We start from the raw sequence: 121,896 nt of genomic DNA, 5'->3' as shown, positions 1-121,896 counted from the left end.
TTAAATCATAGTAGGGGTTTCTGTTTCCCATGAGGGAGATGACACTGAACTCATTCTACAACTCATCCTTGAATCCTCATCTCATATCTTATCTCCAGTATTTCCTATAAGAATACTTCAGGCTACAACTAAAATAGATATTGACCTTTGTGGAATTTAATATGTCCACACCCTCTCATTTTTGCAAACTGTTTCTTTTGTTTTCATTACTTTTTTCCCTAATTGTATAATTAGTTGCTTATTATTGTATAACCAGTTGCTCCCAAACTTAATGGTGTTAAAATGCATGTATTAGCTTGTGTTGTTGTGTGTGTGGAATCCAAACTTGGCTGACTGGTTGCTTCAGGGCTTCACAGAGTTGCTGTCAAAGTTGGCCAGAGCTTTCATCTCAGGCTTCTACTCAACTTTCCAAGCTCACCCACGGGGTGGTTGGCAGGATTTAGTTCCTTGTTTGCTGTTAGCTGAAGGCTGTCCTGGATACTTTCCCAAATGGAAAGTTCCAAATGAAACTCTCCCCCTGGAGCATTCACAAAATGACAACTTTCTGTCTGGGGATACCACTCAGTAGGAGTAGGCATGCCTGGCATGTTTGAGACCCTGGTTCAACCCTTGGTGCTTCAGGGGAAAAATGTAAATAATGACAATTTGCTTCATCAGAGCAAGCAATGTTGAAGAATCAAAGAGTAAGTGTGTTACCTAATCAGAGAGAGAGAACAAAAGGGAATTCCCTGCCATAGTGGCAGGGTGGGGTGGGGGGAGATGGGACTGGGGAGGGGGGGAGGGACGTTGGGTTTACGGGTGGTGGAGAATGGGCACTGGTGAAGGGATGGGTTATTGAACTTTGTATGGGGGAAGCATGAGCACAAAGATGTATGGATCTGTAACTGTACCCTCACGATGACTCTCTAATTAAAAATAAACTAATAAAAAAAATTAAAAAAAAAGAGTAAGTGTGTTAGTAAGATGGAAGGCAGACTACCTATTCATGGAAGAAAAGTCCCTTTACTTTTGCCATTATTTACTCAGTGTAAGCAAGCCAATAAGTCCATCTCACCCTTAAGGCAACAGGATTATATGAAGCATGACTACCAGCTATCCAAAAGACTACTTCTCATCACATTAATGACTTCTACTCCTTTCTTATTTTTGAAATTTGTTTCTAAATCTGTGTTAATGTTATTATTACATGTGTTAGAAACTCATTCTTCTTTCTGTGTGTTCTTCCCTTACTCTCACACAACCTTTAACACAACACTTCTAATGTCAGATTTTGGGAGGTGGGAGTCATCCAGTATGCAATTTTCTGGGACATCAGATGAGTGTTCCAGTTTAACTCAATTCTGATGCCTGCTTGGAAATAGCATCAGATCCTTCAGGATAAGGTTTTTGTACAATAAATTTGCTCCATTCCTCACATTAGACAGCATTGTAATAATTCTAGGTTGTTTCTTATGCTTCTGACTCACCTGCTATGCATTGGAGGTTCCCAGAACTTTCACAGGTTCAATTCTAGGTCACTCAGAGATCTCAGGAAAATCTAACATCCTACCTCTAAGATTATTACAAACAAATGTGACAAGGGATACAAACATCCAGATAAAATTTGCTTTCATAAGTCAAGGTATGTAAGAAGAGAAGAAAGTTCTACATTCCCTCCAAATACACTGCTCTCCTAACATTTTCTCATGGTCACAAATCTGGAAGCTCTATAATCCCTATATATTGGGAATTTTATGGAGGCTTTATTATATAGACATGGCAACCACCCTCATTATTTTCAGGCCTTCTCTCTCTCTGAAGATTGGAGTAGGGGTGAGGGCTGAAGTTTCAAGTTTCTAATCATGACTTGGTCTTTCTGTTGAGCAACACCCCTTAGAGTTACCTCACAGGAACAAAAGATACTGATATAATTCAGGAATTTAGAAACTTTGTGTTAGGAACTTTGGTTCAAGACCAAATGTGAAGGGGAAAGATACTCCCAGTGCTCTCCTCTCTCTTTTCACATAGGAAGTTACAAGGATTTTAGGAGTTCTCTGCTAGGACTCAATGGCAGTGACATATTGAATAATATCTACATACTATTATCTCATCTTTGTACACAAATTATTATTTTCTGTATTTTCTGCATTTTGTTTGGTTTGATTTTGTTTAGGGTGCATACCTGGAGATACTCAGGGATTACTCCTCATCTGTGCTTGGGGCTTACTCCTGGAGGTGCTTGGGGTCATATGCAGTTAGGGATTAAGTCAGGATCAACTATGTAAATGACAAACACTTTAACCTCTGTACTATCTCTCTCTGGCCCTTTTTCTTTTAATCTTTAGCTCTTGCGTAGTCTGTGAAAAGTTAGCACATGCAGAGTGAAATTTCCACCAAATATTAAATAAGTTAATAAGTTAATGTATATATTCTTTGAGATTTCAGAAACTCTATGTCATATATTTACCTAGTTCTCTGTTTCAAGTGTTAATATCATTCAATAAAATACCAATTTTTCTTGCCCATCCAAATACTGCTCTGCATGATAACCTCTTTTTGATAAAGCATTCAGATATGAGAAAATAAAAATGCATAGACCATTGTACTTGAACTTTACTCTCTGAGTTGGCTATTGACATAGCTCTGTAAGCAAAGTCATATCAGTATTTCTTTTAACAAGGAAACTGCAGTATGTTTGGATTGCAGTCAAGTTAAAGATACTTGCACTTCCTAAGCAACCACAAAACCAAAAAAAAAAAGTGCCAAATATTTTAGTGTAAGTATGTCCCATGTATTTGTATGGATTAATGTTTGAGTGTGAAATAGTCATACTAAAAAGTTGTTTACCTAAAACTTAAAAAAAAGTTTATTCAGTTTAATAAACTGAATAAATTTATTATTATTTATTATTAATAATAAATGATAATAATAATTATAAGTTTATTATTACAGAGGCTAATAAAAGTTTAGACATTTCTGTTGGGGGAGGGCTGGAGTTTGAGCCATACCTGGTGGTAGTCAGGGCTTGCTCCTGGATTTGTGCTCAGGAATCACTCCTGGTAGTGCTGAGGAAACCATATTTGGTGCAAGGGATCAAAGCAAGCTCCCTACCTGCTGTATTTCTCTGGCTGAGATGCTCGTGTTTCAGGGATACACATTGTATAACACTCACCACCAAAGTGCCAATATCCGTCTACCACCTTCTATTGGACTCCCTTTACCCTCTCAGCCCACCCCCACTGCCATCCCTGTTGGTAACCTCAGTCAGAGTTTATGGGTTTGTTTTCATTGAACATTGTTTCTTCCCTTGCTTTGTGCCCGTATAACTTATAGATGAGTGAGGTCATCTGTCTATGTCTTACTCCTTCTGACTTTTTTGCTGAGATGACCCTTTCCAGTTCCATAAATGTGTCAGAAAAAGGCAAGACTTTTATCTTTTCTAATACGTGAGTGATATTCCTCTGTGTATATATACCACATCTTTATCCATTCATCTGTCATTAGTCACTTACATTGTGTGTGTAGTGTGAGGTGTGATAAGGAGAGCTGTCTCAGGGCTGTGTACGTGGCTGCATGGTTCAGGATGTAAGCAGCAGTGATCAAGGGAAGGAAATCCATTTCTGGTTCCCCAAATATTCTTTTGATTTAAAATGGAAGCTTAACCTTACCTGGGAACAATCAAAGAGTAAAACCTCACTTTTTTATCTGTAGTTTTTAGGTTAGCTGGCTTAATAAGTCATAATTGAAAAGGAAAAAATTAAAGTACAGGATGATTGGCAATGTTTGGTTTGAAAGGACCTAATACTAGGGAAGAGAATATTGGTCTCCAAAAGCCAAGAAAATTATCAGATAAATATGTTCTTCTAGTTTCAGTTAGATACAGTGTTAAAAGATAAAACCATAGGAGTTGCTGGCAGCAGAATGGAGGTTCTTGAGGTCACACTGAGAAGACTGAGGCCAACTGGAAGCTAGCCTGAGACAGGTGAAAGATGAGATATACTAAAGGGAAGTTGCACTTAGAGATTCTCTAAGATCAGTTGCCACAGAACACAGCAATAAAAGATTGTGAGGGAGGAGGCTGAGCAACGGTTAGTAATGACATAATAATAATGGGGTAGGGAGTACAAGGAATTGACTCTCCCTAAGATCCAGATAGGTGTTCTGGGGAAAATGAGAAAGTAAAATTATCCATGTACAATGGGTTCCTGAATACTGGAGTCCATTCTGTTGCCCTGTTAAGACCACTAAGGGCTAGATTAATGTCTTAAGTTGCATGATGTGACAAGATGAATGGGGGAGGGAAACAATTCAGAATATATTGATAAGACTTATTTATTAACCTGTCTGTGAAAGAACAGTGAACTTAGATGGAAATAACAGTATGGAATTCCTAAGATTGGGAAAATCAGTATAAATATAATGTAGGAACTGAACTGTGAGATCCAGAAATTAAATAATGATTTTGAATGACTGCTCTGCTGTTTATGAATTATGTGAACTTGAGCATGTTTTTTTCACCTCTAGCAGATTTTCTCTTGTGAAGCTAAGATTATATCTTTCAGTACTATAGTGAGGTTTAAATGCGGTGATACATATAGGACACTAATGATTCATGGTGTATACTACGAATCAAAATAAAAGATAAAAAAGGACATTTTAAAGAACCATAGGATACCATAACAGACTACATTAGGGGACAGAAAGATTCTAGTATGATTTAGCATAGACTAAAGGGCATACTGAGTCAATTTGGCATGGGGATGGTTGAATTCAATTGTCATTACTGCAGTACACTCATTACTGAAGGAGATCACTGTATCACTTTCATCCTATTATTTATCAATTTGCTCAAGCGGGCGCCAGTAACGTCTTGATTTGTCCCTGTCACGTGCTAGTGTAGCCCAATGGTGTCTGCTCACTCCAGGAACACAAAGAGCATGTTGTTACTGTTTCTGGCATATCAAATATGTTATGGGTAGCTTGCCAGGCTCTGCCATACAGGAAAAAATGATAAAAATAAAAAATAATAAAAATAAAAATAAAGAGGTAGCACAGCCACAAATGTGCTGTGCTATTTCGCATGCTCCTGGAAAAATTGTGTTGCTCTCTTCTGGATCTTGGCTGTTGGTGAGATTACATAGCGCTGGGAGGAGTTTGGGGGTGTGACTGCCAACCTACTAGAAAACTGGGGATCTGGGTGAAGGAGGCCCAGTGGAAGAGGGGTTTATATCAAATATATATATGTATATATACATATATTTGGTAAAACTTTACCAAAAAAATCCAACCCATCAAAAATGGGGAGAGGAAATAATCAGAAACATCCTCAAAAGAGAAATTAAAAATGGGCAAAAGGCAACGAAAATATTTTCTGTCTCAATAATCATCATGGAGATGCAAATCAAAACAATGAGTTATCATCTCACACCACAAAGAGTAGCACATGCCCAAAAGAATAAGAACAACCAGTGCTGGTGTGGATGTGGGGAGAAAAGGACTCTCATTTATTGTTGGTGGGAATGCTGACTGGTCTGGCCTTTTGGGGAAAAAATATGAGCATTTCTCAAAACACTAGAAATTAAGTTTCCATATAACCCACAATACCACTCCTGATAATATACCCAAGGGGGCTAAAAACAGAATTAACAATTCTTTGAAGGAGATATTCTATGTAAAAGTGGAATTACAGGTTTGGAACATCAATGAGTGATAACTACTGACAGTGCTGATATGAAAATTATCTGAGTAATTATGAATAAAACAGAGATTTGGGGATAAAACTGGAAAAGACACAGCCAGAAAGAAGGATCTTTAGGAATCAAAAAACATAAAGTGCTGCATCCTGGAAGATGACAAAGCTTTCATCTTAATAGTTGGTGTTCCTCCATATTCTGTCTCCAAAGCAGTGATATGATGTGAACAAAAGCACTAAATAGTGACCAGGAAATCTGGATTCTCACCCACTTTAGTAATTTGTTCTGTAGTCCTTAGGTGAATCATATCCCATCTTTGAATTGGTTTCCTTGTCTATAGAAGAAGAGTGTTGGCTCAGATAATTTGTTGAGCCATTATTTCAACTTTATGATATTATGAATTACATACAGGAAGTTAAAACTGTTTACAATCCATAGCCTCTGAAATTCTTCCTCCCATATTCCCACAGTCCTGTGACAGATGTTTAGTGACCTTATAGAAAACAGGAGGCATTGGATCTACTTTCTTAGAAAAACACCATTTCAAAGCTCTCAGTTTTTCCTGAAAATCACCATAGAACTTAATTTGCTACAATTTTATTGAAGTATGTTTTAACTGAAATTTGTATAAACATTATAAATATACACTACTAATTGCAGGCTTCATTACTAGAATATGTTATTATTTTTTAAAATTAACTTGCAGATTTCTCTTTTCATAACACTTGCTACTTGCATGTATAATTTTCTACAATCTTTTACACTACTTCATATGATAGAATATAATAGAAATCACATTTCTTTAGTTTATTGCAAAATAACTATGTAACACCTATTCCAGATAATCTCTAATCTCTTCTATTGTAATTTTAAAGATAAGCCTTATTAATTATTGCCTTTTTTTACTCTTTAATTATGGTCTCGCAAAAAATGCTTAATGGCAACTAGTGATAAGAAACTTGTTATTTCTTGTTATTACTAATAATATTAAATTAATACTAATTTTTTAAAGTTTAGTCTTGTCTATTCCATAGTTTAATCCTTACTATACTCTCTACAAGATCTAAAAAGGGATACTGATCCCCTATGATACAATTGAAAGCAACTTGCAGAGTGATTCTAGTATTCCACATACTTCCAAGTACTTTGAACAGCTTTAAAAAGACAGTCATTCTAACTGAAACTTTCTCAAAGAAGAGATCTGAATGGCCAAATGGCACATAAAAAAATGCTCTTCATTACTAAAAAATACTCTTCATTACTATACAACATTTTCAGGGAGATGCAGATCAAACCAACAATGAGATATTACCTCACACCACAGAGACTGGCACACATCCAAAAGAACAAAAGCAACCAGTGTTGGCACAGATGTGGGGAGAAAGGGACTCTCCTTCACTGCTGGTGGGAATGCTGACTGGTTCAGCCCTTTTGGAAAACAGTATGAATGCTTCTCAAAAAATTAGAAATTGAGCCCCCATTTGATACAGCAATACCACTCCTGGGAATATATCCCGGAGAAACAAAAAAGTATAGTCGAAATGACATCTGCACTTCTATGTTCATTGCAGCACTGTTTACAAAAGCCAGAATCTGGAAAAAACCCAAGAACCCAAAAACAGACACTGGTTGAAGAAACTTGGGGGTACATCTACACAATGGAATACTATGCAGCTGTTAGAAAAGATGAAGTCATGAACTTTGCATATAAATAGATCAACATGGAAAGCATCATGTTAAGTGAAATGAGTCAGAAAGAGAGGGACAGACAAAGAAAGATTGCGCTCATTTGTGGAATATAAAGTAACAGAAAGGGAGACTGACATCCAAGAATAGTAGAGATAAGCACCAGGAGAATTGCTCCACGGGTTGGAAGCCAGCCTCACACTGGGGAAAAGGCAGTTCAGATAGATAAGGGACCACCAAGTAAAGGGTGCTTGGAGGGCCCGCTCAGGATGGGAGATGTGTTCTGAAAATAGATTATAGACTAAACATGATGACCACTCAGTACCTCTATTGCAAACCACAACACCCCAAATGAGAGAGAGAGCAAAAGGGTATGCCCTGCCACAGAAGTGGGGCGGGATGGGGAGATGAGGTGGGGGTGGGGGGAGGCTCACTGACATCATAGGTGGTGGAGAATGGGCACTGTTAGAGGGATGGGTGCTGAGTATTGTGTGACTGAAACATAACCACGAATGATTGTAAGTCTGTAACTGCACCTCACAGAGATCCATTACAAAAAAATAAAATATAAAAAATTTGAAAAATTTGAAAAAAATGATAGTCATTCTGCATTGCCAACACTTTGCACAGCTTTTAAAATTGCAATCATTCTACCACCTCACACCACAGAGAATGGCACACATCCAAAAAGAGCAAAAGCAACCACTATTGGAGAGGATGTGGAGAGAAAGGGACCCTTCTTCTACACTGCTGGTGGGAATGCCGACTGGTCCAGCCCCTTTGGAAAACAATATGGACGATTCTCAAAAAATTAGAAATTGAGCTTCCATTTGATCCAGCAATACCACTTCTGGGAATATATCCTGGAGAAACAAAAAGTATAGTTGAAATGACATCTGCACTTCTATGTTCATTGCAGCACTGTTTACAATAGCCAGAATCTGGAAAAAACCCGAGTGCCCGAGAACAGATGACTGGTTAAAGAAACTTTGGTACATCTATACAATGGAATACTATGCAGCTGTTAGAAAAGATGAAGTCATGAACTTTGCATATAAGTGGATCAACATGGAAAGTATCATGCTAAGTGAAATGAGCCAGAAAGAGAGGGACAGGCATAGAAAAATTGCACTCATCTGTGGAATATAGAATAACAGAGTAGGAGACTTACATCCAAGAATAGTAGTATATAATGCCAGGAGGTTGGCTCCATAGCTTGGAAGCAGGCCTCACATGTTGGTGGAAAGTCATCCCAGATAGAGAAGGGGACGCCAAGTAAAATGTGATTGGAGATCCTGCGCGGGGAGGGAGATGCGTGCTGAAAGTAGTCTAGAGACTGAACAAGATGGTCACTCAATGCCCCTGTTGCAAACCACAACACCCAAAAGGAGAGAGAGAGAACAAATTGGAATGTCCTGCCACAGAGGCGGGGTGGGATGGAGGGGATGGGATGGGGTGCGGGAGGGATACTGGGTTCATTGGTGGTGGAGAATGGACACTGGTGGAGGGATGGGCTCTTGAACATTGCATGAGGGGAAAAACAAGCACGAAAAGGTGTGAATCTGTAACTGTACCCTCACTGTGACTCACTAAAAAAAAACTTTAAAAAAAAGAAAAAAAAGAAAAGTAAATTAATAAAAAAGAATAAAATAAAATTGCAATCATTCTAGTTACTAAGATATGAAGCATTATCTGATTTTTAATTTAAATTTTTCTAATAATGCTGTTAAACATCTTTTCATGTGCTTGTTTTGGCATCCATATATCTTCTTTGGTAAAGTATCTGTTAAATCTTTTGCCCAATTTTTGGGCCAAAGAGATCTCTTAGAGAGAAGGTTCACTGTCTTGCATATGTGGGGATCCAAGTTCCATGTCACACTGAATGTATCCCAACATCACCAGGTGAAACTCTCATTACCCCCAGTAATGCTGAGCCCAAACAGCACTGCATTACAAGATCCTAGCACTGAATTTTTTAGTGGGACTGGCCAAATATCACTAAAAACGGCCCATTGAGTTCCCTGATCATTGTTTAGGAAACTCGTCCACATTAAAAATCTCATGCCAATTAAAAAACCAAAAATTTAGTTCTTTTTAAGGGGTGAGCCCATGCATAGCATACACAAAACCCTGAGTTCCAGCCCTAGCACTACATGCCCTCCTCCATCCCTCACACCTTCCTTTTTAATCCCCTGTTCCAAGACTTTTGGGCGTTAGTTCTGGGAATCATGGCACCCTGCCCAATGTGGTTTTGGTAACCCCCAGAATTGCTAAGATGATCCCACTATCAAAATTTTGCTCTTCTTCTGAGTTGTAAGACTTCTTGACCTAATAACAAATGTTTTTTGTTAAAAGTGTTTGGCAAGTTCTCTTTTTTGGTCTATGGCATTTTGCTTCTTTTGAAAAGCAGAATTTCAATGAAATATAATTTAGCAGCTATGGCTGGAGCTATAGCACAGAGGTTGGGCGTTCGCCTTTCATGTGGCTGACCCGTGTTCGATTCCTCAGCCCCTCTCCGAGAGCCCCCCAAGCTACCGAGAGTATGGAGCCCACACGGCAGAGCCTGGCAAGCTACCCGTGCGTACTGGATATGCCAAAAACAGTAACAATGAGTCTCTCAATGAGAGACGTTACTGGTGCCTGCTCGAACAAATCGATGAGCAACGGGATGACAGTGACAGTTTTTTATTACAATTTATATAATTTTTTAATATGGGCCAAAGAGATATCTTGATCCCTATTTCATATTTAATTATGAGTTGTACTTTGTGTCATATTTGATAAATGCCAATTCAACATCACAACTTTTCTGTTATTCTCTATACATTTTATAATTGTAGTTTTTAAAATTTATGTTCCATTTTAGTTAATTTCTGTATATAACATTAGGTTCTTTAGCTTTTCTAGTGTTCCTATCATTTATCAAAGGTTCATTATTGCCCACCGGGCACTGTCCTGGTTGCTACAGACATAAGAGTGCAGGAACAGAAACCTGGCCTCATGAAACCTTATCATCTGAGAGGAAACCGAGAACAGAAGATAGAAGCAAGGGTTCAGTGTTCATTGTTTGACCCTGAAAGCTAAGGTTCATCCCCAGCCGGCAGCTCAGACCCGGGTTTTAGACTTCCCTCCACCTGTCTCTTCGTTTGCAAATTGAGTGTATTAATAACGGAGTTGCTGTGAGGATTAAGTGAATGCCTTCAAAATGTTAGTGTGGGGCCTGGCACGTAGGAAATTCCAGTATTACTCAATACAAATCATAATCTATTAGAATTCATGATTATTTCATCACAAGGCAATTTTGTAAAAGACTGGTGAAGGACAGATGTCAAATATTAAGCACAAGTTTAATTTACCAGATAAGAATTCAGTGTCACTGCTGGTGGGAATGCCGACTAGTTCAGCCCTTTTGGAAAACAATATAGACCATTCTCAAAAAACTAGAGGTTGAGCTTCCATTTGACCCAGCAATACCACTTCTGGGAATATATCCCAGAGGAGCAAAAAAGTATAGTCGAAATGACATCTGCACTTATATGTTCATTGCAGCACTGTTTACAATAGCCAGAATCTGGAAAATACCCGAGTGCCCTAGAACAGATGACTGGTTGAAGAAACTTTGGTACATCTATACAATGGAATACTATGCAGCTGTTAGAAAAAAAAAATGAGGTCATGAAGTTTGCATATAAGTGGATCAACATGGAAAGTATCATGCTAAGTGAAATGAGTCAGAAAGAGAGAGACAGACATAGAAAGATTGCACTCATCTGTGGAATATAGAATAATAGACTAGGAGTCTAACACCCAAGAATAGTAGAAATAAGTACTAGGAGGTTGACTTCATGGCTTGGAGGCTGGTCTCTCATTCTGGGCAACTCAGAGAAGGGAACACCAAGTAAAATGTGATCGGAGGTCATGCGGAGGAGGGGTGACGCGTGCTGAATATAGACTAGAGACTAAACACAATGGCCGCTCAACACCTTTATTGCAAACCACAACACCTAATCAGAGAGAGAGAACGAAAGGGAATACCCTGCCATAGTGGCAGTTTGGGGTGGGGGGAGACGGGACTGGGGAGGGTGGGAGGGATGCTGGGTTTACTGGTGGTGGAGAATGGGCACTGGTGAAGGGAAGGGTTCTCGAACTTTGTATGGGGGAAACATGAGCACAAAAATGTGTAAATCTGTAACTGTACCCTCACGGTGATTCACTAATTAAAAATTAAAAAATTTTAAAAAAAGAATTCAGTGTCATTCGTACTTGAACGTTTGTCTTCTGCTGTTTAATTCTGAGCAAACTACTTAAACAAGAGCAATGCTTGTAAAGCGCCTAGCGTAGTTAATTGGCACACGACATATTAATTGCTTAATGGGCAGCAATGATTAACTACAGACATCCTGAAAAGCAGTAATCTCTCCATGTGCTGAAATTGGCTGTCACAGACAGGGTAGCATTCCTCAACCTTTTTTACACTTGCAAGGGGGCACCAATCCTGGCATATCGGTCCACTAACAGGCAGTTATAACCGAGACGGTTAGGTAGATCGGTGATTTTTTTCAACTTGTCTCCACCTGCGGACAGTGGCCCGATGGTTGCAAATAGTGCATCAGTGGTTGGAGAGCCTGGACTAGGGTTAATCATTTCAGATCCTGCGATAGTTATTTCCCATCTATTCTCTTTTATACTCTGCCTCTAGCTGAGTGTGTGTGTTGGGGGGGGGGAGGGAATTGGCCCCATATAATGTTAAAGAAACCAGAAATAGAAGGCTTCAGTGTAGTTGTGACAGCTGGGGGGCAGAGGGGTGGGGGTGGGGGGTTTGGAATCCGACGCTGTAGTCTTGGCATCCAAGATCAGACGGGTGTGCAGTGCTAGCCTTAGTCAACAGTGGGGTCCTAGACAGTACGTTCACCAGGACAAATGAGAGTGGCAAGACCGTTGTCCATCGCTACCCCCTGCACCGACAAGCCTTCCACAAAGCTTATTCCTAGCTTTCGCCAGCACCCAGCCGGGTCAGCTGGGAGCTCTGCGGGCTGCAAAGGTGCTAAGAGAAGCCACGCAGGAAAGTAGACCTACTGGCTGGGAAGGAAGTGACGGCTCTGTCTCCAGGCAACGCGCCGGGGGCGGGGCTGGGTGGGCTGTTCCCAGGCAACGTCACGGGGGTGGGGCTGGGCGGGCTCAGTATCTAGGCAACGCTCGAGGGCGGGGCTTAGCGTCACTGAGGCGCGACCGCTCCGGCCCCGCGGGCCGGTCGGAGCCGCGGGCTGGGGCGGAGCCTTCGCCTCCGGAAGCGTGATGCCTTGAACCTGGGTGAGCTTTGCGGCGCTGTCCTTTCGCCGGTGACGAGGACCCTCCCGCTGGGAGTAGAAAGCTGGGCTTCTTAGGGCTTGAGGACACCGGTCCCACCCGCCCTGCGGTCCTTTTCAGGCCTTTCTGCTTAGGGCGCGCGGCAGCTAGTTTAGGAGCTCCCTGCCTTGGGTGCAGCCGACCTGGCGGATTCCAGTAGCCGGAGGTGGGGGTGGGGGCGGGTGGAGGTGGCAGGTCCGGTTTGGAGGCTGATTCCAGGGAACCTGGAGACTTTTTTTTCATCCCCCTTGAACCGCGAGCTGGTTTTAAATAATGCAGCCCGGGGGCGGACGTAGCTGTTGCTTATAGATGGGCAGGTGCCCCCGATGGGACGCGGGAGGCCGAACGGGGGGCAGCGGGTGAGCCCGGTTGCTGTGAGAGATCCGGGGCGCGTCCGCCCCGCCCCCCAACACCAAATACCCAGAATTGGATTCCGTGTACCTAGGGCGATCGCTCTGCAATAACCTAGCTGATCCTAGGCCTTGCCTTCGCCAGCTGAAAGCCGGCTGACACCAAACGACTTTTTCTTGCTAGTAATTGGGACTCTTTCTGGAGCGGAAGGCTTGAAATGATTCAGTTGGTTATGCGTGCATTTACTAGTTTTCTTAAAAATGTCCCCGCCCCTTTTTAATTGCACCATCAGTCTGTTCGGAGCGGGTCCTTTCCCCTACGGACATTTAGTGCATTTATGAAACTGCCGCCGCATTTAGGTGGTGTGTCATTCCTAGCTCTTTAGCCGGAAGCTTTTCTTCTCCTCCCAACCCTTCCCCGCTCTGTCTTTTGTGCTGTAAAACGAGCTCCTTCCACTTAGAATTTCGTCTAGGGACCCGGGGTGAGCCTTGGCTCAAAGTGTTTACTTTACTCACCCCTGTGCTGACGTCGCTCAGGGAGAAGGGGGAGTTTTCTGAATACAGAACTCAAAGATAGTACGATCTGTGTCCTCTGATACTGCCTGGCTGCACTTTCAAAGTGTTTTCCTCTGGAACAAGATTGTATGTGGCCAAGAAGCATTTGGTCCCAGTGGACTTTATATTTGATGTGTGTGTGACAGATTTTTTTCTTAATGCACTTCTAAACTTGCATATCCCTTTACCAATACGATAGGAGAGGTCCACCTGGAGAGAATTCTTCCAAGCCTAATTCGTGTGTTTATTCATAGAAATAAAATGTATTTAGTAAAGACATAGGTGCTATCACAATCAACATATCCACCCCTACCCACATTTAAGTCTTGTTTTGATTTGGATTGGTTCGGTGTTGGGGGCCATACCCACCCGTGCTCAGGGTTTACTCCTGGCTCTGCACTCGGGGATCTGTCCTGGCAGACAGCGGGGAGGACCATATGGGATGCCGGGAATCGAACCTAGGTAGGCCGTGTGCAAGCCAAGTGCCTACCTGCTGTACTCCAGACCCTAAGTATGGTTTTTGTTTGTGGCTGCTGGGGGGAGGGGGAAACACACCTAAAATCTGCTCTTTTATTGGGGGAGGGGCTGTTTTGTAATGAAAATAATTGACTATTTCAATTACTTTTTTTGTAAATAAGTTGATAAAAATTTGATGGAGAATAGGTTTCAGAGAGGTTTTAAATACCACAACACTTGTGAACTAGTTATCTACTTGCATCTTCAGACTCTTTATTTCATTTATGAATTAAATTATGGAGTTTGGAAGTTTGTTTTCTGTGGGAAGTTTTTGTTCTTTTTTTTTAATGAGTTGCTCATGTTTTTTACAAAAATATTTGAGCTACAGTAATCCTGATAGAAAAAAATGATTATGAGTGTGTTACCACCCACTAGGGAATGTGGCATTTTTGGAATCCTTGATATTCTTATGAGTTTGAAAACAACAGTTGTTCTTTATTTAGAAAATCTTTCAGATTTTTTTTTGAAAGCATGTTATTATCCAGCCAGAAAGGACTAAATTATAGTATGAGAAATGCTGGTTTCTTCAGAAACGTTGACCAGAAGTCCAATTTATATATGTACTTAATGACAGATTCTAACATATTTATATTTTCATATTTATATTTTCCTGTATTTGGGTTTACTTGGAGGAGGCATACCTGGCAATGTATAAGTATGTCTCCCAGTTTGGTACATGGGGATCCTTGAGGGGTCATGTGGTGCCAAGGGATCAAACCTGGGGCTCCTGCATGCAAAGTATGGACCCTGGCTTTTGCTATATCCTTTAGGGTTCTGGTAGCTTTTGTATTCTTCCCGTTTGTATCCAGGAATCTTCTAATTTCTTCTTTGATTTCCTCTTTTACCCTGTGTGTTGCATTTGAGTTTTTTCTGACTTTGTTTGTGGTTTATTTCCATCTTTATAGCATTGTGGTCTGAGAGGAGACTTGATATGATTTCTATTTTCTTGATTTTGTGTAGACTTGTTTGTGAACCAAAATGTGATGTATCTTAAAGAATGACCCGTTTTCACTGGAGAATAATGTATACTGGGCTTTTTGAAATGGAGAGCCCCATATGTATCTATGAAGCCCTTAATGTTTCCATTTAGTTCTTCTGATCATTATATAATGTTCCTCTTTGAAGTCTGTTTTGTCTGATGTAAGTGTAATTATCTTAACCTTCTAAAGTATTATGTTTACCTATACGATTGTTGTTCAGCTTTTAACTTTTGAGCCTATTTATCATGGCAGTTTAAGCAACAGAAGGGTGAATTCAATTTTCCAATCCATTTAGCTGCTAGACTGCCATTTTATTGTAGAGTGTAGGTCATTAACACTAAACAAAATTGGGGCTGGAGCGATATAGCATAACGGGTAGGGTGTTTGCCTTGCACGCAGCTGACCCGGGTTTGATTCACAGGATCCCATATGGTTCCCCTCCTCACCCCCAGCATCGCCAGGAGTAATTCCTGAATGCATGAGCCAGGATTAACCCCTCTGTATTGCTGGGTTTGACCCCCCAAAAAAGCAAAAATAAAAAACCACTGAACAAAATTGAAAAGGAAGAATTTGATATCATACTTTTGTATGCATTCTAGGTATTTGTTTAGTCTTTGTTTCTATGGTCTCTTATTTGCCTTTTAGATGCATTCAGTTTGTGCATATTGCAGTGTTGGTTTAGTGCCCAAGAACTTCTTTAGAATTTCTTTGTCAGTAAAGTTTTATCCACTTCTTTGTATCTGATTGATAACCTCACCAAATAAAGTAATCTTGATTCTCTAGTCATTCAGTTCATTGACCATTTTATTCAGTGCTTTGACTCTATCCTACCATTCAGCGCATTGAGTGCCTCTGTGCAATCATTCAGTACATGGGCTATATCCTACATTTCCTTGCCTGTAGGTTTCCTTACAGAGATCTGCTGTGAGTTTTATAGATACTCCTTTAGAAGTAAGTTTTTACTTTGCTTTTGCTATTCTGTCCTTGGCTGTTGCCATCTTAATTATGATGTATCTTAATGTTCTCTGAGTTTATTCTGTTTGAAACTCTACATTTCTTAGCTCATGGTGTATGGACTATTCTCAGATTGGAGACGTTTGGGACTAGACTTTCTCCCACCAAATCTTGAATTTCTCCCATCAGAACTATCTACCCCATTCTTTCCTCCCATTCTTTTAGAAATCCCTATAATACAATACAAACTTTATTTCTTTTATGGATTTCCCTACAGATAGCCTACATTTTTTTCATTATTTCTGATTCTTTTTCTTACTTCTGTTCTTTTTTGAATGATTTTTTTGCATCTTGTCTTCAAGCACACTGATTCAGTTCTTTGCTTTCATCAATCTGTTCCTTATTCCCTCCACTGTGTTCTTTAGTTCTACTATTCTCTTCAGTTTAGTGACTTCTGATTGAAGTTTTCCCAAGACTCATTCCTTGTTGGAGTTCTTTATACTAGTTTCTTCATTTCAGTGAACAAAATAGTTATAAAATACAACCTAACTGTTGTTGTTATACTTTCAATTCCTCATTAGAGAGAGTTGAAATTTCTGATGTGTTGGATAAATTTGGAGTAGAGAGAGTGTTAGACCACAGCCAGCCATGCTTGGGGGTACTTCTGTCTCTGCCTGGGAGTGGGGGTCACACTTGATGGTGCTTGGGGGATCATCTGGTTCTGAGAATTGAACTGGGTTGACAGCATGCAAAGCAAGTCTCTTAAACCTAGCACTGTCTCTGACTAATATTTTAAACCAAAATATCATTCTTACATAGAATTGTTTCTACCAAATCATTCCAATTTGTTTCATATTTATTTCCAGAAAGAAAATAGTTATAAAATATATTTTTGTAGGAAGTTTGTCCATTATTAAATTTTATTAGACTACATTAATATTTTTTGCATTTTATTTTAAGCAGCATGGTTTATAAGACTGTTACTGGTATGGTTTCATACATAAATATTCCAGCACCATGGACACTAGGGTGTCCACGCCCCTCCAGCGTTGTCCCAGTGCTGTTTTCCTCTCTGTTCCCCATTATCCCCTGTGGTCAGCTTTCTTTTTTTTAAATTTTAATTTAATTTAATTTTTATAAAATAGTTCACAATACTTGGTTACATTTAATATTCAAACACCAATACCACCACTATTACACCTTCCCATCACCATATTTTCGATGTTTCCATCCTGAATCCCAATCCCTGCCCCAAAACAGAACCGAAATAATTTATTTTGTATTGTTTGTTATGAATAAACTGCCAAAAATGCTCCAAGAAACTTTCCTTAGAGGACAGTGTATGAAGATTGTTGTATTTTACCCAGGGCCATTAAGCCTTTCTATAGGAGACTACTAATATGTTGTTAAGGTTTGAGCCTGTGTAAAATATATTTCCCTCTAATATTGGCTGCCTTCTACTTTACACCCTGTCACATGTGGTACGATACTCTTGGAGTATGAGTGGCGTGAGGTATGAGATGTCCCATGACCACAAGTGCCATTTACTTGTGGTTTACTCATGGGTGAGGCTCAGCCCTGTTGTGGACAGCGCCTGTGAGCAGTGAGCATGGCGGCGGTTGAGTTTTGGAGGTTTTCAGCTGCTGGGGCTTGGTCCCTTGGGGCAGGGAAGGACCTCACTCACCTCCCTCCCGGGTGTCTCAAATGAAACAGCCTGGCACAGGGTCTGGCGGCATGGCTATGGTGATGTCATTTTATGCTCTCTTCTGAGAGAAAAGGACAGTGAGTGTGGTAAGCTTTCTACCAGTTTCTGTTCTCAGTTTCTGTTTCCTTTGAGCATCCAATATTCCTTTACCATGTTTATATCCCACAATGGGCTGGAGCGGTAGCACAGCGGTAGGGCATTCACCTTTCACGCAGCCAACCCGTGTTCGATTCCTCTGCCCCTCTTTGGGAGCCCGGCAAGCTACCAAGAGTATCGCACCCGTGTGGCAGAGTTTGGCAAGCTACCCGTGGCATATTGGATATGCCAAAAACAGTAACAGTAAGTCTCACATTGAGAGACGTTACTGGTGCCCGCTGGAACAACTCAATGAACCACAGGATGACAGTGACAGTGACAGATATCCCACAATATGTTAATATTTTCAGTTGAGGTAGCATTATCTGCAACATTGTATAGGTTTCAGGTGTACAGTTTCTTACCTCAATAAGTGTACATGAGGTCCATCACCAAGTGGTACATTCTTTTATTAATGTGGAATCTGCTTAATATATTGTCACCATTCTGTTTTCTGTAACTAAAATAAAACTTACTTCCTCTTCAGATGTTTAAACAAACCTATCGCAATGTTACCAAACTATGATAGCCTAGAATAATTTTCTTTTCTTTTCTAGATCTGTAACATTTTGTGTGCTTTTAAGAGTTTGCTCAATGATGAGTTCCCTTTAAGAATGTGATTGTTTAGGACTGATAACAGAATTTCAGTATGGCATAACTAACATATTATAGCGTTAGACTAGTCCTGATCCTGGAAATCTACTTCTCATGGGATTAGGATATTTTTAGCACTGATGTATTATACCCTAAATTCATCTCTTTTTCTTTGGATACAGTTGTGAATCTACTTCACCATGTTCAAAAATATATAATTTTATCTTCATGTATATATTTTTAGTGACCTGCTCTTCCTCAATAACTTCCTTTTAGTTAAACTGTTATGTAAGATCTATCATTGCCAAGTAGGCTCACACTTACTTAAAATGGTAATTGTTAACTTTATATTTTAGTACAACTGTACTTTTTCTTTAAAAAAGGAATAGGATAAGCTCATATGATACCTTATATTTTAATTCCAAAAGCAAAATTTTTACATTTATGGTTACACATTTATGCAGCGGTAGCACCCTATCCACTGTATCTCTCTATCCCCTAAGATGGAATTTTTTATGGGGGATTTCAGATACTTTATCATTGTTATGTGCTTTTCTTTTACAGATTAATTTAAAATAACTAACCATAAGCTCTATGACTTTGTTGCTCCAACCCACCCCCCCACACCCCCCTGCCTCTCTCCCTCTTTTGGTTTTTGGTTCTGGGATTACATCTAGCGATGCTCAGGGCTTCTCCTGGCTTTGCACTTCGGGGTCACTCCTGATAGGCTCAGGGACCATATGGGGTACCAGGGATTAAACCTGGCACATGCAAGGCAAATACCTTATCCACTGTACTAACTCTCCAGCCTCTCCTGCCTGAGCTATTCTGTATCTTCATCTATAAAAATGTTTACATGGGATTTAAATGACCAAATCCATGAATATATGTAAAGTACTCAGAGAACTCTTACACAGTGGAATTGGCCAACAAAGACCAATTGCTTTCACTAAGTGGTAGTTACAATAATAGTAGCGGTAGCAGTAGTAGTAGTAGTAGTGAATTGAAAGATGTTTCACATTCAGCTATAAAAATGTTACCATAAAGTAAATACTCAGTTCATCTTTTTTTAAAAATTTTAACTTTAGTCTCAATGTTTGATATTCAGCAAGTCATTATTTTTAAAAAATACTATTTGAAATTTAAAATCCAAATATTTTCTCACCACCATATACAGAATTATCTTTCAGAAATTTAGAGTGAGGACTACCACAGGCCTTACAAGACCCCACAAAAATCACATGGCCTTCCCTTGAAGCATGTTAGGACAGACATTCTTGCTGGAGGTCTGTGGCTCTTATGCCTATAATGTGTGACCTGAGAATGATGTTGTAAATATCCAGTTGGATTTTGGCAGAAACAAGGTTCCTCACCACTGCCTTAGAATAAGTGGTTTTTAGATAAATGCTTGTGAATAAAATTGTTAGTCAATTCAGTAACTTATTAATCTTTTAAAAGTAGGTTCTTAAGTTACTGGTCTGAAATATTGCCTTTGAGAAAATAGTTACATTATCTCTAAGTTGAAAACACAGAAGTTAATTTAAAAGAAAACACAAGAATTTAAAAATAAAACATGGAATATAGTTAAATAGCAAAAGAACTTTTAAAACAGAAAATGTGGGGTGATTAAATTATCTGAACATTTTTTAGTTGTTTAGTTTTTATAAATCAAAAATATGTTAAACTTCCATATATTTAAAACTTAAATATAACTTGCACATGTATAAAGTAACTAAGCAACAAGTTTTTTTAAGCTTGTATAATCATTCCATGATCCAATATGTATACTAATAGTTGAGAATATGAACATTAGGATCTAAAACCATGAATTCAAAGTTTACTTCAACCACTTGCCAACAGTTTAATCTCAGATAAGCCAGTTTGATATTTCCTTATCTGTAAAATAGAAACAAAAATGCTTCTTAGGTTGTTGTAGGATATAAATAAGATAATATATGGAAAGAATTTAATTGGAATCTGACTCATGTTAAATAGGAAATATTTTTAGGAAAATTGCATGAGGTAAACAAGTTTCCTATTAAATACCTTGAATGTCTGTGTGTGTTTAATGGTTTTTGACTTGGTATGAAAATAGAAATTAGTGGCTTCTCTCTGAACAATAACACATGAATTCTGTTTTTTCATTTAGCTATCTGATCAACAAAAATAGACATATAAATCTTTAAAATATATAACCTTTAAAATTCTGCTTCAGGCTCATGTAAGTCTTCTGAACCCTCACTTAAAGGTATTCCTGATTTTGCTTTATTTTCTTGATGAGATTGGCATACAATTGTTTTTGTATTATATATAAAAATAACTTTTTACATATATTTGACAGAAACTATGTGAAGCACCACTTTCTGAATTTGAAAAGCCACCATTTCATCATGGGACAGCAAATTTCGGATCAGACACAGTTGGTTCTTAACAAATTACCTGAAAAAGTAGCAAAACATGTTATATTGGTTCGAGAGAGTGGCTCCTTGACTTATGAAGAATTTCTTGGGAGAGTAGCTGAACTTAATGATGTGTAAGGCTTATTCTTTTCATTTTATTTTTCACTGGTATATGCCCTATATATATCATGACTGTGTGTGAGGAAGCCCAAAATATCCATTGATAAGTCTTTTCAACAGCATTTAACAATTTAAATATTTAAATATTGAGCATCTACTATGATATTGTAATTGGTTACTTATAGTTATATTGTTAGGGGCCCAGGTTGATAGTGCATGCTTATGTACCTTGGTGTGATCCTTGGTGCCATATGGCTCCCTTAGCTCCACCACATAGAGTCCTGGTGGCCCCATGAGCAGCACTACATCCTCAGGCCCAGATAACCCCCCAGCTCCTGAGAACTGCTTGGGGACCCCCAAAAAAACAATATACAAACATGTATTATTTATATGTTACAGATACAGGAGAGACAATAGGAACTTAAAATGAATTTGGATCACAGACATACAGATTGACTCTTCTTGGAAAGCAGTTAAGAAAGCAGTTAGGTAGCACTTAATAGAAGTGCTTTCATAGGATGACACTCCAGAGATAGGTTTCTAGGAGTCAAAGAATACCCAGTTTCTGTGCCTCAACCAGTTTAGTGGATTAATAAGTGAAAATGCTATTCAATGAGATGTTATTTTGCCAGAGAGATACATGGATAGTAATCATTTGTCATCATTGAGAAATATGATTTCACTGATATTTTTATTAATTTTTTTTCTTTTTTTTCTTTTTTGGGTCACACCCGGCAATGCACATCGGTTATTTCTGGCTCTGCACTCAGAAATTACTCCTGGCAGTGCTCAGGGGACCATATGGGATGCTGGGAATTGGACCTGGGTTGGCTGCATGCAAGGCAAACACCCTACCGGCTATGCTCCAGCCCCTCACTGATATTTTTAATAAATCAAAATCTGAATAGATTTCAAAGTGGTTCTATAAATTTATCTTTTTAAAGAGCCTATCTTTTAGAACTTAGCCTTCCCCTCGCCTTTTTTTTTGTTTTTTAAAAAGCCAAGTATCAGAATTGAGTCCAGGGCTCGTTCCCTTAAGATGGGTGCCTTTATTGTTCACTTGCATCCCCAGACCAGATCTTAGTCTTTTTGTTATGAATTTATTCTTTAACAATTTTATATAAAACCACTCCCAGTGGTGCTCAGGGGACTAGGGACCACTGCAAACAATGCTACCTCCAGCAGCGCAGGCCTCATAGCTCAGGCCTGGGTTTTGGTGCTTGGACATAGTAGTCACCAGGGCCACACTTGATGGTGCTGGTGGGCATAAGGGCTATATACCTGGTAGTTCTGGGGGTGGGGAATGCATGTTGTGTCAGCACATTCAGGGCCTCACACACACCGAGCATATGCTCTACCATTTGAACCATACCCCCAGTCCTGTCATTGCCTTTTAAATTCAATCTTAAAAGTTCCTTCTTAGGGGCTGGAGTGATAGCACAGCAGGTAGGGCGTTTGCCTTGCACGCTGCCGACCCAGGTTCCATTCCGAGCATCCCATATGGTCCCCTGAGCACCGCCAGGGGAGATTCCTGAGTGTATGAGCCAGGAGTGACCCCTGTGCATCGCCGGGTGTGACCCAAAAAGCAAAAAAAAAAAAAAAAAGTTCCTTCTTAGTCTGTGTATTTCAGCTAGCATCACTGAGCATATGCTTTGTTGCAAGGCCTTCTGCTGAGGGTTGAACATTCTGAGGGCTAAAATGATTATCCAAATATTAATGTATCTTCAACTAGTTCTGGGTATGAAGCTCTTTCCACTATCCTGGTAGCTCTCCTTTAGCCCATTAAGTATCAAAATCACTGAGCAGTCAAGTACCACTTAAATGAATTTTCAGTTGCTGTTAACAGTTTAGTGTAGGATACATGAACTTGCTCCTTAAGCAAGTTAATGTGTCAAATGATGAAAGACATACTTTGTCATCCTGAACACATTGGATGAGGAGACCAAAATATTATATTTTCTGGACATGGAATAGTATCTACTGTTATTAGCCATTCTATAAGAATAAAATTGAACCTTAAAATTTATTTTAGAAGGCTGTATTTTTAAGAACATAGGATTTCTTTTTTTAAAAAAATCCTGGGTATATATACATATACATGTACAAATATGTATATATTTTTATATATGGATTTTATATGTATAGATGCATATAAAATGGAAATGTCTGTGTCTCTGGAGAGTTCGTGGTAAAGGAGATGCTGATAGAATTTACATTTTACTGTGTATATGTGTTTATTGTATAATCTTTTATATTAAAATGTATCCATGGTTGGGGCTGGAGCAATGGCACAGTGAGTAGGGCATTTGCCTTTCATACAGCCGACATGGGTTCGAATCCCAGAAGCCCATATGGTCCCCTGAGCACTGCCAGGGGTAATTACTGAGTGCAGGGCCAGGAGTAACCCCTGCACATCACTGGGTGTGACCCAAAAAGAAAAAAAATGTATCCATGGACTTTAGAGCTATTATTTTACTTTTTTTTAAGATCATACAAATGGTAGTATTTGAAGCATTACTTCTAGGACTGTATGTTTAAGAAGTAAAATTGGATTGGTAAATTAATCTTACCATTAACCTGGAATACAGTTATCTTTATTATAATTCATATGACAATTTATCAATCTTTAGAATCATGGAATTTATATAATAAACTTCATCTAGTATATAAAATTTTGCCTTGAGATACCAGATAGAATTCATCCTATGAAAGCATCTACAAGTTCTGTTTACTGTTTGATACAGAGGTTATGTTTAAGAATGTGTACCTTTTATTTACCACAGGAGGTTTCAGACTGGATTGGATTTTTTAAACTAATTTTCCTGAGCTCATGGGTGTCGTGCAAGTGCAATGCTATCTGAAAACTATAAAATCAATCCTATGCAGAAGTATGGCTTGATAGCTAGAAAACTAAACTGAGAATTGGCATGGTTGAATTATTTTCCACACTGAGACTTTGTTACCTAAAGCTAGTTGCTTAATTTTTGATGCCTCAATTTATTTAGCTGTATGTCACTTGGTTAAGTTAATCCTCTTAAAATATTATATTTCTTTGTTACAATCCTGTGACTCTTTTAAATTAAATTTTCCTTCTGTTTTGAAGTGTTTCTCACACGTTCATGGCACTATTGTGTTATGTAACTTCATAAAATTTACAAATGTGTTTTGTCTTTTCAGAACTGCTAAGATAGCTTCTGGCCAGGAGAAACACCTTATCTTTGAGGTACAACCTGGCTCTGATTCCTCTGCCTTTTGGAAAGTGGCTGTACGGGTGGTTTGCACCAAGGTGAGAGTGATAGAGATTTCCAACTCTGAGTTTAAACTTGGTGATTAGAGCTACAGTTAAAGATCAAAAGATGGCTTAAATGACTGGACTGCATTCTTTGTATGCAGGAGCCCCCGCTGCTTTGCAGGTGCTTTGCTGCTGAGCGATCTTAAATTTCATGTCTTAAGTATGAGGAAATTGCCTCAACACTAAATAGGATAATGCCTAATTGACACTATGGGGTTATTTTAAGTAATTAAATGAGTTGAATTTTGGGGCTGGTGGGGTAGTATAGTGGATATGGCACTCACCTTGCATGTGTTTGACCCAGGTTAGATCTCTGGGATTTTATATGTCCTTCCAATCCGTGCCAGGAGTGGTCCCCTGAGCTCAGAGCCAGGAGTAAGTTCTGAGTACCACCAGGTGTGGCCCCCAAACAAAACAAAACAAAACAAAAGGTGTTGAATTTGGGTAAGTACTTTGAACCACCACAAATGAGGGAACATCATGCCACTAGTCATTTGTTCAGGATCTTTTTAAATTAAATAATTTGTAAACCTTAAAGACTCCTATTCCCTCAATTGTTTGACTGTTCCACCCCACTTTTGTTAAAAAAAATGTCTTTTTTTTTCTCTTTGGGGGCTATTTTTAGATTAATAAAAGCAGTGGCATCGTGGAAGCATCACGCATCATGAACTTGTACCAGTTTATTCAGCTTCATAAGGATATAACAAGTCAAGCTGCAGGAGTTTTGGCACAGAGTTCTACTTCTGAAAACTTTGATGAAAACTCATCATCTGTAACATCTTGTCAGGCTAGTCTTTGGATGGGAAGGTAGACACTGCACAATTACTATATTTCCCTTATTTTCCAGTATGCAAGTTACTTGAATCTTATTAATAGTTTTGATATTGCTGTTGGTGACATTTCAAAATCCCACTATTTTTGTCTCGGTTTATAATGTACCCTGAATTTGATTTTGGATTATTATGTGCTTTAAGACATTGTTAAGATTATCTAACTAAAGAAAACTTAAAGGCTTACAATGTGTTTTTTTTTCTGTTAATCTGTTTTTCATGAATCCTCTCATGACATATTTGCATTTAATAACAAAGGTGGTGGTTAATGCCCCTCTTATAATTGATATTTCTGGACTTAGACAAATCCAAGAATCTGAGTTAGACAGATCCAAGAATCTGACAAAACCGTTCCAGTTTTCCTGAAGTTTTTTGACTTTTCCAACATTAAACTTTCAAATATTGGATCCAGGACTTGATAGTCCATTGAAGAATGAGCAGGTTACATGTATCACATATATTAACTGAGTTACCAAAAGTAAATTAAGTCAACCAGAGTTTTCTCTGATGGATCTTGTTGACTCAGCCCTAATGTATTACCATTCTATGGAAATGTTCTTTTCCTTCTCTATAATGCTTTTGTCAGGTGGAAAATCATAATTTAAATTTGTTATTGCTTTGATGAAAAAGTCCTATGTGGATCCAGATATGCTGACATCATTTCTCACTGTCATACTGGGTAAAAAGCAGCAATCTGTACGGACAGTATCTTTTACCTTAAAGTTAAGAATATGCTTGTAGCTGGAGAGATAGTATAAGGGTTAAGGTGCTTGTTTTGCATGCAGAGGACCCCAGTTAAATCCCTGGCACCACATATGGTCCCCCAAGCTTCTTTAGAAGTGACCCCCCAGCATAGAGCTAGGAGTAAGCCTGAAGCACTGCCAATGACAAAACCTTATGTGTGTGTGTGTGTGTATAATATATATATTATATATGCACATATATATGTATAACTTGGCCAGAATTTCTCTTTCATTGCTTCGTTTATATACTATGTAATTTCTATTTATTATTTCTTATTTTATAGGATAGTTTGGTTTTCTCACTTTGGGCTATTTAGGGTTAGTAAAATACCAAATAAGTCTGAGAATATTATGGGTAGTGTTTAGGCTTAACTTTTCTGTATTTTGTAAAGTTAATCTTTCAAATATAATTACCTGATTTTCTACCGTTTTCCTTTCATTTTTGTATAGTATTTTGAAAACTCAGAGTAGAATTTACCAGTATATTATATATATATATATAAGCTTTGTCATAGCAAAAGAAAAGAAAATAATGCTTTTCTCTTGTAGCAGTCATCATAAGGAAGGAGGTATGGATGTTACCACTTTTTATTGTGTCTTTGAAACTGGCATACTCATTGCTTGATCAGTGGATTAAGATTCCTTCTTGCCTTTTTGTGTCTTTTGCCCTTTCATTACACTAACTCATGGAACAATGGACTTTCAAATTTGAAGGTGATCTTATAGAGTATTTGCCTCGGTTAGGCCTAGATCTGAAGCATATTTCTCTTGGTGATTTATATTAATTGAGTACTTACAGGACACTAGGTATTTTGATGATGCTTCACATTAACCTCACAGTAACCTCATGGAATGCACTTATTGGCACATTTCAGGTGAAAAAAATTGAAGTTTAGACAGGTAAGTGCTATAGCTAGAAATTTGCCTAGATTGAGACACACTGCATCCTTCTAACCTCTACAGTTATTATTGCTCTGATGCATAATGATCCTACAACAGTACTTTCTAAATTGATATTCAGTGTTACTATACTTTGAGGCTTTGAGGAGCCTGAGATTCTGTCAGGCCCCTGGTGATGACTCTGCTAGTGACCCACAGATAATTCTTTGAAAAATAAGACCTACTGATCACTTGCAGCCAAATGGTAATCCAAATTGTACTTAAACACGATGCAGTTTATACAGTACTCACTGGCCCAGAAAAGCAAACTTTCTCTTAGGCTCTAAGCACTCTGAAATTTTCCCTTTTTCCCTTGACTAAGCAAAATCTAGCTTTCTTGAACCAACCCAACAAGTCTCAAATCAAATCACCTAGGTTCACATCCTGGTTCTACTCCCAACTATGCCTTCCAACATGTAATGAAACTCTCTGTAGTTTCCTTATCTTAAAAGAGAGTGAAAAAATAATGAATCTATTTCTTAGAACTGTTATGAGTCAATATTTGTAAAGTGATTAGAACAGTGCCCATTATGCAATAACAATATCTATAAGACTTAACTCTTAATACATTACTATTTCATATTCCTTAATCCCTGCATTCCACTTATTCTTTTGATTAGCTCAAATTTCATCAAATAGGTCTGTTCTCTAATATTTGAAAACTGTAAATCAAATTCTCATTTGAGCCTATCTTCTCAAGAATAAGTGTCCATATTTTATTTGCCCTTTATGTGGATCTCTTCTTTATGATGGTTTTCCTGGATAATTCTTTATCTGTCATTGCTTTTGGAGAAGAGGGCAATAGATAGAATTGAATAATGGCCCGTTTTGTTCTACATGTCATCTAACAAGAATAAAAAAAGCAAGACTTTCTCCTTTCTGGTCACTGTTCCCTGCTCAAGTGATTGTTGCACAGGTTTTACTAACTGCTTCTGTGTCTCCTGGTTTTTGTTTGTTTTTCTTTCCAGAATGGTTTTCATGAACCTCTACTCCTCACTTTTAGGCTCTAACCCTCAGAATTCTCTTACACTCTATAGATTAAACTATATTTTCTGACTGACTACCAAGTTCACAGTCTTAGCTGTAAATGTAATCTCTTCAAATAGAAGGATCTCAGTGCATGTGGGGCCTGGCGTAATATGCAGGGCCTAAAAGGCACATAAAATAGTTGAACTAAATTGTGAGTGTGTAATTATTCTTATTCACATTCATCTAGGTATTTATTTCATTTTTTATTTTGTTCAGTGGTTCTCTTTTGCCCAAACATAACATTTTATATTACCAAATTCGATGTTTTGCCCTGCAATACCCCTTACACCCTACAATTTCCCAGATGCATTGTTGAAATAAGATTCTTATTAGTTTTTTCCATCTCTAAACCAATCTCTTTTACCCTTGTGGACCAGGACCAGTCCATGGACCAGTGGTTGAAAAACACATGTCTAAACTGTCCTAGTTTTTTATTTCCAATTAATCTCTCTTAAAAGAGATTTCAGAGGTAATTTACTTCTGCCTTGATTTAACTCTGATTTCTATCTACATATCAGAAATTGCAAAGTTATTCTTCTGGAATTCAAGGATATTTTTCTCTGCTATATTTAATCAGCTCCATTTCTTCTTTTTTCCCCCCAAATCTTATTACATAGTTTTTTTTCCTACCCCCAAGTGATTTTATTTATTCACTTAGAATGTATTCTGTCATAATTCTTTTTTCTAAATCATTGTTCCAACTTAACATATACTAATTTCTTCCACTTTTACTACCACTCAGTGATGTAATAATGTACATTTGACATTTACTGAGATTCTGTTTCATGTTCAAATCTACAAAAATTTTTACATTGTACTAATGTAATATGCAGTACTATTAGCATAATCTAGTGGCAAAACTTACAAATATTCTTTTTATTTTTGTAACTACAAAAGTAATATATACTAGATGAGGAGAACCTTAAAAAATACAAAGAGAAAAAAAATACAAAGAAAATCAAGTTAAAATCAGTCCAAAAAAGCATTTATTGAAAACCTAAAATAAACTCCCTCTGTATAAAAAATTTTAGTTTATGGATAAAGCAAACAATAAATAGTTAAAATGAAGTATTTAACTCCTCAATTTGATGGAAATTAATGGAAATGCTGGTTTTGAGTCGAGATATTTGAGCTGAGTTGCTGAAGTCCTAGTTGACTAAACTCATGAGTGTTCTAAGAAAGAAAAATAACACAGTCAAGCTCCATGGTTCAAGGGCACACTGAATCATGATGGGCCGAAGATTTCACCATCTGTCATCTTTCCCAGATGAGAAGCAGACTAACCTATTTTTTTCATTTATATCCACTATAAGCATGGGAGGGCCCTGCTGGCATGGACCACTTTTAGAGAGCTTTCTATCTTGCATGGTAAGGGTACAAAGTAGAAAGCACAGTGACAGCAGAAGATATTCCTCCAGCTCAGTGTTCACATTGCAGGGTGAAGCAGCTGACGGAGGAAGAGGAATGCTGCATTTGCATGGATGGCCGAGCCGACCTCATCCTGCCTTGTGCTCACAGCTTTTGTCAGAAGTGTATTGATAAATGGTAAGATTTTTACAGCCTGCATTCTCTAGGCAAAGATCAGACTAAATAGTGCTTATTAATATACTCCAAAATTAAAATTATAGTTAAGTGTAAAAACTTTGTTCTTTCTTTAGTACTTAAAAATTTGTGGCATGCTTTCAATTGGATAAAAATGCTTATTTTCTAAAGTTTATAAAACTTAGGGTTATATCTTAGTTATGACAATAGTATAAGGAAATTTCCTGACTTGAGTCTAGAATTAATACTTCCTTTTTTCTCTCTTTTTTCCTCATTTCTTCATTCACCCTCTCTTTCTCTCTCTCTGTATATATATGTGAGTATATATATGATAAAAATAATGTGAATAGGGCTGGAGTGATAGCACAGCGGGTAGGGCGTTTGCCTTGCATGCAGCTGACCCTGGTTCGAATCCCAGCATCCCATATGGTCCCCTGAGCACCACCAGGGGTAATTCCTGAGTGCATGAGCCAGGAATGACCCCTGTGCATCGCCAGTTGTGACCCAAAAAGAAAAAAAATAATAATGTGAATATTGGATTCAGAGATCAGATAGTCAAGATGATAACTGTGTAAAATAAGAATAATTTAAGAGTATTTATAATTAACATGTATTTAAAATATAAATTAATATGTTTTGATATATAAAGCCATTAAAAATCAAATAATCTAGATAATGAACATGCCCATTATCCACAAAATTTTGTTTGTGTGGCTGGAGAAATAGTACAGCGGGTAAGGTGCTTGCCTTGCATGCAGCTGACCCAGGTTCGATCCCTGACATCCTATATGCCATGAGTAATTCATGAGTGCAGAACAAGAAGTAACCCTTGATCAAGGTTGGGTGTGTCCCCCAAAATACTTCTTTATAAAATCACATTGTAAACTTTCCTTCCCATCCTTTCTTTTCAATCTACAGCCACTAATATGCTTTTTTTTGTCACTAAAAAAAAAATTTGAATTCTAGAATTTTTGTAAGTAAAATCATGTAGTAATACTCTTATTTTTGGGGGGCTGTCTTTATTCACTCTATATGATATTTTGATACATCACCATGTTATAGTATTGAATGTGTTGCCTGTAGTATTTCCTTCCTTTTTGTTGCTTTTTGATATTTATTCTATATACAAGTTATTTATCCATGTACCTATAAATGGACACTTATTTTGCCTCTAGCTTTTGGTTGTTACAAATAAAGCTACTATCATACCCAGGTTAGTCTTTTTTTTTTTTTTTAACTGCTGTGCTAGGGGGCTAGAGCGATAGTTCAGCGAGTAGGGCGTTTGCCTTGCATGCAGCCGACCTGAGTTCAATTCCTTCGCCCCTCTCAGAGAGCCCGGCAAGCTACTGAGAGTATCTCGCCTGCACGGCAGAGCCTGGCAAGCTGCCCATGGTATATTTGATATGCCAAAAACAGTAACAAGTTTCAAAATGGAGACGTTACTGGTGACCGCTCAAGCAAATCGATGAGCAACAGGATGACAGTGACAGTGACAGTGACAGCTGTGCTGAGGGTTTACTCCTGGCTCTGCACTCAGGGATCACTCCTGGCAGGCTTGAGAGACCCTATGTGGTACCAGGGTTTGAACCCAGGTCAATTGCATGCAAGGCAAACATATTACTTACTGTACTATCTCTCTGGCCCTCATGGATTAGTCTTTTCAATGAACATACATTTTCATTTTTGAGTGGTAAATGCATAGAAGTGGAATGATTAAATCCTATGTGATAGATCTGTGGTAACTCTACAGAAGCAACTATTTTCCAAAGTACCGTTTTTACACTCCCATCAGCTGTATATGAGAATTTCAGTTGCTCCATCATTTTGGCAGTACGTAGTATGATATTTTAGTCATTCTGATGTGTGTAGTAAATTCTCCCTGGTTTTCATTTGCATTATTATGTAGGACTTGAGCAGTATTTAATTTAGAACTATTTATGCCCCCCTAAAAAGAGAAGACTCTTCAAATTACCCTACGTCAGTGAATTACAAGATTCACATAATTATGAGGCTGATGGAAGCAGACAATATCCCAGACCCTGTGGAGCTTTAGGAATTACTCCCTGAGATTTATTTTGTGGAGTCATCAGCCTCTTGGAGTTCCTCACATACACACACTGATCATTAATCCTGTGTTGCTCTCCAGAACTTCCCCTCAGTGCTCTTCTCCTCTCCTATGCTCTGGCTCCTTTTGTTCCCAGGATTCTCAGCTCTCTCTCCAGCTGGGGCTTTCTGCCCAGTCCCTGGCCTGGAAAAGAGGCACTTAGCTGGGGCAGCACTGGGATTTACCTTCCCTGCTTCCCATAGATCAGGATTATTGTTTGCCACCTGATGTCCAGTGCTAAAGGCCATTACTTCATGTGTTTTGTCCTTTGTTTTAGTTACTTTAAGTGGGAAAATAAATCTGGTTCCTGTTGCCTGGAGTAGAAACGGACTGTTTTGAAATTTTGTAACTTGTGCACTGAAGAGCACTCTCTTAATTATCTTGTAAAATATCTCCAGGGAACCAGAAATCAACCTGAATAATATATGCCAGCTCTAACTTTCACATTTAGCTTTTGGAACATAATTCTAAATTTTTGCACAAAAGCCAAAGAGAAATTGATACAATTAAATTACTCTGGCTTCAGATTTCCATGAGAGATGAAGAGAAAAACATTTTCCGAGAATGACATGTTTCTGGTTCAGATGTGCTATTTTTGAATTTTCCAAAATTATATTTGATGAGAAAAAAATTCTTTTTGGAAAACATAATGATAAATGATCAGACATTAGATCTTTTCCTCCCAGAAAAGTCATTGTGTATATAAAGTTCATTTTTTTACAGTTTTAAAACCTTGAATACTTCCATTCCATTAAAGCAAAAGACCAGGAAAAACCTAAATGTCCTCCTAAGGGATACCAGTTAAATAAATTATGGTTTATCCATGCAATAAATACTTCAAAAGAATAGACAGCTGTACTATGTGCATATGGTCTATGAGATATATATATATGTCAAGTTATAAGGGCAGTGATATATAGATTCATAAACTTGATCATTTTTAGTCTATATCTGTCTTTCCCAAAATAGACGACGTCCTCTCCCATCTTCGGGAAATGCTGGACGATCCATGAGGGCCATAATAATCTCAGTTACATTTGGAGGGGTGATTTTTTTTTTTCTCAAATAGCGGAGAATAAATCAAGTAAGTATGGAGCCTGTGCTCTAAGATATAAAAGAAACTGGTAACACTGGTTGCTCTGGGGGAAAGAATGAACGATTGTAATGAGAAGGAGAGTTTTATTTTTCACTGTGTGCTTTTATGCTGTTTGCTTACTTTAAGGTATGTCCATTTGTTACTGTTAAACAAACCTGTTTCTAAAAAATAAAAGAACAGTCATTCTCTATTTGATTCTCTTACAGGAGTGATCGGCACAGGAATTGCCCTATTTGTCGTCTGCAGATGAGTGGAGCCAATGAATCCTGGGTGGTGTCAGATGCGCCCACAGAGGATGATATGGCTAACTATATTCTGAACATGGCTGATGAGGCAGGCCAGCCCCATCGGCCCTGACCGCTGGGCAAAGACACTTTGGTCATAGAAAATACGGGGCTTTGTAGAGACACAGACACAGAATTTATTTTTTGCACTTCTGGCAAGTATTTCTTTTGATAAACTTTCCATGTCTTCCATTTGTGGTAAACTAAAATTTACTACTGTTTTAGTCACTATTTTCCTATTAGTTATCTATTCTAATAGAACTAATTGCTCTTAAATTCTTTGCTGAAGTAAAAGTTACATTTCCAGAGGCTTCTGAAACACCTTTTCAGGCCAGGAGCATTTTAGATCTTTTAGATAGGTTCCGAGTAAACCATGAATGTGAAAAAGTTGTAGCCATCTAAGAAAAAAATGGAATGACAGTTAATGTAGACTTAATTAAAGTGCATGTACTACTAGTCTATCTGCTGGAATCTAAGGAGTATCTATGCCCCCTTGTGGTTAATTATTGCTCCTTTACTGATTTTTACTTGAAATGATACACAGTTATTTCCTAATTTTGGTAGTGTTTTGAAACTGTACTTTTTACTTAAGCCTCTACCCTCCCTCCCCAGTGCTGCATAATTCGGGAGGGCTATAAAACCGGGCATGACTTTGGTATGTAAATGGATTCTGGTGGGGAACTGTCTTGGCTATTCTGGAAGAGCTTTCTCACACCTAGGAAGCTATTCTATAAAGCTGCTATCAACCCCTGCCCCCGTCTCTCATATATACAGTGTTCAGAGAGGCCAGTTACTGGTTCAGTAATGCTCAGACCCAGCAGGTGAGGGGGCGGCAACTAGGGCCAGCCTGGTGGTGCTCAGGGGCCTGAGCAGGAAATTGAACTTGGGGTCTCTGCCTGCCAGACATATGCTTCAGCCTTTTGAGATGTCTCCAGGGCCTCTAAAATCACTTTCTAGTGATGCTGTTTTGATGTTTCAGATGGAACATTTTCCTCATCACAGATCCTAAATTGTGTATTCCAAGTTTTGTAGGTACTTTTATTTTCTTAGACTGAAGGACTCTTTATGAAGTCTCAAATCTTCAAATTTATTAGACCAAGAGAAAATAAAGATCCAGAGATAGCTCAGAGGGCTAGAGCTGCCTGTTTTGCACGCTAGAGGCCTGAGTTTGATCCCCAGAACTGTATGGTTCTCTAAGCACAGCTAGGAGCAATCCCTGAACATCCGCATCTGGAGTGACCTATGAGTGTCACTGAGTGTGGTCCAAATCCTACCCTGCCCCCACCCGCCATCTCAAAAAAAGATAGAAAGACAAAACAAAACAAGGGTGTAGCCTTCTAACTATGTGTAGGTAAAACATCTCCAAAAACTAGGAGATAATTTTACTTCCTTATTATTTCATTGTACTTCAGTTTCTTTGTAAATGTTGCTTTTAAAATGTAAATTATTGTCTTTTGTTAAACATTTCAGGGTTGGACATAAAGATGTAATTCAAGTGGTAGATACATGCCTAGTTGTAATTTCCATCCCCAGCACTGCATGGCGCCACAGCATACTACCCCAGCAACACAGTTGTGTCACCTATAAAATAATTAACATTCAAAATATTGTAAAACTAGGGGCCAGAACTATAGGACAGCGGGTAGGGCATTTGCCTTGCACACAGCCAACTTGGGTTCTACCCCCAGTACCCAGTATAGTGCCCTATGCCTTCCAGGAGTGATCCTGAGTACAGAACCAGAGGTAAGCCCTGAGCACAGCAGGTATGCCCCTCCCTCACCCCCTCCACCCCCCAAAATCAATATATTGTAAAACTAGAGTCTGAAATGCCTTTTAAAAGGTATGTTACATTCCACCTAGCTTTTCTGACTAGTTGCTAATATTGCTGCTTGGTGGTAGGAGAGTTTTTTTGGTACTAAGATTTTAACAGGCATCCAAGTAAAATTATGCTTTCCTAGAACAAATGCCCGACCAAAAGTAGCCTGATTTTATGCCTTTCCACCCACCACACACACATACAACTAATTGGCTGACATTTATGATGCTCAACACCAAATGCATAAGCATCGTGAGTACTCTTGGACTCTTTATCAGCCTAGCAGTGGTTGTGTTACCTTGAGAAAATCCCTTCCTTTGATTGTAGGTCCCATTAGAAACAGACTTTGTAATCTTTGGTTTTCACACTTTATTTCAGTTTTAGAACTTTTTTCTGTCTAAAATCTTAGGATTCTTACATATACACACACACACTCCCTACACTATATGAAAGTCATATTTTAATTTCTTTACATAAACTGTACTACTGTATGTATTATAAATCGACCAATTTTCAAGTTTTAACATATTAGAAATACCCAACATTTTAGAATTTCGTGATCAGCACAGATGTATAATAGGTGTTGTTTTAAAATTAATTTTACACTCTCCTCTCCCCAATTTTTTTTTATTTCAAGTCAGATTTGCAGAACCTGACTCTCCTCCCTAGATTCTCTGTGTTCCATATGATGTATTTTGAAATCTTAGAATAGTGGCCCTTCTCAGATTTTTTTTCTATATCCAAGACTATAAATTGCCCTTTGATTTTACAATTGCCGAGTCTAATTCATATTTCTGATTTAAAAATTTCTGAAAATGAAAAGTTGCTTTACAGATTTTTGGATCTTTCCAGTTAAAGCCAGTGATTTTTTCCCCTCCCACCCCCACTGAATCTGTCACCTTTCAAGGAATCATTTAACAGTGCGCCTAGGGTCTTGCTATTTCCCAAACCTTTTTACTTTCCAGTATGAACTTCAAGATACTAACTGATCTACTGTGAAATATAAATTTTTTATTAGCCTTATTAAGTAAACGAGCACAGATTTTTGCTTACTCCCTAAACCAGGTGATAATTCTTTAGATGTAAATGTGAGGTAGGTTCTGATGTACTAATTGTACTAGTTGCAAATTTGTTTAATGTATACTTTTTGTATTCTGTACAGCGTTGACTTTTTAAAATATGAAGTACTTAAATGCACTTATTATGATAGAAAATATAATGTGTGCCTTCTAGGATTTGTGAAATAGTTTCATGAGCTCTAAGGAATTTGTTTCATAAGTTATGAAGTCTTCCCTATTCTAACTTAATAACAACGGGTTTACTTGTATTATGCTGTAGAATTTTAGTCTGAGAAAGTGGATTTGACTATGTACTGTATTTAAAATTTGAGAATAATAGAATCTGTTTAAATAGGACAGACTGATTAATGTGCAATAAATAATCTTTGCAAGTAAATTTTAACTACTTGAAGATTTTTTTCTTATCATGTAGTTTTACATTCATAAAACTAAATGTGTATTATATTCCTTAGAGAGATATTTTATATTATACCCTTGGGGTTATAATGTCTCTGTGCTATGTTTTAAAATCAATTCCAAATTAGACTTGATTTCCCTATACCAAATATATGTGTAAAGTACTAAGGTTGCTTAAAAATCACAGACTTTTAACATTGGGAAGTTGGATTCATTAAAAGTCAGTCCAAAAAATACTGATTTTAAAGGTTTTTTTTTTCTGTTAAAATTCTCTATTTAATAATAAGAAAACTACTTGGAGATTAGGTAAAACAATTAATAATCCTTATTTATGATGAGCAACACGATGACAACATAATATAAACAATTCACAACAGATTTTTATCTGTTCCTTTGTCTTTTTACTCAGATTCCACTATAGGGTAATTTTTATGTTTATCTTGTAAAATAAGTCTCAAGACTGTAATTAGAGAAACATCTCAGTATCTTAACAATAAAAAGAAGAAAGCCATTAATAAGAACGATTGACAGTTTATAATTAAATTTACTGATATATATATAAAGGATGTTTAATTTTCTCAAATACATAAAATTCTCAGAGATGTTGATAATCTTTGTAGCTATATATAGTCTTTATATCTCTGCATCCTCTTTCAAATAAAATAATTACATAGCGGTTGAAGGAATAAAAATATCTAAATACCTATTTTTACCTAATTAGTATTTTTTATTGCAGTTAGTTATACCTATTCAGGTATGCAATATTTATATTATCATATTATCTTTAGAAAAAGAGGAATAGTGTTTCACCAATGTAGCATTTCGGTACAAATAGAGAAAAATATATGCTTTCTACTTTGCTTTAATCTAACATTAAAAGTAGATGGGCTGAAAAGATAGTACAGTGGGTAGAGTACTTGCATTCACATGGTTGACCCTGATACTGTCTCTGACACTCCATTGGGTCCTCAAGCCTGCCTGAGTGCAGAACCAGGAGTAAACTGAGCATCATCGGGGATGTCTCCCTAAAAAAATTAAAGTGAAATGTTTAATAAAATAAAAGTAGATAGGGCTGGAGCAATAGCACAGCGGGTAGGGCATTTGACTTGCATGCGGCCGACCCGGGTTCAATTCCCAGCATCCCATATGGTCCCCTGAGCACCGACAGGGGTAATTCCTGAGTACAGAGCCAGAAGTGACCCCTGTGCATCGCCAGGTGTGACCTAAAAAGCAAAAAAAAAAAAAAAAAAAAAAGTAGAGGACTGTAATAGATCTTTGTTAGTACCAACTCAGGGACAATAACTTGTTTTTTGTGAGGCTAAGTTTTAACCTAGTTTCAATAATATAGTCTGAGTTGATACAGAATGTGAACTCCTAGAGCAAGTAAAGGATAATACGCCTCAAAATAATGTTCCTTTAGAAATATGAACTGGTGTACAGTTGCATTTGGTGCCATATACAAGTAAAAGAATGTAGGAATTCATCCCTAAAAAGCCAGTTAGGTACAATGATGTTATGAAAGTGTAAACTGAAAGGACAGGTAAAATTGTACAAATGTTGACTGAATAGATTTAATATCCAGGGAAAAGGAAATGTATGAAGTTGCTCATGATCTATAACAGGGCTTTAAAATGAGTGAAAAACAAAGGTTTACCTTATGATCTGCTAAGCTTCAGCTTGAAAATGTTTAGTTTCTCAGTGAATAGATTCATGTCTCAATCTAAAGGTAAGCTAGTAGTTAATGATAACCATTCACAATACCCAATTAAAGTAAAAAACTTAAAACATTTTGCTTGACATAGTTTTAAATTACTAAGCCATGGTCCTAAAGGACTTTATTTCATAATTAAAAACAAATATTTGACACAGATAAAATGGCAATGAAAAACTGTACAATACTTAATCTATTAGGGCAAATGTGTACAAATGGAGATTTCAAAAATGATGCCTAAGATAAATGGTAGATTTTCATTCAGTTTCATAATAAGTATGCAAGATTACATATTATGTTTGTCTAATAAAAAGACTACACTTAAAATTCCATGTGCTCACGTGACAATGGAGGAGACAGGTACAAAGTCACAGGACAAGAGAATATCAAATCAGTGAAGCATTGTCTCAGGCAAAAATCAAGTTTTTCTAACTTGATAATGATTCAGGACTTACAATAATCTGAATCTGCCCACGGAAATAGGAAGATACTTGAGCAATATTTGAATATTCAGAACACATATCCTTAAAAAGTTGCCAAAAGAGAAATTTATTTGGTGAGTTTATATATGTTTATTGAGCACCCACTAGGAAACAGGCACTAGTAACACAGATGAAGTACTTTGTTGAAGTGTAAAGTCAAATTGGTCTTTAGAAATGCTTTCTTTGCCCCTTGGACCTTGTCTCAGGAAGTGGTTCCTACACTTTATAGACTAAGGAAGTCTATATATTACATTAAAAAGGAATTTCTCCTTTAAAAAAAAATTCAACAGGTCACAGTGGTTTAAAAAAAAATCTGTTAGGTCTAATGGAATAGTGTGGGGAGAGGACTGGATTAGGAAAGAAACCTAATTTTAGTCCTATTATTAGCTGTTCGACCTTAGGCAAATTTCACATCTTTCAATCTAACTCTTCATAAGGAAAAATAACTGGCCCACAACTATAAAAATTTTAGAACCAAGGGGAATAAAGTTCATATAGTCCTGTACTTCGCAAAATCCTTGGTTCAGGTGAAAATATGTTGACACCCCCATTATAAATCTGGTAAAAACAGTCACTTTGAAATAAAGGCAGTACCCAGACCCTCACTTAACCCTCCTTCCTGGCCCTACAGTGGCCCCAGAAGTAAGATCCATAGCCACTGTCTGAAATGCATGCCTCTGATCCAGACCTTCACTTTACAGATGAGGAAGCCAAAATGTAGGAGAGATTGTTTTCATGTCCACATTTGATTTCCTAAATAGGGAGGAGAGCTAAATAAAATCGTTCATAAAATTCATTAAAAACATAAATTGTCAAGAAGGATGCTTTCTATTTCAATTCTCTCAAAAGTAGCTCCTTTATGAAAGGGAGGTTTGAAATAGATTTTTAAGGCAGCCAGCCAGCAAGAGGCTGAAAATGAACAACTGCCAACCAGCCTGCAGGGCCTTTAGAGGCTGATGGCAAAACCCCACAAACTTCATGTGAGTGGGCATGAGGCCATGCCACCTCCAAAATCTAAGCCCCCAAATGCAAGCCCTAGCAGTTTCAAGAGAAATATTTGGAAAGTTAGGGATGAGTGGGACAGACAAGTGTCCCGCTCCCAGATCTCTCAGGAGGAGTCATCTTACTCAGAAACATTGACAGAAGAGGACATGTTAGACCCTAAAGTGAATAGTGCAGCCAAAATCTCTAGTTTAAAAGTTCTTCAAAAGTATCCTCTTCATGAAGGAAAGTCCTAATTTGATATCTTGACCACTTAATCATAACAGACTTGAAGTTAAATGAAAAAGTTAAAATACATGTCTAATGCCAGACCTACACGTTAAGGTCTGTAATCTCATCTGATTTCATGGCATCAGACAAGAAGCTGAGCTCATTGCATAGGGTCTCATAGCGGAATGCCATCCGGATCTGGGCAACATTTGTCTTTCGAATGTCATTTCCTTCAGGTCCTTCTTTATAATAATTTTGTCCCAGAAATTTTTGCTTTTCCTGTGGAACAAAAGAAATACAAATAATAAACCTTAGATTCCTTATTTTATTCACAGATTAGTTCAACATTGCACTGTCTGTAGCACTGTTATCCTGTTGTTCATCGATCTGCTCCAGCGGGCACCAGTAACATCTCCATTGTGAAACTTGTTACTATTTTTGTCATATCCAGTACACCATGGGTAGCTTGCCAGGCTCTGCCATGTGGGCGGGATACTCTTGGTAGCTTGCCAGGCTTTCTGAGAGGGACGGAAGAATCGAACCCAGCTCGGCCACGTGCAAGGCAAATGCCCTACCCGCTGTGCCACAGCAAATCAGACAAGTCTATCTAAAGCAGGCCCTCCATCAGGACATCTTTCCCCATAGACCCATTACCAACCTTCACTAGTCTCTGTCTCCTCAAGGCTGTTGCCCTAACCACTGTGCTCACTCCCTCCTTTTCTTACATACTTCCTTGTAGATAGGAGCTACAAGGTTTCTGTCATTGGAGAAGGCAAGGAGAAGGCATCAAGACTCTACAAAGATCTTCCGGAGAGCTGACAAAAGCAAACAGGCATTCCTGGGGAGTGTCAGTCCAAGAAACCAGGCCCGCACAATTCAGTGGTTAGCCTTTAACTCTTCTGTGTCAACCACCAAAAAGAACTGCCTCTTCCTGTACTGGTGACATCACCCAGGGAAGGTACACAAAAACCTAATATACCATCTAGAGCAGCATTCAATCTTTTTACACCTGTAGACCAGTACCTGACTTGCATAACTGATCCGTGCTCTACCCCTGTGGACCATGTACTGATGGTTGCCCATCTTTGATAAGTGTTAACCAGTCCCAGCTCCTCATTAGAAATACCTGGGGAAGCCATAAAAAATCCTGGTGCCCAGTTCCTATCCTTAGAATGCTTTGCTTGATTTAAGTACTAGTAATCTATTAAAGAATTACTATGTGTCAGAGACTACTATCCAGGCCCTAGAGATATACTGCAAGGAAAACAGCCTCTGTGTTAAAGGAAGTTACATTCTAGAAGGAAAGAAGAAACAGACACAAACACTATATATTACAATGTCATTAGTAATAATTGTAGCACTGTGTAGCACTGTCTTCCTGTTGTTCATGATTTGCTCCAGCAGGCACCAGTAACGTCTCCATTGTGAGACTTGTTACTGTATTTGGCATATCGAATACATCACTGGTAGCTTGCCAGGCTCTGCTGTGAGGGCAGGATATTCTCGGTAGCTTGCCGGGCCCTCCAAGAGGGACACAGGAATCGAATCCGGGTCGGCTGCGTGCAAGGCAAACGCCCTACCTGCTATGCTATCACTCCAGCCCTAGTAATAATTACTATGAAGAAAAATAAATATAAAGATGGAGAGCGATGCCAAGTGTGTGGTTATTGTAGAATGGATGATGAGGGAAGAGAGATGACATTTGAGTAAAGGCCTAAGAAGATGACAGAGCAGACATGGAAATGAAGGTGTCTCCCAAGATTCTCACTGAAGATACGTCACTGACACAGACCCTGCTTGCTCTATTGAGCTCAGGGCCTAAGAAGTGACTGACTCACAGAAGGCATTCATGGCACAGGTGTTTGAGGGACCAGAAGGACAAGGGGCACCACCAGCACATCCTTACCTGGTGTGAGAGGCCACTCTGGAGCACACTGTTTCTGGCGATTTCACACAGGTCGCAGGTGCTCAGCTTCCACACCTGAGCTGCAATTGCATATTCTTCCATAAGCGCTTCCTACCCCAACCCAAGAAAATGCATTAGAGGGCAGAATATCCATTTCTCTGCTTCACATATTCCCAAGAGCGAGAAGCATCAGGCATAGGTAGAAGATTTGATTCCTATGACCCAGTGCCCTCAATGGGGATGCCATCCTTGCTTCCTAGGACAATCTGCCTTCTACCCACTTGCAATGCCTGATCTTCAGCCTTGCATTTGCTGATGCACCGCTTCATAAGACCGTCCAACAATAAAAGATCTGAGTAAAGCATGGAGAGCAAAAACGGAGCGATAAAGAAGACTGAGAAGTTATCCTAAGTGTCATCCCTAAAGGATTGGGTTTGGATAGTACTTTTGGTTGATCTCCTAGGATGAGAAATATCTAACATTAGTGATGAACTCTCCCATTACCTTTTCACCACCCCAGAGTGTCTAGTGCAGTGATTCTCAAAGTGTGGTCCAAAGATGCCCGGGGGTTCCCATGATCTCCTGAAAGTCCCTCCCTTTTCCAATTATGTATCTCTAGGGCAGAAGGCAAAATTATATTTCCATGCTAGAATAAAGTAAAATTTAAACAAAAACTTATTCCAGAGGCCTGAGAGTGAAAACCTTTGCCTTGCACATGACCAACCCAGGTTTGATCCTCAGCATTGCATATGGTCCTCCAAGCACCACCAGGAGTGACTCAAGCATAAAGCCAGGACCTTGAGCACCACTGGGCATGACCTCAAAACAAAGTCAAACAAACAGAAAAAGCATTCCAGTAGATTGCAGAAGCAGATATGAGATCCAGCTGTCTTCTAGCAAGCCAGACATTAAAGATATTTGCAAAAATCTAATACCATTCTGGAGAGATTTACAGCAGGTAAAGTGCTTGCCTCACTCACAGCTGATCTGGATTCAATCTCTGGCACCACATATGGTCCCCCAAGCCTACCAGGAGTGATTTCTGAGCACAGAACTGGGGAGTAATCCCTGAGCACAATTGGGTGGGCCCAAAAAGAAAACAAAAATTTTAATATGAATGCCATTCTCAGTAGTTTTCTTTGGGAAGCAGTTGTTTTTCCTAAGAATTGCTGCTTAAGTCAACATTAATATAATTTGTAAATTAAGTAAGTGTCTTAAAATTCCTGTTACTAATCTTAATGAAGAACAGACCCACATAAGTCAACACTCTATGAGGGTCTCAGTTCTTAAGCGTATAGAAGGGTCTTTATACTCAGAGCCCGGAGAACCTGCTGCAGAGGACCAGCTCTTCTAAGTGTGCAAATCAGCAGCTGGGCTCCACACCATCAAAATGCACTGGGGACCACAATGACTGGTCCTCATGCATGACATCAGCCTCCCCTGCCTCTTCCCGCCCCTGAGATCCAAAGTATAATAACAGCATCAATAAAATGGTAACTCGCATTTGAATATATGCAGACCCTCCATTAGTCTCAATTTCCTTTCCTTAATGCACCCTCACAGTGAGAGGTTGGCACAGGGATAGCTGTGCCCAGTGACAGAGAAGAGCAAGATACAGAGAGACCATGGGGTGCTGTGGGGCCATCTCACCTTCGTGTAGTGGAACTGCATGGGATCATCAGTGGACAGTGACACATGCAGCCCCTTGTGCAGGAACTCCCGCAGAGGGTTTTTGGAATATTCGAGGAACAGACTGTTGTTGCTCAGAGGAGACATGGCAATGGGGATCTGAGCAAGGTAGTAGAGGTACTGCAACACCGGACTCTGCAAAACAGCCACCAAATTCATGTAAGCAGTGTGAAGGGGGCTTGGGAAGGGGTGAGGGCGGAGAGGGAGGGAGGGGGAGTAGACACATGTATCAGAGGAAATCAGAGACCTAGGCAGAGTCTGGACAAACCTCCGACCAAGGTGGGGATCCCCCAAAGCCAGGACCCCTGGATTCTCCCCCATTCTCTCAGCTCTCTGTTCACCAAACCCCTCTCACATGCACATCCTTCCCTGGGGCTGTCCTGCTCACCCTTGCAGGGGCTGCCTCTGCACTCCAGACCACAAAAAAGCAGAAGGCTGCATGACCCAGTCCCGACCCCTGTGGCTACAAGGTACCTCCTGTTGTGGTCTTGCTTAAACTGCCCACATTCAGGCTGAGACCATAAACACTCCAGCTCCTCAGAACTGAGAAGGGGCAGACACGACCAGCTGCAGAAATGGGGTCCCTATTATTTGAAACGACTACTGGTGAAGAAGGTAATTCACAGTGAATACATTTTTTAAAAAGGAGAATTAGAAGAAATGGGGCCCTGGTTAGGCCGTTGTAAGACCTGGCAGGGAGCAGACTGGGCAAACATAGTTCTGGAAATGATCCAGCCCGGTGGATACTCAGGCACAGTTCACAGCTGCACTGTTTGCTCCTGGGAGAGCTGGCTGGACTCCGCCCCACACCTGGGCACTGAACCAGCTTAGATCAGACCAGTCCAGGAAAATGTGCTTTAGGGGCCAGGAGATAGTCGAGCAATTAGGCACACATGCCCAGCATATAACAGAACCAGGTTCCACTTCCAGCACCATATGGCCCTCAGAGCCTCATGGGGTGCAGCCCTGGAGCCCCCGAGCACTGCAGCGACTGAGCAGCATGGCACCCTCGAGCCAGTGCATTATTGAACTGCAGACCCGAATGACAGAATCCCTGTTGGTTCCCCCCACCCCCCGCCCCAGCCTCCTAAGCACAGCTTGGGAGCTGCCCTCCTCCCACAAAAAGCATGTTGGTCAATGTTAGGAACAAAGCAGAAACTGGAATTCTGTGAACATTATGATAAGTAAAGAATATATTCTGGCTGGGCCAGAGTGATAATACAACAGGTAGGACATCTGCCTGCACGCGGTCGATGAAGGGTATGATCCTGGGTATCCCATATGATTCTGCACTCACTTCCAGGAGTAATTCCTGTGTGCAGAGCCAGAAGTAACCCCTGAGCACCACCAGGTGTGGCCCAACTCCTTCCCGCTCCAAAAGGGAAGAATACATTCTGAAGGAAAAAATGGGAATTGGAAATACTAAAAAGCTAATAATTTCATCCGTTAAAATAATAGTAGTGAGGGGGTCTATTTTTTTTAAAAAATCAAATTACGTCGGATGATATCCTTTCAGAATTAAATCTAAAGCAAAGATGAGTGCAAACAGCCCGGAATAATAGGTGACTGTCACATATGCAAGTGTAGGGGGTCCCACTCCCCCGCAGAAAGCCCATTGCTGACCCATGGCAGGATGGGTTGCCAGCAGTGGGCCTTGTTACCTTCTTGAGGAGCAACCCGTGGGAAATGTTGTCAGCAGTGAGGAAAGCAGACACCAGGTGGGTGATGGAGCCCGCCTCTCCGCAGTGCGGCCGGAACAGGAACGTGCTCAGGCCTCGCTCCCTGCCAGAGAAGTGGGGCTCATCAGAAAGACCCCAGGGTCTATCCTGACCTGGAGCCCCAGAGAGGCACCTTCACCCCTAGCTCGCGGAAACGACCCCGCCCAAAGCCCAAAATTCAGAAGTTGGGACCCAGGGTTCCTCCTGAGAGATGCCACCTCCTGGGTGCAGAGTGGGGGGCAGTAGAGACACTTCCTTCCCTACCCCGACACTCTCCCCACTTTACAGCACAGACAGCCATCCCCCCGGCACAGGCCGTCTTCCCATCCTAGACCCAGTCTGAACTCACAGACCCACGCACTGGTACCCGCACATGCGGGGTAAGGATGCCGGAAGGATGCAGATGCGCAGGACAGGGCACAGCTTCTATCTCCCGGGTGTGCCCAGCCTGTGCGACCACTGCGCAGGGTCTCTAGGAAGGCCTGGGCTTTGGGGGGCCCCGTCCCCTGTGCCTGTCACAGACCAGGGAGGGGGCTTTGTCAAGTGAGCGCAGGCACCGGGGAGCACAGTGACGGGGACGGGAAGGAGCCACGCTTGCGAGTGTCTTGCCCCGTGGGGCGCGGTCAGGGACACGTGGGCGCTGGCGGGCAAGCGCTCTGGACGGATCCACCCACCTGCGGAGGTTGTTGAGCACCATAATGTTGGCGTACATGTAGTACAGATAGTAGCTGTAGGGTGGGTTCTGCTCACTGGTCCAGATGTCTGGGTTGGGGCTCTTGTCGGAGAACATGTGGTCGCTGTGTTTGGACTCATCATCCACGCTATCAAACCCCGTGACCTGGGTGGAAATTTGAAGGTTGGGGGGTGTTGTGCCATGTCAACCCACACAGCAGATGAGCAGCCAAAGGCCTGAAGTCAGGCCCGCCAGTCATCTCCGCTCACCCATCCTTCTGTGGCCCCAGCCAGGGCAGCGCAGTAGCAATAGCTGTGAGGGGCCATAAGCAGGCCCTGCGCATGGACCCGCCCCCACATGCAGCCCTGCCTTGAGCCTGAGTACACATGTGCAAATGCGTTCAACACTGCAGGCCTGCCAGGAGGACGAGGAGCTGAGCCTCATTCAGGGACTGGAGCCCCTCTGCTCCCCGCTCCTCCCTATGAGCAGCCCTGAGTGGGGCAGAGATGCCTCAGGACGTCCCTATCATTCCTGCTGCTACACCTCATCTGGCACCCAGTGGAGTCCCTCCGGGCAGCTCATTAGTTTATAAATACATGAGGGGGCAGTGATGTGGTTGGAGTGGCAGAGCCCCTGCATGGCATGTGCCAGGCCCCAGGTTCCACTCCCAACACCACATGTTCCATCACATCCAGCAATGGGCAGGGCCTTGGTGGTCTCCAGAACCCCAAGGGTGTGGCATGACAATGTGAAAAGGGAACTCAGATTCCTGGGCTGATATGTGTCCATGCCTGGGGCCCCGTGATAGGGTCTGAGAGTCTATCTCAGACCTGATGCAACCCCACCTCCTTCCTTCTCCCACCCCAGTGCCTCCACTGCCTACAGAATCCCCACCCTTGCGCTTACATATTTGAGGAAGAGATGAAGCTCTCGGTGATCTTGGGGGTTGATGGTGGCCTCAAAGAGGGGCAGAAAGATGTTCTCCAGCATCTTCCCAAAGCTTGGCAGCAATTTCTTTGACCTAAATATGTCGCTGGGGGAAGTAAAGATTTGCTGATTAAGGGAGACCCTGGAACCTGTGATAACCTTTCAGCTTCTGTATTGCAAATCATAATTCCTAAAATGAAAGAGAAAGAGAAAGAGAGAGAGAAAAGAGGTGCCTGCCATAGAGGCAGGTGGGGGTGAAGGATGCCTTGGAGGGGTGGGAGGGAAACTGGGGACACTGGTGCTGGGAGATTACACTGGTGGAGGGATGGATGTTGGAACATTGTATGACTGAAACCCAATCATGAACAGCTTTGTAATACTCTAACTAATGGCGATTCAATTTAAAAAATAATAATAGAATTCCAGTGACCCAATTCCCTTTGGTGCTTTTCAATCATTTTTATGCCTGTAGACTAGAATCCAACTACACATGGGTCTGTATACTAGTAGTTTAAACAACACACTGAGAACCAAAGAAGTTGTATGGCAGGTAAAGTGATTGCCTTGCGTGCAGCAGAATAGTGTTTGATGCCCAGAACCAAATGTGGTCCCTGTGCACGGCCAGTAATGATTCCTGAGCACAGAGTCAGGAGTAAGCCCTGAGCACCACTGGATGTGCCCTCTACACACCAATAAAAAATACACCACTGCGCTTTTGGACCCGGCTGTGGAAGGAGCATGATGGAGGGGCCCGAGGGAGCGCCCTCGGACTCCAAGCAGCCCACTGAACTAATTCCGGCATGGGACCAGAGACCCCACGGCGTGCTGAAGCTGTGGGACCCGGGCATCCCCCAATTCTTTTAACCTGTCTCTCTCTCAACTCCTCCCTCCTGAGCACAGCGCAGGGGCCGCGGTTTTCCTGAGCGCAAAACGGAGACGCCGAGCCTCTCTCTAGGTTTCTCCATCTTATGAGCACCATAAAAGGGTAAAAGTTTGTAGTGATGTTATTTCTGGTTGTACTTTCCCTGGACTTTATACAGAAACCCAAAACCGCGCGGCCGCGCGACTTAATGTCATCTTAGTATGAGCAATATGTAATGGTTCCTTTCTAATGGGGCGGACTTTTGTGGGAGATCCTAATAGTAAGTCTGTTGCTGAAATATTGAAGGCAATCAAAGTGGTAGCCATCTCACTAGACTGAACTAAGCTATATCCCCACGCCGGCTGAGAAGAAATTTTCTTCTTTCTCGGGAAGAAACGCGGTGTGTCATCAACTACAGTGTGATGTCCATTAAGCAAACAGACCTGGTGGCGTGGGAATGGGATATAAGGGGAAAAATTATGTACAAGGAACAGCGGGACGCTGGTGGAATCTCGAGCCGGAGCCGATACCAGCACAAGACCTTCGGTTCCAGAGACTGCTTGCAGATACTCTACAAGTCTATCAACTAAGCCAGAGCCCCACGCCTGCTGATGACGGGAAATAACCATCCTTTTCGGTTTTTTTTTCCCTTGTCAGGCAGCGTGGCGATTACTAAAACAGGCGTGAACTCGGTGGCGCGGGGCAAGGGGGAAAAAGAAAAACTATGTAACAAACAGCGGGACTTAATATCTCTATATTCTTAGCAATGGAGAACTATCAAATGCCTCCTTGGCAATAGGACTGCTTTTCTTTTTTGGGGGAAACCCCAACAACGGTAGTGAGTTGTGTGTTGAAACATGGAATGTAATCGAAATAAGGCGTAAACGAAGTGAAACATCATGTGCAAGGGTTGGGACTGGGGAGGTGGGAGGGGGGCAGCAGGTATACTGGGGGGGTTGGTGATGGAAGATGGGCACTGGTGAAGTGAAGGGTGTTTGAGAACTGTATAACCGACATAATCCTGAGAACTATGTAACCCTCCACATGGTGATTCAATAAAATTAAAAAAAAAAAAATACACCACTGCGCGCATATGCTGCCTGAGCCCATGTGCTGCTTGTGCCCACGTGGCCGAGCACATGTGGTGCCCAAGCACATGTGTCGCCCGCATCTCCCCCCTTGAGATGTGTACTTTCATGCTTTCATGTCCAGTGCTAGGATGTGTGTAGAGCTTCCTCCACCCTTGGAGAAGCCCGCATTTTCTCTTGAGCGCGTTACTCCTACTGTTTTTTTCCTTTCCACTTATCCCTTCCTCCTTCCTCTGAAACCTCTAAATAAAATCTGTTACTTAAAAAAAAAATACACCACTACAGCAAACCAATGGTTTCTCATCTTAGACATGTGGGCCATGAAACCATGTGCCAGTCCATCCCACCAACCAAAGAATGATGTCCTGAGCCACACCGGGAAGCACCACATACAGGCCACCATCAAGTCACTCAAATTCTGAGGTTCACCCAAAAGGCCATCCTCCATCCCCAGTAAGAATGAAACAGGCAGTAGTGCCCCCAGCCTCCACACTCATTCTTCAAAGAACAGGGATTTGTCTCCAAGACCTCTTTGTCCAAGAACCCCTGACTGTGGAAAATCCCAGGGGAGGAGAAGCCTATACAAGGCACAAAAGTATCCCCTCCTCCACCTAGGGATGGTGCCCTTAAGCACCCCTTAAGGGCAACTGGGGGGGTAGCCCCCCTCACTTACTAGATCCGTGGCACCTGGATGATCCAGCGCATGTTGGGGGAGTAAACCTTGTGTTGGATGAACCAGCGTGCCAGGTTGGGCCACTCCTCAGGACTGCGGCCATAGATGGACAGACGAGGCTCTGAGTACTGGTACTTGCTCTCCTCCAGCTCCCGGGCCACCTCCTTGACACCGAGAGCAACTCAGGTCAGCCCAATAGCATTCCACCTGCTGGAAAGAACAGTCCCACCCCCACCCTCACCCCTACCCCGCCTCCGCTCCGCATCCATCACCACCACCACCACCCACTGGATCCTACATCTCCCTCTGTCCCTGCTCCAGCCTGGGAAGACCCAATATTTCCCTCCACTGTCTGGAGCACTCAGCCTCAGAAAAATCTTCTTCCCCTATGAGGAAGGCCTGAAGTCTACACTGCACAGCTCAGCAGAACCTGGCTGGGCAGCAGAAGGATCTAGGCAAAGTTGACTTGCATTCAGTCATGTTCAGGCTCTAAGTGGACACGTGGGTGAGCACAAATGCCCTATATTAGCCTCACATGCTCAGGCCTGATGGTCAAGACCAGGGTACCCAGACTCTTGCCTAATCTGCATGGGGGATTCAGGGATTAAGGGAAGAGGAGGGGAGAGAACAATGGACCAGGCAGGCATTCCACCACCACCACCACCACCACCACCACCACCACCACCACCGTTTCCCAGTCTTGAAGGCATGCTAAGGAGGTCGGGGGCCCACTCGCCTTGACCATCCGAGCGAAGTACTCTCCTCCCAGGTAGTTTTCTGTTTTCAAGTACAGGTCACGCAGCTCACTGGCCCCCACGGGGTTGTATTTGGAGTTGAACTTGTCAAAGCGGTGGAATGTTTGTCGGCCCTGGAAAGAGAGAATCCCCAACCCTCATTGTTCTGTGGTCATGACTGTGTCCCCTCTCCAGTCTTCACCACAGCACAAGATGTGCATGGAAGTCCAAGGGTCAGGACCATGGTCCCACACTGGGCAGCCCTGGGATCTCTTTGGGAGGCCCCCTCACAGGGCATGTAGATCCCCTCCCCCAGGAGCATAGTAGCTGAGAGAGCCCAACATCAATCTACTGAACAATCAGTCACAACCTGCTTCCTGTCACTGCTTGAACTTCATAGGGCACCTTCAAAACTCCCTCACTCAATGTTTTACTTAGTGGCTTAACAAATATTTCCCCATTGTGAAAATAGATGAAATGCAACGTATACCATCTAAGACATATCTAAGTATGTGGTTCATGGCATAAGCACATTTATGATGTTGCCCAACTACCACCATCTCCAGAGCACTTTTCATCCAGTAAAATAAACTGTGCCTATTAAATGCCCACTGTCTATATTTCTCATCCTGGTCACCTTTTTCTCTCTCTCTGAATCTGCATATTCTAATATTAGAAGAATTATCCAATATTTCCCTTTTGTGCCTGGCTCTTTCTTTGGCTTATTAGTATAATTTTCAAGACTCATCCATTTTGTAACACCTACCAGAATTTCAATTTTTAAGCACCAAAATTACCCTATAAGTTGCCTGAAAATTTCAGCACTGAAATTTTTGGTATTTTAGTACTGAAAATGTGACATGTAGCTCATGCAGTCAATCCATCTGCTGATAGGTGTGGAACACTTCCACCTTTTGGTCACAGTGGAAAATGTTCCATGTGTTTAAGAGTACAACTCTGCTTAGTTCCAACTTTCAGTTCCACCTAGATGCAGAACTGTTGGACTATGTAGTCACTAACATTTTGAGTGAAATATTGCTTTTGGCAGCAGCTTCTCTATCATTCGGTACTATAATGTCTTTAGAATGTCAGAACACACATGTGATTCCCCATTTTACAGCAAGGACATAAAAACAGAAGTGATTGGCTTCAAGGCACCTCACACTGATGTGGAATTTGAACTCAGAGCTACCTGGCTCCAAGTGATACACCCTCTCCCCCAACCCCATGACTGTTCCCTGCCTGGTTAGTTCTTGAGACCAAATTACCTCCAACTCCACAGATAGAAGAGAAAGAGCGACTGACACAGCAGCGCTTCTGCAGCTACAGATATGGCTGGTCTCCAAGGGTGTTGTGCCCCACCACCCCCAGCCCCAATCAGAATTGCTTGAGGTCCCTTGAGGTCCCTGGAAGGCAGGAGCTCACTCACCGCATGGACATCCAGTGAGTCCACGGTGAGGTCATAAGGGTCCATGTGCAGGCTATCAAACACCTGGCGCAAGGTGATCTTCCGGCCACGTTTCTCTGCCACCGTCCTGTCCGGTTCCGTCTGGTACGTGTGCTTGATGAAGCGCAGCAGATGCTTCTGGTTCATGCAGGCAGCTGCATGGATGTGCGTGTCCACCTACAGCACAGAGCCAACTGGACCTGTGAGCCATGCACTGTCCCTCGCTCAACCCTCCCATAAAACGAAATAGCAGATTTTCTCAAATATGGGTTGAATCCCCTGCTTACCCCCAGGACTTCAAGATAAAGCCAGGTCTCAACTGTTACCTTGCCACCACCCCCACTCTACAACCATGCTGTACCACCATTCCCCTTGCCCAAGTATTGCCTCCTCCCAATCTCCTCCTTCTGGACATTTCCTAGTCCCCTCTGCTAGGATGTCATTCCAACACACAACCCAGATGGGAACCAAGTACAGGCTCTCTCTTGATGTTTAAGTCCTGACCCCTATACTTGTTCCCTAGACTTGGACCTCCTCAAGGTCAGAGCCCACGTCTAACATACCTAAGTCCCAGCTCCTATCTCCTAGCCTGTACCAAGTGTTAGCAGAATCAGTGGATGAATGAATGAACAAGTGAACAGGCAGAGTAGGTTGTTCAAAAGTTTCCATGCCAACGCCATCCTCACACTAGTCTGAGGACCCTCCAAATTTTGCAAGAAAGATCACTCTTCCCAGTGACCTCTCTTGGAACCTGACAGAGTATTCCCAGCAGGCAGCCACCAACACATGTTTTCTTAGCCAGTTACATGACCCACAAAGGAAGGCCCCAACAGCCAGACTTCGGAAGCAGCAGTTTTGTGGACCCTAAACCAACATAGAGATTCAGGCTGGGGGAATCAGGCCAAACAGTTTAGACCAAACCCTAAAGGGCAGAAATGATCCAGGGCTCAGCCTTGTCCCTGCTTCCCCTTGAAAGGTAGCAGAGGGAGTTCCGTCAAATCTCACTACTCCTCATGGGATGATTTATCACAACTGTATCTCTCTAATATTGAGTATGAACAGAATATATGACCTTATAAACACATGCCTTTAGTTTTAAATTATTTGGCATGTAGATAATTTTAAACTAAAGGCAATCAGGGACTAAAACCTCAGGAGAGATTTTTATCCCCTTACCTTTGCCCTCATCCTGTTCCAGGATGTATGCTATCACTTGATTTAATTTCAGTGAAGACAGGCTAAATAGGGCAGACCACAGACCAAGAATAATGTTGCAGGATGGAGGGGACAGGGTAGGGATGGTGGGAGGGATGCTGGGATCATTGGTGGTGGAGGATGGGCACTGGTGGAGGGATGGGTACACAACCATTGTATGACTGAAATGCAAGAACAAAAGTTTGTAAGTCTGTAACGGTACCTCACAGTGATTCACTAATAACATTTTTTTAAAAAAGAATAATGTGGCAAACAAAGCTTGATATTCAGATTCCTGCACGCACGCACACACACACACACACACACACACACACACACACACACACACACACACACACACCCGCCATATTTGCTTAGCAAGCATTTGGTCTCATTCCCTGTTAATTGCCTTCAGGGCCTTTGAAGTCCTGATTCTCTTCTCCCCAGACCCATATGGCATATATTCTCCACAGTGCCTCTGTCTTTTAGATCTTTCATGCTGGTGCAGAATATCCACAACCTGTTAGTTAGAGGTTGTGGATCCTTTTTTGGCTGGAAGAAAGGTGAAGGAAGGTAAAGGGAAATGTTTCCTCACCAACACCACCAAATGGCTCTGTCTTCCCTCTCGCCTCTCTGGCCTTTCCTTTCAGTCCCCTCAGTGACTTGTCACTACCAGTCCTCTCAGTTACTGGAATTTCTGCAGGTTTGGACTGGCACTTCTTGTCATGTTACTTATGTTCTCTCTCCAAAGGCAATCTGACCCATCTGTGCTGTTATCTGCCTTCTACATACCAACAACTCTTGACTTAAATCATAGCTTCATTACTCAGGCCAAGGACATAGCTCAGTGAATCCTTTGAATGTTTGATCCTTGGTACCATCAAACAAAACAAAACAAAAACAAACTCCAAGGCCCCATAATTGCATATGTAACTAAAGCTCAAATGTAATCTATTCAAAAGCATTATCTCCATCTCTGGAGAGGATGCTCAAACCAGATAGTCTCCAGGCTTTCCATATGTCAGAAAGTAGAAAATCTGTACCACTTGGTTCACCTGAAAATGTGAGAAGCATTATCAACCCTCTCCTTTCCCAATATCTACATCAAACACCCCATTTAAAACAGTCCATCTACCTTTGGAGTTCAGATGCTCATAGTGTTGCCTAGTCTTGTTGTCATACTGAGTCTAAGCCTGCAGGCTCACTCCCGACCTCACACTGGCTTCCAAACTGCTCTTACCACTGTTTCCCTTGCTCTGCTTCATTCATTTGCCACACAGAGAAGTTAGGATGGATTTTTTCAAAGGCAAGTTTGTTCTGTTACTAATACTAATCTGAGGATTAGGGTCTATTAAAATTATTGTTGTTATATAACAATATAATTATTAGTTCCCACTCTCTCGTTTTTACTCTGCTCCAGTCATGGGATTTCCATTTGCTTGAGTATGTCACCCGCGCCTCAGTCAACCTTCAGAGGCAGGGCCCTAGCTAAGCGGACACATAACCTGAAGCCAGACTCCCCTCCCATGAGCCTAAATCTAAGGAAAGTCCCCGGGGAAAAGGGTGGCAGCCTCCTGGTCAGGCGCCACCAGTCATCAAACTATACTCAGAAGTGACCACTGTGCCAACTGGGCACTATGCGAAGGTCGAGGCACTGAGCCCTGTCTATGGCTTGCTGGGGATCTCCAAGACAATGGCAAACCAGTCATTTGGTCTGTGAGCCTCTGTGAATGTCATACCAGCCAACCCATGCTGTTGGCTACATCACTCATTCACTGGGATTCTTGGTGCCGTCCATCCTGCCTCTTCTGCCGAAGACTGAACAAAAGACATCTAAAATATGAAATAATTCAGTGCACCTAAAGCTGAAAATCACCTAAAGCACAGTGGAGTGCTGAACAACTCGGGGCTGGACTGGGCTGGGCACTTGTGTGTACACAGGAGAGAGTCAGACTGGCTTACTATTACTAGACTTGGCTCAGCTACTCAGCATGACTCAGCACATTCTGGCTTGCTGCTCGCTTTCTCTCACATACCAATAATACATCACAGGGGTGCAGCCTGTCCTTACCCCCAGAGTCACAAAATCAACTGGATAACACAAAAAAACATCCAAAGCACACTTCAGAATCTCCAAGATGAACAACAATGATTAGATGTCAGGTTTCACAATTCATCAGAGGGTTGAAGTACAATCTTATTTTGACCAAAAATCCAGGTTCAGACAAGCAGTAGAGTTTCCAAGCAGGCCTGGCCAATTGCTGGTCTCCAAGCCAGCACTGGCAACTTTCATATCCTCAGCAGGCATCAATCATCAATAACAGCACTTTTCACCAAGCCCCAGAGTAACCTGATCCAGTTTGAACCAGAAGATGAAGTTTACTTGCTCTTCCTGATGTGACGCTCAAATCAAAGGAGATAAAACCTGATGTGACCCAGCTTCCACTCTACAAACACATTTAGCCCCTCATTCTTAGTTCGGAGCAGAAAACAACTTGTCTGTTAAACAGTCCTGCCCAATGGGCCTCGGGGTGAAAACACCCAAGGCCCTCAGTGATGTGTCAGTATCACAAGTACCACCCACACAGACCCTGGGCCATACCCAGGTCCTGCCTTCAAACATAGGCCTGGACTGGCCCCAGTGCTCTGACAGCCACCTGGAAGTATGGAGACCCTCCTTCTAGCCCATCCTGAATTCCAGAGAGCCAGCTCTGCAACCATGGGACAGGCTCCAAGACTCAGACAAAACTGCTAGCAGCCAGGAGGCAGGGAGGGGCAGACATAGGCTGACTCACAGCTGACTTGTTCTGTGTTCATGGACCAAATGTGAAGGCAGAGAACAGCCCGAGGGGCACCGAAAAGGGTTACAGCCACTGCTCAGAGACACACCCAAACTTTCAGGGAACCCTGGCATATAATCATAGCACCCCACTACCCATCTCTCATGGCCCACACAGTGGCCAGAGAGCAGCTAATTGGCACAGCTGAGGTCCTGCCATAGATACTGGCTATGTCAGAGCCAGTTTGTGCTCAGTTGGGTCAGGCTGGGTGTTCCCACATGCAAGGATGGGGTCACATGGGCAGGCCAGCATTTCCTTGCACCACAATGTGAGCTCGAGCCGGGCACATAGAATGGAGGTGGACGGGTTAGGGCATGGACGGTCCACCTGTTGGATACCTAAGGCTCATAGGAAAGTTACAGATGATATTTGCTGGTACAAGGCCTGGGCTGCTCAGGCAGTGGTTTCTAACGCACATCCTTCCACCTGCCTGGATCTCTCCAAGGCACTTTTGCATCAACCCAGGAAATGAAATTCCAGCTCTCACTCCCAAAGCTGTGTATCCCACCCATGTCAGACTTCCTGATGCTAATGGGGGTAATGGAGGCACCTCCCTGGAAGGGTCTTCCTCCTAGCATTGCTGGAGCTCCCAGCCAACTGGTCTGGGTGTCCTGAGCTGGAGCCTCCTTTCCTAGAGGAGACCCCATGTCTCCCTCAGCAAAGAGGACCCCAGTGTTGGTTGCGGGGAACAGTTCTCAAGGGTTCTGCATCTGAAACAGAAGGCTCTGTGGAAGTAGGGCTAATCTTAGGGCCACAGTGACCAGGCTGTTTTCTTCAGCCGAGCCGAATGCCCTCCTTCTCCCTACTCATTGCTATACTCCAGTCTGTCTCCCCTGCCTCCACTGAGAAACCTAGGGGGCCCTACATGCCCACAACCTCACACACCTCAGCAAGCTCCTCTCCCCCCATCCGCCACCCTCTCCCCAACAGCTGAGGTCCCGCACTCCTCATGATCTCCTTCCTCTTGCCACACTCCTTCCACTAGTGTGGCATGCTGGGCCCCTCTGCAGGTGGGGTCGGGGGTAGCAGTCTCTTTTCTTCACCCTTCCACTTGACTGGCTCACTCCCACTCTTTACATGAGCTCAGTTCAGGCCTCTTCCCCAAAGCCACTTCAGCTATCACAGTAACCACAAGATAGAAACGAATAAGGCAGTTCTGTAGACAGGAAGTGACTTATTCAGCATCAAACTCCCTGAGTCACCGCAATAGAAAGCGGGTAAGGCACTTGCCTTGCACACGGCAAATCCAGGCTTGATCCCTGCACTATGTATGTTTCCCCAAACCCAACAGGAGTGATCCCTGAGTGCAGAGCCAGGAGTAAGCCCGAAGCACAGCCAGGTATAGTCCAAAAACAAACAAACAAACAAAAACAACAACAAAATCCAATTTCCCAGGCTGAGCATGAATTCCCGTGCTCCACTGTGTATTCACTAAAGGGAAAAACATGCAAAAGCTGGAGGCTGTGACCACAGCTGTGACCATGGGCTGCCAAGCTCAGGCCAAGGCTGCGTATCCACCCAGGGGAGAGCTGAGCACTGAGTGATGAGCCTTAGACACGCCTGACCTTGGAAGAAGCGAAACCTGTGCATTCAAATCCAGAGGGGACTGTTCCTCTCCAGGACGAATGCAATAGAGCATCTACCTGAAAATTCACCTGGTCTATTTCCAAAGCCCCACACCAGGCCACGCCCTGTTTGCCAAGAAGGGAAGCACATTCCAGCAGGCTCCTGGCATAGACAAAGGTTTCTGCTTGGAGATCAGGAAGCTGACTTGGGGCCCACCTGACACAAAAGGCCAACCCGCCAGGCTTCCTTCCACATAAGCACATTGCAATCCCCTGCCAGGCCGGGTCACACAGGGAAGTAGCCCTAAGCTGGGTCATGGTTTGTGTGTGTTGGGGGCAGGGGGCCAAGGGGAGGGTACGGAGGTCCAGAAGGGGATTTTCTGACTGCTGACACCCCTAACGCACCTTTCTCACATTATAGAAGTCTCGGTGGGGGTTACTCTTCAACTCTTTAAACTCGGACATTTCATTTAACATCTCATGAAGGCTGAACTTGGATTCCAGAAAGTTTAGTCGCCGGTGACAATATGTTTTCCTGCAGGTCGGGAAGGGGGAGAAAGCACATTTGAGGAGATGTTTCATTCAGCACTCCCATTTGGAGACCTCCAGGGCCTCGGTGGGGCATGGGGGCAACCCTCAAGCTTCCCACAGACTCAGCTGATCTGTGTGACCACCCCTGCGTGCTCAGGAAAGTGAGCAGAGTCGAGAGGGGCAAGATGGAGCTGAGGCCTCTCTGACCCATTCTTGCACTTGTAGCTTCCAGCGCTTAAGAAACTGACCCTGGGGCTGGAGTGATAGCACAGCGGGTAGGGCATTTGCCTTGCACGCGGCCCAGCTGGGTTAGAATCCCAGCATCCCATATGGTCCCCCAAGCACCGCCAGGAGTAATTCCTGAGTGCATGAGCCAGGAGTAACCCCTGTGCATCACCACGTGTGACCCAAAGAGAAAAAAAAGAAAAAAAAAAAGAAACTGACCCTGAGCCTCCTCTAGGGCAGATAGAGAGGGAGTTTGCTGCCTTGGGCTGGTTCAGGCCTGTGAAGGGCCCTCCGCGGCGTATAGAGGGGGCCAGTCTCCCCTTCCTCATCCCTTCTTACTTCCTTGCATCTATCCTCAGCCACCCTGAGTCCCCTGGCAGGGTCAGCAATACGGTCCAACTTTGAAGGCACAGAGAGGGTGCAGCCTCACCCTGTCCCCACGCTTCAGGACGAGATGCTGCGGCTTGTGGGCAAAGTAGAAACTCTGGGCTATTTGTTTCTGGTAAGGAAATCTCCAGGGCAAGTCAAGCACCCACCAGCGCATGATGATGCCTGGTAGGGGACTATCTACTCCCTGTTCTCACACAGAACCCTCAACCACCCGGACCCCATGAATAGAGCTCCCTCAGCATCTGCTCACCCCAACTTTTATAAAGAGCAGCCGTGTCCCTGAACACGCCAACTTCAGAGTTTAGCTGAGCCTCGGAGTCGAGTAGGAGTGCTTCAGCGGCACAGGGATGTCAAACAGAGGGTCCCAGCTCACACAGCCCTGTGATAGCCAGAGCCTTGTCTCTCCCCAGGTTTGCTGGTGGCCTCTCTGCCCAGGAGCTGAGGGGAGCCTCCCCAAACTACCCTCCTCTCCCGGCTTCACTGCGTTCCCCCAAGCCCATCAGCGAGACCCAAGGCCCTGCTACCCATGCCCTGGGTCCACGCCCCTCCCCTCAGCCTGGCTCCACACTTGTTCTCATCAAATTCCAAAGGCAGGGAAGATTAAAGCCTGTGCCCCACACTCCTGTCCTGGCTGGCACACCCAACACAGCACTCAGGGCACCCAGTCCAGGCTCCACTCTCAGTGGCTCGCTGCAGTGCCGCGCCAAAAGCCAGAAGACAGCTGCCTGCCAGGTGAGTGGAGTCAGGCCATGGGCCTCAGGCCTCATGGTGCTCTGATACATAGTCCCAGCCTCCCTTCCCTGCCCTCCGAAAACAGGGGGTCCTGTTACAACCACCTCCATCACCCCTCCTCAGCCACAAGGATGCCCAAGGCTGGGAGGACAGTCATTCTCAGGGGCACAGGGGACCACCCACCCACAGAAGCTGCACATTAAGGCATGCAGAAGGGACCTGCAGTACCAGCTCTAAGAATCTGCAGGCCTGCACCGGAAAATTGTCACAAAAATGCACAAAGCACTAGGGAAAGGGGAAACTGCTCTCTGTGGGGTGGCTGACACAGAGCAAGAGTTTGGTGGGCCGCTTCCAGGCCCTGGGCCCACGCTCCCCCCTCCTCAGCCTGGTCCACGCTCATTCGACATACACACACCACAGAGGCAGCCGGGGCTGTGCTCTTACGAGGGGCGGGCTTACGTGGGGCCATCCGTGATGAGAGCCAAGATGTGGCTCATGTCCACGGTGTAGGTCTCCAGGTCGGGGTAGGGAAGGCTGTGGGGCTCCTGGTGCTCCAGCATCTTCTTGTTATCATACACGAAGAGAATGCCCCCCTGCATCCGGACCAAGTAGCCCAGGTTGGGGGGCGCATCATCCAGACAGTAGGGGTCCTCCTGAGGCTTGGGGGGAGGGTGGAAGTCTGCAACATGGAATAGAGTGATGGCAACGTGTCCTTGACCTCATGAGCGCAAGTGGGCTCCCAAGTTACATCCTGGTGAGCTGGTGCTGGTTATTCTCCTCACATCCACCCATCCCTGCCAGGCGCTGCCCCTCACTTGCCCTCCCCTAGTTCTCCTTAGCCCTCAGCACTAGGTACAAGGACTTCATGACTTTATCTCTCATAACACAACTTTGTTTTGCTCACTGCTATGTCCACAGTAGCTAGAAGACTCCCTGACACATGGCAGCCACCTCAAACAAATTTTTTTTCTTTTGAACTTTATTTAGTGGATGAAGAGTTGGATCACCACACCAGGAAGTGCTCAGGAGTTGTTCCTAGCTCTGTGCTCAGGAGAAGTAATCCCAGCAGTGCTCCTACATGATACCAGGGATTTGAACCAGAGTTAGGGCAGCTGCAGCTACATGCATGGCAAGTGCCTTGCTTCATGTGCTATCTCTCCAGGCCCCCAATCAAAAAAATTTGAACTGGCAATGGGAGTGGAGGTATTCTGGGCCAATAGTGCTCAAGGCTCCTTGCTCTGTGCTCATGGACAGAGCTGGTGGACCCATGCATGGCAGAAAATGCCTTTGGGTGACTTCCCAGCTATGAGAATTGAGCAAAGCACTTCACCTCTCTGTCCTTGCCTGCTTGCCTAAGGGAAGCATCACTGGCCTTACTTAGTGGGCCAGTGTGAGGGCCTCAATAGCGGGCTGAAGGTAATGCTCTGTGAACAGTAATGCTCAACATCTGAATTACATACCCACCACTCCTCTAACAGGCTTTCCTGAGTCTGCGAAGTCCTGTCTCTGCACAAGGAACAGGTTATAAAAATGACTGCAATACTGGAGGCTTCAACTCCACACCTCAGCTGACCTCAGTGCACAGGGCAGTTGGCCAGCTGCCCAGGTGGGCAGGCAGAAACCCTAAGAGCCTTGCCACCAGAAGACACCAAGTTGGGTGACTCTGGCTGTGCCCATCAGTGTTCAGAACAGATCAACTTGTCCCAGGATAGAACATGCCCCCATCAGACATAGCTACGGGCAGCATAGGACCCCTGAAAGTATGCCAACGGCTTGTAAGTCAAAAGTGGGGGGCAAAGTGCAGGAAGCCACCACCCCCACAGCCCCTGTTACGGATAAGGGACACATCTGGCTATCACATCCCACCTGTTCTTGCCAAAACTGGGGCAAAAGCGGTCAGCTTCCCTCCCACAGAGGGCTGTGGTCTCTCAGCTCCAGGTGTCAGCGCTTCGGGAAAGCCAGGGACACAAGACCCGCCTTGTTCTTGACACCAGGTGTAGGGGCTGGTTCAGACCGTGGGGCGTCTGGCTCTGGCATTCGCTCGGACCCTGGAGTCCTGCCATCCTGTCAGAATTCATATTCCCCCTCCTCCCTTCTCTGACAGCTCTGCTGTTCCGTGGTCCCTCACAGGCTGAACAGACACCTGTGTCCCTGTGTCCCTGCTCTCCCCCAACTCAAGTCACATCTAGGCCCACCATTTGTCAAATACTTACTCAAGGCCCCTCAATGTTAAGTGCTTACTTGATGCCCCTCGGCATTAAATGCTCAAAGTCCCTCCATATTAAATACTCACTCATTGTCTCTTAGACTGTACTAATGGCATCCCAGACTTTCTAACATTTAATCCTCACAATGGGCCCCGGAGATGGACACTGACTGACAAACAGGCTGGAGGGATAAGGCACTTAGACCTCAGGGCAGATGCACTTAACCACGTTCCCCAGCTGCAGGCGTGCCCTCTGGGTCTCACCGCTCCCCACCTACTCTGGCCCCAATTCCACTTCTACTATCCAATCCCAGGGTCTTACTAGCCCTCCAGACATAGCAGACTTCTAAAGTCAAGGACTGTCTCTGCTGCATCGGTTCCTTCTCTCTGTCTCTCTGTCTCTGTCTCTGTCTCTGTCTCTCTCTCTCTCTCTCCCCCCTGCTCTCTCTCACACTCTCTCTCTCTTGCTCTCTCCCTCTCTCCTTCCTTTCATTTGTATTCATTGGCCACACCTGATAGTGCCCAAAGCTTACTCCTAGCTCTATGTTCAGAGATCACTCCTGTGGTGCTAGGGGTACCATATAGGGTGCCAGAATTCAAATCCTGGTCAAGGGATAAAATCCAGGTCAGCCTCATCCAAGGCAAGCACCCCACCTGCCGTGCTATTGTGCATCTCTTTTTTTCTACAGCTCAGCTCCATCTGTGGTGAGGCCCACAGTGCCACAGAAGCAATCCTCAGGGGAATCAGAAAGCACCAGCGTCGGAGAAACTTTCTGTCTAAATTCCCATCTGGAGGACACACCCAGTGAATATCCCAACCAAGGCCTAAGCCACTCCTCCTGAGTCCCCCCACTTCCCCCTTACCAGTCCATACCTGGGAGACCTTCTTCTGGAGGTGCGGTGTCAGCCCGCCGGTGGCCCAGGTACTGAGCTGTGGTCCGAGGGAAACGGTGGTAGGCCAGCCGGGCATACTTCTCCCGGATCTTCAGAGCCTTGGCCAGGCTCTTGGCCGCCTGCTCATAGTCCTCCAGGGTGATCTGCAGAATGGAGTGGGCAGCAGAGAGGTCACATACATGGCCCAAGACTGCTGATCTGAGCAAGAGGTTGGCACTTGCACAGCAGCAGGGAATTTGGGTTTGGGGAGTGCCCCCCACCCCACTCCCGTCTGTCTGGTAAAAGTAATGCACTGTGCCACAATTGCAAAGATGCTGTGGTTTATGGGTGTCTCTGGGGAGTCTGGGATTTGAGGTGTGCCACATCTGTGGGTGTGAAAGTCAACCCTGTGAAATTGGGGGGGCTGGCTGAGTTTCTCAGGAGCCACCATCATGAACAACATTTGACAAATTGTCACTATCAGCTTCTGGGGTCTAGAGACTCCACCAGAGAGGGTTCTGGAGACCTGAGCGGGTGAGGGGGGTCCCTCCTGGTGCTCCCATGTGCCTTCCTCTATGCAGAATTTCCTCTGAATCCTTTCTCTGCAAGAAATCTGCATCATGAAGACAGTTCTGTGTGGGATCCCAGGAGTCTTCCCAATGAATCACAGAACTCAGGGACGGTCTTGGGGACCCCTGACATAGGAGAAGAGTTAAGGTTGCCTGCCCTGGAAACATGGAGGCAAGACTACACACTCCAAAGCCAGCCTCATATCTGCTGATTCAACCACCTACGTGAGAAGGCAAAGCCTGTGTCCTGTCCCTGGCCAGGTGAGCACTATTATTTTCATGTGATAAATACCGAGACTGCCTCAGAAGCCGGGTACTCACAGAGGAACCTCTGAGCTGCACCTGCTGGTGGGCCAATCCCAGGCTTCTGAGTCCTACTAGTCAGCCCAAAGCATAATGACCACAAGCTGTGCTACACGCCTGGAATGTATTATGTGACCAGTCCTTTCTGTAGATTCACTGTAACCCACTTTACAAATGGGGAAATTGAATCCTAGAGAGAATTATGCATCCTTCCCAAGCAAGTCTTTATTGTTGTACCAAATACTCCTCCTTGCTTTTTATTAAGGAGGTAACCTTTCCTTCCCCACCTTCAAGGGTCCCGAGGTTCATTTGTTCATTCCATTTTACACCTTTTATTGGTGGCTTCTGGAAACAGTGGGAAGAGGTAAGCAGCTTAGACAAAAATCTGACGCTGCCAGTAACAAAGGCAAACACTATCTGCGAAATGTATGGGATCAGTAAGAACTCCAGGCCATGCTAAGGCTATTGGAGAGGGGCTCAGAATCCCAGTGAAACCAGTGACCACAGGCCCACATGCAGGCACTGAGGCTCTCATGCCCATGAATATATGCCCCGGAAGATGAGGTCATCTACACGGGAAGCCTAACTCTCACATACCTCTAGCTCTTGGGGATAAACTGCCCAGTTTACGGGCATTAATGCCCCATGACACACCTGCCAGAAGACAGGTAGAAAAATACATTAAAACAGCAGCCTATGTTTCCTCGCTGAGCTGGAGGTCAGCCACTTTAACTGAACCCATCTACTATCCTCATCTACTATCCTGCCCCATTCCTGAGGCTGGGTGGACAGCCAGAACCCTTGCTCAGGACTCTGCATCTTCAGACAAGACCTATACTGTTCCCAAATCAACAAAAAATGTCCATTTATATGAGCTAAAATAACAAAGTATGCCTTGCTAATTTAGCCACACACAATCAAACACTATGAACTACAAAAATAATAAAAATGCATTAACGGGAGATAGCATCCACCTACGGGTGCATGCTTTGCATGTAGAGCCCCAGTCAAACCCAGTACTGCATGGCCCTCCAAATATTGCCAGGAATAGCCCAAGAGACTCCCCAAGGACTGGAGGCCCAGGCGGCACCACATCCTCAGGCCTCTGCATTGAATTATGTGGCCTGGTTGGTTGAGTGTTGCTGGTAGTTCCCCAGGCCCCCCTAAGCACAGCCTAGGACCCCTCCCCCAAAATAAAGAAAAATTTAAATTTTTATAAATTTATAATTTCTTATAAAGAAAATTTAAATCCAAAAATATTTTAATATATTGATATAGCACTACCTTAAGTAAAACAAAACACAAAGGCACAGTACAATGTATGGTGTAAACTATCATATAAGCAAAAATAAGTAAATTCTATATCCATGCTTAATTGGAGGCACATAGGCCCTGTGAGAACACACAAGAAACCAAAATCAATTCTGAGGAGAGAAAGTGGATGATGTTTGTATCATTTAATTTTTTTTCTTTTTGGGTCACGTCTAGCGCTGTTCAGGGGTTACTCCTGGCAGTGCTTGGGGGACCATATGGGAAGCTGGGGATTGAACCCAGGTCAGCTGCATGCAAGACTAACACCCTAACTGCTGTACTATCGCTCTGTCCCTGTATCATTTAAATTTTATACCATGTGCAAAGGTTTTGTCACACACAAAATTCAAAAAAAAATTTATAGCTAGAATGAAACTGATATATATGAATTGCTTTGCTTCCTGAGATACATGCTGTTTTCTAAAATTATTGTTAAAAAAGAGAGACAGGACTGGACGATAATTCAAGAGATGTGAATGAATTCTTTATATTACGGTTGTAGGGAGAGGGGCATCACACCCAGCATGCCTAGGACTTACTCCTGGCTCTGTGCTCAAGGATCACTCCTGGCAGGGTTCAAGGGACCATATGGGGTGCTGGGGATCAAACCCAGGTCGTCAGTGTGCAAGGCAAATGCCCTATCCACTGAACTATCACTCTGGCTCTCATGAATGCATTCTTACATGCACAAAGACTCAAATTTGATCACTGAAAATGCATGCCCCTACCACCCTAAGCACCAACAGGTGAGGCCCATCCCCCAAGCACCACGAAGGTGGCCTGGTACCACTGGGTACCACAGAACCACTCTGGTCCAAGTAGCACCTCATGGTCAGACCATAGTAATGAACTATCTGCCCAGTTATCAAGTGTCACCAGATTAGCCCCAGGCCCCTTCCCCCCACCCTGTACTGCTTGAGAGATTGGTGGAGGCATGGGGGAGGGGGGAAGGAGGAGGAGAGAAACAGAATTCCAATGCTAACTGAGGCACAAGTGGTAGGTTGAGAGCCACGAAGTTGGAGCCAAACTTAACCCTGACACTAACTTAGTGGGAGTTCTTTTCAAGAAGTACATCATTCAAACAGGCAAAATAAAAAATTGCCATAACTAGATTAACTGTTTGGGGTGGGTGGGGGGAGGAGTGGGAGGACTGTCTTAGTCTGTGTTTAAGACATTGACCTAAGCACACACCTAAGGAAAAGCAGAATCTGCAATAATTGGTTTCAAGCAAACCATCCAATTGCACAACTTTGAGTCCATTTACCCCGGAGATCACAACCATCTGCAGGCAGAGAGGAAATTCTGGGACCAGATATTATCAGGAACTTATAGGCTGGGTCCCAGATACCAGTCAGATTTCCCCCAACACACACTCCCCCACACAACTTCAGTTAGGAACCCCCCTTCTTTTACAGACACCCCCACAACCTACGCCAGATTTTAGAGCAGTGTCCTCAGAGCACAAAGGGCCTCCGCATAGGTGCATACACATTCATAAGTTCACACACACACACACACACACACACACACACACACATACAGATACACATATATACACTCACACAATATGCACACACACGCACTCACATACACACACAAACACACTCATACATTCACAGTCACTCACACATTTACTTACACACACATTCTCTCTCTTACACACACGCACACACAGTGGGGTGGGAAAGGCCTTACCCCAGCACAGTAGTCCCCACTGATGGTGACCCTCTGGAACTCGGGCATGGCATAGGGCCCTGGCGTGGACTGGGAAGCAGCTCCCGTGATCACAGGGGTAGCGGGAGACATGGCCGGGCTGGCTGTCGAGGGACCCTTCCAATCTGGCTGTGTCGTCGGCATTTGCAGAGACAGGGACTGAGACCGAATCATCTTGAAACTTTTCTTTCTAAAAGCAAGGGAAAAGGGGAGACATCATGATCGGGGGGCAAGGGTACTTTGTGTCGCTCAGGGCAGGAGGATTTTGCTGAGCCCACTCTTGCTGGCCCTACCATGCTGTCCCAGGGACACAGCCTGTTTGTGCGTCTCCTCCCATACATCTTTAGTGAGACCTGGAGCAGATGTGAGTGACCCAGCCCTGCAGTCACTAAGAACTGCCGGGCACTGTATTTGCTGGGTTCACCAAATAGGTGAATGGCTCAAGAGAGAGGGCAGAGCTCTCTGCAGAGTTCTTGCACCGGAGGTCAAGAGAGGTGAGAGCAGAACTAGAGCAAATATCAGCGAGGCCTTCCCATGAGTGTGTGCACTGCATGCTCTCAGCAGATAACCCCAATCTAAGCCCCAGCGGGTCAGCAGCCTCAAGAAGGGCTATGAACCGCCCCAGACCATCAAGCTGTGTTTCCCAGACTGAGTGGGCGCTGAAGCCAGGAGAGAACATGACGATCAGCTAGCCCCACCTTTTTGTTTCATAAAGGAGTCGGGGATAGTAAAAGGCCTTTGCCAAGTTGCAGGGCAATGTGGCCAGTCCTCCTTCTCCTCCCTGATCTCTGCTCTGCCCAGCCCCTACAGCTCCTTGCTTCAGCCTGACTTGGGCCACATGGGCTGACGCTGCCAGGCAGGCACAAATATGCACATATTTGGGGAAAGGGATTGCTCAAAACCAACGGCTTGTCCCTCTGGACCTGTCAGCACTCCATTAAGGATGACTTCACAAACTCTTGGGAAAGTGGGCACAAGGTTGGTGCAAAATGCCACAAGCACATTTGCAAAGCAGATCTGCAAGCACAGCCTTATTGACTAACGTTATTAATTAACATTTCTAATGCCAGCAGAAATGCTGACAGGGAGGCTGCCAGCACTCTCTCCCATGTTTCCTTCCACTTCCCCTGCAGCCCAATCCCCAGCTTTTTGCCTCTGAGCAGGGTTCCATGGCAGAAAACAGCTGACCTCATGATCCACGTGGTGCCAAAGGGCCCAGTTGCCTCCTAGATATTGATCCCGGCAACCCAGGCCTACGATCATCAGCCAAGATCTCAGTGACAACCCCCAAGCCCACAGACATCCTTGTCTTCTCCAGGCACCAGGAACGCCTTCAAGGGGTGGAGAAATCTGTGGGCTCCCCAAATGAGCCTTATTTTCTTACTCACCTGGAAGCAGCTGTCTTCCTCCTGGCTCTGGGCCAAGCCACTTCCCAAAACCCACTCTGGTTCAGTCACCACAAGCCTCCCAGAAGTATACACTCACCACTTGCCAAGGCTCTCTGGCCTTTATTTGTCCACCTACATCATTGCATCCTCAGAGACAAAGCTGTTTGCCCCTTGAAAAAGGAGGGAGCTCCTTTTCAGGAGTTGGCCTCCACCCTGCCCCGTCCCCACAGAGCAGATGCACTGGGTGACTCAGGAAGCAGCCTGAACTCTGGGAGCCTTGAGCCAGGCTTTCCCCCACCTTCTGTCCATCCATCACATGGAGCGGAGCCAAGCATCCTGATCCAGGACGATGCCCACTAGGGCAGCGCGCCCTGCTCAGAGGCAGATTGAGAGGAGGGAAGGAGGCTCACCCTGGGTCTTGGCACCCTCACACCGAGAGGATGAGCCATTGCTTTGGGCTCTTCTCACATCAAAATGGGACCTGCTGGGCCCTGTGGGATTATGGCTGCTAGGTCACTCCATGTCCCACTAGGCTGCTTATCTCTCTGCCAGCTTCCCTCCCAATAGGCTGGAGCCAAGCTGCCTACAGGCCAGTCCTGTCACGGAGAAGAAAGCACGTGTAAGGTGAACAACAGGTTGGGAAGGTCAAAGCAAAAAAACCACCACCATGATCTGAGGGCTGAATGGGGGGTAAGCACAGTGCCCCCCGCTGGGAATGCCCATGTTCCTTCTCTCTCGTGCCTCCCAGGACAGCCCCCTTAGTTGTCCTCCTGAAGTCACCACTGCAGACTCCAGTCTCAGACTGCAGGTGAGTGGAAGGTGTTCCCAGGTGAACTCAGTGAGCTCAGCAGGCCTGAGGGATGCATTATGCAAAGGGGCACAGCAGCGTCTACCCCACTCATCTTAGGCTGAGATCATCAGAGCTAACTCTGATGCTTGTGTCTTGGGAAAGGGGGAAAGCTACCTGGAGCCCAAGAAGAGGGTCCCCATGTTCCATTTCTACGGGTGCATAACAAATGGAAATCTGGCTTCAAACACTATCCAGCTAGATGCCTCTGGGTGAGCTGTCTGGGAAAGACTGCTGGCCTGGGTCCTATGTTCCAAGTGTGGAAAGGCAAAATTCCAGATGTCAAATGACAATGCAGTGCATTTGAAACCTACATCATGTTATAAACCAGTGCCACTTCAGTGCTGGCCACTCTCAGCTCTTCTCTAGACACTCTAGGAAAGAAACTGCTTCTAGGTCCATTCAGGGTTATGGTAGACCCCAGTTCTGTGGGACAGTAAGACCGAGAGTCCTGGTTCCTGCTAGCTCACTGATACATGCCATGGCCTCCTCCATCTTCAGAGCCAGGCACGATGCAGCTCCCAAGGGCTCCAAGTCCTCCTGACAGTCCCTGCTACTCACTGACTGAGAAAGCTCTTAGCTCACATGTTTAGACTGGGACTCAGTCTGGAGATGAACGTTGGCCATCTTTGGAACCATTTCCCAAATGTTGCCTACCACAGATCTGATAGCTAGTTTCCACTCCACACAAACAGGGCTCAGCCAGTAAGATTGAGAACAGCAACTGAGCAACTGAGTATGTGTGTTTACATGCCAGCCTTCTTGCCCACCCAGGTCCAGCTGAAGCCAAACCCACACACGTCATCATAGAAAAAGAAGTCACCATAAACAGTCTCTGAGTCACAGAGTTATGGAATTTCCTGCTTGGAAAGGACTTTGTTGTTTGGGGTTTTTTATTTTGGGGTCACACACAGTGAATCTCAGACCTTACCCCTGGCTCTATGCTCAGGGATCACTCCTGGTCATTCTTGGGGAATCATATGTGTGCCGGGATTCATGGAACTGGAGCTGGCCACATGCAAGGCAAACCCTTTCCCACTGTACTAGTTCTCCAGCCCCTGGAAAGAACTTTAAGGATGATACACCCCCGTCCTCTCATTGAGGCAGCCTGTTCTTGAATGCCTCCAATGACAGAGAGCTCACTACTTTTCTGAATAAGACATTAGCATGAAATTGTTCATTCAAAATACATGAACCAAGGATCAAGTCTGCCAGGCTAGAGCTAGGCATGCAAGCACAAGAGAACAACAGCTCTGTGCTCTGCTGATATGAGTAAGTTCTTCCTTGGGACAAATTAAGAGGTGGCTGTCCTTGATCCCACCTGTCACACTCCATGCTCACCCTCAGGGCATCAGAGCAAGCCAACTCCTCCATGTCACAGCTGGTGCCCCTCCTTCCTCACCCACATGTCCACCTGGCAAATGCGCCCTGCTGCTAAGGAGCTGGAGGCCTCATGTGTCAGGCTATGAAGGTGCCAGCTGCAGGCCGAGTGCCCAAAAGGGCAGGAAGCTGCTCAGTCTTCTGAATGACGGGGACCTTCTTGCCCAACCAGGTTCTCACACCAGCTGGTAGGCAGCTCTCTTGGGATGTTGTTACGGCTTCTCACAGAACCTGCTGGGCTCCCTCCTACTCTGTGGCCCTTGTCTACTCCAGTCATGCCCTGCTGTCCAGCTCCTGGGGTCCCCAGACCTCTGCTTCTGACCAGGGTTTCTAAGACAAGCCTGAGTTTAGCTCAGGCCTCAGGTTCCCTAGACATAAGCCAGCACAGCTGGAAGCCCACTGCCCTACATGGGGTGGGTTCCAGAGGAGACACCTCATCTGACCCCAGGGATGAGGGGTGGGCAGTGAGGCCACAGGGTCAGAGGTGGTTCTCTGAATCATTCTCCGGATGGAGAGGGAAACATTCCAGAAAGGGGAGTCTTGTGGGCTCCCTCAGATCACTCTATCACTCTGGTAGAGACTCACTGTTCTAAAGGCAGAGATTCCATCCCCCACCGGGGATCATGGCTCACTACAAGGGTCCTCAAAGAAGTGGGGTGGGGACCTAGTGGAAGGAGGGGAGTCACAGAAGAGTGGGCACCTACTCTGTGACTGAGAATGGAGGGGAAAAAACCACAGTGTGGGCTGCAGGAGGCACATGCAGACCCCACAGCATGCCCCGATCCCCCCCCCCTGCCCCGCCCAGTGACCGGAGGCCAAGCCAGCTTTGACTGGCACAGCTGAGGCCTGCCAGACGTGAAGACTCACCCCTCCATCCCCTTCTCTTTTCCCAGTCCTCCTCAGCTCCTCTCCTGGCCAAGAGCAGGTACCCCCACAGACCAGAGGCCAAAATGAATTCAATTTTTATTACCTTTTAAATAAAGTCTTAGACTCTAAATTCTTTAAAAATAGGTGTCCTGGCAGTTTCAAATGAAGCTTCTCTGTCAATAGTCCTGAATTTCCAAAAGCTCCTGCCTCTGATTTAAGATGCTTCCTAAAAGGACATGGTTTAACCCTTGCACTATGCCCAATTCCTAACGAATGCCTGCTTATCTATTTCACTAAAATCATCCTTGAGAAGGTGACTATTCTGGGGATATCTATTTTTCAGATAAAGTCTGTCCCCATCTTGCTAATTAAAAGAAAAGGCTGTGGGGCTGGAGCGATAGCACAGCGGGTAAGGCATTTGCCTCACACGCGACCGACCCGGGCTCTATTCCCAGCATCCCATATGGTCCCCTGAGTACCGCCAGGAGTAATTCCTAAGTGCAGAGCCAGGAGTAACTCCTGTGCATCGCCGGGTGTGACCCAAAAAGCAAAGAAAAAAAAGAAGACTGTGGTGTGGCTTTTATAATTGAATGTACAATGCCTGTATCTTAGTAAGCACATGCTGAGCATAGTTCAAAGTTCTCTAGATGACTCAGGGGCATCCTTGTGCAATGCAATCACCATCTTACAGGTGTTTCATCCTTAGACTGCAGTGCTTTGAATACTTGTGTTTGCTTCTCATAATTATTCTGCTTCCTCCTCCGCAGATGACTGCCAAATAATAGTAACAAAAACAGGAACACAGATGGTATTTGAAGCACTGTGTTAAACAGTCATGTATATTAGCTCATTTAATTCTTACCAGCTAGATCCCTTAATAAAGGGATTCTCATTTTGTATCTCAGCCTCCTGCAGTTAAATGACTTGCCCACAGCTTCAAGTCCATAATATGAGGGGCCGTGTCATTTGAACCCAGTCAATCTGACCCAAAACTGAGCTGGTCACACATCACATATCACATCTGTGACTCTACCTACAAAAGTCCAAACTTTCCCTAATTTGCATCTTTACATTCCCAACAGAATAGGAAGCAAGAGTGCAACCATCATTAGAACCCTAGGTAAAGTAATAATAAATTGGAGGTGAGAAGGGAAGATTGGGAAAATGATAGTTGTATAGTAGAGGTTTGGGGGGAAAGTGTGATGAAAATGTTTGAAATTGATTGTGGTAACACTTACATAGCTGTGAGGATACCTAAAACTATATACGTGCACACTTCAGCTGGGTTTATCATATGATATATAATTTTATCTCAATGGAGCTTTCTAAAAATGAAGAAATGGGCTGGTTAGAGGAGCCCTAGTATGTATTTTGGATGCTTAGAGGCTTTGCAGGTTTTCATCAGTGGTGACTAAATTTCAATTACGCATTTCTGTGGTCTAAGCAAACTGTCAGGAAATAGGATAAGATTCAAAGTGAACCCCAGAGCCCAGGGATGGCTGGCAGTAGAGTGGCTTCTGTGTATGTGTGTGAGGCTAGTGAAGCTGTGAGTTCAACCCCAGCAAATATATAAAAATGTGAATTTCATAGGATCAGCAACACTCAACTTATCTAAAGTACAAAAAGGCATTAATTCAAACTGGTGTTTTTATGTTTACATTTATAGTAAATATAAATTATAATATATTATAGCACATTGTAGCACTGACATCCCATTGTTCATTGATTTGCTCGAGCAAGCACCAGTAAGGTCTCCATTGTGAGGCTTGTTGTTACTGTTTTTGGCATACGAATACGCCACGGAGAGCTTACCAGGCTCTGTCGTGTGGGCTAGATACTCTCCGTAGCTTGCTAGGCTCTCTGAGAGGGATGGAGGAATCAAATCTGGGTCGGCCGCATGCAAGGCAAACTCCCTACCCACTGTGCTATTGCTCCAGTCATTGATTACAAACTATTATAATGTTCTGAAGAAAAAGCAAAACTAGAAAGACCTAATGTTGCAAATGGAGCATAGAGCTAGAAGTAAGCCCTAAACAGTCAGGTGTGGGCTCCCCCCACCCCCAACCAAAAAAAAAAAAAGATAAAGTGAGGTTCTTCTGGGGCTGGAGAGATAGCTCAAAGGGCTAGAGTGCATGCTGATGCATAGGTTCACTCCTTCAGCACCACATGCTCCTGGGAGCACCTCTGGGAGCACTGTACCCTCAGCCCCCAGCACCACACTAGGAGTAGCCCTGAACAATACAGAGTATAGTTCTAAAACCCAAGAAAAGAAAGTGGTGCTCTACTTTCAAAACACGCCTATCAGGGCCAAAAGACAGTACCTCAGTTAAGGCAGATGCCTCACATGCACTTGACCTGAGCTCAATTCTTGACACCATGTGGTCCCCCAAGTATTGCCGGGTGAATACCAGGAGGCCCCGAGCACCACCAGGATGTTCTGGGTATCCTCAGCACCACAGTGCCCAAGCAGCCCATGTCCTCAGGCTCTTGCACTGAACTGCAGCTGGCCAAAAACAGCTTGTGGAACACCTGGACCTCCTGAACACCACTTGGGAGGAAGGGGAAGAGTGGGCCTCAGTTCCTGCTCTGTCACATACTTGCTATGCATGCATGCTTGTACAAGTTAATTTTACTTCTCTGAACCTTGGTTTCCTAATCTGCAAAATCGCATTCATTAGAATGACCACTTGATAAGCCTGACTGGGAACTGCAGAGCCCAGCACTCATTTGTGTTGCCATCTCCACAGCAGGAAGTGTCCCAGCATGGTCCCTGGGGAGCTTGCGCTGACCAAGGTGCATTGCCTTTGCTAAGCCTTGCATTCCTCACTTATCCTTCATTACATCCCTGAAGGTAGACATGATCCCCACCCCTGCTTACAGATGAAGAAACTGGGCCCCGAGGGAACTTCCTCATTCACTCAGTCACGGGCAGCCAGCAGCCAAACACTGGCCCAGGGACCTGTGTCCACCAGGCAGCCTGTCTGCGGTGGTGGTGGAGAAGCAACTCATCTTCTTGCCTCAGCCCCCTCCATTACTCCCCAACTAACGCTAGGTCCTAAACTGGTGGGTGAGGACCCAGAGAGAGACAGACACTCCCCTTAAAAAAGAATTCCAGGGATCCAAGGACAGTAGATACAAGGGCCAGGGGGATCGCCCCACAGCCGGAAGACTGCTTCATGAGCCGAGGGGAGAAGGCAGATGGAATAGTGATCCCTATCACTAAGAAAATGATGGCTGGAGGAACCAGTTGGGATGGGAGATGCATGCCAAAAGCAGATAATGGACCAAACATGATGACCTCTCAGGGTCTGTGTTGCAAGCTATAATACCCAAAAGTAGAGAGAGAGTATGGGGAATATTGTCTGCCATGGAGGCCAAGGGAGGGTGAAGGGGGGTATACCCGGGATATTAGTGGTGGGGAATGTGCACTGGTGGAGGGATGCGTGTTTGATCATTGTGAGATTGTAACCCAAACATGAAAGCTTGTAACTATCTCATGGTGATTCAATAAATTTTAAAAATTTAAAAAAAAAAAGATTCCAGGGATCAGGGAGACAGTATAGCAGGATAAAGTCACTTGCCTCGAACACATTCCAAGGCACCCCATATTGTCTTTCAAGACCTACCAGGAGTGATCCCTGAGTACAGAATTTGGAGTAAGTGCTGAGCACCGCCATGTGTGACAAAAAGCAAGAATTAATAATTAAAAATAACTTCAGATATAGAGAGTACAAGGGATAAGTCACTTGCCTTGCATGTGATTGACCTGGGTTCTTTCTTTCTTTCTTTTTTTTTTTTTTTGCTTTTTGGGTCACACCCAGCATTGCAGAAGGGTTACTCCTGGCTCATACACTCAGAACTTACACCTGGCAGTGCTTGGGTGACTATATGGGATGCTGGGAATTGAACCCCAGTCGGCCACGTCCAAGGCAAACACCCTACCCGCTGTGCTATCACTCCAGCCCCTGACCTGGGTTCAATTTCTAGCACTGCATATGGCTTCTGAGCACCCCAGGTGAGATCCCTGGGCACATAGCCAGGAGTCAGTCCTAAGTGCCCCAGGTGTGGTCCCCAAAAACAAAAACTAAATGACTGCCAGTCAAAAGGGTTAGCTGGGCACGAACAGAGACCACCACAACTCAGTACGTTGGGATGGAACAAGACATTCAGAGAAGAGTCTGCAGAGGAAGTTCTGGAAACCACAGAGAGCTCTTCGGACTTGGAGCGAGAAGACAATCTCCATCTGCAGATGTCAGGCCCCCAGCCACTCTGGCATGCAAATTGGCCTCAGAAACTTTTTATTCCTGATAACAACAACAAAACTTCTGGGATCCTTTTTTTCTCCTATTTAAGGAACTAAAAGCTTTGTTTTCTGAGACACACAGAAGACCTTCCAGACTATTCAGTTCATGTATTCAGCCTCTTGGGTGTAGTTTCTTTAGCCTCCAAAGAAGACCATGTTCCTGGCCTGTGGCCACCACACCTCACCCAGCACATGCCTGGCACTTAGAATTGGCCATTTGCACCTGTACCCTGCATAAATGTCCCAAGAAAGAAAAACACTTGCCCGGTAGAGCTCTGTTCCTGGACAACAGTCCCAAAGCAAATACTGAAAGTCCATCCTACCAAGAAAGAGAAGGGTTCACCCCTGAAAATAAGGAGGCACCCTTGGATGGACCATGTGACTGATCAGGTCTCAGAGAGGGCTCGGAGTTCCACTCTGCTTGAAGGTGAGGCACATGCAGTGTGCTGGGAGGCAGACCTTCCTTCCCACTCCACCCCATGACCTATTACTAAGCAAGCAACAGTGACAAGTCATTGTGATCTTTTCAACCAAAAGCCCTGGAGGACCCTTCAATGAGTATGTGATGAATTGAGTGATCATGATTAAAAACCCCTCCCAACTCACAGGATCAGGCCACTTCCCATGAAGAGAGAGGGACGTGCTGCCTGCTGGGTCCCCATCCTGCTATAACAAGAGCTGAGTCCTGGGGACAAACCTTTTGGCGGTCTCCAGCGACTTCTGCTCTGCCAGCTCCTTCTGCAGCTCCCTCTCCTTGGCCTCCTTCTGGCCGATGGGGCAGTCCTCGGGGACAGTGAAGAGTGAGAGCGCATCTTTGCTGTCCTCTTCTCGAAGTACTTTAGCAAATACCTTCTCAGCCAGGAGCCGGACTTGTTCATCCACTTCTGAGATGTTCAGCTTGGGGAACTGACGTGGCATCTCGGCTAGCAGAGAGAGAACAGGGATCAGTCTCAGCGGTGAACGGCCTGAGTGACTAGTGTGGGGAGAAGAGCTGAAGTAGGGTCAACACCACCCTCCTCTTGCCCCCCACCCCCCACACACACCATTCTCACAATCAGCTGTCTCCTCAGGAACTCGCCAGAGCGAGGCCAGCATGCTGATTCTTAAAATCAGCTCAGTAAGTAAGTAAGCGGACGAGAAAAGGGCCGCTCACATTTCATGAGAAAGCAAATGTACAGAGTGAAAGATCCACTCTCTGGCCCAGGGTGCCTCCATCTGCCCAGACTCGGGGTGTCCTGGCCACCCTGTCCTTCCTCACGTTGCTTCTGTGAAGAGGAAGGGAGAGGATATGTTCCAGCAACACTGCCACCTCCCAAATGTGCCGAGGCCTTTCTGGGCGCAAGGAAGAGCAAACCTCACCCTCACTCCCCAGAGAGGAAGCTCAAAGCCCAAAGGACGGGCTTAATGATTAACGATTAACGGAAGTTCCCATGAGAGCTGAACCCTGAAGAAAGCCACAACCTACATTACATAAATGTAAAAAAGAACTTTAAATATTATTTTAAAGCATGTTTTTAAATGTTAATTTAGTCACTGTGCAACAAATAATGTTATTGTTAATGTTAGGATTTTATGTATATAATATTTCAACCCCACACCCTCCACCAACTGTCCACTTCCTTCCACTATTATCTAGGCCCCTTCACCTGCACCGCAAGTTCAGTTCTACAGAATAGTCCTCAGGTTCTGTTACCTTTAGCCACTTACTATTCCTTACTAGGTTTCCTTGAACCTCACATTAGAGGACCCCAGTGCTCATCGCAGCACAAGAGCCAAAATCTGGAAAAGAGGATTTTTACTGACAAGAATTAGCCATAACCTTCTCCCAAAATCTCTGGAGCAAATCAAATACAGGTTTGGGGACATGGGCCTAGAGAGACAGTGCAGGAGATAAGATGCTTGCTTGGGGCTGGAGCGAAGGCACAGCAGGTAGGGCGTTTGCCTTGCACGCGACCGACCCGGGTTTGATTTCCAGCATCCCATATGGTCCCCTGAGCACCGCCAGGAGTAATTCCTGACTACAGAGCCAGGAGTGCATCCCTGGGTGTGACCCAAAAAACAAAAAATAAAAAATAATTTTAAAAAGATGCTTGCTTACTTGCCTCACATGTATTTCACATGTAGTCACCTGAGCACTCCCAGGAATGATCCAGGAGTAAGCCCTGAGCACAGTCAGGTGTGCTCCCTCCCCCATTAAAATGAAAAAGGTTTGGCACAGAGAAACATTTTGCCTTCCTAAACCAGCTGAAAACTCATTTCCTCAGAATATATCCTCTTGGCATCTCTGCATCCTGGTTCTCTGCTCTCTGGAGCTGCCTAAATCACCTGTTTGGTTCCTCACTTGTCTTTCTTTCAACACTTTTATAGCACACACTTACTAAGTACACACAGCCAAGTGCTTTTCACTTGTTGGCTCAGATAATCACATTATTCTCATTTTCCAGGTGAGAAAAGGAAGAAACAGAGAACCAACTTGCCCAGGGTCACACTTCTAGCAAGTCGACGAACATCCAGGCATCTGCCTTTTGCCTTCCCACCCCTTTCTTTGGTGAGCCTCTGCTCAGGGAGTGGAACTCTGGCACCTGGTTTCCAGGTTTGTACTCTCAGCTACTAGGCTGTGCAACTTCCCTTTGTCTATTTGTTCAGCAGGTGTCCTCTTGGTCCCCTGCATCCCACTAGAGAAGAGGTGAATACTGCATCATTTTCAACAAGCCACCTGTGCCAGGTAATGTTCCTAGGAGAGGTGTTTCCTGTCCACCTGTGACTATGGTTTAAGGAAGGCTTAAAGACAGATGTGACTTTGTCAGTTTGGTGGGGGAGGACAGGTAAGATTTTTCCCACGTGCTTTCTTGCAGGGAGAGGAAGCAATTACAGGGAGGAAGGCCCTGTCCTTCTCTGCGCCTCACGATATTCTCATCTGTGAGTTACAGGGACTAGACTAAGTAGTCTCTAAGGCCCTGTCAGTTCTAAGTGCCATAATTTTATGTACCAAAGAGGCTTGTAGAGTCAGAGGGACGCTTGCTTCTCCGGTCTCTGCAGCACGTGCATCTAATTCATAGTACAAACAGGAAGGAGGGCAGCAGGCTGGTAACGGGCAAAGTATGTCTGTGGGCCCCATGACTATGAAGCCAATTTCCTCCCTCCCTCCACGCCCAGGGCCAGGCGTCCCCTGGGCCTCTCTTGCCCTCCAGGGCTTGAGTGGGAGGAAATGGGTAAGGAGAGTGTCTCAGCCTGCAGATGTGCAGCAGGCACCAAGACAGCCTGTCATCTGTAAAGAAGAAAAAGAACAGAGCAGTGGAGGTTTCCACGTCATGAAAGCAGAGAGAAGAGGAAGCTGGAACCCATCAGAGCACAGGCTTAGAGAAGAAGGTGACAGGGGAAAGAAATATAAGAGAGAGACAAAAAACTAAACCCAGGAAGAGCTGATAAAGCAAGAACCAACTGGGTCTCTAATCCTCTGAGGCCATGGTCAAGTGCAGCAGAGACGCCTACTGGTCCCAGGTAGACAGCAGTGCCACAAAGTACCTGTATTAAGGCATTGGATAGAAGAAGCTTACTTCTAGAAATTACTTCTAAAAAAAGATCTGAAGCACAAGGTGTTTTCATAGAAATAGTTTCAAAACATCCAAATTAGAGCATATCGCATTTTAAAAAAATTAAGTAAACAAGATCAAAGTTATCTGGACAATGCAATCAAGATACCAAAAAAAAAAAAAATCCGGCCAGAGAGCATATCACTTTAAAAAAGTTTAAGAAAACAAGGTCAAAGTTATCAGGACAATGCAATCAAGATAAAAACAAAAAACAAACAAACAAACAAATGATCTGGCCAGGGAGATGGCTCAGAGGCTGAAGCTCATGTTTTGTGTCAGGGGGCTTGGATCTATCCCCAACACCACATGGTTCTCTGAGTCGCCCAAAACAAGGGCCAAGAGATAGTCCAAGGGTTTAAAGCACTTGCCTTGCATGTGACCAAGCACCACATAGCTCAATCCCCTACACCACATGATCCTGCAAGCATCACCAGGATCAACCCCTGAGCACAGAGTAAGAAGTCGTACCTAAGCACCACCCAGTGTACCTCAAAAGCCAAACACAATGCAGCCCACATCAAAGTAGTAGTAATAGTAATAATAATAATAATAATAATCTTTTTTGTTTGGGGGCCACACTTAGTAGTGCTCAGAGCTTTCTCCAGGCTCTGTGCTCAAGTGTTCCTCCTGGAAGTGCTCAGGGGACCATATGTGGTGCCAGAGACCAAATCAGAGCCAACCACATGTAAGACAAGAGCCATGCCTATGGCACTATCTCCAATTTTATGAAATAATCCCGTTGCTCATCGATTTGTTCAAGTGGGCACCAGTAACGTCTTTCATTGAGAGACCTATTGTTACTGTTTTTGGCATATCCAATATGCACAGGTAGCTTGCCAGGCTCTGCCGCGCGGGCTTGATACTCTCGGTAGCTTGCCAGGCTCTCCGAGAGGGGCGGAGGAATCAAACTCGGGTCGGCCGCGTGAAAGGCGAAAGCCCAACCGCTGTGCTATTGCTCCAGCCCTATGAAATAATACTTAATAAAAAGTTCATCTGTAAGACTGTGATGCTGTGATAGAAACTGCATCCTCTTATGCGCCAGGGATGCAAGAGAAACACAGGCTTACATGATGGCATGGCCTGTGTGAGGCAATAGCTGGTTTTGACCATTCATGCTGCTGTGATCTCATTCTAAAAAGTACAAAGCAGAGTGAAAGAAAACCAAAGAACTTAAGAGTTGAGAAAAAGAGTGGGAAAATCAAACTTTTGCAGCCTAGGTTTTGGCGATGAGGGCACTCTCCCACAGAACCCACATTACTGAGAGACCCAAAGGGAGATGACCCATCCCTGCATGGAGCTACCCACCTTCTTCCTGCCCCCACCTGTTACTTCCCCCCACAGACCTGACCCAGCCACAACCCACAGGTCTCCTCAAATAGGGGTGGGGCTGGCAGGGGGCTCCTCTATGTCTGAACACATTTAGGCCAGATCCAGCCAGCTTTTTCCATTTAACTTGCTCAAGCCAATTAAACAGCTTTTGGAATGCATCTTTCTATCAAAAGAGCTTTATTTTTTTTTCACTTAAATTATGAACCTAAAATCAGTCTTCTCCAAAATGCATCATGAAAAATTGCTACCTGTTGCTGGTTGAGCAAATTCTATAGTAACTAAGGGGCTACTGCTTCAATAGCATCTTCCCCTAGATTGACAAGGCACAGTTCCCATGAAAATCCTTTTCTTCTTTACATCATGAGTGTGTTTGTGTGTGTGTGTGAGAGAGAGAAAGAGAGACAGAGAGAGAGAGAGAGAGAGAGAGAGAGAGAGAGAGAGAGCGTGCCATAGAGGCAGGCAGGGGGTGGGGGGTGATGGGAGGGAACATAGGGACACTGGTGTTAGGAAATGTACACTGATGGAGAGATGGGAATACTGTATGACTGAAATCTAATCATGAACAGCTCTGTAAGGGTTTTTCTCACAGTAATTCAATAAAAAAGTAAAAATATATATAATAAAGCAAAAAAGAAAATTCTACTTTAAATCATGAGTGTATGTTGTGTGTGAGAGAGAGAGATAGAGAGAGAGAAAGAGAGAGAGAGAGGGAGAGAGAGAATGTGGTGTGTGTGTGTGCTGTTGTGTGCACAGGTTCCAAGACTTGAACCCAGGGCTTCACACATACACACAAGAGCTCTATTGCTGAACCACAGTCCCAGCCCTTGAATGCTTTTTGGTTAAAAACCACAAAACCATATGAATCTCCTACCAAATTACTCTCAATATCTTAAGTAATTGGCGAGGACTTTACTCTTTGCCTTCCTACGGCACACCCCAATGTCAGTGGGATCCTCTTGGGGTGCTGGTCTGCTTGTGGGGAGGAGTCTCTGGAGCCATAGGCCTTCAGGACAGCCTCACAGTACAGCTCCCACCTGCCCACCCTGCCGCTGGGTATCATCTCTGCTCTGGGACTGAGCCCTGCCAGGCCGAGCACATGGAGGAAATCCCCAGGCTCAGTGGCCCGGCAGCCCTTCAGCTCCGGTTCAAGCCTGACATTAAACTGTTCAGCATCAGAAGCCAGCGGGCTCAGGAGGCTTAGTGAAGGCTACTGCACAGCTAGCGATACAGCTTATCTCATTGTCCCACTCAACACCCTCCCGTGGACATGAAGAAGCATCCCAAAGTCAGAAAGCTAAGACACAAAAGCAGGCAACAAAACCAAGTTCCACCAGTGACGTTTTACAGCCCCCTCCACACCTCACCCCACCCACAGTCCCTCAGGAACAGAGGTATGGGACCTCTGAAATTCCTTCCTGATGCAAATAATGCCCGTTCCTGCTTGCTCTAACCAGAATCCCATCCTCAGAACCCACCCGGGGGGAGTCACCCACCTGAGCCCGACGGTGGAGTCTCCATGGCTACTCGGGGGCTGTGGGGGGCGGCTGTGCTCCCCCAGGAGGCCACGCTGAGTCAGTGTGGAAGGGCTGGCTGAGTCCTGTCTGCAGCTCCCAGCTGGGGTGGGAGGTCTCTGCTTTGCATAGCTGTGAGCAGCCCTGAGCAAGAGCAGGAAAAGTCCGGGCTGGAAATTGTTCCGTGAATATGAAATGTAAGTGGAAAATTTCCAAGAGTCCCAGGTTATGCCAGTTATCCACGGCAAAATGGCTGCTGTCTCCTGAATGCAGAGTCCTGGCCTGGTCACAGCCCTCTCCAGAGTGAGAAACTCAAGCTGCAGCTGCCCCAGAGCAGGCACAGCGCTGGCAGCTCCCGCCAGCCGCAGATAAGCCACACCCTCCCGCCAACGTCCAGGCTCCTCCGGAAAGCCGAGCCATGAAGTGCGATACCATCACCTGGTCTGCTTCCGCTCTGAACCCCCACTTCAGGCTTGGCCTGGCCCCCTGGTTCCTCTCATAAGGGGATTCATCTAGGGCACAGCCTGTCCCCCTCCACGGGTCCCCCAGGCCAACCCTCCTGAGGGCATCTCAGGATTTACAGGGGGCGCTCTGGGCTCAGTTGCCTTTCGAAGCTCCTGCCCCCTCCTCCGCCTCCCAAACAGGAAGACCCCGAGCGGCTCCCTCTTTCCCAGGAACAGGCAAAGGTGGAAAACTGGGGGGTCCCATTCCTTTCTTCCCTGCTTACAGCACAAGTGACTGGGCAGCTGCTGGAGGAATTCTACCAGTGTATGGGGCGAAAGAGAGAGAGAGGGAGGAGGGAAGGGAGAAGGAAGGGGAGGGTGGGAGAAGGAGGGGAATGAGGGAGAAGGAAAGGAGAAGGACGGGAGGAGGGGAGAAAGTGAGCAGTTTGTCCCCCTGACGCTCCAGAACCCACCCGGGCACCCCGCTTCTTACTCCCTTCCAGGGCTGCGCTGGCTCACACTAGGGTCCCCAGGTCTGAGGCTGAGACTGTCTCTTTGTTACCAGCAGCAGCTGCTGCTCTCCCTGAGGCCGTGGGGAGGGACAGGGGAGTGGCGCTCCCTTGAGTGACCCCCAGAAGCAGTCTTCCAATGGCAAGTGGGGTGAAGAAAAACAGCATCATGGGTGCCAACTTCCATCCTTCAGCTGCACTGTAAGATGAAGCGGACCGGGACCGTATGCCTGTGGAAAAGCTCAGGCAGACACCGGTCTTACCAGTCTTTCCAGACTTAGTAAAACAGTAGGGGGTCTGGGGAAAACCTCCAGCAAAAAGGCAATCTCTGTGATGCTTCTGGAATCCTGGGGGGAGATTCCAGAACCGGTGAGTCAGTTGTTGATTGGGAGGCGAGTTCAAGCCTGGGCCTGAGTCATGCCAACTGTGAGGTTGCACCTTCCTGAGCACACACAGGAATTCCTGGATCCAGGTTGGCACACCCTCCCATGCTGTCACTGTGCTACCCCAAGTGTCTGTCCAGCCTGTTCTCACAGCTGTCTCACCAAATGTGCTACCCGCAGGCTACAAGCACCGATAAAGAGGGTACTGTTTATTCACTGAATAATTAAACAGACTTAAAGCACAGAAAGAGGGGCTGGAGTGATAGCACAGTGGGTAGGGCATTTGCCTTGCACGCGGCCGACCCAGGTTCAAATCCCAGCATCCCATATGGTCCCCTGAGCACCACCAGGAGTAATTCCTGAGTGCATGAGCCAGGAGTAACCCCTGAGCATTGCTGGGTGTGACCCAAAAACCAAAAAAAAAAAAAAAAAGCACAGAAAGAAAACAACTCCCATCCTCAGAAGGGGGGAGGAGTTCTTCTGTAGGTGGGTTGGGGGAAGGGAGGTGGGCTGATGGAGTGGGCGTGGCAAGGGGAGCACCCTAGCCCATACATCTGCAAAGCTACTGGAGCACAACTCCAGGGAACTTCACATTGTACGTGTAACCAGAATATCAATAGTCTAGCAAGCATGTCCTAAAGCACAGTCTGTGGAACAGGAAAGGTCAGAGGCCTGGGAAATAGCACATACTCTTTGCTCCTATGAGGATTCATGCAGAATTCCCACCAGCAGATTCCAACACATTTGAAGTTCTGCAGAAATAAAGCTGCTCAACTGTTTAACCCAGCACAGATATCTGACCCTCCCACCACTGCCACCACAGGGAAAAAACACCTATTAATATCCTGTGGCACTGGCTTTGGAAAATGCCTTCGACTTTGAGCCTTCATTCTCCACCCTAGAGAGAGACACTTTCCTGGGGCCTCGCTATGGGGTGGAGAGCCACTCCATCAGGCCTGGTCAGAGACGGCAACAGTCTCACTGAGGTGGCACAGCAACTGCTCTGCATATGCAGCAAACTGGATCAATCCCCAGCACTGCCTGGTCCCCTGAGCATCACCATGTGTGGTCCTGACAGTTTCCCTCATCATAGGGCCTGAGCAACTCTGTACCCTCAAGCCCTAGCACTGAACACCGACCCAGTCAGTCAAGTAGTGTCCCCCAGCCCACCAGCCTTTTGGAGCACAGCTTGGAAGGCTCTCCCCACCAGAAGGAGGAGGAGGAAGAGGGGGAAGTGGTAGAAGAGGAAGAGGAGAAGAGAAGGAAGAGAAGGAGAAGAAATGACATATATTAGAACTGTGGTCAAGGGTCCTACTAGAGCCAAAGGGACGGAGGAACTTCTGGAACCAGGGCATTGAGGAGGAAATCGTGACAGCTGAGCGCACTTCAGGACCATGTGATTCCACCTTAAGCTCAAAGTGTCACTTCTCATGAGATTCTTTGTACAAAACCCCATTTCCCTTTTGTGGAACAGTAACAAGTTAGGATATCCAGGCCCAGAGCCTGCAGCTGCCGCCCAGAAGACTGGATTGCAGTCCAATTGGTCACAGAAGTGCCTCTTATAAACAAAACAAGTGCCTGCTTTCCAAAGGCAGGGAAAATTCCTCGGCAAAAGAAGATACTGCTCTCCCCTTGCCCAAAACGATGCTGTGGCCTTGCCTAGCTGGGTTCATTCTCATTTCTAAGGCCTGTATGGCTCAGAGGGGAGCTGGAAGAGAAAGATTTCACCTCCTGAATATCAACTCCTTCACAGACTTATCCATCTCACTCCCTATGGAATCTCCATGTCTGAAGCCCCAATAAATAGTTATTAAAAATTAAATACATAAAATAACATATGAATGATTGAACTCAGTAGATGAATTTACCTATAGCTAGAGGAAATTAGTGTAGGATATGATTAAGACTCTGAATTCAGGGGCTTGGAGTATGACTTGGTGATAGAGCACAGGCCTTGCATGTGTGAGGCCCTGGACTCAATCCCTGGCATAACATACAATAAGTTGCATGACTTTGGACAAGTCACTAGACTTCTCTCACTCCATGTATTCCCTATAATTTATGGGATAATAACAATACCCACTTTGTAGATTGCATGACAATAAATAAATTAGTATATATTAAGTGCTTAGACTCATATATGGTACATGGTACATATACTATGGAATATTATACACATATATTATGGTGCTTTATAAGCATGATCTACTGCCATCCTTGTCATTTTCATAGTCATGCTGGTAAATACAAGAGTTAAACTAGAGAAATGAACATGATATTTCCTTTTGTTTTTCTTTTTGGGTCACACCCGGCAGTGCACAGGGGTTTCTCCTGTTTCTGCACTCCTGACAGTGCTCAGGAGACCATATGGAATGCTGCGAGTCAAACCTGGGTAGGCCGTGTACAAGGCAAACGCCCTACCCACTGTTCTATTGTTCCAGCCCCTGAACATATTTCATCTAGCACCAAAGCTTTTCACTGGAACATTATTTACTAAGCATTATTCTGGACAGGCACTCTCCCAAACTCCTGTTTGAGTAAAAGGAGTAAACGGAGGAGAAAACTTGTGTAAATGTGAATCCAGAAGGAGAAGCAATCTTCTCACATATGAATGTTAATTTTTGCTGACTGTATATGGCCAGCTCCAACTATGAGCGCATCATCTTGGGCCCCTGACATATGAAAGCCCAAAGCCATGGCCTTGATTGCAGCCAGCACAGGAAAATTAAGAGACAAATATCCTGGTGGGGAAAGACCAGGAAGGCCAATGTGTGTCTTTCGGGGATAAAAGATATCTCCCTGCTTCACCCTCAGACTACATTTTATATATTCAAGATATTGTCAAGATCTGGGTTTGATATTAAGGCCACCTGAAGAATGATTCACCTACTACAATGACAACAGGGGGACCAATAGGCCACGTCTTTCAAAATCCTCCTTCACCTAGCTGAGAGCTACTCACCCCTCACCCAGGACCTCAGAAAGCTGAGGTTAGGTTGAGGGTAGGGCTGAGAGTCCAAGAGTCTCCCATCAAGCCCCAGGATTCTCAGAACAGACTGGCTGGCTTGCGGGGCTGCAGCAAGAGCAGGGAGACCAGGTCATCTAGTCCAGGCTTGCTGTTAACACTCCAGGAGGTGACAGCTGACAGGGGCTCTGGTGCCACAACCACTCAGCACTCCTGCTTACTGCCCCGGGAGGAATGTCCCCAATGAGGATGGCTGCCAGCTCTCTTCAGCCTAAGGATGGCCAGATATTGGTCACCACACCCTTAGAAGCCAACAAAGCTCGGGGCGATGCTACAGTTCTTCTTAAGGCTTCAGCAAGCTCTTCTGTGATTATGTCATCATTCAGTTTCAGCTGCACACAAGGATTTCGCAGTTTGGGGAAGAGACACTCTAATTATCAAGTGTCTCCTGTACCAGGGCCTCTCAAAACTCCCCCCAGGCTTCTGCCAGCAGGCAGGAGCCACCAGCAGCTCTTCTGGCAAAGCAGCAACCAGTAAGTTCAAGGGCAGAAAAGAGACCGCAGTGTTCCTCTTTTTGGCAGGGAGTCAGAGAGTTAAGGATGAAGCCTCAAACGACCCCATCGCTGTCATCCTAGTCATCCGCCCGCCCTCTGCCTTTGACATCTCATCGGGTCGGTTCTCAGGTCCGTGGAAACCTGCCTTAGGGCTGAGTGGAACAAGTCTCGGGTCCCTACTTTTCTCTGAACCTGGCGATCTCCATAGAGGCCGCCAGAAAGCCGGATGCGGCCGGGTCTCCTAAGGCCGCTGGACAGGCACGGCCAGGCCAATTGCAGGATGCTTCTGGGATGGCAGTGCTGCACCCAAGGCCCAGGAGCTGCAGCTTCTGTGAGCCAAGGTGGAGCCGCTGCGCCCGGACCCCGCCCCGGGCCGCGCTTGGTGGGCGGATCTCATCCCCAAGGTCAGCAGCGTAGCCCGGCGCGCTGCGGGGTCCGGTCGGTGGTAGTGGTGGGGCGGGGGGCGGGGGGGGGGAGGGCTGCTGCCGGGGCGGCCTTTAGCAGGTGCAGGAACGGAGCGTTGCAAGGACTCAGCTCTGCGGAACCTCCAGCGGGAGTGGCCCCGCCCGAGGTCGGGGCGCTGCCTCTTAGTATGGGCGGCCCACCTTGCAGCCTACCTGCAAGCACCGGAGGAGCTAGGGCCCTGCCCGCCGCCGGGGCTACCCGGGCCTGCCCACGGCTCCCCGGGGTGCCCGCGCCGCGCTGCGCCGGGGAAAGTAGGGGGCGCGGCGGGCCCGCGGCCGGAAACGCCCCGGGCAGGCTCCCGACCCCGCCTCCGCCGCCGCCGCCACTGCCGGGGTCCCCGTTCTCCCCCCCATCGCTCCCCACCGGGTTCGGCCCCCGCCACCCAGCCGGCACTTTCCCCAAAGTAAGAGTCTGGGGTTCCGGTCCCCGAAAGGTGACTTACTCCCTGGAGCTGAACGGGCTTTCAAGCTTGGATTTTCTCCAAGGCGTGGGGCTTAGATCACCTTCCTGCTGCCCCTCCCAACACACACACACACACACACACACACACACACACACACACACACACACACAGTGGCACGCACGCACGCGCGCGAGCACACACACACACACACACGCACTGGCACTCACGCGCGCGCGAGCGCACACACACACACACACACACACACACACACACACACACACTCCAACCTTCTGCCCCAGCTGGGTGGGACACTCTCTTCGCAGTCCAAAAGCTCCTGGTAGTGGCCACAGTGGGTAGCTTCCTGGTAGCCTCCTTACTGGCCCGTTCGCAGGGAAACTCTGACCACGCCTCCCTCCGTGGACCGCCTGGGTTCTGGAGGTGCCCGCAGCTCCCCTCTCCCCTTCACACTCTTTAGTGACTGCAGCCTTCCTGCTCTATAGCGCCCTAGCTTTGCGCTGGGGGGAGGGAATCCCAGCCCGCACTTCCCCGAAGCCTCATTTTTACCCTCGCTGGGACTCCCACCAGCTCCTGTAGTTGGGGTGGGGGTTGTGTGTGTGTGGCAGTTTTTCGGGGTTTTTAGTTTGAGAAGGTTGGGGGGGGGGTTGTTTTTGGTCTGTGATTTTATACCTTTATTATGACATCTCTTTAGTTCTCGTCCACAGAATAGATTTTTTTTTAAGTGGTGGCAGATACATAGGTTACAATATGATTTTAACAACCTCCTCCCTGTTAGTGACTTTTTAAAAATGTTACTAAAGAACCATGATTTGCAAAGTTATTGATAGTTAAGTTTTAGACATATAATGTACCAGCACCAATCCCATCACCACTGTCAATTTCCCTTCACCAAGGGTCCCAGGTTCTCTCTAGCCCCTCCCCCGCCTGCCACCTTGACAGGCACATTTTTTCCATTAGGTTGTTGTAGTTTGGATTTTGTTTTGTTGCTGACTTTGTAGTGTGATATATAGCATGAGTGACTCTTGAGCCACAGGACCAGCCTAGAAATCTCCCTGCAGATGGGACCTCTAACTTCCTGAAGGTCTTCTCCACTTGCTCCTAAGCCTATGACCAGGTAGACACTCAGACTACTAATTTCTTCCAGGAATGTCTCAGAACCTGTACTTCCAGTACCAGGAAATGCTACTAAGGACCCTGCTTTCTGGGACCACACTTGTGTGTTTGGCCCCTTCTTTCTCTATCCTCTCTCCTCTCACAAGTTTGTCACAAATTGAAATGAAAGGCATGCCTTTATGAGCACCGGCTGAATGTCCCCACCATGCCCTGTGCTTTCACATACTTGTCTCAGTAAGCAAGCGCCAACTCTATTTCTTCTGCCTGATATTTACAATTGACTTATTTACAGATGTCATGCAAATTCAAGGTTTGACATTATTATGTATTATAAAGCACACTGAAGACATCACGGTAAAGAGGAAACAATTTCTAATTACTCCATTTTAGATGGATGGTGCAACATGCCTTCTTCCACTTTAAAGTTGTGAGCAAAATTCTGTTTGTTGAGAGCAACATGATTAAAAATTCCTCTAATAAATCTTGTTTTAATATTTTATAAGGGTATAAAATATGCTTTCAACTTCAGTTAATGGTAATACTTAGTCCTAATGGGCATTACTATCCAAAAATAAAAGATCTCACAAAGATAAATAGACCCAAATAAAATAATTCTACTTTTGTAGCACGATTCTTATTAAATCATACTTCCCTCTTTTTCAATTTCATCCACCAATTTTTCAAAAGTGAAATTCCATTCAATTTATTCATGTGGCCTCAATGATATTTCCATAATTCTTTGTGCAAATATTTGTAATCAAGGAAATTGTTTTTTTAACACTTTAAACTTTTTTTTTTAGAAGACTGTTATATGGACTTAAAAGTAAATTTCTCAAATATGAAGACCAGGGCTATGAAACTCAAAATGCCATGCTTCTTTTTTATCATTAGGATCATATGCTCATGAAACCAGTCCTGTGTGTCCATTTTCAAAGTGCTCATGACATAGCCTCAGTTCTGTGGTCTCCACCAATTTGTTCTTCTTTAGTCTTGTCTGTCCCCTCACTTTGTTTCTTTATATCTGGCATGTAGGTGAGATACTTTGGTACTTATCTAAGAAACAGTTTTAAATTCCGCACCTTAAAACTCTTTGCCTTGGAAGCTATCAGTAAACATTGGACTATTATTAAAGATCTTCAACACCAAGGAGATAGTTCCCACCTTAGACATGGTAGATACATCCCCAGAACCACCTGGTCCCTCAAGAACCCCTTGTAGCATCCCCTAGTGCCTCTTGGAGATGCTCCTAAATACATAGAACCCCCCGCCCATTTTTCAGACATTCCACAATCTATTGCCAATTATTATAAATATCCTGCCTTAATTTTTTCGCTCCAACTTGATCTTATTATTGACACCCTGTAGTATTTTGTAAGGTTCTAACTTCCACTTCTTTACTGTTGCAATTTGTAAGTGAATGGTGCAATTGATGTATTTCATTTACAGTTTCTCTATGGTCCACCCTTCAGTTTTCTATTTCACATTGTAACTCTTATGCCACAGTTTGGTTTACTGAATAAGTCATTATAAATGCATCTTTCCTTCAGCAGTTCACAGTGCTTCTGTGAGCACTGTCATTGAAAGGCTGAAGGCCCTGAGGTGAAGTGTGTTAGTCCTTTATATCCCTTTTGGCCAATCTCCACAACACAGCATGTGTTCTAAAACCTTCCCTTCAAATCTTCAATGTCTTCTGTGTGTCTTTGACTGAGTGCATTTTTATGTGTAGCCATCTTTTCTCTGCAGCAATTCAGTTACTTTCATAGTAGTTAATAGAACAGTGCAGTGCTTTTTTCCCAATGATAGTGACTAACATTTTGTCTATTACTAGTAAGTAAAAGATGTGATTCAAAAACAGATTTCTAATTCTGTTCAGTACACTTAATAACACTTCCAAAATACATAACTAAGTATGATTGTATAACTTGAACTATACCCTGTCCAAAAAGAAGAAGAAAGCATGTGAAGGTTTGTCTTCCTGCTCTTTCTTTATAGGACTTCCTTGTCTTGCTGGTCACGATGGTCTTGTTTATACTATTATTTGATACTCCAAGGCCCTTCTGTGCATTTAGTTAAGTACATTCACATTTCAAGTAGACTTTAAAGGGGTCTCACTTGGTTCCCGTGGGAAAAAATTCCCATCTGTTTGCCCAGTCTGTATAAGAAAGTCCTCATGAAAACAATCAGTCAAATGTGCCCCCTCATGCTCTGTATTCTCTGCCCTACTCACTACACTCCCGTAGTCCTTCAATCTTGGGATCAGAGAGGCTCAGTAGTCTCCACCCCTGCCAACACTCACTCTCCATCTAGCTCACTCTGGGTTCCAGTTATCCATCCACACCAATGTCAGTGAAAATAAAGGCATACCTTACATCATATCTTTAGTATGCTGGACTCCTTGGTGAGAGCCCAAGAAAGATAAAATACTCCCTCTGATGTCCCTGTCACGTCCCTCTGACTAGTGTCTCCTCTAATAAACTATAGTTTGCTCTTGTGTAGACATCTTGCTCTTTGGTAAATTCTTTTTCCATCTCATCACTCCAGTCCCTCAGAGTCTGGGTCAGAAGTAACCCTCAGTCCCCTTTGTGTCCTTTTTAATAAACTGGAACTTTTTCTTGGTGACACCCATCTCAGAAATGACTATCATTATAATGGATCTCACATTAGTCATAGAAAATTTGTAGCTCTGACTTTGCTTCTGATTGCACTATTTATATTTTCAATCTATGAATTCATATTATTTTTAATCTGTGGGGCTTTTTTTGAGATAATACTTTTAAGTCACTTGTTTCTTTTGTGGGAATTAGTTTAAAGGATAGTTGTAGAATATGTTTCTCTACTGCCTAGACTCAGATAACTTATAATACCTCACAATTCTTTAAAAGCCACAGTGAAGGGTGCTATGATCTTCCTACCTTTCCTACCTGGTGTTGTCGAAACTTTTGTCTTCTCTAGGGAACCCTCTGCTATGAAGCATGGCATGGACCTAAGTAAGTGTGCCTGTGTCAATCCATATAGGAATATCAGTAAAAATGTAGCACTGTTGTCCCTTTGTTCATCGATTTGATTGAGCGGGCACCAGTAACATCTCCATTGTGAGACTTGTTACTGGTTTTGGCATATTGAATATGCCATGGGTAGCTTGCCAGGCTCTGCCTCGTGGGCGGGATACTCTCTGTAGCTTGCCGGGCTCTCCAAGAGGGACAAAGGAATCGAACCCAGGTCGGCCACATGCAAGGCAAAGCCCTACCCGCTGTACTATTGGCCCAGTTCATCAGTAAAAATATTCATTCTTTATTTTCAAATAGAGAAAGAGAGAGAGAAGGCTTTGTTTTCTTCTGCACTTCAGTGGATGATTTTACACACCAGTGGTGAAGACCACTTGAAGATCCATACCTTCACACCGTCCCCCACTCTACCTTCTCCTGCCTCTGTCCCTCTCTTCCAAACTCCCTAATGTGCCATCCCGTTGGCCTGGGACACCTCAAAAAGAGCAGGTACCAGAGTGACCTCCCATGACACTCCGACTCACACTTGGAGGGTTCTATCATTTGGGGGAGCCTACGAAGGGGTGGGTGGGGGGTCTGTGGTCCCACTCCTGCTTTCCTCTATGCTTCCTCAATGTGCACACACTCAGGAGAGCTTGGTGACCTCCACATCCCACTTGCTTTGTCTCCTTTTATAATTTTTAAGCTGCAGAAGCCAAATCTCCCCCCAGGACATAGTAAGAGGGGCTCTGCTTCTTAGGATGCTTTCACTGGAGCTTGTGAAAAAAAAAAAAAACAGTTTTCAAACCAAAGAATCCTAAGCCTGAGGAGACAGAAATTGTAGTTTATGGTCTGATAGTGGGGTGGAAGTCGTTCCTCATGAATACCTGGTGGCTGAAAAAAGAGTCCCCAAGACCATGCTTCCCGAGTCCAGGTGTGGAAGGGCTGGACTCACCCTAATGCTCTGGCATAATGGAAAAACAACCTCCTCAGACTTGCATCTCCCTCCAGTGTAAGGTTAGGTTTATTTCCCCAGAATTTAGTCCCGTATAGTCAGCAAGACAGAACTGGACAGGTGGACTTAGGGGATTCTTTGGAAATGTTCCTATAAAATAGATTTTAGAAAGAAGAAAATCAAACGTGAGTACTTGGGAGAATGCATGAGAATGAGAGCTCAATCAGGAATCTAATGCAGGCAGGATTGTAAATGGAACTATTGTGAGAGGAAGTAGGGGAAGGTGCTCTGGGCACCACGCCCAGGACAGAAGTGGAACTGGTGTTGAGTCCTGAGGTGACTGGGGAGTCTTGGGCTTAGAGACTCTCAACCATTCAGAGTTAGTGAATAAAGCCGGAGGGCCTGGGTTCTGTGCTCTATGATGCCAAATGTTCTTGGTGGCCAAGGAGATTGCTCCCCAGGACGTGTCTCTCTGTTAACAGGAACATAGTCTCTGTAATTAGACAGATTCCCCACCTCTGCTTCCCTCCAGGACTCTCTGTACAAAATCTGTAGCACTGTAGCATGGTCTCCTGTTGTTCATCAATTTGCTCAAGCGGGCAGCAGTAACGTCTCCATTGTGAGACTTGATACTGTTTTTGGCATATTGAATATGCCACGGGTAGCTTGCCAGGCTCTGCTATGCGGGGGGGGGGGGGGGAGGCGGGGGAGGAAGGGGGACAAGGGGGGACAAGATCATTCTCGGTTATTGCTCTAGTTCACTCCATGTTTATGTGTCGCTCATGGTCTTCTAAACCTCATCAGCCTAATCATTTCACGAATCTGGGGAGACACTGCAAGGGCTTCCATGGGTGAGAATCATAGCCACAAACAGTCTTGTCCTTACAACCTTCCCTTGTCATTCAACTCTGTCCATACAACTCTGCCGTTCCCTTCATCTTCATTCAACTCTGCCCTTCCTTTTATCTCTTGCCTTGTAGTTCAAAATTCAGATTTCAGATCCTGGTATGAATGTGACCCTAGAACTATTCCGGGGTAAGAAAAAAGACAGATTAGAGCCTCAGATAAGACTGTGAGTTATGCCTCCCCAAGATGCAGTATTCTCCCATTGCCCCACACACATCCGCATGCAGGTACACGTGCACACACACACACACACACACACACACACACACACACACACACACACAAGCACATTTCCTTTAGGTCATATGCATATCCAAAGATCCATCCCTAGCTGCTAGTTTCCAATAGTCCCAGACTATGTTCTCCCTAGACCCTGGTTCAGAACTGCCCATCCAACAATTCCTTGAGCAATAGGGACACAGGCTTAAAACCAGGAGCAAAGACATGAAGCTTTTGTATCCCACTGGCCCTGTTTCCCAGATGAGTGCCATAGTCTAGAAGGCTGTTCTGCATCAGTACTCAACAATACCACTGAGTTCCATCCATCATCAGCAATGTGTATTCTTCCAGGGACATCTGGAGGAATGGGAACAGTGTAAATTATACCAGAAGGAAGCATTAGGAGTTTTCAGTTCCTGAACCCCTATTATTTAAGAATGACCCTAGCTATGATCTCACTGGGGATAATAACATCTCTGGGTAGGGGAGAAGAATTTACTAAAGAGTTTGATATACGAAATGATGAATTTAAAAATATATGATTTATTCTACAATATTCTGAGTATAGTTGATGCCACCTTAGTATAAACATAAAATTGTGATTATTAAATTTTAATGCTGTGCATCTTGTTTCAATGAAAATTACTGAAAGAATAAAGAGCTAAAAGTAAATATTTTTGAAACTATTATTTCAAAACTTTACTGTTTATTTGCATCATTAACTGTGACTAGGCCCAGGGCAAATGTCGTTCTATCAACTGTAATACTACTCCAGAATCTTCAGGAAAACTGATATAAGAAGTGCTCTGAAGGAACAAAGGAAGAAGAGTCATGTTCCATGCAGAAGGAACTGGGAAAGAAAAAAAAAAACATCAGGCAGAGGAAAGAAGATAAACACAAACAATGACTGAGAACCCAAAGGTCCCACCTAGAAGCCTCAGGAACCTAGGAAAGAACTCTGGGCAGGTCCCAAACTGCTCAGGATGGACAAAGGTTTTCATAACTCATAACTTACCTTAATATTGCATCTTTAGGAGAAACAAATCTGTTAGAAGTCAGTAGTATCTGTTGCTTGTCAACTATTCCCAAAGGTAAACTCCAGACCCTGGATCTTCTGCATATTTTACAGCTACCTCACATTCTAAATACTCCTCATTTGAATCAGCTTTAGTTCTAGTATGGCATTATTCAGATCCTTTCTAAATAAACATAGTGATAACTTATGATTTACCAGTGATTTAGTATTCCCAAAGGTATTTTATGAACTAGGGTCAGCAGAGGGTAACAGAGATCAAAACAACAAAGACCAGGAGAGAAAATGTTTGTTCTTTCTTTCATTAAATAATCCAAATGAATTGTTGCAAGAACTTCACAAATTCTGTGCCTCCTATTAGCCCCCATCCCTCTCCCGTGGCCTTCTTCTTTGTGAAAATTAGCAGTCCTTTCTCCTTTGCTAAGAGCCTAAAGCTAGATCTTTAGCCATTTCATCTGTTTCATGCAGCAAGGAGGAATGATCATAAGGGTAGTTCACTCTTTAAGTTGTTTGTTTGTTTGTTTTGTTCAATCACTGTGAAACTATAAAGTTACAAAGATATATGATTGAGTTCAGGGGTACACTGTTTCAACACTAATCTCTTCTCCAATGTCCACTACCCTCCACCAATGTACCCAGTTTTGCTCCCACCCCTCCAACCTGCCTCAGTGGCACTTTTCCCCTTCCCCCATTGTCCTAGTACTCCTTTCCACTTGGGTGAGGGTAGGTGGGAGATAAGTTCCTACTGAAGACCAGTTCCCTGCACTTCATTTCTATTGCCACTGGGCATTTGATATTCCCCTACAAAGTTTCTATATACCCCAGATATGAGAGAGATCATTCTGAGTCTGCTCCTCTCTTTCTGATGGATTTCATTCAACATGATACTCTCCTGATTCATCCACTTTGCTTCAAATTGCTGTCTTTAGGTTTTGAAGTATGGAATCTCCATACTGTTTTCCAAGCTGCTGCATCATTTATATTCCTGCCAATGAGGTATAAGAATTTTAATTTCTTCACATCCATACCAACAGTTTTCCTTTATTTCTTATTAATTAGTAGCACTTAAATGTGAGATGGATCTCATTGTGAGTTTTCTTTGTATTTTCGTCTTTTTTTCTTTTTGGATCACACCCAGCAATGCTCAGGGGTTAGTCCTGGCTATGCACTCAGGAATTACTCCTAGAGGTGCTTCAGGTACCATATGGGATGCCTGGGATTGAACCCAAGTCCACCGCGTGCAAGGCAAATGCCCTACCCGCTGTATTATCACTCTGGTCCCCTCTTTGTATTTTCTTAATGTTAGTGATTTAAGCATATATTCATATACCATTTGTATGTCTTCATTTTTGTTTGGTTTGGATATTCTTTGTGGGGAGGGGTGCATTCAGGCTGTGCTCAGGGATTATTCTTTGCTCTGAACTCAGGGATCACTCCTAGTGGTTCTTAGAGAACCATACATAGTGTTGGGGATTGAACCCAGATTGACTCCGTGCAAGGCCAGTCCTTTATCCACTGTACTATTCCTTCTGTCCTTGCATGTCTTCAGACTTTGGTGAAGTTCTTATTTAGGTATTTAGTCCAGTTTTTCAATCAGACTGTTTGTATTTCTTGCTATTGAATTATGTTGCCATATATTCCAGAAACCATACTTCTTCATATTTATCTCAGAGAATTGAAATCAAGACCTCAAAGACATAGCATTCCACTCCACTCTTCTTTGCCACACTCTTCACGATACCAAAAATGTCCTTCAGTGGATAAATGGATAAATAAATATGCTACATGTGGGCCAAGATAAATAGATCAATGGGTAGTGTGCCTGCTTTACATGAAGGAGGCCCAGGTTTGATCTCTAGCACCTCACAGTTCCCTTGAGACTGCCCAAAGAGACCACAAGCACTGAGATGGGAGTAGTCACTGAGAACTACTCAGTATGGCCCTCCAAAAATGTTTTAAATTAATAAATATGGTGTGTGTATACTATATACACATGTATACACATACACAGTTGAATATTATTTAACCTTTAGAAAGAAGAAAATCAGATGAGGAATGTAACATAGCAGTAGGAAACTTGCCTTGAATGTGTAAGAATTTATTCAGTTCTTGGCACCACAGGGGGAAAAAATGGAAAAAGAAAGAGAAGAAAATCTTGCTATATGCAACAACATGGATGAACCTTGAGGACATTATGCTAAGCAAAGCTTTCCAGACCTACAAAGATTTACAAGGCATCTAAAGTAGCCAAAGTCACATAAATAAAGAATAGAAGCAGCACTGTTTACAATAGCCACAATCTGGAAAAAAACAGAGTGCCCAAAAACAGGTGACTGGTTAAAGAAACTTTGGTACATCTACACAATGGATTACTATGCAGCTGTCAGAAAAGGTGAAGTCATGAAATTTGCATATAAGTGGATCAACATGGAAAGTATCATGTTGAGTGAAATGAGTCAGAAAGAAAGAGACAGACAGATCCAAAAGGCAAAAAAAAAAAAAGCATGTAGATAATAATACTACTTGAAAATATGAAAGGAGAGAAAACAACCTGTTAAGTGTTGGTTGTTTTTGTTTTGTTTTGTTTTTAAAACAAATGAAGCAGGAATGAAGAATGAAAGTCAGAGAAGTCAACAAGTCACAATTCTACTTTGATATATATCATCAATTCTACTTTGATATATATCATCAAAGAAAACAGAAAAAGGGACTGGAGCAATAGCACAGTGGGTAGGGCATTTGCCTTGCACGCGGCTGACCCAGGTTTGACTCTCAGCATCCCATATGGTCCCTTGAGCACCGCCAGGAGTGATTCCTGAGTGCAAAGCCAGGAGTAACCCCTGAGCATTGCTGGGTGTGACCCAAAAAAAAAGAAAAAAAGAAAGAAAGCAGAAAAAAATATTAACATATTACATTTTTGATAACTGCCACCTCAGAACTTCTCCCAGCTGGTATCTATGCACCAGGGAATTTGTGTAGTTATAGCAACCACTCTGAGAACCAAGACCTGGGAGCTCAGCACAAGCTTGTGGCAATTTCAGGGAACTGAAAGGAACCTTGTGTCTCTTGTGCTGCAGAACTGGATTAATTCTGATTCTATCACCATACCCTTCCTTCTAAGTACTGGCAGTGATTATGCTATAAACACATGTTCCTACACCCTCTATTGTGGTGTCAGCAAAACCATCTCTCAGAGACATTCAGACAATTTAGACTGGAGGCTACCAGAACTGAATATTATATTATAATTCTCTTTCTGTGAGCCAATCTTAACAGGCTTTTAAGTCCTTCAGATAGTTTTGCATGATATTAGCTTCTCCCAGGTGTCTGACTTGACCCTAGAGCAACAGCAGTAAGTAGAACTCAGTTCTGGCCTTCACAAAGGAGCAAGATAGGCCACTAATCAAACAAGCATGGAAAAACGTGCTTTCCACAAGGGACAGTTCTGTGAAGGAAAGTCCCAAGGATTGGGTCAGAGCAAGCCAAGAAAACCTCACCTCTTCAGAGTCTGAGGAAGAAGATTCCAGACATTGGGACAGCATGTGTGAAGCCCTCCTTGAGTCATTTGCCCCCTACACACTTTATTCCTGCCATGTATTCGTAATGGGACATTCTGTTAAGTTTACACAATAAAATACACAGTTTCAATGTGTATAAATCCTTATTTCACAAAGAGAAGTACCACATGGCCTGTGTAAATTAAACCAGATTTTGTGTTCCAGAATGGTAATGTTTTTTGAATTAGCATTTCCAAATCCTGTCACTTTTCCAGCATTCATTAAGTTTATAACAAATCTGTTTTAAGATTCCTCCCTTGTCAACCCCCTGCGTTTTCTGAATATTTCCAGTTCTGTCTCTCTCAGACATTCCTGCTCTGTTAGTATATTCTGAAGGTCAGTGGAGAAGAATGTCCTTCTCCTGCAACTGTTTATAAGTATATGCAGTCCTTTGGTCAACATTATCAAGTGACCCCATGCCCTGCAGTGCCAGGTTCCACCCATTCCATCATAGTCCTTTTGTGGGCCTGGAGATTTATCTCCTAAAGAAGGTCTAGCCTTCTTTGTAACTTTTCTCCAAAGGATACATGTGATAACATGTAGGTGCTGATAATGGTTCTGAGTTGAGGTCTTACTCCTGCCTTACTGCTTCCTGATCCTGCCACCTAGACTGTTCCAAATCATCTCAAGTAAATGTCTATGTGTCTCAATGAAGCTGGCTTAAATGCATCCTCATGTTCCATTATTTCCAGGGATTTCTGAATTACATGTATTCAGGGTCTATACTTTTACTCTCATTCTTTCTTTACCTATCTTCAACACCCCCCACCCCCCAGCACAAGACCTGAATGCCAGAGGACCAGCTCAGATACAATGACAGAGAAGTGCTGTCTCACCAGGGTCCCATCAGCAGACAGATGGTATTTTCATGTTAGGAATATTGATTGATCAGTTAATTTAATAGAAGAACCATTAGGGATACAGATAATAGTTAGTAATTTAATCAAGGGACATATTAGGATAACTGATTTCATGGATAATTTAATAGAAGAATTTTTTTACAAAGATGTGGAAAGAATATAGGAAACTTTGAGGATTTGTACAATCATTATGGACTAATCATCATCATCATCATCATCATCATCATCATCATCATCATCCCGTTGATCGTCCATTTTCTCGAGTGGTCTCAGTAACATCTCCATTCGTCCTAGCCCTGAGATTTTAGAAGCCTCTCTTTACTCGTCCATTCCAATGGTGTCACATTGGAGCCTCTTTTAGGGTCAGGGGAATGAGACCCATCATTGTTACTGGTTTCGGCATATGAATACGCCACGGGGAGTTTGTCAGGCTCTCCCATGAAGTCAAGAAACTCTTGGTAGCTTGCCAGGTTCTCCGAGAGGGAGAACTAGGCTATAAGATGTTGAGGCCAAGAATCAGCCACATGGGAGCTGGTTTTATAGTCTCTGGATGTTGGCCATTGATGGGATTACACGGTGCTGGGGGCAGTTTCTGGGTGTGACTGCCTAGCTACTGGAAAATGGGGAATCTGGGCGGAAGAGGCCAAGTCCCCATCCGAGCAGCCTTGGAGATCTCAGCCCCAGGCCCCACACATCTGGTTTCCTCTGTCAGTTCCTTCATGCTTGAGGCTCGTCCGAATGAGTGGAGAGGGGCCTTGAGCATGGCTGTGGCTGGATTCCGGAGGTCTTCGGCTGCCGGGGCAGGGAGGGAAACTCAACCCACCTCCTCCGAGGGGCCCTGGTGAAGACAGCCAGGCATAGGGCAAGAGACTCTGTGGTCAAAAACAAAACAAAAGTGACAAATGACCCACTTTATAGATGAATATATGGGGCTGAGCTATAGTACAGCGGGTAGGGCATTTGCCTTGCATGCAACTGGCCTGGATTCAATTACCAGCGTCCCCCAAGCACCACTAGGAATAATTCCTGAGCGCAGAGCCAGGAGTAACCCCTGAGCATTGCTGGGTGTGACCCAAAAAGCAAAAATAAATAAATAAATAAATAAATAAGTATACAAGATTTGAATAGATCTTCTAGGACACAAGTCATCAATATGCATATGAAAATGTGCTTAACCACACTATTCATAAGAGGGAATCAAAATCAAAATCACAAGGTACTAGGAGGCCAGTGTGACAGTGTAGTATGTAGCCTTGCACATGGCCTCCTGGGATTCGATTCCTGACACCCCATTTGGTCCCCCAAATCCGCTAGCAGTAATTCCTGAGTGCAGAGCCAAGAGTAAGCTCTGAGTACAGTTAGGTGTGGCCCGAAAACAAACAAACAGAAAACCAAAAAATAAAAAAAGCAGGGTTGGTGTGATGGAGCAGAGGATAAAACCCTTGCCTTGCAGGTGGCCCATCTGGGTTTGAGCTCCAGCATCCCATATAGTCCCCCCAGTGCAGAGTCAGGAGTAACCCTGAGGCCCCCAGGTGTGGCCCAACATGCTCCCCCACATGTAGGAAGTTGGGATTTAGTCAAGAGTTCCACAGAGCCCCCTGTGCACTGCTGGAAGCATCTTCTGACCAGTGAACTGGGAGTAATTCCAGAGCAAAACGGGGTGCAGCCCCCTAAACCAAATCAACAGCAAATAAGGTACATGAGCCCCATTGGCCAGAAAGGACTAGTAACATCAGGATATTATCTTCCAGAGCCTGAAGTGGCAAGGAGAGAGAGTAACTGCTCTGACTAGATGCAAGTGTCCAGTAAAGTCTTAATCCAGGTTATCGCACCTGTCCCATGTTACCTGGTCAGTTCCTGGATCTTGCTGAACTCTTCCTTGCAGCCTTACCTTACCACTCCAGACCCCTCACTGAGCCCTATTCAAGGCCACTCTCAGTAGCAGGTTGTCTCAATTTAACCTGACCAGCAAGTTTTCCCACTTTCTTTATGGCTACAGATACCTGGCCAATCCCTCCTGTCCTCCTCCCCAACCTCATTCCCCACCCCAGCTTCTCTCCCCGCCCCCTCTGTTGAGGAGCTGGAAACAGGGTTAAGGGACACCCTCTGACCTCCTGTTTTAAGCCGCTGACTGTGAGCTCGGGCAGGCTGAACACTGAAGTCATGATGAGTTTCCGATGTGGAGGGCTTCAACCCTTCTTTTCCTTATAGTTCAGGCATTTCTGTGCAATCTGTTTCCCTGGCATAAGGGAGATGGCTCAAAGGGCTGGCACACATACTTTGCATGCTGGAGCTCCAAGTCCAATCAATCCCTAACACTGAATGGAACCCCAGACAGCACGGGACATGGGCCTCAAGCACTCTTGGGTTTAGCCCAAACAAACAAAACAAAAACTAATCTGTTTCCAGGGGCTATTCACCATGAGACGAAAGGATCACTCCTGCTACCCCCTCCCTGTCCTTTATGGGTCACTATTACAAAAAACGCCAAGCCCAGAATTCTTGCAGAAATGTCAGGCAAAAGGCCGTTTTTATTTCCTTTCCATTACAGCCCCTCCTTCTGAGACTGTGCAGGGCAAAATGAACAACCTTTCCCAAGAGCTTCAGCACTCAGCGCAGACTGTGCCACCCGCCCCCCCCCCACACACACACACACCCACAAGGACCTCAGGCAGCTCCAGAAGCATCTGAATCTGGAAGATCTGGTTCCCAGGACACCAGACTGGGCCCCCAGAGCTTTGACTCCCTGACAGCTCGATAAAGGACAGCACTGTCCACGCCATCACTCTGTAGACGTTTTGAATATTCTCTCTGTCCGGCTGTCAAAAGTAGCAGTCATGTGGTGCAATTGTTCAGTGCTCTCTGTTCAGTGGGCGGGATGGTGGGGCTTCTGGGGTATGTTTGTCCTTCTTGTTAACCCCTTAGCATTGATTATTGTGTTTTTAAATAGGAAGAAATACATGAATTTTAAAAAGGTGCTTACCAAGGTCACATAGTAGTATAATAAATATTTGATAGAACATAAATTTATAAGAGTTGGACACAAAGCATGATATCAGCTACGTGAAAAATAAAAAATAAAATTAATTAAAGAAAACAGCATATGGCATGGATGTGGGGGAATGGGGATTCTCTTTCACTGTTGGTGGGAATGCCAACTGGTCCAGCCTTTCTGGAAAACAATATGGACAGTCCTTCAAAAACTAGAAATTGAGCTTCCATATGACCCTGCAATACCACTTCTGAGAATATATCCCAGGATGCAAAAAAGCACAGTATGGCAAAGGAATGACATCTGTACCTAAATGTTCTTTGCAGCACTGTTCACAATAGCCAAAATCTGGAAACAACACAAGTGCCCTAGAACAGATGACTGGTTAAAGAAACTTTGGTACACCTACATGATAGAATACTATGCAGCTGTTAGGAGAGATGAAGTCATGAAGTTTGCTTATAAATGGATAGACATGGAGAGTATCATTCTAAGTGTAATGAGTCAGAAAGAGAGGGACAGACATAGAAGGACTACACTCATTTGTGGAGTATAGAATAACATTACATGACACTGCACAAAAGGACAGGAGATACAAGGGCCAGGAAGATTGCTCCATAGTTGGAAGCCTGCCTCAAGAGTGGAGGGGAGAAGGCAGCTGGAATAATGAAGGGATCACTAAGAAAATGATGGCTGGAGGAATCGGTTGGGATGGGAGATGTGTGCTGAAAGTAGATAATGGACCAAACATGATGACCTCTCAGTGTCTGTGTTGCAAGCCATAATGCCCAAAAGTAGAGAGTTTGGGGGATATTGTCTGCCATGGAGGCAGGGGGAGGGTGGAAAAGCGGGGGTATACCGGATATGTTGGTGGTGGGAATGTGCACTGGTGGAGGATGAGTGTTTGATCATTGTGTGATTGTAATTTGAACATGAAAGCTTGTAACTATCTCATAGTGATTCAATTAAAAAATATTTAAAAAATAAATAAACCAGCATAGGGGGAAAATGCCTTTGAAGAAAAAATACTAGATCTGGGGAAAAGGCTCAAAGGGCTAAAGCACACTCTCTATATGGGTTAGTATTGGGTTTGGTCACCAACACCACTTGGTCACCCAAGCATTTGTGGAAGTAATCTCCAATCACTGTGCTAGGAGTAGCCCCAGTACATACTAGAGGTATGTCCAAAAACAACAACAACAACAACTAAAGTTCTCTGGCTCAAATGCTATTAAAATGTATATGGAGTAATGAAGCTCTTCAAATAATCCGGGGTGGAGGGTGGTGTGGCTTGGGGGAAGATGAGTGGCCTTTCCCAAACTTGAAGTTATATTATAAAGGTATAGTAATCAAGCTATGTGAGGTTCTGGAATAAAGGAAGACTCCCACACAAATGTCATAGAACTTAGAACCCAGAAATGAACCTTTAGACATCTGAACAACTAATGTTCAACAAGGGCTCTAGGTGTATGAAGTGGAACAAGGAACAAATGGTGGCAAGAAAACTAGTTAGCAACATGCAAGGCATCTTTTTTAAAAAATAGGAACAAGGATCCCTACCTCACAGCGGGTAAAAGGTCAATTCATAGTGGATTAAATATCTCAATATTAGACTCATAAATTACATGAAGGAAAGCATAGGCAAAATGCTGTATGATAATGATTTTAGAGGCATCTTCAGTGACTCAGTGTCATTGACCAAACAGAAGCCAAGAAAAACAAATAGGATTACATCAAATTAAGTAACTTCTATTAGTAGCTATCCCCCTGACCTGTATGTTTATTTCCATTCACCTCAAAGTATTCCCCCTTGATATTTCTTCTTTAATTCATTGATTATGCTTTTTAAAAGTTCAATTTCTTACATATTTGTTAATTTCCTTGGTTATTGCTTTCTAACTTTATTATACTATGTTTGGAGAACATACATTATTCCAAAACATTTAGTTTATAATATTTGTTCTAGGACTTGATACATGTCTATTTGAAAATGTTTCTTGTGCAGTTACAGAGATTATATAGTCTTCTATACATTTATTGAGTAGAAAATTCTTTTTATCTTTATTAAGTGCAATTTGTTTATATTGTTCAAGTCTCTATTTCTTGGCCCTGTATCCAATTATACTATGTGTTAATAAAAGCAGGATGTTTAAATTTTCAGCTTCTGTTTTGTGATTGTTTGTTTCTAGAACAGCTCTATTTTAGAATTGTTTCTTCATTCATTTCTGTTAGTTTTTGCTTCGTGTATTTTAGGACTACATTATTAGGTGCATATGTGCTCATAATTTTAGTATCTTCATAGGCTAATTATTTTATAATAGGAGACTAAAAGTATTCTTGCTTGTTTGTTTTTATTCATTCTGTCGGTCTCTGGTTCATCTTTTTCTTGTGGTACTTTTTTCTCTTTCCTCTAGAGACAACATATAAGTAAACATGAGTTCTGTCTCCTAAGTTAGATCAGATATTTCATTGTGACACAATATTCATTGAGATATTTCCAACCTCCAACATTTTATTTCTAGCTAACCTGCCACCAGACATTAAGCTGTTTGAATAGGATACTACATTGAGATACCAGTATTTATATATAATTTATATTAAGCTGAGTTTGACGAGATACTCTGTAATAAATAAAATTGTACCACCCAGCAAAAAGTTATTTCTCACTATTCTATCATCCAATATAGGTCAGTAAGGTCTCCTGTATGACTCTATAAACAGTAACAGACTCCTTACCTATGTTGTTTTAAACATCTCATAGTTCTTTACTTCTAAAACTAGGAATAGGAGAAGTGGAAAGTGATAGTAAAAGAGGCTTATTCAAGGCACTAAAATAGTTCCTATAACTTTTGCCCACACCTAAGAAGTCAAAGATAGCTGGCCTCAACTGCAGAGAGATGGAAATTGTACAGGAACACAGTGGTATTAGTTGATCATAGGTAGTCTTCCATATACTCCCTTCCTAAATATATAATAATTCCATCTTTGAAAGAGAAAATGCATGGTTAAGAGCCCTCTGTTTTATGAATACAGATCATTAGGAATAAAAGCAATCACTAGAGTTTAGTGTGAACTCTGAAGCTAAACTATACGAATTCAAGTCTTGGGTCTGCTACTTTGTAATTATGTAATTATGTGCAACACTTAACCCCTCTAAATTTTATTTCCCTTGTCCATAAAGAAGTAGTTAGTGCCTGCATTTTAGGTTTATTATCAAGACCATAAAATCAATGTAGTGTTTAGTACATGGTACATGTATAATAGATGTTGCCTATCATTAGTTAAAAACAGGAAAACAAATGAGACAGGAAGTAAACCATGTGACTTTTATTGCTGTTATCAATATTTCTCTCTACATGCCCAATTGGATAGAAATCTGTGGGCTCTAAGCAATGTCAAGAAAGTACTTGGCCAGATAGATGAGGTGCTAATGGACCAATTTTATGAGCTGAGCATGCATCTGATAATGGTATCCACTCTCACAGTCTATGATCCCAGCCTAAGAATGCTCTCTTGAGGACTGAGAGAAGAGGTTGAATTTGAGTGCAATTTAAATCTTCATCACATCACTACCCACAGGAAAGTGGAGCTGCTTCATGATGGCAAGAAGCCTCCACTCTACTTTGACTGCCTCTGATATTCCAAAACACATGGCTCTGCTGAACCCAGATGAGGACTGAAAGGAAACCAGTGAATGTGGGTTTGGCAATACCACTATGGGCTCTTGCTGCTACAAATAAGTGGTGATGTTGTAAGAAAACTAGGTAGATGAAGTATTCACTCAAGCTGTGTGTGACCAATCCAGTGTTTGAATCAGGATTTCAGCTTAGACATGAAAGAGTGATTAAAAGTTTTACAGGTTTTACAATTAGACTAACCGAGTTTGAACGCCCAACTTGGAATTAACAGTGTGAATCAAAACTTGACATTAACTCTTCAAATCTATATGTCTTCATCCATAAGCTGAAATTTGTACTACTATATTGGCAATAGATCTATTTTCATCCTTCTCCTTTCTTTATCCAGACCTTAGTTCCTGAAATTTTCCTGTATGAAACATGTCAAGCAACCCCTCTGATCTATGATTTCTGGTTGTGTCTAAGAAATGAGAGAAATAAAGATTATTTGACTTTATTTGGTTTAATTTGATTTGACTTCCCTCAGTACCATATTGTTGAATTGTTGAGCGTTGGTTGTAATCCTTTCAGATATTTCTGAACCTTCTTCTTATAGTTTTGTTCATAGGTTCCAGAACCTTCACTCTCTTCTTTCCCCTTTGAGTCAGGACAAATAAGCAACTCCCCATTGTCAGTAGTCCCAAGATACTCTTATATTCTTTGTTTCTTTTAGTGAATTCTTTCTACTCAAACCCTTAGGCAAACTGACTCACAGCGATTCCCTTTGTTCTGAGATTTGTCCCTATGCAAATGTGAAGGGCTGGGGTAGCCCTGCCTGTGCTACATGGACCTTCAGTGGGATTGGTCCAGGTATAGATGCCTAGGCTCAAGCTGGACTAATCAGACTAATTCTTTCCCAGGAATGCAATACTTGTAACAGAAAGATAATAGGGACTAGAAATGATTGCACTTATTGATCCACAAATCCACCTTCTAAAGAACCTCCAAAGCATGCAGGAATGGTGTCCTAGCCTTCCAAGATTTAGTTCCCCTTTCCCTTCCCTTTCTTTTGTTACTGTTATTGTTTCTATGATATCTGAGTTCACATACTTGCTCATAGTTCTTGATGGGAATTGTGAACTTTGTTGTATACCCACACACATGATTGCTGAATGCTAGAGGTGGCATGTTTGTGGCACAATGCATTCCAAATGGCAATGCTGGCAAGATTGCACTTGGCAATGAGAGTGGTGTGGGGGATGGAACACACAGCTGCTGGACTGCAAGGCAGGGCAGCCTCTGTTCCATTGAGCTACATCCCTGGGTCTCTCCTTTCAGGGTTTTTTGTTGTTGTTGATGGTAATGATGGTGGTGATGATGATGATGATGATGATGATGATGATAATGATTATGTGTTCTTCCAAAACAGTGTCAAGGGGCTTGAAGATTACTCCCAGGGACACTTAATCATCCAGGCTGGAGATTCAATGCTAGGGCATTGGGATTAGGTACTTTTCAAGCCCTATGGTGGTGGGGACGACCAGGTCCACACTTGGGGGCTCTAGGTTCACACTCAGTGATGCTTAGGGAGTCTTGTGGAGAGAGAGGTCAAACCCAGATCAGGCATATGCTTTACATATGTTTTAACTCCTGCCCTATCTCTTTGGATTCCCTCTCAAGTTTTGACTGTTCTTTTCTTCCACTATCCCATGGGATACTCTATTTATTATCCTGTCAATAGTTGTTTTTTAACTTGGCTAGTCTGAGTTTCTTACTGCTACAAATTGTGTAAAATAGTGATTTTCAACCTCCTTCTGCCTGTGTGCCAATACTGATCTGTTCACAAGCCTACAAACTAGTAGTTGAAAACCACTGATCTAAAGATCATCAATCAATATTCAAACTCACAGAAGTATTTTGGGCTGAACACAGCTATACCTGGATGTGCTCAGATATTATGCCTGGATGTGTACTCAAGACAAGTACTCAGGGGACCCACTGGGTTCTAGGGATTGATAACAGGTTGGTTTTGTACAAAGCAAACACCCTATCCATGGTACTACTGCTCTAGCCCCAAACTCACAGAATTTTTATAAGCTATTTCACAAATTGTTGGTAGACAGTAAGCACTCAATAATGGTTCCTTTATTATATGCAAAAGTAGAGCTGAAAATATACTGAAGAAGCAAATCACAGAGTATTAGAAACATTTGCAAAAGGCATCCAATAAAACTTACTTAAAATATACCAAGTATGCTTAAAATTTAATAATAATAAAATGAACAACCCAATTTAAAAATGGGTCAAAAATTGTATAGGGGTTAAGGTACTGTCTTATACACAGTCAATCCCAGTTTTATCCCTGGCACAATATATGGTCTCCTGAGCACCACTAGAAGTGATCTCGGGGCTGGAGCAATAGTACAGTGGGTAAAGCATTTGCCTTGCACATGGCCAACCCAGGTTCAATCCCGAGCATCCCATATGGTTCCCTGAGCACCACCAGGAGTGATTCCTGAGTGCAGAGCCCTGCACCTCACTGGGTATGACCCAAAAAGCCAAAAAGAAAAAGAAAAGAAGAAATAATCCCTGTACACAGTCAGGAGAAAGCCCTGAGTACTTCAGGTATAGCCCAAAACCCAAAAATTAAAATGGGCAAAAGATGTCACAGAAGAAGATATGTAGAGGAAAAATAAACACAGAAAACATATCTAACATCTAACACTGCATGCAATTAGGGAAATACAAATTGGAGCAGACCTATTAGAATGATCAGAATACAAATCACTGACAATAGCAAATGTTTTGGAGGATCTGAGCAATAGACACTGTCACTTATTGCTATTGGGAATTCAAAATAATATAGCTACATAGAAGATATTTGTAGTTTCTGAAAAAACTAAACATACTCTGGATCAGGAATGCAGCTCAGTGGTAGAACACTTGCTTTCATGTGTGAGGTCCTGGATTCATTCCCCAGTACTACAGTTACGAATAAATACTAAAGAAACAAATGAGTAACCTTCCCATTGATTCAATAATAATAATGCTTTTTTAGTATATCCCCAGATGAGCTGAAGATATGCTCACACAAAGACCTACACATGTCAGGGGCTGGAGAGATAGTATAGCCAGTAGGACACTTGCCTTGCATGCAACTTACCTGAGTTTGGTTCCCAGGATTCTATATGGTCCCCTGAGCACCATCAGGAGTATTCCTGAGTGCAGAGTCAGGAGTAACCTCTGAGAATCACCAAGCATGGTCCCAAAACAAAACAAACAAAAATAACTGCATGTGAAAGTTTATTGCTACTTTCATTGTCACTGTCACTGTCATCATTGATTTGCTTGAGCAGGCACCTGTAACATCTTCATTGTGAGACTTGTTGTTACTGTTTTTGGCATATCAAATATGCCATGGGGAGCTTGCCAGGCTCTGCTGTGTGGGCAAGATACTCTCGGTAGCTTGCAGGACTCTCTGAGAGGGGTGGAGGAATTGAACCTGGGTAGGCCTCGTGCAAGGCGAATGCCCTACCTGCTGCGCTATTGCTCCAGCCATTTTCGCTCCAGCCATTTTTATTGTAACTGTCAAAATTTGGAAGCAACCAAGGTGTCCTTTTTGTAGATAAGTGAATAAATAAACTATGCATAAATGACTTATCAAATCATGAAAGAAACAACCACCTATTGCTTTTTTCATAGAAGCTACCCCCTAGAGGTGCTGGGGAGCCTGAGGCCACTTCCAGTGATAATGGTATGACCTATGAGTATCTGAAGGTTCAGTACCCAGGCCTGGAAGCAGTGCAATCCTTTGGCCCAGTAGTGTCTGGGGCCAATCAGTGCCAGGGATCAAACCCAGAGTCTCACACATGCCACGGATGTGCTCTTAAGACTAAAGTTATCTCCCCAATCCTATGTACAATTTGAACTACATACACACACACACACACACACAAACACACACACATTGCAAAGTAGAGGACAGCAGTATAAATATATATTCCAATTATAGCTTTATTATTATTATAATTATAACTTTCTGTGATTTATAATACTATAGTTATTATTATTCTAATTATAACTTTCTGGGAAGGACGAAACTATTCAGACTACAAAAGAAGCTGATGTTTGCTAAGATGTAGAGAGTACAATGAATAGGCAGAACAGAGGATTTTTTGGCAGTGCAAACTATTTTGTACAACACTACAATGGTAGATATGTGTCCTTTTACATTGTCAAAACCCATAAAATGTGCATCACAAAGCAATAGTCAGTAGGGAGGACACTTGTCTTGCACACAGCTGATAATGGTATGACCTATGAGTATCTGGTCATACCATTATTGGGTATCCAATACCCAACACCCCATATGGTCCCACGAACCAAGCCAGGAGTGATCCCTGAGCTCAGAGCCAGGAGTAAGACCCGAGGAGCACTGTGTGTGACTTCCCGGCCCCCCAAAATAAGAATGAATTCTGATGTAAACTGTTAACTGGGATGATTATGATGTGTTAACATCGAGTCACAGGCTGCAAAAAATTCTACCACTGTCGTGTGGGACGTTGAGTGAGGGAGAGTTTATGGGTGTGGGTGTGGGGGCCCAGGGGTGAATAGGAACTCTATGTCAATTTCACTCCAATTTTTCTGTTAATCTTAGGATCTGGAGCAATAGCACAGCAGATAGTGTGTTTGCCTTGCACTGGCCAACCCGGGTTTGATCCCCAGCATCCCATATGGTCCCCCGAGCACCGCCAGGAGTAATTCCTGAGTGCAGAGCCAGGAGTAACCCCTGTGCATTGCCAAGTGTGACCCAAAAAGAAAAAAATCTTAGACTGCTCTGAAAACAAATTTTATTATTTTTTAAACGCAACATACAAACTATTTAGCAAAAGTAACAAGTCAAACAGACACTTATATTAAGAGAAAACCTAACTAGAAGAAATTTTGTCTTTAACATCTTACCTTAACCTATTGCAATTGCATTTAGCTGAGCTCTGTTGCTGTGAAGAATGCAGTTCATCCACAGGTATGATGAAAAATTTGTACATTTTTCAAGCATTCATTGAATACTATCTTATATACACATATACATTAAGCTTGAAAAAAGATTTAATTGACGTCTCCAGATATACTCCATTTTTGTTGATCTTTTGGAAAGGGTCGTCTAAAGAGAAGAATATGTGACTCTGGTTAGTGAACCATGTACTGAACTCAGCTGAGACACTGCTGGACACCAAGTCTCCATTCCTCCCTCTTCAGACATCAAATGAGTTTTTGATACTTGTTTGGAGAGTTCTCTGGGCAACATGACATGCCGGCACTCATAGTGCTTGTCGAAGTACTTGTCCAAGTAGTAGATCTGCTAGTGGACCTTCAGTGATGGTGCAAAGGCAGAGTTAGAGTTTCTGCTCAGATTGGGATTGATACCTGGCACCAAATCAAACCAAACCAAAACAAGAGGTTGGTTAATATCAATTACTTATGCACAAGCATAAGGAGTCAAAGGGGTGTGCATCCTCCTCAGGATGAAGCAACAACTTGACTCAATTTTTTTAAGTGGAAAAAAATAATTAGTGTAATTAATGATTGTCTCATAGATTTTATGAAATTAAATGTGTCCCTGTGGCTTCTACTAAATTGTGATGGGTCCACGTAGGACTTAGGGCTGGAAACTTGGGAAAACTCTGAGCTCATCTCAGTTGGTTCTAATGTGCTACAACACAGGTAGTGCCCACCATGCTTCAGGAAGACGCACCCAATTACAGTTACTTAGTCTACTTGCACTTCCTCCTTAGACGTGGCTGTGCCCTATTCCCAAGGTTGTCTTGTCAAAATGGTGAAAATTAAGTCATGGATGGGAAGGTGCAGGTGATTGTACCAGCCAGAAAGAACCAGAAGGGACCCTCTGTCCTCTGAAGGCAGGAAACCAAGACATATCAGCAGGACCAACAATAGTTCTCCCAGTTGGTGACTAAGTTACTAGAAGTTGTCACTCTTCTTCTAAAGCCACAAGCATAAGGATCTATTAGCAAACAGGGATTTCTTCTGGGAAAGAAATCAGAGAAAAGTCAGAGCAGGGATGGAGGAAAGTGGAGATCCACATTCTGGTGAAAGCCTAGAGTTCCTGATTCAGCTATAACTGAGGGTGAAACTTGAAGCTTCTAGTTAGGAGAACTAATCATTCTCTCTCCAGCTTGGCTTGTTTCAAAAGGATAAATCTCTGCTGAAATATCATTTACAGCTGACATAGTCCTACCTGTCATAAAAGTCTTTTTCTAAAAAAAAAACTTAGACATTCTCTAAATTCTCTTTAAAAAAATAGACTGAATAGACCAGGCAACCACTCTTCACTTCATTAGGAACAGCAGAACAAATTAGAGCATTGAAGACAGAGATATGCTTCAACAAGCCTTCATTACTACCTTAGGGTCCAGAGTCTGATGGTCTGTCAAATACGCTAGTCAGCAACAAATTTATCATCAAATTGATCAGTAATTGATTTTAACCAACCTCTTGTTTTGGTTTGGTTTGATTTGGTGCCAGGTATCAATCTCAATCTGAGCAGAAACTCTAACTCGAATTTACTTCCTGGATGAGCAGGCATCAGTACCACGTGGCTGCTCTGCCAAATGTATTACATAAGAACATGGGCTAATTAAAAAGCAAGGCCTAGACCAAGAAGTGGTCCAGACAGGAAGGAGCCCAAGGAACAACAAGGATTTGGATCACAGAGAACAACATGCCATGGAGACGTGCCAGCACTGGTACGTCAGAACGAGCATGTTTCTGGGCAATGCCCCGTCTCTGAGACGATGGAGTGGGTTTCTCCCACTGCCTCCTCCCTGAGTCATTCCAGGAGCAGCAGTCCGAGTCCCAGGCTGCAGCTATGTGGTGGAGGTGAGACAACCCACAAAAAAACAGGCCAATTTGTGTTTCCCAGAGGCAGCTGCCAGGTCACCATCCAAGAGAGCTGCCCTGGGGTGCCGGCAGTGGGGGAAGATGCAGAAGTTTCAAAAGCTCTCCTGCCTTCCGCAATTGTGCAACTATTCTGTAGGAGTTCTGTGACCCGCTAGAGCCTCAGGTCATTTAGAAAGGAAATGAGGTCAGGAGCCTCCTCCTCCACCTTCCTTCTTTGCCTTCTTCAAAGGGTTAGTTCTCTCTCTCTTTCTCTCTCTCTGTCTGTCTGTCTCTCTCTCTTCCCCCTTCTCTCTTAATATTCTGTTTGTTGCTATTTATATGTTTGTTTTTCCCAAAACCCAAACATTTCAATAACCACAGAGACAAACAAAGGAAAGGAAAATGTGAGCGTCATTTCCCAGACTGCATCTCAAGCTCCTGGGGGGAATTTGGGTCTTAACATCTGCTCTGAGATGAAAACCACAGATTTTAGTTTGGAGGGGGGGAAAGTGGGCGTCTTTTAACCAGTCTCCTAATAAAAAAAAAAAAAAACAGAGGAACAACATCCTGTGCATCACAGCCCCAGACAGAAGGGAACCCACAATCAGAACTAGGTGCAAGCGAGGTTCCTGCCCCCATCCTCCCTCTAATAGATACTGGATCCTCCTGGCCATTCGGAGTCCTGCTCCTCACCCTTGCACTTGAGGGAGCTGGCCACGTGGAAATTCACCCAAAACATTGAAAGCAAGTTGCATGGAAAGTTACAGAATGTCCCAATGGAAAACTCTTAATGAACAGGAACAGAGCAAAATCTTAGCAGAGTAATACCACGAATCAGCCCTGACTCCTCTCCTCACCTTTGACCTTCAGTTTCTGCTCATATCAGACTTCATGGAGTGCACTGGCTTAGGGCTAGTGAAAAGAATCGAAAGTTCAAGAGCTGCCTTCAAAGGTGCATGCTTTGTTCACCCGCCTTCCGTGGGAATGCTCTCTACTCTGCGTCCCATCAATACAGCCGTTCGTTCATTTATTGCACAGGTGTAATAGGAAGAAATAACAAAAAATGATTTATACAGAAAAATACCCTTTTTTCTGTAGATCATTTTTAATGAAGATAGTAAGAGGATATGCAATAAATAAACAAAGTGATTTTAGATAATGATGCTTGAAGTGAGTTTTTTAAAACAGGACAAAGCTATATTCTGTGTGTGTGTCTAGCACAAATGCTCTTTCATCATTTTATTGCTAATCTGCAGTTAATTTCTAAAATTAGAGCATACAGACAAGATAGATTAAGAAATTATTCACTCCAATATTTTAGTAAGGAAACTAGAAAATAGCACAAACAGTTGAAGCACATGTTTTGTATGCAGAGGCCCCAAGTTCAATTACCTACACCACATAGTTCCCAAGCACAGTCAAGCACAGTCCAAGGAGTGACTCCCCAATCTCAAGACAGTAGTCCCCAAACACTACTGGGTGTGTCCCAAAAGCCAATCGTTGTTAAGTCTAGTTTTGACTGAACTTTTAAATAACTTTCAGTACCTGGTGCATAATCTTGGCTTTTATTTTTATTTTTTCTTTTAGAAAATTTTATTTTCCCTCATTAAGAATTATGATACAGCTCTCTCTGACTCCTGATTGAGTTGCTGAATAGCCATGATCCCAGAGACTCAGAAACAAATACCGGAACCCACTGGTTTTTGGCAGAAATGCATCCAGATTCTGAATTAATTTTTCAGCCCTGGACCTCCCCAGGTGGGAAAAGGTGCCGATCCACGGCCTTTTCCCCCTGGCGGCTCTGGGGCCACCATCTTCCTTCCAGAGGCCAATGCACAGACAGGTTTGGGCCTGCAGTGAGGAGGTGCCCGGGGCCTTATGGGATGGGGGTGGGGCCGGCCCTTTCCTCCCCCACCAGAACGAGATCCTGAATCGCCATCCACGGAGGGCCTCTCTGACTCCTGATCAATTTGCCAAACGGCCATGATCCCAGAGACTCAGAAACAATACCAGAACCCAGCGGTTTTTGGCAAAAGTCCCTCCAGATTTAATTATTATAATTCCAGACTTCCAAAATCGCATGGTCACTACTGCGGCCGTGTGATATCCTATACTATTCATAATCAGCAATAGAAAACAAGTATCTGATGTTGCTTTTTCGGCAGCTCTTAGTGCTGGGGAAAAATCTCAAATAACAATGGCGGGCCTGGTGTCAAAATATTGAATGTCATCAAAGTAGAGAGAGGGTAATGTGGACATCATCTACCACACAGGTAGAGGGAGGGTGTGGGATGAGGGGTATACTGGGGTTGTTGGTAGTGGGAAATATGCACTGGTGAAGGGATGGGTGTTTCATTATTGTATGACTGAGTCTTAAACCCAAAAGCTTTGTAACTGCTCTCATGGTGATTCAATAAATAAATTTAAAAAAAAAAGAATTATGGTATATTTAGCCCAGTCAAAAGCTTCTAGCTTTTCCAAATGAAATAAATACTTGGGGAGAATTCTATAATTCTCACAAGGAAAACACAGGCTGACTCCCATACGCTGGTATCCCATAATGTGACTCCCAACACCAAATTTCAAATAAAGTGTTGAATTAAATTTGTGATCAGGTTATGCAGTCAATAAAGTGTTTGCATAGGGGCTGAAGTAATATTAAAGCAGATATGGTACTTTCCTTACACACCACCGACCTGGATTCCATCCCTAGAGTCTCATATGGTGCCCTGAATGACGCCAGGAGTATATTCCTGAGTGCAGAACCAAGAGTAACCTCTGGATATAAGAGTATGTGACCCCAAAATAAATAAATTAAATGTTTCTATAAAAATCCATATAATTTTTATTTTAGGCTTTGAGAACATATAACCCTGGCCATTAAGCATGAAAGTATTCATAGATGAATGGCTGGTTGTAGCTGTGTGCCAATATAGCTATATTATAAGTGCTAACTTTTGAATATGATATCATTTTCATGAGGGATATTGTGTTCTTCAGACTTTTATTCCAGATGTTGATACTGTTCTTGGCTCATGCTTAATATAAGAACAGGTGTTAGGTAGATATAGTCAACAATATTTTCCTGCCTCCTGACTTTGCTAAACTGGGGTCAAATAGACAATTTTGTTTTGTTTTGTTTTGCTGGGAGGGAGGAGAGGGACTTGTGACTTGTTTGGGTCACACCTAGAGCTGCTTAGAGCTCACTCCTGGCCTGTGCTCAAGGATCTGTCCTGGTGGTGCTTAGGGCACCATACGTGGTACCAGAGATCAAATGGGGTCATCTGTGTACAAGGTAAGAGCCTTCTTTACTCCTATACTATCTCTCAGGTTCCTTTTAAGTTTTTGTGTGTTGTGATTGTTGTGGTGGCAGTAGTGCTGGAAATGGAACAAAGGACCTCACCATTTCAAGGTGAATGTCCTACCACTGAACTATACACCTGACTCCCAATAAACAATTTTAATAAAATTGTTTTGGCCACTGGGTTGAAGATGGATTGTACAACATAGGGAGCAATGTTAAAAATGGGGAAATCAATCAGGAGGGAATTGGTATAATCTGAGCAGAACACAGGATGTCCTTGCAAAGGCAGTCAGCTGTGGAGTTGGAAAGAAGTAAACACAATAGCACATTGTGGAGGCGCTGAGAGGACTTGCTGATGTAGTAAATGTGACAGAGCAGAATGAAATATAATCTGGCATTTGGCCTTGAACAGTCGGGTATATGGACATGTCATTTACTTAGAGAGTATGAGGAAGGAAGAGATTTAAGCAAAAATCAAGAGTTCTTGGTTTAACCAAGTTTAACATTCCTATTAAATACCCAAATGGTAACGTTCAATAATCAAAACCCTAGCTTGGATAATTTCCTTTATCCAATAAGTTATCCAAGGAAATTATCCAAGCTAGAGATAGATACTGGCATGGAGGAAGTATTAAAAACTCCAGAACTAGGGGCTAGAGAGAAAATACATGGGTTAAGGCATTTGCCTTTCATGCTATTGATCATGGTTTAGTCCTCTGTAATGAATAGTGTCCCCTGCATATGGTTCCCTCAACCCTCAGCACAAGGGTAGGAGTAAGACCTGAGCACAACCAGTGTGTCCTGCACTCTTTCCCATTTGATAACCGCAGGAGTAAATCACATCAGCAAGAGTAATAAGGAGAGGAGTGAGAAAAGAAAAGAAACAGTTAGATAAAGAAGATGGTAGCAGAGTGTGAAACAGGCAATGCATATGAATAGCTGATCCTGAATGTCTAAAGAAGCAAGTTGTTTAAGAAGGGTGTGGTGTCATTTTAACATCCTTTGTACAGGAAACAATGAATATGTGGAATGAGGCTGAAAGACAGTATTATGACACTAGTGATGTGACTATTAGAACTGACAGAATGAAATTAACATATCCTTGGCAAGAGTTTCCAAAGGCTATAAAGGAGACAAAAGAAAGTTATGCTCTACACAGCTGTTAGGAAAACTGAAGTCATAAAATTTGCTTATACATGAATGGACATGGAGAGTATCATGCTGCATGAAATCAGAGGGAGGACAGATAAAGGCTGATTACATTCACTGTGGGATCACTGTCACTGTCATCCTGTTGCTCATCAATTTGTTCGAGTCGATACCAGTAACGTCTCCATTGCGAGAACTTGTTACTGTTTTTGGCATATTGAATATATTGAATACACCACGGGTAAATACAAAAACAAAACATAGTATGTGAATAATACCCAAAATCATATAAACAAGGGCCAGTAGGACTGGTCCTTAGTAGGAAGCTTGCTACAAAGCAGGAGAGAGAGCACTGTTAAGACAGAGAAGGGACCACTATGACAATGGCAGTTGAAATGAGAGAGAAAGGAGAGAGAGAGAGAGAGAGAGAGAGAGAGAGTCTGTCACAGAGACAGTCTGTAGGCATTGGTCGGAAGTGAAACTTGGGACATTGGTAGCAGGAAATGTGCACTGGTGCAGGGTTGGATGATGGAACATTGTATGACTGAAACTCAATCATGAACAACTTTGTAATTGTATATCTCACAGTGATTCCATAAAATTTTTCTTAAAAAAAAAAAGGTGTAGGGGCTGAAGCAATAGCATAGCGGGTGGGATGTTTGCCTTGCACACGGCCGACCCGGGTTCGATTCCCAGCATCCCATATGGTCCCCTGAGCACCACCAGGGGTGATTCCTGAGTGCGGAGCCAGGAGTAACCCCTGTGCATCACCAGGTGTGAACCAAAAAGCAAAAATAAATAAATACATAAAAATAAAAGGTGTTGGTGAGTGATTTCCAGTCCTGAGCAAGGAAACTTAATCATGTCTATATCTCCACTCCCTCCTGACACCCACTAAAATAAGTGTGAAATCACAAGGAACATGTCCACAAGCACAGAGAGAATAGCCTGCAAGTGACAGAGGACAAAAGAAGTGAATTAGTCTCTGAGGAGGTAAGACATTGGTCAGAGAATAGTTATTCTCAACAAAACAGAGAAATCGAAGCCAGAGTGCCTGCAAAGATCAGGAGCCCTTAAGAAGCCAATCAACTTCAACCAACACTGAATCCTACAAAGAATTATGAATTTGTACCAATGTGAGAAAAAGGATGAAAACATAAGGAGAGGACCAAAGAGAACCAAAGCAACACTGACCACCCTTGGTTCCCCACAATCCTACCCTGGAAGAAGTTATCCTTGTTTAAAATAAAAGAAAAAGTTGGGCTGGAGAGATAGTACAAGCAAGTAGGACATTTGTTTTGCAAACAACCAACCCAGGTTCAATTCCCAGCACCCCATGTGGGCCCTGAGCATTGACAGGAATCAGGAATGATTTCTGAGTGCCAAGTCAGGAGTAGCCCCTGAGCACTGCCAGGTGTGACCTAAAAACCAGACAAACAAAAAAGTTAGCTTTCAAAAAACTGATCCAGGAACTCGAGAGTAAGAGAGCCCTGGCAAGGAGATGGTAAGAGCAAGGCGCACACTAAAAGCAGAGAGGTAAGTAAACTGTTGCACTGAGTGGGGAGACCCAACTCGTCCCTCATGCTCAGGCCATGCTCACTCAGTAGCAGACCTCTGCAGCAACTGTCAGTGTAGTTCATAAGACAGATAGCCGAAGGATTAAGGTGTTTACCTTGCATGCCACCTCCCATCCCTGTTTTGTACTGGCACCACATCTAGTCTCCTGAGCACAGAAACAGCACTTGGGCACCAATGGATATACCCCAACCACCCCACACCCCTCCAAAATAAAACAAAAATAAAAATGAATACTGTGCGTACAAACTGACAAGGTAAAATGAGATGAAGAGAGGGAGAAAGCAGCAAAGATACCAAATATGCTGCTGTTCCCAGGAAATGATCCTTCCATTCGGGCTGTGATATTGCCCGAGTGTCCTCACACAAAGCATTTGAGAGGCTCTGAGGTAGATGAGCCCCAACATGGGCAGGGGGAGCCACCCCGAGAAGGCAGACATTCAGACTCTGCCCCAGCCATATGCGTAGTCTTCATAGGTATGGGCCACACAGAGGAAGCCATCGGATGGTGCCGCTCCCACCTCAGTGATTCTAGCAGATTCTAGGATGACTGGAAGGAGCTTCCCTGAAGCTCTGGAATTTCTGGAGAAACAAGCAGTATTCCTGATTCACAGAGGGACTTTAGGTTCAGTCTGGTGTAACCACCTCTTATCACAGGGCTGTGAATGCCCAGGAGAGTTAAATAAACTGTTTGCAGTCACAGCCTTTTTATTTGAGGATAAAAATCCAGTCTCTTGACTTTTGTTTTATCATAAACATAGCTGTCATGCTGTTCCTCACAAATAATTCATATGAAATGGATGCTCCTGGAAAAGATCATATTTATCCTAATCGTGCTTATCCTTGGCAGAACATCGCATATCACAATTTGAGACAGCCAGGATCTATAATGTTACAGATCTATAACATAGCTCTTTAAGATATCTCAGAGGTGTAACCAGAGAAATAAGACAGTAGGTAGGGCACTTGCCTTGCCATGTCCCCCACCCAGGTTCGATCCCCAGCACCCCAGATGGTCTCCCGAGCTCTATCAGGAAATCCCTGAGAGCAGAGCCTGGAGTGAGACCTGACCACTGCTGGGATTGACCCAAAAACAAGGCAAACAAACAAAACTTCTCAGACTTCATCTAGTCCAATCTCCATGGTGCCAAGATGAACGTGAGCATGCCTCAAGTCCCCATGAGTTGGGGAGCAGAAATCAAGGCTGAATGCTACAAAGTCAGGGGTCTCAGAGGTATGCTGCTGTCTTAGAGGCTGTGTCCAGAGCAGAGTCAGTGGGGAGCCGCCTCCATTCCTGCAAATCTGCACCCACCAGACTGGCAACGGTAGAACCCCCGGTGACAGCCACGACCACTGATGCCACCCCAGGAGATTGTTTACACCTTTCTCTCATACTCCAGATTTCTCTAGGGGCTGTAAACGGGGCTGAAGGGAAGTGGTGAAGGGGTGGGAGGAGTGTACAGTACCCTAGACTTGCAGTCACGTGTGCGAGGTTCTGACAGAGAACATGCTTCTCCCGGATGAAGTGACTGACTTGTGGAAGTCAGTCACTGTCATCCCACTGCTCACCGATTTGTTCGAGCGGGCACCAGTAACGCCTCTCATTGTGAGACTTACTGTTACTGTTTTTTTTTTTTTTGGCATATCGAATACACCACGGGTAGCTTGCCAGGCTCTGCCGTGTGGGCACGAAACTCTCGGTAGCTTGCCGGGCTCTCCGAGAGGGGCAAAGGAATCAAACACAGGTCGGCCGAGTGAAAGAACGCCCTACCGCTGTCCTATCTCTCCAACCCGTGGAAGTCCGTAGTAGTAGTAAACCTTTCAGATTCCCTTCTCAGTGCTGTCCAAACCACAAGTGGCAGGGCCCCGTGGAGTCCCTAAAGAGAAGGGGTGGTAGTAGAAGGGGTAGAATGTGTGTGAGAGAGAGAAAGAGAGAGAGAGAGAGGATAAAGTGTGTGTGTGTGTGTGTGTGTGTGTGAGAGAGAGAGAGAGAGAGAGAGAGGTGAGAGTGTGTGTGTGTGTGTGTGTGTGTGTGTGTGTGTGTGTGTGTGTGTGTGAGAGAGAGAGAGAGAGAGGAGAGAGAGTATTTGGGTGAGAGAGAAAAAGGGAGAGAGAGAGAGAAAACATGTTTGTGTTCAAAACCTCCAGGCTGTCTGAAGAGATATGAAGGGCTGGCTCTCACCTTGATTTCTTAGAAATGCTGCTGCTCTTTCAGCTCGGCATCACCCTCCCCCTCTCTCCCGACCCCTCAGCCATTGGCTCTGGAAAGGTGTCCTCCAGAACCCCCTTCCCAGGATGAGTCAAACACCTCTTCTAGGGCTCCTCCTCCCCATTTGTAGTTCCCTGTTACAGCAAACATCACTTGGTCAACCATTTCCTTTCTCCCCATCCCCAGGTCCTACGCGTCCTTCCCCTCTCCTAGCAGGGCCTGACAGAGCCTGATGCTGCTTCTCCCTCCGAGAAGGAAAGAACGAAGACAAAGTGACAGTGACACACCTCAGGCCAGTGCCTCAGAGGGCTGAGCGTGTGGCCCGGCCTACCACTTTTTCAAGGTCCCCTAGGTGGCTCATTCAATACACAAATTACCAGGCCCAAGAGAAACCCCCTTCCTGTCACGCAGAAGTTCTCTTTCCCACAACAATTAACCTCTGGAGTCCTCATTGGAGGGAACCTGAGAGCAGAAACTTCCACTGCAAGACCCCTTGGGAGCTGGCCCAACTCCATAATTAGACATCAGGTTACTGAAGGAGAAACTGGCTACTAAGCCTGGTTGTCCCGGGGAAGTAGCAAGATTCTCTCTATCCTCCCTGGGCAGGCAGCATGCCAGCAAGGAAGCCAGGGCCAAGACTGGGGCCCAGAGCTGCCTGCTCTCTCATCCCGACCCCACGTTCAGCATTCCTGTGTCTATACCCTCTCAATAGCCCCAACTCCACTCCTGACCCCCATCCATCCCTTTCTGCCCTGGTCCTCAGTGCACCCGTCCCCTAGGTGCCCTGTTAGTAATATGACAGAATGTTCTGGAGTGTGTGGACCCTGAGGCATCCTCAGGGACAAAGGGCCCTTGAGGACACGGCAGCAAGGACTGGCTCATGCTGTTTCCATTCAGGGCTGGGCAGGTCCCACTAATGAACGGCTGATTCAATTCCTGCTAACAAACACTTCCAAGTCCCATTGAGTCCAGCGCTGTTCTAGATCCTAAAGGGATGCACAGTCCAGCCCAGTTCCTGACGGGAGGCAAGGCTGAGAACAACGGGCTGCCCACAAGGAGAAGCTACGCAGAGGATAGTGACACAGAGGGGAAGTGAAGGACAAATCAGAAAAGAATCTGAGTGACCAGCCCTTCCCTGACCCCACCATCCCAGGAGCAGAATCTAGAGCTTCCAACAAGAGAACAAGTGAAGGGCGCCGAGGATCTCACCTGGCCTCACTACTCCTGAGTTCAAAGGTCACATTCTCTTCTCTGATTTACTGCAGTCTAGGGAGTGATCAGGGCAGGAGAGGCAAGAGCTGAGGCGCTGCCGCCAGCTTGACATAACAGGTCCTGATGTTAGCCTGAAGCAAAGCCAAAAAGACTGAGTGCATCGTAGCAAGGAGGAAGAGAGAATGAGGGGGAAAGGACCCAGGGGTACAGAACAAAGGGAAGATGCAAAGCCCAGGAGAAAGAAGACAAGGAGTTAGAAAGTTAGAAAGCCCAGTTGGCAGGTGAGGGATGGAGCTCCTCGCTAGAGCTCATGCCTTGCTTCTAAGAGCCCCGGGTTGGAGCCCCTTCTCCATAAAAAACAGACCAACAAAAAGTGGGCTGCGGATGCCTGTGGATGCAGCCAGAGCTAGAGGTGTGCAGGTGGTTGAGTCAGGCACACCCAGAAATGGGCCTTTGGACCCGATTACCATTTGCCTAGTCTGCTGCTCAGGAACGGGGTTGTATGCCAGCATGAAACAAGCTCCTGTCATGGGACCTGAAGCTGCTCCAATCCTGACTGAGCCAAGTAGTCCCCTCACACACACCTTTTCATAAACCGCAAGGACAGAATTTCACTACCC

At 44.0% G+C, this 121,896-nt stretch overlaps 2 protein-coding genes across 4 annotated transcripts; one reads left to right on the top strand and one right to left on the bottom strand.

Annotated features, from left to right (window-relative positions):
• The first annotated feature begins 12,555 nt into the window (after nucleotides 1–12,555).
• RNF141 (ring finger protein 141) lies at nucleotides 12,556–36,148 on the top strand. The gene is made up of 6 exons (XM_004613604.2): nucleotides 12,556–12,668; nucleotides 20,835–21,026; nucleotides 24,190–24,298; nucleotides 24,930–25,111; nucleotides 29,283–29,390; nucleotides 32,794–36,148. The coding sequence occupies exons 2-6, from the start codon at nucleotides 20,884–20,886 to the stop codon at nucleotides 32,942–32,944; spliced, it is 693 nt and encodes a 230-aa protein (XP_004613661.1). The 5' UTR covers nucleotides 12,556–12,668; nucleotides 20,835–20,883; the 3' UTR covers nucleotides 32,945–36,148.
• Nucleotides 36,149–36,295: 147 nt separating this feature from the next.
• On the bottom strand, nucleotides 36,296–87,073 carry AMPD3 (adenosine monophosphate deaminase 3). Of its 3 annotated transcripts, XM_055141491.1 has the most exons (16): nucleotides 86,716–86,891; nucleotides 80,937–81,098; nucleotides 75,219–75,444; nucleotides 65,719–65,926; nucleotides 61,842–62,004; nucleotides 59,221–59,440; nucleotides 57,289–57,418; nucleotides 51,267–51,461; nucleotides 49,840–49,971; nucleotides 49,104–49,267; nucleotides 46,460–46,586; nucleotides 45,555–45,718; nucleotides 44,824–44,944; nucleotides 43,124–43,297; nucleotides 41,474–41,584; nucleotides 36,296–39,846 (listed from the first exon to the last, which is right to left on the bottom strand). In XM_055141491.1, the coding sequence occupies exons 2-16, from the start codon at nucleotides 80,959–80,961 to the stop codon at nucleotides 39,670–39,672; spliced, it is 2,337 nt and encodes a 778-aa protein (XP_054997466.1). In that variant the 5' UTR covers nucleotides 80,962–81,098; nucleotides 86,716–86,891; the 3' UTR covers nucleotides 36,296–39,669. The 3 variants fall into 3 exon arrangements, with proteins under 3 accessions (XP_054997466.1, XP_054997468.1, XP_054997467.1); XM_055141493.1 differs by lacking the exons at nucleotides 80,937–81,098; nucleotides 86,716–86,891 and adding an exon at nucleotides 86,964–87,073; XM_055141492.1 differs by lacking the exon at nucleotides 80,937–81,098.
• Nucleotides 87,074–121,896: the final 34,823 nt, after the last annotated feature.

The sequence above is a fragment of the Sorex araneus genome, chromosome 6, assembly GCF_027595985.1.
Source record: "Sorex araneus isolate mSorAra2 chromosome 6, mSorAra2.pri, whole genome shotgun sequence".
In the NCBI taxonomy this organism is placed as follows: Eukaryota; Metazoa; Chordata; class Mammalia; order Eulipotyphla; family Soricidae; genus Sorex; species Sorex araneus.
Note: the sequence above shows the minus strand (reverse complement) of the source record. Positions and strands in the feature narration are given on the sequence as shown.

Coding starts and splice junctions, on each gene's coding strand:
- RNF141 (XM_004613604.2), top strand. CDS start 20,884: ATGGGACAGCAAATTTCGGATCAGACACAGTTGGTTCTTAACAAATTA. Junction 21,027..24,189: donor GTAGCTGAACTTAATGATGT/GTAAGGCTTATT, acceptor TTGTCTTTTCAG/AACTGCTAAGATAGCTTCTG. Junction 29,391..32,793: donor CAGAAGTGTATTGATAAATG/GTAAGATTTTTA, acceptor ATTCTCTTACAG/GAGTGATCGGCACAGGAATT.
- AMPD3 (XM_055141491.1), bottom strand. CDS start 80,961: ATGGAGACTCCACCGTCGGGCTCAG. Junction 46,587..49,103: donor ATCCAGGTGCCACGGATCTA/GTAAGTGAGGGG, acceptor TACTTCCCCCAG/CGACATATTTAGGTCAAAGA. Junction 39,847..41,473: donor AGAGTGGCCTCTCACACCAG/GTAAGGATGTGC, acceptor TTTGTTCCACAG/GAAAAGCAAAAATTTCTGGG.